At 43.2% G+C, this 144,179-nt stretch overlaps 1 protein-coding gene and 1 long non-coding RNA gene across 3 annotated transcripts; one reads left to right on the forward strand and one right to left on the reverse strand.

Moving 5' to 3' along the window:
- The first annotated feature begins 18,642 nt into the window (after positions 1-18,642).
- Positions 18,643-74,659, forward strand: HUNK (hormonally up-regulated Neu-associated kinase). Of its 2 annotated transcripts, none has more exons than XM_084538872.1 (10): positions 18,643-19,100; positions 38,160-38,452; positions 46,130-46,185; positions 51,840-51,975; positions 53,793-53,920; positions 59,678-59,813; positions 64,321-64,489; positions 65,407-65,490; positions 70,323-70,503; positions 72,877-74,659. In XM_084538872.1, the coding sequence occupies exons 1-10, from the start codon at positions 18,813-18,815 to the stop codon at positions 73,521-73,523; spliced, it is 2,118 nt and encodes a 705-aa protein (XP_084394998.1). In that variant the 5' UTR covers positions 18,643-18,812; the 3' UTR covers positions 73,524-74,659. The 2 variants fall into 2 exon arrangements, with proteins under 2 accessions (XP_084394998.1, XP_084394997.1); XM_084538871.1 differs by having other exon boundaries at positions 18,757-19,100; positions 70,440-70,503.
- A 15,223-nt stretch (positions 74,660-89,882) lies between these two features.
- LOC311446106 lies at positions 89,883-95,407 on the reverse strand. Its single transcript, XR_014698756.1, has 2 exons — positions 95,351-95,407; positions 89,883-91,436 (listed from the first exon to the last, which is right to left on the reverse strand). It is a non-coding gene; the product is annotated as an uncharacterized lncRNA (long non-coding RNA).
- Between the last annotated feature and the right edge of the window lie 48,772 nt (positions 95,408-144,179).

Below are 144,179 nucleotides of genomic sequence, written 5' to 3' on the forward strand. Positions count from 1 at the left end.
CTGATCTTCCTTTTTTTTTTTTTTTTTTTTTTTTTTTTTACTGTTTGTAAACTCGAGCATTACTGACAGGCAGACTGTAGTGGAACTGGGCTTGAGGGCCTTTGGGGGAACTTCATAGTACAGACAGCATTTTACCTGCCTGCTCAGTGGGGTAAATCTGTGTGCATAAGCTTTGGATGGAGCTAGTTTTCAAGAAAGAAGTGTTTCTGCAGACAGCCCTGTAGTGTAGACAGCTGGATCTATAATGATTGCACTTAAGATAGTCTAGCTATGGGACTTTCTCTTGTATTCTTAATGAAGACCAAGGTTTGAGCCTGGTGAAAATACTTCTTTCTGGTCAGTGCTTACTTTTGTACTATTTATGGAACTGGTTTGGAACAGTGGGAATTCAGTAATTTTGTCTCTTGTTTATGCTCTGCCATAATTTTACTACTGTGGGCTTTAGTATAAAAATAATTAATAGTTGTTTTCTAAGTGTTGATGAGACGACATCTAAAAGTGCTGTTGATGGATATCTAACTGCTGAGGGTGTGGCTTGTCTGTATCTGATGCTTAGTGTAACCATTTATTTTAATATTTTGCAGATAAGAAGAAACCTCTGCCTTTAACAACATACCTTTGATAACTATGTGGAAATGGGACAGCCCATTAATCCCCCACCTCCAGGGAATCTTGAATCTTACCCCGGTATTTACAGAGATTCCAAGCCATACACCAAGGTAGTAATAAGGAGCACATTTGGCAAGATCTCTGTGCAGCTCCTGGTTAGGTAAATAGAGGTTTTGCACATGAAAGCCTGTGGGATAGAACATTAACCTGATAGAAGACAAACTGCCATTTGCATTTTCTGTGGAATCTAGACTTCTCTCGCTTTTGCCAGTAGACATATGAGAACAGACTTCCCACTCGCTCCTCCATAGCTCTCTCACCCACCTCTGATCTGATGTGCAGGCTGGCAAGATTATGGGACTAGACATGGCTTTGTTGTAGGTGCAAGACTAAAAATCAGAGTGTGTCATAAACTTCTTCCTTCTGTGGTCATCGTCGTATTTCTGTTCTTGCTGTCCATGAGAGACACAGAGACTGGAGAGAGCTAATAACCATTAAACAAAAATTAATTCTCTTGGAAAATGCAGCGTTTAGCTATGGTTTAAGACATGATGTGAACGCATGGAATTTAAGATATATGGCAAGCAAACATACAGGAATATGTGGTGATTATTTAACGGTTTGGTACAATGTAGGGTTTATAAGAACAAATTTTTGTAACAAACGTGTTCACGTTGTCACATTAAGTTATTCAGTGTTTTCAAAAACTTGTACAATAAAATTTGACTTCAGAAGGTTTCTTCTTCCCCGTTCCTGTAATAAGTGAGCTGAGAAGCAACAAAAAACTCTTCCTGTCTATCTGGATAGGAATTATGTTTCTCGTTTTGTGTGTTTGCTTGTTTATTTAGGAGAAGAAAAATCACATTACACAGCTAATAGGCGCAGAAAATGCTGCCTTTGTGAAATCAACTTTCAGCTTGCTGTGAGGAAAATCTAGGAGTATATGCTGCTCTAGCCCTGATGCATATGTAGCAAAAACACTTTTACATAGGATCAAACCTTGATGTCCTTATTTAAGTTCTGTACTTCTTTGTTACTTCATTGAGATGGATCTTCCACAGGTTTCAGTGTGACTTTATACGATTCGGTGATATGTTATTGTGGGACTCAGTTCCTTTACTCTTTGTATAACCTCCTACTGGCATCTGTGGATCGGAAGTGTTGGAGGCTTTGTCCCTCATGATTATGATAAAATCCATTATACTTACTTCAGGTCTCAAAAGTGTGTGTGCCAAACATCCTACACAGAAACAGTAATAAACTGCACCCTTTGTTGCTTCTTGACTTCTTTTTTTCCCTCTCCATATTGTCTAGGGGAAACGTGGTGGTGGATTTTACACTGATTTTTGTGCGTAGTGTTTTATTCTGTTGAACCTGTGTTAAAGTATCTTATTTTATATCCTCTATATCAGGCATCCAAAAAATCACATCCAGTCCTCCTTTTTTCTTGTTATGCAGAGGGAGACTTAAAAATCACCAAGAACAACAGATTTTTTAAAAATTATTTGCTTTCTAGGTTTTTGTTTGTTTGTTTGGGGGGTGGGGGAGGGTTTCTTTGTTATATACTGTTGATAAAATTTGGTTTTATTTATTTAGCCAAAGCCCAAGATCATCATGTAGTTGCTACTTCAGGAGATGGGATTTTAAGGCAGACAAGTGTCTAGCAGTAAGTCTGTTTACTATGGGAATGTAATCATGAAGTAGATAAGAAGTTACATTCAATTTTATCACTTCTAAACAGATTGTACAATATACTAGTAAGCACTTCTTATCTGATTAGACTTGAGAGGGGAGAAAAAATCCTATGCGAGTGACAATGACTCTTGGCTAAGTTTCTAAAATGTGGCATTAAGTAGTCCTCTCCATATAAATGGGAGATGCATGGATACATTGCTGAGATGTGCTTGATTCAAATGCCTGCTTCCAGTAGGGTTTGGTGTTGTTGCTGTAGTACAACAACACAGTGCTGTCAGGTTCTCTGAAATTCCACTAATGTGCCCTAAATGAGATGTGAACACTTTTCCTTGATGCTTCTGAGAAATACCAGTGACACATTCCTTTTTTGTTACATCGAGCATTTCAGGCTTCAGCAGGTTGATCTTGGGAACATGCAGTAAGAAGGACTTTCTGGGCCACTGGGGCAGCTGCATCCAGCTGAGGCAAGTAACATTTGATTAAGATCTTTGTAAAAGCAAAGCTTTGCATTTATCCTTCCCCGCCCTGCGAGTATTGGAAGGATGTGACAGCTCTGACCTTTGGGAAGAACTTCTAGATGGAATTTCTTCACAATAAATTCACAAGAATTTCTTCACAATAAATCTATGTGCACTTATTCTTTCTCCACTACTAACTGTAGGATAATTAAAATATCCTAAATAAAAAACAATTACAATATAATAGTTAATAAAATAAAATAAAATAAAATAATTAATTAAAAATTAATAACTAAAATAATTAAAAAATAAAATCAACAATTAAAATAATAATTATTATTTTTTCCCCTCACAGGCTTTATTCCAAGTTGTCGTTACAATAAATAAATAATTTTTAAAAAAGAAAATTAAACCTATTTTTAACCTTTTTTACACTTCTCTTGCATTCCCTGCTGCGGCCAGAAGATGGTATTTGTATACCACGAAGAAGGGGTGAGGGAGTCCAATACAAATTTCACTTAAAATTTTGTTTCGTACACTTCGCATTAATCTTTATATATATATATATAGTTACAGATTTTGATATTTCATCTGTGTGGCCTTATGTCTGACCTTGTATATGAGTTGCTGTTGATATTTATCCAAGTATAAATGTTTGCGTGCAGACCTGAATGAAGGATCAGGGCCTAAAGGGTACGTCTGTGTGTGTGGTCACAACTCTGTTTACTACCTGCATGGTGAACATGTTGACAAGTATTGTTGCTCACTCTTTTCAGTACATATTTTAGGGAAATGATAACTCCCAGGATAAAAGAGCTCTTTGATCTCACAGCGCATGAGGAGCACAGATTCAAGAACAAAGTCCAGGAACTTGTTACTCCACATGGAAACTTCTTATTTCTTTATTCAGTAATAAGGATCTGATTTGCCCCTGAATTAGGAAAGTGATCATCAAACAAAAATTTTGCTTTTTTTGTTGTTGTTGTTTAAAGAGAGTTTAAAAGTCCAAAAACAGTTTCTATCATTTTCATCTCTTCTAGCTGAGTTTTTGTGCAGCATGTTAAGACCTGGTGTAAAGACTGATTTTCCCCTGGAAAACTTTATCACTTTTTGTATTTATACTTGCTCATCCGCCCCAAATTAAGGCATTTGTATCATTAGTGGAGACTGAGTTGCCCTGTTTTCTAGTATAACTGATTTCTCACACCTGTTTGTAATGAGCCATTCCGATATGAACCAGTTTATGCCGGTGTAACTTCATCAAACATCAGGGGTATTACTCTAAACTAGACTGGTTAAAACAATGCAGCTCTTCTATGTAGCCAAGTTTGAAGGGTTAGAGCGCTGAATTTGCACATAGGAGAAGGACCAGAGCAGGGGGAAGATATAAAGTGACTATAACCTATCTAGGCAGCTTCCCAAGGCTGACAGAGTATTTTTGTGAGGATCATGGGCCCCATCTAAATCAGCACAGAAGTCAGAGTGGTTTGTCTGGCCTGCTCTGCTTGGTGTGGTGGACTCCCTGGACTGGTGCCTATGGCAGTCTCACAGGGTAGTGATACGGGGAGGCTGGGTCACAGCTCTTTGAATGAACCTTTTATCAGTGTCTGCCAGGGGCTCATTGATGTTTTTAATTCACACCAATAGCCATACTTACTGACTCTTCAAGACCTTCTGTCCATTTCACCTGCCATTACCCACAGCCTTCTTCCCCCCACCATTTTTTTTTCTGATTTATTTTTAGAATTTAATTCCAGACACTTTGCTTTGTTCTGTGTAAAAGTAGTAAGTGTTTTAATGGAGAGTGCCAACTTGTCTACAAGCTTCCCCATGCATCCAGGCTAGGTCAGAAAAATAATGGTGAACAACTTGAAAACATTTAGTGTATGTTTTCATCAAGTGTTTCTCGGTAGGAAATTCATAATATGTTTAGCTATATTTTACATGTATACTGCACCATGGCCACTAACAGCCAGTTTATTCCCATTGTTATATGCAAAAGATAATTGCAGAAGATGGTTTATCCCCTGGCACTGATGGTAGTTTTGCGATTCAAGACCAGATTAAACAGTGCGGAACCCCAGCATGAGCTTCGAAGAGCCACATCCAAGCACTAAGCACATGAGACATTGGAAAGGGTCCTGGGCCTGAGGAAGTATGAAGACTGCAATCAACAGACTGGAAAGCAGTTGGAAAATGTCTGCTGTCGACTGTATGCCAATGTCAAATATTTGACCACTGGCAGGAGATGAAAGATCATGAGCTGAGCAAAGGAGGAAGGGCTGTGAGAAGCACTGTGGGTGGGCTGGCTTGCTGATGGTCCCAAGCAGGGTCTTAGCTGGAATGAGGCACAATTGTTATCCAGACTGCATACTTTCATTTATTTTTTTGTGCAAACCAGGTCTCAGTACTTTGACTGGATGTGTGTAGGTGCTTGGTAGTGAGTTGTAAGCCTTCTTTTGCTGTTTTGCTCTTTCAGGTCAAAGGTTCAAGCAGTACTTGGTAGTGTGAACGTACCTGTTACTAAATGCATGTGCTATACATTGCCTTCTGTAGCCATGAACTGTTCAGCTCAACTGTTACTTCATTTGCAAAACTTCTTTTTTTTTTTTTTTTTAAATACAAATACAGTCATTTCAAATATACAAAATTATCAAAATGGACCTTGCCAAAATAAATATTACTCTGCATGTATGACTCTTCCCCTACTTAAAAAGAGAACCTAAGTTATACGATGTGGTTTGTCTTGCTACTTTGAAAAAATCAAGTCCTACAAAGAAATGGCTGACGTAGCAGTCTGCATTGTATGTAACGGAGATGTGGAGGTAGGTACTGTGGCAGTCCTGGCATCTTTTTGTAGCCTTGCTACAGCGTCCTTGTGCTACGGCTCAGCCCCTTGGCCCTGGCACCCTTCTGTAAGATGTACTTGATGGTTCCTCTTGGGTGAATTCACTACTCACTTGGACAGTCTCAGAGGGGTTGGCATTTATGAAGAGATGTAAAGGTCTATATGTGTTCCACTGCAAAACAAGAAAATAGGAAACTTAAGTACATACCGGTGTGTGTTTGACTCTCCTTAATATGTTAGGAGACGTATTTACATTTCAGTGGGTAGGGTCTGAAAACAGCTGCTGAACCCATTAACTGAAATTAAGTCTATCAAAATAACAATCCACTGGTGAGGTGATTTTTTCAGCTAATTGCATAGCCTCCCACAAAACATATGTAGGCTGTTTTAACTTAAACACACAAATCCCATTGTAAGCGTGTGAAGTTATCATACAGGGTGCTAATCAGTTGGGTCTGCAGATGGGCAGCCCTTTATTTTTCTGCAGAAAAGCTGTAGACTGTCAGCATAACTTCCTGACAGCGTGCCCTATAGCACAGCTAGTGTTCTGCCACCATGGCTGGGATGGAAACAGCTGATGTACTTTGCTGAGACAACCAGAAGGTTCTAGTTAGAGAGGTATTTGGTTGGTTGCTGAAGCTTCTAAATTGGTTCAAGAGTACTCTTGAAATCCTTCTGTGAACATAAAGTAAACTTTGGTTACTTTGTGGGGATACTATAAGTAGCCATCCCAGGCCTGAGTGGTGGCATAGTAAGTTTTCAGGCAGTATATCCTTCAGCTGCACTTGTTATTTACAGAGATGGTGAATTCTGCCTTTGAACACAGTCTCAAAGCTCTCTTTAAAAAGCAGCAAATCCAAAAGTGTTTCCTCAAGCTACAAAAGTATTTAGAAAACTGCAAAAGTCCACAGGAACCAGATGGCCGTGAGACGCAGTGTTTCTTGTGGGAGGCAAGCCAGACATCTGGGAGAAGGACCCTTGTCAGATATCCCAGTGCCACCCACCTGGGTAGGTTCAAATACTTTTGAAGGTAGGATTTTGTCCTCCAAGCCATTCAGACTCTTCTGAGAAAGACCTACCAATATGTGAGTAGCATCCCAACACCATCAGGTAGGTCCTGATGAGAAGTGGTGTCTGCTAGCTGCTGACTAGTGTGGGCCCTAGATAGTCTAGTGGTATTCCTGAGTGGCTGAGGTGTACAGAACTGGCCTGGTTTATTCAATAATTATGGTCTGGGAAGCAAAGATTAAATAGCTGATTTCTTCTTCCTTGAGCCATCCAGTCTCTCCTGCAGTTTCTGTCTGTAGGGACACGCGTCTACCATGCAAGAGCGAGGCTGACTGTAAAGCAGAGAAGCAGGCCCCTCTCAGCTTTAATGCAGTTAGCACAGGTAGCAAGAGCAAAGAAGGCAAGACTCCAGAGTTACCTGTGGAAAACTGCTGGGGGGTCAACATTTTTGAGCCCCAAGCCTTCCTGCATCTCAGGGAAATTAAGTTGTTAGGGTTTTTCAGAATTTTTGTTTTGAATTTCCTGTTAAAAAGAGCAGTATTACTAAATTTTGTCTTGTTACTCTGTGGACTCATTATATATTTGCAATATTTTGCCTTGTGAGAGCTTGCTGGAACTCCATAGTCTGGCAATACTTTGGTTTCTCTCCTCTGCTGTTGCTAGGCGATGAAACACTAATAGCAATTTGCATGACCCTTTCTTTGGATGATATTAACACACAGAAATTAATGCCACCCAAAGCTGGTGATGTGACCATCAACAAACAGCCTCCTCCTCCTTGCCTAGGTCTTGCCTCTGATACTGATTGAAATGAGTTATGGTGTGTAATTTGGTAGGGAGTATGTAAAAGTTGAGTACTGACACAAACAGGACACACTGGCTGCCCTGCAGGCCCGCTGCATGCCCTTCCTGACATTGCCGCAGGCCTTCAAAGCATTTAGCCTGTATGTTCGAGCAACCTCTGGCTTGTAACTCTTTTATTTTCAGGTGGCCACACCTGACATCCTTGTACTTATAGATGTGTCCTTTGTGCTCTATAGTGCAACTAAGGAGTTTCTATAAGGAGATTCGTAGTACGTTATCTGAAGTGAGTTATTTACTCAAGATCACTGCAGTACTTTCTGTTGACATACCATGTAAGTGGGTGTATAAATAGAAGTATAATATGTAGTTATTATACATATTTTATACTAAAGTTAAACCAGAATAAATTGATAACTTCTGTCTTTTAATTTTAGTATACTTGCAAAAACTCTCCTGATAACTTAATTGTAACCACACTGCCTTCATATATGTGATCCTTGTCCTGCATCCGTGTATCATGCGTGCATCATTTTCCTAATGATTATATGGCTGGGGCTTTTTGTGTAGTGAGACATGTACATTGCAAACATTTTCTGATATATTAGTTACTTTATTCTGTTTTCCTGTGATTAATCTTTATCTACAAATATGAGGTATGTTGTAAAAATATAACTTTGTAGTGGATTCCAGGAAAAATATCTTGCCACGAGCTTACAGATCTGGAAACGTTAATGTTGAATACATGTGGTTCTAAATAAGATTTTTATTTAGATATTTTGCTTGAATGTAGTGACTGAAGCATACTTCAGAAGTAATTATTTCTGACATTTGGAAAGATTCTTAAAACCATTCTGTATTTTTGCTATTAACGCTGTTTGGAAACCAACCAACTGGAAATGAGATACATTTTGCATGTATGGTGAAGATGCGCGTGTTAAGCTTTGAATGAGCATGACATTTGCTAGCATTTTATTTAGAATACCAAGAATCTGAAGCTCATGTCATTATGCTTTTTGTACGCATTTTTGTTTATTTTGAGTATTTTTTTATGAAATCAGGCTTTGCTCTAGTCAGAGGATGACTTGTTTATATCCCTCCTTATTGCTTAACTGGTTGGCTATTGAGAGCCCAAACCTTTAACTCCCTCAAGTACTCATCCTTATATATATGTATAAACATATATATATATATTATCCTACTCTATCAGTAGGGTAGCTTCTAGAAATAAACTTTTGTAACAATGGACTCATTTTGAATATCATGCTTTTAATATATTTGTGCGCGTCTTTGATCCACATAAAACTGCTTACTCTGTTTCAAGATGAAGACCTATTTCTTTTCAGCTGTCTTACTTTTTATCCTATATTGCTGTGTTTTAGCAGTCAGGCTCTCCACATAAGGAGCATGTATCTTATATCATAACTGTAAGTGATTCAGAATTCTGCAGTGCACTTAATAACTAGGTATTTCATTGTAATCCTCTTGGTACATAATCTTCACTGTCTGTCAGTTGATTGGGTTTTCATGCTCACTTGACTGTCTGGCCCAGTAAAACTGTTTCTATGAGGGGCTTGCAGGATTATTGCCATTAGAAACAAGCTTACAGCACCCTGGGTGCTCAACACTCAGTTTTCCTGCTCCATCTCAGGTCTTTATAGGGGCTAGAAGGCAACTCAAGGTTTCCTGGTCCTGCAATTGAACATTTCTGCAAAATCAAGCTTGTTACTGATGGTTCTTACGACAGCAGTAATTTTAAGCTGTGATACTCTTGGTTCTGAAGAGTTGGGGGTTTTGCACAATATAATGCGGGTATGGATCGAAAAAATAGGATGTGCTTTATATTATACGTAGCCATATGTAGTTGTCTGTAAATTATTTATCCCGTTGCTGTGCATGCAGCTAACACTTTGCCATGCCCGGATGGTTTGAAACCACTGCGTCTAAGGATATGTGGGATTTCAATTCCATGACCGAGAGGGGGAGCAGATGTTCCAGCTGATTTGTCAGGCTCCCTGTAATGCTGTAAAATGCACGTGAGGGAAAGAAGAGGGGCATAAGGTCTTCAAAGGTTAGAGCTTTTTTTTTTTTTTTTTTTTTTTTTTTTTTTTTTTTTTTTTTTTTTTTTTCCATAAATGAAACGTATATCCCTGATTAAAAGAAAGATGAAACAAATGAGCCATTATCAATTTTCTAAACTTGTGTGCCAAATTCCATGCATGCTCAGGAGCTCAGCACCGTTGCAATATAGAAACCAAGAATTTCTGGCTTTTGACTGTGTACCTAATCAGTAGGTATATAAATATGCCACTGGATTCTTCGCATAAACACAGATTTATCCATTTTGTCCTTTCCATGTCTTACAGCTGTTTCTCATCTTCATTGTAAATCTGCTTCTCTCTCCCCTTGAATTTCATACTGACAATCTTGTGACTAGATCTTCAATCATTTTCCATGATAAGTGAAGCTGGGTTTGTCAGGAGATAAAATATTTTATTAGGTGAATGCATATAGCTGGAAGAAACTCCAGGCAAGCTAGTGAAAGCTTGATCAAACTGTATCAGTGGATTGAATGAAAGATAACGTCTCTGCCTATAAATAGTGCTTTGCTTCACCTTTTCACTGTCAGTCTTGCAGCAACATAACTTCTAATTCCAATGGCAAATCTTCACCCTGCTTCTTCCCAGAGAATCTTGTTCATTACAAAAGAATAATTCCAAATTGTGGTTCGTAACGCCGCATGGGCTACTGTGATGCTCTAGCCCTCCTTCCTGTTTGACACACAGCATCAGGCTTCTTCCTGCTTGAAATATAAAGTCTTTAGAAAGAAAGAAAAAAAAAAAAAGGCATCTGATTTTGATTTAAAAAAATTCCAAAGAAGGAGAATTTGCCATAGCACCTCACGGGGTTGCTGTGATGGTTAATTACCCTTACTGTTAAAAATGTGTGTCTTGTTGTATAGCTTGAATTTGTCTAGATTCAGCTCTTAACCGCTGGATCTCATTATAGCTTTGTCTGTGAGTGTGCACTCATACTTCTGAGCAATAGAGACTACAAACAGTCGTCATCTCCCTCTGCTAGGCTAGAAGGACTGAGTTCTTCCACTGTGAAGTGTATTATTTAGGTCTTTAATCATTCTCATGGTTCTTTTCAGAATTTTCTTCGGTCTGCCCACTTCTTGAGTTGTGGAGAACAGAACCAGATGTGGTTTTCCAGATGGGGTTACATGAGTGCAGGATATTCTGATAATTTAACATTTTTTCTTTCCTCCTCCTTCTTTTTCCTTTGTGTATGCAGTTATGGGCCACACTTTAAATAGACTAAGATGATATTTTTGATAAGCAGAAATACCCACCTAGGGCCTGAGTCACCTTCTCTCTGTTGGTCATTCAAGTTAAGAGCAAACAGGGAGTGGCAGGGTCTGAATGATACCAAAGCCAAAGCTTTCATGTGCAATTCCTCTTCCGTGCCAAATGTTTCATGATACATAGTGTTCCTCAGCCAGGTGGATAACTGAGTGCTGATTCAAGAGAGAAAGTGTTTGCTATAGAAACAGGTGCAGAAATGAATAATCTACTGTGTTTTGTAATAGTCAACCTGATATCCTGGCATATTCAAACACATCTTTGAGTGGTGCTGCAATCACGCAAATGCATGAACCCATAGCTTTTTTTTTTTTTTTTCTTAATATCTCTAGAAAGTCTACCTGTAAAAATGTAAGGACTTTATTTGCTTCCAGTTTTCCGTTGAATAACTTGCAAGGACATGCTCACTGAAAGTTCTCTACAGAAAAAGGAAAAAAAAAAAAAAAAGTGAGTAACTCTTTTTATAGACAAAATGGATTTGATCATCCCACACATATTTAGGACCTAATTTGTAAAACTTCCTGATAAGGACTAGTATGATTTTGTTAAGCAGGAGTGTTCATATGAATATGGACTACCCGTGTAAACAAACAGTTGAAGGAGCACATATGTTCAGGGCTAGACTAAATGTCCTACACAGCCCTAACCTAAAGAGCCAGAAACCAAGAAGGGAGAATGTAAAGAGCTAGCACTTACTTGCAGGACAGTTTCGTGACTTTTGGAAGCCTGAGTAATGGTTTTTAGATGCACAGCTTAGTGCAGGCAAGCTGGCCGAGGAGGTGAGCTGGCAGTGCTGGGAGGCTGCTTTGAGCCTGTAGATTCAGGATCTTCATGCAGAAACAATGCAGTAGGTTGTTGCTAGCACTTCTGGACTGAAAGTCATGTAAGGGAGAAGCAATAAGCTGAAAATAAATGGAGCAAGCATCCCTTTTGAGTGTGCAGAGGGCACAGTGGAGATTCATCTGTGGGCTGAAATGTGAGTGGGATGCAAGCGAGCCTTGGAAGGAGGGCTTTGTACAAAGTCCCCAGACTTTGCTAAGGAAGAGCAAAAGAACCAGGCTAACAAAGAATAGGTATGTAGTGCAGGAAAACTTTGGATCATTTAGAAAAAAAGTTGCACTAGAATATCATGCATGAACTACGTTATCAAGAGCAGCGTTCCGCGTTAAATACTGTCTGCATGCTCTGTTTGTTTCCAATCTTTGCTTCCTGCACCGATCCTGGGGCTGTGGATTTGCAGCGACCCTTTTGGACCAGTGAAGCTGTGTGGTTGGGACTGGGGCTGCCCGAGGAATTTCCTCCTCTCCTCTTCCGAGCGCTATCTTGACAGCTGAGAGCAGCCAGAGCACTCTCGCCGGCACACCCTGAATCTGCACATCTGGAGAGTGTAAGCTCTGCTTTCCTTGTGAAACATGCTCAGCTCAGGAATTTACTTCTCCCAGCGGCCTAGCAGAGCCAAAGTCCGCTGACTTTCAGGGCACGATGTAAGGCCCATCTGTTTGCTCAGATCTGTGCCGGAGGGTCTGGCAGCGAGGCTTATGGTTAACGTGTCCCGTGGGAGTCTGTGCAAGAAGAACAGTGGCCAGCGCGCTACGTGTCTGTTTTTTAAACAATCTGCATGCGTGCAGACTATCTGAAAGTTAACAACTGCAGGGAAATTAAACAAAATAATTTAACCTTATGGGCATTTTACAGTAAATAGATTCACTGAAAGGACCCCCTTTTGATGCCTGTGCCGCTAGGGTTCTTTACACCTGACCAAGAGCGTGATCTCTCCTTGGCTCTTCTGCCTCGGTCCTGCAAAGAAATCACATCACAGACACTTCTGTAACAACAGACTGGCACACATTATATGCTCAGGATTAAACCAACACTGAATCATCGAACAGAAGAAGCTTGTGTGACACAAAGCCCTTATTAAAACTTAAAGAATTTCAAGGTAACAAAGAAAGAAATGTATTTCTTCTCCTTTTTTTGAGTTCACTCTGGTTGGTCCTTCTTTTAAGCACGCAAAGTAAAGTACTGCAAGCCTGGCATCCAGCTGGGTTACCCGTTGACTGAAATACCTATGAACTAAATGGAGGGTGGTAAACAGGTACTGATTAATTCCTTCAGGCTTTTGTCATAGATATAAAACCAGGGGGGAATCAGAAGGTGTCAAAACATGTTAGAAAGTACCCTAGGCCACAGGTACCATAGTTCCAACCTAAAAGCTCTTGTAGAGCCCCTGATGCTCTATAACTATGTTTCTACTCAAAATCAGATGTGCTCCTCCAAGTTCACCTCCATTCACCTGTGCTCAGTTTGGCCTTTTTCTTCCTGTGCAGCATCGGCATCGTCAGGTCCATCCTTATGCTGTTTCTTCTTCCACTGTTTGTCCTCTACACCTGCTGCAGCCTTTCACTGCTGGCAAAACTCTAAAGCAAGGACCAAAAGCCAGGTCTTCTCCTTCTTTCCTGCATGAGCTGTCCTACCAAAACATGAATCTTATAAATAAACTAATTTTGCGAATTAAAGATAAATACATAGATTATTATGCTAATTGGGAATTGTTAGAAATTTCAGGTTCCAAGTCCCATTTAGGTAAAATCACTCAAACAGGATTCACAATTTAAGTTTTTTTTTTTTTCTTTTTTTTTTCTTTTTTTTCTTTATTAGTTACTAAGCTAATATCACTTTGGAAATGTTTCAGGACTGTGCCAGGTCTTGAAGGTATGTCAAAGTATTCACCTTTTTAAAAAAAATGCACACTTCATATCTGGAATTCCCAGCTTTGAATTTTTGGTGTGGTTTCAAATTAGGAAAGTGGCGTACAGAGCAACATGACTGCAGCTAGTTAACCATGACATGCAGGTGAGGTTTGCAGTAATCATGAAGGAAGTCTATCTGTATATAATGGAAGGCACTTGGAAAATTAGTATTTTCAGTTTCAGTGCACCAAGATGAATTTTCATAGCTGAATACAAGACAGCATTCATGTCAAGGTTTTTAATCTGATTAAATATGTAAGGCTTCCCAAATTCTAATTAACACCAACTATACCCACAAGATTTGTGTTTATATCAGTTTTATGATGGGATTTGCATGACCAGCAGTTAGAACGGTGACTGGATAAACTTTGTTTTTCCGTGACTCACTGTGCCATCAGGGAGGTACGTCACTCCTTCTGTATGTCAGAGATGAACTCTCGCGTAGTTCATGAGCTGTATAACTAGTAGATCCTGAACCTATAGGAACCTACATCTATTAGGAACTGAGGAAGCTGGGCCACAGCTGAGAAGTGCAGAGTTGCTCTGCATGAAATCCCGGCTTTAACACTGTGCTCTGTACCTCCCTTAAAAGAAGGAGCACAGCAAAGCTGCCCCCTGCACACACCTGGCTCCATATAGGTATAGGCAGCTTGTTGCCCCTGTCTGTGGAGAAATAGGAGGCAAAGCCTGTGGCAGGGGTAAGGGAGGACAAGCAGAGGCAGACACCAGTTGGACCTGAGCACCTCGGATCCTGTCCCTGAGCCCTCCCATAGCCCATATGTACAGAGTACATATCCCTAATAGTTTTGTGATAGCGTAACGTGTACTTTCACCACTGTAAAACTGTGCTTTCCAACAATGCATTCAGTCATACAAAATTCTTTCAGGCTTAAACAAAACATGGAAATCTTAGTTCAGAAGTGAGTCACTGGTTTGTTCACATTTTAGCACTGATGTAAACAAGGTGCTTGGAACTTGTCTTGCAAGAAAGCATTTAAATAGCTGACTTGCTTCAACCCCCAAATCAGCGATTACTGTAGGTGCGAGCACACAGCAGCCACGGGCTGATGGTGCTCAGCCTGCAGCAACAATGGGAAAATCGCCAGTCCTAAATCATGCTCTGCAGTACTGGCACATTTTCTGATTTATTGCCAAGGAAAAGGAGAAGAAGGAGATGCAACCTCATGGCTTGAGGGCATCTTAATTCTGAATTTCCTTCATGGTAGGTTACTTACTTCAATGCTGTCTAGCATCGCATTTACCGTTTATAGGATCATTTGGACTAGCGTCAGTCCCTACTCAAATCTAAAGCTTCATTTCAACTACAAGCTCATTTAAATTTATTTGAGAGCACATTAACAGTGCACCAACATGACACCGGGGATTGACCTGGCAGTCCATTGTGGGGGCTTTGACTGCATTTGTAATACCTTGCACCTTTTTCTGCAAGCCCTCCTCGTCTTCGAGGCCACTGCATGGCAAGACCCTTAAGCTGAATTTGGCCATACTTACTTTTAAATTTCGCATACGTGTGATGGTCTAGGTTGTGGTATTGACAGTCCAGATTTGAGTTACATATTTATTCCCTACCGTTATTGAAAAAATTACCACAGAGAACTTCAGGAAAAATGCAGTATGAAAAGATACACTAATTCCAGAGATTTACAAAAGTCTGATTTCCTTGTCTTTTACATGTCTTCCATCACTGATATCCAAAGGCTTTTTCAAATATAAGGATTTCCAATAGGCATAATTAAGCAATGCTCTTGTGTTCCCTCACATGTAAATGGAGCTTAAATTTGAGGTGCTAAATTTTGACACTGTGCACTGCAAGACGGGTTTCACAGCAATTTAAGTTCAAAAATGGAACTTCTTAATTAGTGGAATATGGAAAAGAATAACAACATCAACACAGCTACCCCCTGCTGCTTACTTTGATATTAAATTCAATTTCTTTCATGATACCTCCCAGTCATCACACACTCTTGACTCTTATATCAGCTGCACAGAGCTACATTAAAGAAGCTGCAGGGCAGAGAGCAAGCTGAAGATTTCAGTGGGAGCACAGGGAAAGCTAGATCAGAGCTCAGAGAGACAGCAGCAGATAAACCCATTGCCAACACGTTTGTGTAAAAGTCAGCAAATAGTTTCAACGCTTACTGACTCAAGCACTTTTGCACCTATATTCGTCCCAAATATTTTTGAGGACAAACGTTGTTCAATATTTCTCAAACACAAGCTTTAAGCTTACGAAAGCTTAACTGTGAAAGTCCCCTTCCTGCTGCTGCTGCAAGGTGAAGTAATCTTTCTCTACGATTACAAGACCCCAAGGATTTAGGTATATGACTGTGAACATCAGCCAGACGGTATCTGCAGCATTCACCCATAGGAAGAGAAGTCATGATGTTATTAGTCGATCCTGGCCATCACTGCTGTGCTGGAAGAGCCGTGTCCTTCACTTCTGTCCGCACTGCCACGTGCAGGGGGACGGGCACCCTGGCTGTATCGGGTGCATCATCTGCTGCTGCAGACTTTTACTGTGCCAGTAAACGTAGAAGGTCCTCGGTGGCCTGTGCTGTTGAAAAGAGACGCAGTTTCTTCCTTCCTTTGCTCAAGGACCTCAGACCACTCCAGAAAGCAATTAATATGGATCGCACGCGCAGGTGAGGCGTAAGGAGAATTCAAGCATCCTCAGCGATGGTCCCGTGCTCCTGCAAGGAGCGTTTGGCAAGCTGCCACTGGCAGCTGCACCAGAGGAGGCACCAGCAAGGTGAGACGAGCCTTTCTGCTGATGGGCTCTCAGGGTCACAAGCATTTCCTTCGTTCTGCTGCTGGACGAGCTCTTTACAGCTTTGTCCCCAGCTGCATCCTCCCCCAGCATGGCAGCAGAGCCTGGGAACTCAGCCATGGAGCTTGACCCCACGAAGGACACAGCCCTTGGCACCTGGGATGGTGCAGAGGGGCCTCAGCCTTCCTCGGGGCTGCAAAACTCCCCGTCTGCCCACCGACAATGCACTTCACTACAGTATTTTAGAATGGTGCAGACGGCCAAGGACAATACTGTCAGGGTAACTCTGAACTTCTTTGCTTTCACAGATTTAAATCAAGCTTTAAATTATTTTTAGTAGCTTGTTATTACAGCTTTTGCAACCTGAAGACAGACTACTGCCTTTAATTCATTAGTAATTTCAACAGTTAATCAGAAAATGTCATTACCTAGGAGGACTGCGGCTCAAAATAAAGCACACTGGAGTTAAATTTAAATTAAAGCATGGACAGAAATGAATGCAGCCTTTGATCCCCCTTCCATCCAGACTGCACCCTGATGGGCACAGCTGGACAGGATAGAAATCGTGAGAAGGGAGCAGTCTCGCCTGTTTAAAAGGGCACTGTCAACTCATTACATCCTCAAGTTGAGCAAATTAAAAAAAAATAAAAATTCACTGGGTTCTTTTGGAGCTCCACTAATGTTTTCTGTAATGGCCACTTCTTGCCTGTTTAATTTTTAAAGGAGGCTGATTTTTAGGTGTTTGACTGAAAATAACATAGCCTACTGTTAACATCTGTTTAACCTTCACGGTGGCCCCAGACCACCTTTCTGTTAGCTGAGTGGTAGCTGTGAGCCGAAACAAGGGCACACACCTCTGCCTGCCTGTCTGTCTGTCTTTCAGCATACAGCTTCGTGCAAGCTCTGGGACCACTCAGCGGGTGCCTGAGCCCCACGGTGTCAGGGTGAACTTTGTCCTGGGTGGCACCAGCAGGGATGCAGGCGATGCCCTGGGTCACACGGTGTCCCTAACCTGGGAGGACACAGTGGCAGTGCTGTGCCCCCATTCCATGCATACTGAGGATGGTATGCATGGAAGGATTTTTCCCCTTCCATTCTTCAGTACAACTTTCCCCCCCATAAATCCATGTTGTTAAAAAGCTCACACACACCACAGCAACCTGTGGAAGGCTGGGGTCACCTTCCCTTCGAACAGCGGGGCGCCCTGGGCACCTCCCCACTTCCAGCTTTGATTCAGGCAGCCTCAACAAAGCTATTTCCTGGACTGCTCACAATTGGCGGGAGACAGATTTACCAGCCCTGGCTCATTTGGCGGGGTTGGGACAGGCTGATAATGGCGCGAAATTCAGCCAAGGGTAAAACTAGAGACGTTGTGGCATCCGAGGGGACCCCAGCTGCTGGGAGCATCGCGCTGGCACAGCAGCCTGCAGCCCATAAGTGGATCTATGGTGCACGTAGCCACAGGGAATCAGTTTTGGAAGCTTTGGTAGAAGTTTTAGGGAGTGAAAGTGGGGTAGGGGAAGGTAGCCAGCTGAGCTCCAGAAGGGTTTAGAGTGAGTCTGCCTCCCTGGTTCTCTTTCCCTACACTTTTCCTTGCCTGAAGGCAGCCCTGGCCGTGCTTTTGTCCTGAATACTTCGAAGCCTGGACTTACACAGGAGGCTCCCAGTTGTCATTCGCTACAGTCAGGAGGGTAAAATGATGATGTTTCTCAGCTCTGGCTTAAATTAGGAAGTTTTACCAGCGTAGCCTTGTCAACGAAAGCTGCTGTGAGAGGAGCACACGGCTAATCAACACCTGTGCCAGCCGAAATCCTATTAGCGCTGCGGTTGGGCTCCTCGGGAGGCAGGGAGCAGAGGGCTTCGGCTCAAGCAGCGTTCAGCGTGCAGCGGAGGCGGCACGGAGTAAAACCGCTTTGACACTTTTTAACGAGTGAAAGAAGCCTAAAAAAAATAAAAATTAAAATTAAAAAAAAGAGGTGGCACGGGAGAGCAAGCCCCCTAGCGGGAAAGCAGCCCTGCGAGCCGCCAGCGGGGTTTTCGCCGTGGCCAGGTACAGCAGCATCCTCACGGGGGGTGCTGCGGGCAGGGCGCCCCGCTTGCCCTCCGACAGCCCGCTGCAGGCAGCTCCAAGTCTTTGGGGTGTGAGGGTGGAGGCTGAGAGAAGGCAGGAGGGTGGGAGGGGAGCAGGCGGGGTGGCAGAGGAAGGGGGGACCCCATCCGGCTGGGGGCAGGCGGGCAGCGAGCCCCCAGCCCCCGGGGCAGGGCTGCGGGGCCGTGCAAGCGGGATGAAATTAGCGCCAGTCCGAAGCGGCGGCAGCAGCAGGAGGAGGAAGAGAAAGAGGAGGAGGAGGAGGAGGAGGAGGCGGAGGCAGAGGGAGGCGCCGTCCCCAGGCAGAGGGGCGGCAGCAAGGGGCCCCCCCCTCGCCCCGCTCCTCCCCTCGGCGCCCTCCGCCGAGCAACTTTGCTGCCGGGCGGCTGCACGGCCGGGGGATGCCGGCGGCGGCGGGGGACGGGCTGCTGGGCGATGTGGCTGGCGGTGGCGGTGGTGGCGGTGGCGGTGGCGGTGGCGGTGGTGGCGGCGGTGGCAGCGCCGTGCCGGGTCCGGTGGCGGCGGAGGGCAGGCTGCTGGCCGCCTGGCTCAGCGCCGCGCCGCCCCGCGAGCGGCTCCGCGACTTCCAGCACACCAAGCGCGTCGGAGGCTACCTGATCGGCAGGAAGCTGGGCGAGGGCTCCTTCGCCAAGGTCCGAGAGGGGCTGCATGTGCTCACCGGAGAGAAGGTAGCCGGCCGGCCGGCCGGGGAGGGCTGGGCACGGCGGGGAGCGGCGCGGGGAGGGCGGCGGGGCGCTCTGCTGCCCCCCGGGGATGCTCCGCTGAAGGCGCACCGACCCTTTCCCCCCCTCCGGGTTTGCTCGCTTTGAGTGCCGGCAGGGTAAAACCTTCCCCTCCTTTTTCTTTTTCCTCCCCCTCCTCGGGTATTAGTAAGAAAAGTCCGCCGAGGGGCTCTGCTCCTCGTCTCTTCTCCCCAGCCCCTTAGTGGAGCCTCCTGCCCATCGATCAGGATGTGTCACCACGCGATAGAGAGCAGCGGGTGCTTTAGTTTGGTCCACCCAGCTCGGGACCCACAGAGGAGTTATCCTGCTCCCGTTAGAGCTGCCCTGTCGGATCAGACCAGATAACAAAGCTCTACCTAACGCAGGACACCTTACTGCTACTGCAAGCTCCCTGCACTGCCAGGACCAAGCACCTCCGGCAGTTCCCTCCAGCACCCTAAATAAGCTGTCGGTACAGCTGCGTCTTCGTAGTATGCGTTCCTGCACTCCTGGCTCTTTTTTCTTTCCCCTTCCAGTAAGTTTCTTGTGGAATGAAATTTCGAGTTAGGGCTCTGAATTTCATCGGGACAAAAAATGGTAATGTTAGTGATTATTATCATCTAGGAACGCGAGAGGAAAATAATTTTGTGCTCTTCTGTTACCAAGCGTGTGCTTCTCCTTGGTAACAGATACATCCAATGATCCTCTCGTTGATAAAAGGCACATGCACACACACGTCCTTCCCACCTCCACTTTTTTGGATTGCTACATTTATCTCAGTCTGTTAAGAGGAAAAAATAAAAAGGCCCACCACACGCCCCTCTGTCTCAGCTCCCAGGCCCGCTGCCTTCCTTTTTTTTTTCCCCCCAGTGTCTTGAATAACACATGCTATGACAAAGTGCTGAGCAGAAACTCTAGGAGGATCTCCCTTCCTTCCTGCTGAGCCCCTGTGTCCTTATTCGTGGCCGGGTGCGATGATCTCTGAGCTCTGCCTGACCCGATCTTGTGCCGCGGGGTCAAAGGAGGCGCTCGCTGTCGGCTTCAGCGGGTAAAAGGTCGGTCGCATAGCTCCAAATTCACACATTCAGGGTCCGTCCGCCCAGACAACGCAGCTCTTTAATTTCAGGTATTTATGGATGAGCGATTTGAGTTAACGGATGGGAGATAAGGGCAGCTAATGACTTCCTTCAGGTGAGGCCCTATCTCAGCGAGGTGCCTCCCTCTCACCGGAGGGGGGAATGCTTTCCGTCCCACGCGTGACCCCACATGAGTATCTCACAGAATGGTAGGGGTCGGAAGGGGCCTCAAGAGATCATTGGGTCCGGTATCTCTCCCGGCAGAGAGAGCTGATGGACACTCAGCTCTTCTGGGCATGTTCCTCCACCACACTTTTGCGTGGCCTTCAGCCAAAAGAGGCTGAAACGTGCCCAAACTGGATCTGCCTCGCAGCTGCCGGCAGCTCTGCCTACACGGAGCCCACCACAGGCGACAGAGCTCTGGCTGTAACATGAGGAAGAGAAGAAAAACATCTGCTTACCCGGGCTCCTTTCTTTGGGAGTGCATTTGAGAGGAGGCTGGGGCTGGCAAGCAAGCGTGTGCATTGAACGGGGAGGGAAAGCATGAGGCAGTGGGAGAGCTGGGACCAGCAGTACCGGCTCGTGGAAGGAGGTCCTGTGGGAAGAGGCCACCAGAGGCCGAGCACAGCCCTCCTCCGGGGTGGAAACCAGAGTCAGGATGGCATTATCAGGTCTGCCTGAGAGCGCATGACTATGTGACAGTTGCCCCTTGACACCTCTCCATACCCACCTCCCTCCCCCAGCTCGGGACATCCTCTCAGAGCAAGGCTGGGGGAGAACATCGCCCTGTTATGGCCTGTCCCCCAGTCAGTGGGGTGAGCCAGAAACTGTCCTCCAGTCCGTTCACTTGCAGAGGAAAAGTTAATCTGCAGGAGGGAGTAGGCAGTGCGCCTGCAAGTGGAGTTCAGCAAAGTGAGCCGTGGAAACAAAGCCTTCTCCTGCGGACAGCCCGCTGGATCGTCCCAGTCGCTGCATTTTTCTAGGCTGATGTTTTATGAGTCTATTATTCCAGGATTAGTGCCTGCATGTATTTTCAGAGGAAAAAAAAATAATAATTGACATTTGATTTTTGTTTTGTAAAGCAAAGGCGCTGTCTGAATTTCAATAAAATTGCTCTAATAGTGTGAAGTAGGGGTCTCACTGCTAATGCCTGGTAGCTGGTTTGGCACAGGCCAAGCTGCTACAGTCACCAGATTATCTGACTTCAGCCAGGGGTGCCCAACCAGGTTTTGATTTGCAGCAGACTTTAGCAACTCTGGAGGAGTTAATGCGCATTATTGTTTCAGAAAACTGTGTATTTAGAAATGAAATCTGTGGATTAATGAGTCCCCAGCTAGGCTCGGATCCATTGCACTGACACAATGCATTGTACAGAATCAAGGCAATGCGGAGTGAATGCCAAAAATCTGCCATTACCTCACCCTGAAATTGCTAGGAGCTAAAGAGGTCTTCAAGAGAGTCTGAGATGGTGCATGCTGTGGGCCAAACGCTAGTTGCTTTACCAGCTGCTCCAAGGGCAGCTGGCTGGATTATGCATTTGGAGTACAGTGTGCGGGGCTGCAACCAGCAGCTCTTCCGAGCGCCTGAGCACGGGAGGGTGAGCTAAGGTGAGATCTTAAACCTTAGCTGTGAGTGTCTGCAGCGCTGGGCTTTAAATCCAATCTGCTGCAGTGCTTCTTGTGGTTTATGTTACCATAATGTCAGGCATGTTATTATTTTCTGGGCTTGAAAAATGTTTGGTAATGCCTGATGCAATTAAGTGTATTTTAGCTGAGCACAGGAGAATGCTGAACAGATTATTCTTTCCGTTGCTTTTGAACAAAAATATCACAGCCTATAATCTAAGATTTTGGAGTAAAAGGCTGATTTGTCAGATCAGCTCAGGCAGTCTTTATTGCCAGTCCTAAGGAAGCGTAGTTTCTCTATGAAGAGCAAGCCAATTTAGATTTAAATTGTGGCTATGAAACCCCACTGAGCTAGCTGTATTGTTATTCAGCTAACTTTTGCAGCCTGTGCACAAGATACTCCCGGATTGTTTCAAGCTTGAGGCTCGGCGTGGTCTATCTCTGGGCAGCAGAAAGCGGGCAATATTGCAAAATGATATCTTTGTGTAGTTTCAGACAGCTGAAATTGGGTTCCTGTCAGTGCAGGGGGGTAATATGCTCTACTGGTAGACCGGATGGATTGTGTCATCCTCTGTGGACCCCGATGAAATGTCTCAATAACTCCATACAGCATCACAGGATGGCAGTATGTTGAGGGGAGAGAACGGCGTGAGCATGAGTCTTTATAAACAAACTTGACCTGAGATTGCTTTTGTCTACTTTTAGGTACAACCTTTAGCTCGACAGAAAAAAAAGACATTGAAGCAAATTGAATCATTTGACTTCTCATCCACCAAAAAACATGTTTATCAGTTTCTTTAGCGCTATTGTTAAGCTCAAAAAGGAGACATTTTTAGTTACAGTGAATCGAGTGGTTTTCAGTAACAATGCTACTTAGTGGGAAGTGGCTGCTAAAAATACAGTTTACCAGCTTCTATGAAGGCAAAGCAATTAATATCGAAAGTGGCCTTTTCACAAAAGGGTTTGCTTTCAGAATGCGTTTCTGTGTTAAAAAAAAATAATAATAAAATAAAACACTGCATTTGAGATTTCTGGAAGTGCCGGGGTGGCTGCGTGGGCTGTTGCGCCCCAGGGAAGGAACAGGGGAGGTGTTCTCAAAGGGCACCTGGGCAGCAGTCCTGCAGGCTCTGTCCCCTGCTGGTGGCACGTTGCTCTGCCTGCATTTTCCAGAATTACACGCTGGCACAGTGGGTGCATTTCTGCTAGGACATCACAGTTTGTCGTCACCTTCTGAAGCAGATCAATGGGTGCAAGAGCTGGGGGGATCTGCATGGCTCTCCACCTCTGCGGTGGGTGCTGAACCATAGGGCTCAAGCTGCCTGCAGGGAGGCAAAATGGGATGCAGAGGTGTTACAGAATCACAGAATCACAGAATTTCTAGGTTGGAAGAGACCTCAAGATCATCAAGTCCAACCTCTGACCTAACACTGCTGCTGCCCTACACCAGCCGAGGCTGTTGGCTCCTAAAATCCTTGCTGTGGTGGGGAAGGCTGTCAGACAATCTGTACCCTAGTCTCAACATCCCGTTTCTAATCCCTTGCTGGCATCAAGGACATTTGTTGAGTTGCTCATGGGATCGCTACCAGGAGCAAAGGCTGGAGTGATGCGTTTTGCATAATTCCTGTCTTCCAGCAGTGTCCCCTAGGAAACTCACCAACCCTTCAGGATAATATAGCCAGATGGACACAGAGAAACATGGACAGAAGTAATGCCAGCACACATCAGTAGATGTTACAACGCCATACACATTTTATGCTTTGCATTTTATGCAAAGTTAACACATGCTATGGAGTTAAATTTGCCTTGAGTAAATTCACTCTTTTCCTCTTATGTTCTGCCATGGACTTGAGGGGATTGGGGCTTGACTTGGTGGCCAAAAGCCTTTGGGTGCATCAGCAGGTGAGATTTTGCCTTGTTCCTGCCCTTGATAACTGTGCCAGCCCTGCAACATTGCTGCTCTTCCTTTGGGAAACCAAAACCTGATGGGGACTTCACATGAAGGACTTCTGCATCAGGATTTGCCGTCGTCAGCCGTGCCTGTATTGCAAGATCCAGGGCTGCCCAAGTAGTAATGCTGGCTTGGGAACAGAGAAATGTGGCTTATACTCACATGTAGTCAGTTCTAGGATCATAACTTTTTAAGTTTGGGGGGCTGTGTGTGTATGGGGGTCACTTCCAAGCCATTTTACCAAGCAAGTGGGCCAGAAAGTTACTTTACTGCAAACAAAAGTTGAGTTTCTAATGTGACCATCGGTCTTTCAGTCCAACCCTTTGTTTTTACTCCCAAATACTGTCAGGCTGCAGATTGTCCTTCCTCCAGTGATACTTGTATATCAGTTTCCTCAATGTGTTTGTGCTCTCACTGCAAGTATTTAATTAATAGTTCTCTTCTTAGCTCTTCCTCTACATATTTTAACATTTTATCTATACCCCCCAAAAAAAAGCTTGCTTAAGAAAGTACTTACCATAAATTTGCATGGTGGCTTTCTCCTGTGATTTTTATTAACAGCTGCCAACTGTTACACCTGGATGATGTGTTATGATGCCGCTCTTAATTATATGCACCGAGGAAGTGAAATGAGGGTGTTTCTGCAGCCTTAATTTTGACATTTCTTTGCTTCTAAGTGTTTGCTTTCACAGCTTTGACACAATTCTTTTCACAGAGGTTTGTGTACGTGCACGCAAATGCATAATTTGTATTGAAGCCACTAAACACATGCTTTTATTAACATGCAATACTTCAGAGAAGGATTTCAAGGGTGCTGTCATGGCTGCAGTGACATGAGTAAGGACTTGGCTGGAAGCAGGACCAGACAACTGGATGCTTTGTCAGCACAAAGTTCTCCAAAGCGTGTTCATTTAAGAATCTGAGCACGGGGCAGAATAAACACCAGACTGCTGATGTGTGCTCACCTGCTCAGTCTCTTGTATGAGCACCTGCTAACAGTTGGTTCATCAGGAGGATAACCAGTTGCAACAGGCACTTGTTATAAAGCCACACTCTTGACTCTAACCCTTTTCTGTGTTGCATGCTTGGAGTAAGCAAGAATAGGCCTGAATAGGCAAGAGCGCCTGTTCATTATTGCAGTCTGCTGCTTCCAGGAAGCTTGTTTTAATATTTATCAGCTGTAGCTTGCAACTTGTTCTGCAATGAGCTGAATTGATGCACATGTGGCAGTTGCTTATCCTCTTGAGATAATCTGCTTTCAAGTTTACATTCAGCAGTTTTAAGGACGTCACTAACAGTGCATGTCAGCAATGTGCTGCTTTTCATACAGACCGTTATAATTTTAGTGGCATAGGCAGGATTGAGGGAAGCTGAGTGTTGAGGCTGAATTGATACCAGGTGTAGTTCTTCTGTGGCACTCACATCTGGATCCCTGTATTTGTTCTCCCAAGTTTTGTGTTTTTAACATATTTAATGATGTGTAAAGCTGCGAGCCTGTTTTTGTAGGCATGCCTTACCTACAAGAGTGTTAGTAATTAAAACACGTCTAGCTTTCCACCTCTTGCAGTTTGCTGTATCCCTTTTTACACTAATGAGCTGGGGAATGCTACCATAGCTTCATGCTTTTCAGTGGACATAACACATTAGGCATCTTCGCCCCTCTGCCCTTGTGAGTTATTTGTTAGCGTGCACTCGGGAAAGTGGATGCTATTAATGAGCAGCACTTACCCTTCGCAAGGAAACAATCTCACAAGTAAAGCAGTCATGAGGTGACGGGATGGCCCTGCTGGTGACTGAATTGCAATAATAGCCTAAAAGCCAAGCTGTTGTGTCGTATAAATAGCAATAGACAAATAGACTGAAAGTTTGCGTGCATATTATGCTAGTCTTTGAGATCTTAGAGAGGGATCTAAAACCATCCACAACCAGTGGTTATGTAGATATTGGCCAGAAGAAGAGTTACGTGGGTTGCTGTGTTGGTGTTGACCTGGCAGTATGGGGTGCAGCTGGACCAGGATAGATGCAGGCTATCCCGAGTACCTTCTGCCTGCAGTGTGGTCTCACTTTGCACTACTTCTCTTCCAGATTGGCTTAACTACTATTTTCAGCTAAGCTGAGGAGCAACAACCTCAAACCTCTTCATTCTGTGTCTCTGTAAAACCTTTTCTGCTCTACTTTCCTGATGTGCTTGCTGTCTGTTGGCCAATCTCCTCGAGGGCATGAACTTAGCTGTGCCAGTGTTTTCAGTGGGCTGATGGAGCTGGCGCTGATGAAGAGAGACAGGGAGTTTTTTTCTGGTAAGTTTTACTGCAGAAGGAGAGAAGCTGCAACCACTGGCATGACCCCGTGGCCCATGCTAGGACAGAGGTGCCCGTTTCTAAGCTGTTGAGGTGAAGCATTGCCAAAATTGTGTTTGGTGTCAGTGCTTGTAGGGAACAGAGTCAAACCTCCTCCTCCCGAAGGGAAAGACCACTTCAGGAAAGAGTGGTTGAGCATTTAAAGTGGTCCCCAAGAGAGATCACCTAGAAAAACTGGTGTTGCCTCAACCAAAGCTTTCTTTTATGAGCATGCTCTGCTGCAGTATTGCGCTGCTGAGCTGCAAGTCTGGCACTTCCAACGTGGGTCCCAGTCGAGCTCTTCTCATTCCTGGTGCGAGATCAGGTGCCACCAGGAAAATCATCGCAACAAAGAGAACTAAAAAAAGATAAGTTACATATAATGAAGTTCCTTTGCTTTCTGCCTGTTGTGGAAGATTGTCATGGAAACATTTTCTTTTCTTTTTTTTTTTTTTTCAAAGAATAAATTTATTTTCTGTGATTAATGTCCACAGAACTAAGGGAGAGAACATATATATATATAAACTTTATTGGCAACACCCTTAGATTGGCTCCCAATGACTGTAAATATTTTATCTCCTGTATTTTAAATTACTAAACTGGGCCTTGAAAGCAGTGTTTTTTGTTGATGTAACAAACGTCCTTTTTTCTTTTTTCTTTTTTTTTCCCTTTTTTTTTTTTTAATCATAAAGCTGCATTGGTGTTAAGGCACTTTAAATTAGGGACACTTGGTCTTCTGTAAGTCCAGTTATGGATGTGATCACTAAAATGTGAAGCAGGGACTGCTTAATATGAAACATGCCACAGGTCCGTGATCATGCAAGGGGCAAGCGGCATTAGCCGCAAGGTTTCTCCTGTGAGGAGTGGTGCTGGAGGAATGTTACTCGGTATCACTTCTCCGTTTTTGTTTCCCCACAAGTAACCCGAGATCCTCATCCATCTTGCTGTGACAGAAGACGTTTTCAGCGTTAAAAACGCGAGTTTTAGTTTATCAGAAGCAGCTGGATAGGATATGGTTCATTTGTGACCAAGGCATGGAGCATGCCTTGCTGTGCTCCAGCGCTCTCTGCTTCCTGTTGTCCTAGCAGCTTACTGGGGGCTGTGTCTGGGTGAAGAGGACCTCTGGTTTCCCAGAAGTTATCACACAGCTTCCTTCGTGCTTGTTGTGAGTAGCCATCATCTTTTTTTTCCATGTAAAATAAGGGCCTTGCTCCTCTTAGCCAGCTTTCCCTCAGCTGCAGTGGCTGCACATCAGGCCCCCATGTGCTCATGTAACAGGACCTGAAAAACATCTTTCCCTCTAGCTGTTAATACCTTGAGCTCAAAAGAGATCTCGAATTGAGTGATGGATGGTCTTTTAGCATGTCAAAGAGCCATTTTCTGCAAAATAGCTAATATTTGGAAAGTGATACCAGGCAAATATTTTTACTTTTCAATGGCTGGGCAAATCCAGCCATTTCAGGCATTCAGACACATACTTTCTTCTTGCAGCACATGGCCCAGGCCTGAAGGCTGGTTTTGACAAGCTCATAAGGATTTCTTAGGGAACCTTGGTATCACATCCTCATTTATCTCCACCTCCAGCTTTCTGCCGCCACCACGTCCATCGGTCTCTGCATAATCTCTCTTGACTTGTGTAGATATCACTAGAGGCCAGCAAGGTAAAACGTGCTCCTGTCCCTCGGGGGACACTGTTATTGCTACCCCATTAATTAGCTGACCAAGAGAGCAGTGAAAGGTCACTGGAATTGGTTTCTTTCTGCCAAAGGCCAGGCAGATCCCACCCATGACCCACTCAGGACAAGTCGTGTGTCCTGCCTGTAGATGTGCCAGTGCTGTAGCAGCACAGGCTCTTGAAAGTCCTGCATCGTACACATTCTGCTGGTTTGGACATAGAGCACCAAGGAAAAGCATAATTTGTAGGGATTTCCATACAGAACACATGGGAAAGGGCAGAATTGCTGCAGCCCCTTACCTCAAAACCATCTCCTGGCAGTCACTGAAGGTCTGGCCGTGTCAGGTGGCAGAGATGCTCGCAGATAAGGGTACTTCATTCAGTTTGAAAATGGAGTGAAGCAGAAGATGAGGGGGAAGAAGGTAGTTAGCTTTACGGAAACAGCTGAGCAGAAGTATGTCCAGCAAAGGATAACTGTAGTTACCCATGAAGGATGGCTTGATGTTACCTGTAAATATGGCATGAAGTAAAAAAGCATGTTGAAGAGAAATATGGCTGGGCATGGCTCTCCTCCAGTGAAGCTGAGCTGCTCTGTGGAAATAGACCGTGTCGAACAAGGCATTAGTTGTGTGTTAGATCAGCAGTTACCTCTGTTTCCTTCCTGACTGACTGAAGGAAGAGGAAGCATTGCAGAGATACGGGGAATGCTGTACCATGTAAAAGGGCATGAAGGTAGATCATGAGGAAGCTCTGACCAGTCTGTGCTCACAGCCTTGCAATATTGACTGTTTTAAAGCCTTCATACAGTCTGCCCTTGCACATAGCGTGGTAGGAGCAGCCCTATAGTATGTCCTTACAAACACCAGTCCCTTGATACATCAGGACTCTGGCTCCTCATGGAAACACTAATTCGACTGTGCTGATGCAATAGGCAGCAGCAGCAGCGTGGGCGAGTAGGGCTGTCTGCAGAAGCATCAATATTTGCCTGAGTCCTTGTGACACTTTGTGTCTTCTGTGCCACAGAGCTCAGGAAAGGATGTCGGATGGAGCTTTCAACATTTGCATCCCTTGATGTGACTGCTAATTGCTCCCAGACTGCCTTGCCTAGCTCAACTCCAGTCTTCCTGTGCTGTGCCTTGCCCCTGTCTCAGCTGGGACCAGAGATGCTTCTCACCTGTACAATTATTAAAACTCAAAGGGATCACGGTGGTCATCCGGCCTGACCTCCTGTGTAAGACAAGAGCTGGTATTCTCTTTGGGCGTATCTGTAGCAATGTTTTGTTGAGCTATTGCACACTCTGGGGGTGGGGGGATTCAAAATCTACTTTCATCTCTGTAAGATAAGATGTTCCTATCACTGCTTCACTGCACCTGAATAACATGGATCGTGCTTACAGCCTGAGTTTGCCCAATGTTACCTTTTGGGCAGTTAATTTTGTTTTATTAAAGAGCTGTCTGTTATCAGCAGCCCTTTCCTCCTGCAGGTACTTGCAGAAAATCATCATCACTGCTTAGTTTTCTCTTAATTAAAATTTTTGAGCTTCAGTCTGATACTGTGACAAACAGTTCTTGGACCTCAGACTGTTCCTGAAGCTCTTTTCAGAACTCTCTGCAAACTTTTAACATCATTCTTGAAGTGCTTGTGCCAGAACTAGATCTAGTAATCTAATAATAGTGCCCAGTGCCATGTACAGGTGTAATTAATACCTTTTCTTACCTTAACAAATACATCCTGCTTATGCTTTTAAGGATTACATTTAAGTTAGCTGTGACATCAAGAGGGTTCATTTGCTTATCTGAATCCTTATGCACATTGCTGGATACTGTTGTCTTTGCACTGTAGGTAATGGTAAGATTTTTTTCTTATCTCCCAGTGATTTGATTCTTTCCATTCAAGCTACCTTCAATCTGAAGTATACGAATGAGCATACTCTGAGCTACTTTCCTGTTTATAAAAGTTTATTCCCCTTTAGGGGCTGATTTAAAGTTTTCCTGGCTGTCTAGTCTGCCAACAGAGAGAGTGGTCCCCTGCGAACTAAGACATTTATCCTGTACTTATCTCTACAGCAGCTGTTTTTATCTCTTGCTAAACCCCAAACTCTTGGCTTACACTGTCATGGACTCTGAAGAGAAGACAATATTTTAACAAAAGTGACTCCTCCCTATGTTTTTTAATTGTTGATTTTACTAATTCCAGAGCAAATACAAATGAAACAGAATATATAATTCAGCTGTCCTGCAAAGAGCAAACACAAAAGTTATCAAAGGCTGAACATCACCACTCAACTGTGAAGCAGAGAGACGATACTGCTTGTTTAACATGAAATCTCAATGCATCTCTAATTGTATTGCTGAGAAGCCTTTTCAGTGCATATACATGCACATGCATGCACATTTAACTCAGTCTCTGATCCTCCTATTCTATTCATAGCAAGCACACAAGGCAAGTATAAAAGGTATCAGATGGCCATGGTTGAATGGTTGTTCTTTTCTGTCCTTGATAAATAGAACAGATGTCATTCTTGTGGAAAAGTCTGCCTTCACGCGTTGCTGTAGGTTTGGATGATTGCTTACTTCCTTGACGTGAATGGCTAGGCTGTAAAGAGAATGGTTAACAAGCATTTATCTTCTTGTAATACTTTTAGAAATGCTCTGCAGTCTGCTTTGAGAGCAGTTCTTGAAAGGTGAATAGGATGCTGGCATTTGTTAAGGAACTGGGCAGCCAAGCAGGATAGCTGAGGGGAGTTCCTCCAGAAGTGCCACCCTGGCACCTCTGAATTGGCTGCTACAGACTGCTGGGTAATTCGGTGAATGTCCAGCATCAGGCCATGGAGAAAGTTAAGTTTGTGTTTATGTAATGGTGCATGGACTCAGCCACGTCTGACAGTTGAGCAGAAAAGCTCTGACTTCTCCCTGTCCTGAGCAGAGTATGCGTGGTCCTTTCTGCAGGTGTACAGCTTATTGATTGCTGGTATGCATTTACTTGGATGATCCTTTTCTTTAATGCTTTGTTTCTTGAGATGTTGGTACTTATGATCTATGAAAATATTCCCCTGATGTACTATAAAATTTACCAAGCTTTAACAGCTAAAGCAAAGAATAAACACTGTCTAGTGAAAGAAGTTAGCATTTTCTAATCCTTGGATTCAGTTATGAAAAGCAACTTATTATATGCCTGGTTGGTTGCCCAACCTGAGATACCCTGAAAGGGATTGCTCTCAAGAATACGCTGAGAACTGTGCAGGCTTCAAAGTTAGGTCTGTTTAGTATGCCCTGAATTGGCCCCCAAAAATCGCCATCCAGCTTTGAAAACTAAGCTCAGAGTTTTGTAGTGAGAGCAGTGGTGATTACAAAGCAAGCTACGAGTGATGCCAGACACCTGTCACCAAAAGGAAGGAAAAAAAGAAAATGAATTCACTGCAAGAGTTGTCTTGGTCACCTCAAAAAAACAGCTGGAGATCGACTTGCACTAACTATGGCTATATGAAATACCTACATGGCCTGGCTCTTTGTCTCATTCTCCTCTAAGCATAAATCAGGATATAAAGGTTTGGTTTATTGTGGAGGCTCAGTCTTTCCCACTGACCGTCCTGGCTGCACCCGGTAACCTGCAGCTCTGAGTTCCATGTGAATGGTCAGGGTGCACTGGGACAGTGCTGAGAACTGGCTCGGCTGCCTGGCTTGGCATCACCTCCAGCAGGGCTGCCACCAGCAGTTCCTGGAAAAAAAAAAAAGAAAAAGGAGGGATGTGGAGATGGGGAGGGGAGGAGGTGTCCCTCCAGTAGTCTATAGCTGAAGTTTCTCCTCTTGTGTTGTGTTGGTCTCCTGGCCAAATCCCACAGTGCCTGCTGGATTCTTATTCAAACCAGCTTCCTCTCAGTTCAGCTGGAGCTCCTTTTGGCAGAGATCTGCAGGAACTGGCTTCCTCTTATTAAAAGTTAGGAGCGAATTTGCAGAAGGAAACTATTCAAGTGGCTGGATAAGTGGGAAAACTCTTAAAGAGTCCTCTAAATGTCATACCCTGATTTTGCAAGGTCACGTGCAGTCTTCTGTTCTCTATAAAGTTAAGCATGTTATAACATTTTTTGCTAGACCGGGGCTATTGCTATGAAACTGTTCTTCCAGTTGTTACCGCAAGCGTCTGACATGAGTATTGTTTAAGACCTCTTGACTTCAACTTAGCAAACAGGCCATTGAGAAAACCCATTTTCTGGCAAAGAGGAAGGCTTGCTTCCATTGAGATTCATCCGCCTGCCAAGAGACAGCCTGCGTAAAGGCATCCAATCTGGCGAGCAAGAAACCTGAGGCGAAATTGGGACCTGGGTTCCCTGGGTGCTAACATACAGTGTGACTGAAGTCACTGGTAGTCATATGCTTGCTAACTTAGTTTCATTCGGGCGGAATGATGGTGTGTCGTAACTGGATGAAGCCCGAGATTCACCAGGGAAAAGCTAGGTAGAGAGAGGTTTTTGTTGCAAAATCATAGCCTGAATAAAACTCTTTGCAGCTTTGGAGACAAACAAAACCCAGTAACTTAAAACACATGCACACAAACACCACCCACAAAACAAACAAACAAACAAACAAGCAAACAAACAAAACCACTATTACACTGCCATCAATTTTGCATATATTTGAAAATCAACTCCATAGCAGGCTTGGCTTGCCACCCCCTCCAATGTTCTTTTGTTTTGTGTGTTTGTTCAACTTCATTGTGGTATCCAACATTTGGTTTCCCATCAGCAGGACACTGCAGGAATACCTATCAAAAGTATTACTCTTTGACCCATGGTTTCTCTGAATGTCACTGTTGGAGTTACATGCCCCAGAAGGGGCAGGGAAAAGATGACCGTGGGTTATTGCTCTCTACAACTACCTGAAAGGAAGCTGTGGGGAGCTGGGTGTCAGCCTCTCCTCACAGGTAACTAGTGATAGGACTAGAGAGAATGGCCTCAAGTTTTGCCAGGGGAGGTTCAGGTTGGAAATGAGGCGACATTGCTTCTCAGAAAGAGCAGTCAGGCATTGGGACAGGTTGCCCAGGGAGGTGGTGGCGTCACCATCCCTGGGGGTGTTCAAGGAAAAGTTGGACGTGGTGCTTAGGGACATGGGTTAGTGAGTGACATTGAGGGTAGAAGGACGATTGGACCAGATGATCCTGGAGGTCTTTTCCATCCTTAATGATTCTGTGATTCTGTGGTTCTTCTGCCCACCAAGCACTGGGAGGTTCCTCCTTCCTAGCACAACATCCCCATCCTCAGTTTTGTGGGCCTGGCGTGCTGTCAGGGCACAGATCTGGGGAGGTGGGACTGCACAGTGTGTCTCTCACAAAGACATACAGGCTGCCCCTGGGCTTCCCTTGGGAGATGGCAGTGTGAGCCCAGCAGAAACCCTTTGTGCGCTGCGTGCTGGGTCAGCCAGAGACAGCATGTGTTAGAAGAAAGGCAGAGATAGCTTCGTCAGCAGGATACTGGGTATGGGTAGCCTTTTGTGGGGTGGTCTGCTGAGGTCTGTCTGTGGTCAGGTCTGAAGGCAGAGGGGTCTGTCTGTTGGGCAAGTCATTCCTTCCATAATAAAGTTTTTCCCCGCCTTGCATTTGAGGAGCAGAAGGGAAGAATGGAATAGGCAAGGAGGAACAAAGGCATTAGTTGTCCTCACTTGGGATCATGGGGAAACTCCGAACACTTCCCCTGAGCCGCCTTCCATGTTTTGTTGCAATTTTATGTGTGAAGGTATGGTTGTTTATAAAGAGCATGCAAAATGTGCTTTCTCTGGATGCTGAAGCCCTTGCTCCCAGCTTTCTCCAGGCAACATCTGATCCTTTAAACTGTCTCTTCTTGCTTTTTCTCAGGGCCTTGCTGTGACTGTTTTTGTGCTGTCTGGTGCCAGCCAGCTCCACCCCCTGCCTCTCTCTTGCAGCTTCAGAAACCCTCCTGAAGCACTAAGTGGCAAAAATCCTCCTCCCACGCGTGTCAAACATGTGCCTTTATTTGGGTGATGGCACGTGCCTGTATTTGCCGATGTTGGTTTAGCCGCTGGCTTCTGCAAGCAATGCAACTGTCTCCTACAACTATCTTTGGAGAATAGTGGTGTTTACACTTCCCCCTCACCTCCGTTCCAGTACATTTTAGCCCAGCCTGAACTATTTTAGTGCAACGATCGAGAGAAGCAGCAATTGCTCATATGATGTGTCACACCATAAACTTCAGGAAAGTAATTAATTCCAACAGTAATTCTAGGACTCTGGAACCAAAAATACGGCCTATTACTCATCTTCGTATCTCATAACACAGAATAACCTAAACCATTTATTTATTTACACAGCAAAGATTTAGCCAAAAGCAACGTGTTGAATGTCAAGAGCCACTGTTGATACATATTCAGAGTAATTACTTGCTTTATCATTTATTTTTATTTCTATGCCAATATTGGCTGGCAATTCAAGTCAGGAGATAAGCGTGATGCAAAGAACCCCCACGTGAAACTTGGGAGAGCAAAACAGAATAATTGTCTTATCTTGAGTAGGTTATGAAAGCTTGAATGTGTTTGCTTTGTGGTTAGCTAGCATCTAGGGTATTTTCTATACTGAATGCTTTTTCCTTCTGCATGGATGAAATTTTCAGGTGTGTGTGTGCATATGCACCATACATGAGTCTGTGCATATTAAATGTGTCAGGGCACATTCCGTCTCCACTTACCTCAGTGTAACTCTGGATGAACTCAAAATCAAGGATATTGAGCTAAGTCAATCCTGGAGTTACTGAGCGCACATTTTGATCCATGGATTTCCTCTGTATGCTTAAGAATGAATTGTAAATTGGAGAAAAATCCAAGAAATTCAAACAGGCAAAACCAAAAACTAAAACAAAAAACCTACAGCAAAACAAAACAACAACACCAAACCAAAACAAACCATCGGAGCTCTGCCTGACAGTGCTGACTCCCTATCATGGGGTGCATTTCATTTATGAAAGAAAAAGGATCCTACGAGAAAACAAAAGCAAGAAGAGCAGTGCAAGGGAAAGGGCAGTGACTAGAAGAGCAAAAGAATAAATGAAAGGAGTTGTAACGAAGATGAGCTGGGATGAAGAGAGATGGAGAGGCACAACAGCTAGAAGCAGTTATGAACATCTGTTTGACAGTCAATAGGATGCTTATGTGTTGGGTCAACTGTGTATTTTTTTCTTTAGACATATGGAGATTTCTTTAAAGCTTTTGAATTATCCCTGAGATGGAGAGAGAAAATCTATGGAGAGAGAATAAATATTTCATCCATCTGAAATATTTCTGTAGTACCATGTGCTGCAGCATGGAACTGGGAGTGGAGGCAAGGTCCTGCTTGCACTGTCCCAGGAGCAAGCAAGGTGTCACAGAACCTTGTGTCCTCTCTGATATGGGAAATGCAAGCTTTCAGTACTCTTAATTGGTGTTTTACTCTTCTCTTTCCCCTGTGCAAAGCTGTTGCTGAAACAAAACTGTTATTGCCTCCTTTGTCAGCTGGCTGTTAGCTGTGCTGATGGACTTCTTGGACCCAATGCAAGGGATATTGAAGGTATGGAAAAGGCAGCTCAGACTCAAGGTGGGGTCTGAAGGCAGCTCTGTTGGGATAGATAGCGTGCCTGACCAAGCATCTGTCAAAATCAAAGAGAAAATTTGTCCTTAAGACATAGATGACTAATTCTTTGTGATGGTGAAAAAGTTTGCAAGTAGTCACATAGTTGGCTCTGTCTCCTGGGTTCAGGTGTTTGCCCTTGTTCCCCACAGCCATGCTCAGCCCGTGTAGGAGATATGCATGGGTTTAGTAACGTGCTTTTTTTAGTCAATGAGTTCAGGATGACTTCCTGATATGGACAAGAGGTTACTGCTCCATTTTGTTAATAACCCATGTTGTGTATCCTGCAGCTGCAGAAAACAGCAGCATTTTCATGTGCATTGTTCTCAACTTTTGCAGAGGTTGTGTTGTGCTGCCAGCAAACAAACTGGTATATCATGTTTCTTTTACCCACGAATTTGTTTGTCCTCACCAGAATAGCTTTTGTGGTTTGCTGTCCAAATAATCCATGCAAGCCTCTGTGTTCTTGGTCTTATTTCATTAGATTGAAGAACATGCTAATTTAAGACTGTTTCCTTGGTGAATCACCTGAGGCTTTCAAAAATGGTTAAGTAAAGCTCTGATTTGCCTGTTGTCTTATCTTAAAACAGAATGATCTTTCTTTAATGTGACTAGTCAGGAATGTAGCTTCCAGGCATTTATGGCTCTGATGCTGCTCCACATTTCACCCAGGCAGCTGTCACGCATGTGGTGGTTAGCCTTGCCTTCTTATCAAGGGTATTTCATTAGAATCATCTTTTAACAGCAGAAATATATCCAGCCAATAACGTATGCCATGATGCTGACTTCTGTTTGTTAAGACAAACTATTAAGCCCAGACTCCTGTAGTTTTATTCTCCAATTTATCTGCTCATAAAAACTTGACTTTGACTCAAGGAGTTTGTGTTAAACAGTCTGGGCGTATTTTTATTTATTTATTTATTTATTTATTTAATGCTTCTATTTTCTGAAGAAAAACCAAATTGCTTACTAATTCAAACTTTCTATTTCTTGTAGAAAAAAGGCTAGGCTAGCCAAACTGGGAGCTGTCACATGACTGATGTGACACTTTCTCATGCAGGGAGGGGGCCAGGCATTTTGTGAACAACTTTGTCTCCCTGATGCCCAAGACCAGCAGCCTATAATGCCGTGGATTTTAACCATGTAGTTGGCTGTAGCTGGAAGCAAGTGTGTTGTGAGTAGCTTGTCAGCCATGAGGAGGGATGCTGTACAAGATGGAGATGGATGGAAGCCTGTTTGGCTTGAGCTACTCTCTGGATGTTGAGAATGAGCAATCCAGTCAGTAAAACTCCAAGATTTTCCCCATGTTTGTTATTTCTTCTCATCGTAGGAGTAAATTAATGCAGGAGGTCCTCCAAGGCCAAATCAAGGCATGCAGCAAAGATGCAAGTGTAGCATCTTTGTGCCCCCATCAGGGAGGGCAGAGGGATTGTGGCATTTTTTCTGCCTTCTCTTGGACCCATACCTGTGCAAAAAAGAACCTTTCCAACCAGTTTCATGTAAAATTCAGCATCACACAGGAATACCAAGCACTGTATTCCCCTTCCCTCATCCCGACAAACAACTGTCACTTGGGTAATGATCAGTGAGCTGCTGGGGCTGGTGCATGCGTTAAAGGACTTCCTTTGTTGCAGAGCTCTGAGGAAATGAGGGGCAGGGGAGGAGGATCCAGTGCCTTTTGTTGCTCTGCTGGCATATGCTGTTAAATCATTGTCTGGCGCAGATGACCTGGAAGTCTGCAGCACACACTCTAAATAAGAAATCTCAATAAATAAGTATCTACAAATTTGAGGCAGATAAAGGCAGATACTAATTAATTGCAATTATTTATTGCCTGCATTAAAACAGTAACAGGAATCAGATTCTTTAAGCATAGAAAAGAGTGATATCCTCACTGGTCCTGTCCTTTTGTTCTCATGTAGTGTCTGCACCAGCAGTAGGAATGAAAGCACTTCAACAGGGGCTAGACTGTGTCATAGGCTGTGGTGCAGAGTCTCTTTGTTTTTATTACATACTTTCATGATGGGCTTCAGTTGACTTGGACAGCTCTGAGTGGTATGCAATTTAGTACCCACATTTAAAAAAAAAAAGTTTTGCCTTCTTGCATTTTGCAGAGTTGTTCAGTTCTAGAAGTAACAAGGGGACTGTCTTTCATGTATGTTTTAAAAGAGAAAAAGAAATGTGCCAAGAGAGTGGTACCAAAACAACTGTGTTTTATGTTTGTTTGTTTTGTTTTGTTTTGTTTTGTTTTTGTTTTTGTTTTTTATTTTTTTCTTTTCAGTAATGTAAAACTAACAGTTGGCTATAGTTTCAGGAACTTGTAATGGAAGCAGATCATCTGAAGTCGTATGTCCTAAGCCAGAAAAAGCCAAAAATGACAGTTAACAACTTGTAAATACCAGCTTGGAGACTTTTTGAGATGGTAGATGAAATTATATGTCCAGCATTAAATATGCTCAGTATTTGGGAGTGGTTAATGAGAACATTGTCTTCCCTTTGTTACCTATTTCCTTGCAATAACTTTTATCTGTCATCGCACAAGGGAGTAATTGTTAGTGGAGGCTGGGGTTGCAAAATCAGCTGTTTCTCTGACCTGGGCAGCTGTGCCTGAAACATTGGTGTATGAACTGAAACAGTTGGGAATTACAGCCATTTATTTATTTATTTATTATTTTTGAGGTTGTTTGTGCAGGTTTAAAGCAATAAATCATCAGTGTGTGACTGCTAATAACTCCCCTCTCCTCTGTTTTTCACTAGGTGGCAGTGAAAGTAATTGACAAGAAAAGAGCCAAAAAGGACACTTATGTCACTAAGAATCTGCGACGGGAAGGGCAGATCCAGCAGATGATCCGCCACCCAAATATAGCCCAGCTGTTGGATATACTGGAAACTGAGAACAGCTACTATCTTGTCATGGAGCTGTGCCCTGGTGGCAACCTGATGCACAAGATCTATGAGAAAAAAAGACTTGAAGAGCATGAAGCACGCAAATACATCAGGCAGCTTATTCTGGCAGTAGAACATCTTCATCGGGCAGGAGTAGTCCACAGGTAATCTTTAAAACCCTCTCTGGAACAAATTTACCTCAGAGCCTCAAAGTGGCGTCTATGCATGTATTTATATAGCAAGGTGACTTCCTTTTGAAAATCTATTACAGCCAGCTTTTTGGCTAATCTTTAAGATATTGTTTAGTTGTTCATATTTTAGACAGTATCTCTAGAAAGAACTTACCTAACTGTTTAACTTCAGAAAAAGTGCACAGTAGCTGCACCAACTGCATGTCCTTAAACATAGGCCTGTACTACATCAACATAGGTCTGTACTACACTAGTACTATTTTGCTTCTTTGAAGCTCAGTACCAACATTAACTACTGTATGGTTTCACTGTGTCTTTGAGGAGGTCATGTCTGCTGTTTCGCTGGTGGAAATACAGCAGTACAGGTAGATGAACTGGTTTGCCCAAAGTCTGTCAAGGATGAAGCCTAAATGGGTTCACAGAAGTCCCTTGCTTGTTCTTCTCTGCTCTTTCCACTAATTGTATTGCCCCAATGGGACCTCGCAAGATCGGAGAAAGGGAAGTACAATCCAGAGTATGCAGCTGTTCGCTTCATCTTGCAGTGTCTTCTCAGGAGAAATCCAGAGCTGCTGCAATGCTGTGTGATGTGTTTCTTTCTTTAGGACCTTGTTTTAATCAGTGCATAAGCAGGATGTTTACCTGGGCTCAAGGGGAAACAGGACAAGTTAATCAAATAGAGGTCTGCTGAGGGTTTCGGAATAAGGAATAGCCTTACTGTACCTCTGCCTGAAGCCCATGAGCAGCACCTGGCAGAGGCTGGGAGTGCACAGGTGGAGATACCACACATGATTGCCTGCCCCTATTTCCTTCTCCACTTATGTGCTCTTGGCTGCTATGGAGACAGGAGGATGGTGGGCTGATGTACCTTTGGTCTGACCCAGTATGTCTCTTATTCTGTTCCTAGGTGTATTTATAGGATGTTGTCTAAGAAGGAGACTACACTTTCTAAATTTGGGATGACGGGAGTCAAGTCTGAACTCCCACAGATTTGCCACGTGGCGCTGAGCACGTCATGTAGGCCCCATCCTCTCGGTAGCAGGAGCGAGGCACCTGCATAATTCTGCAGATCTGGGACTCGATACCACCAGGCTACGCTGCTAGGCCCAGCTCCACACACCCAGAAAGCTGCTTTTTTTGGTCTCAAGGTCTCTCTGCTTGTTCCCTGCAGTCCTTTAGGGGTAGGTGCTACGTGCACCTATAACCTCGGGTGCACTGAGGTCTTATCTCAAGCTAAGCTTCTGGTACCACTGCACCATAAATATTTGAGCAGCAGCCAGGTCTTGTCTGCAGGTTCTCTATCAGCAGCTGAACTGCTGATCTCTTTAAATTATTAACCCTACAGTTTGGGGCATGGAAAAGGAAGAAGTCTATTTATTGCTTTAAAGGATCAGTTCATATCCTGTATGTAGGGAGATGAGGTGTGGGGAAAGAAAAAGGTCAAAGTTTCTGAGAAGGGCAGAGAAAAACCTGTCAGGAACAGATGAGGATGTTGAGTTTCTAGCAGCAGCACTGAGTTCAGCAGCAGAAGTACCTCTCACAGGGAAATCTGCCCGTTGCTTAGTGTCATGGTATCCAATGTGCTTATGGTGGGCTGGCGGGACTGACTGATTCACTTGCTGGTCAGTGGATCCAAACTATCATTATACATCTGGATAACTAGCAGGTCCAATTCTAGTTATACTGATAAAATATTTTCTCTGGCTTAACTGTTAGCATCTTGACTTACTATATTAACAAGGTATGTAGAACAGCACAGAGACACAAGAAAAACATGGGCAGCCCAATCCAAATTTCTTCTCCCGTCCCTCTGTGTGCAATAGAGGGACAAGGACTAGTAGTTACCGCAGGAGTTGTCCTTCAGCTTCTTGGGCTTTTGACCGTGGCAGCTATAAAAACAGACTGCTTAACTGAAGAGGGGAAAAAATAGTGCAGAAGTCTGATTCATGCTCACCCTGGATGAAATGACAGTGTTCTGTTGTTGTTATTGTTGTTATTTTTAAAACAGGTAAAAATAACAGAGCTTTCATTGAGGTGGTGATCTGTGGGTGTTCACATTCGCTGTGTGTGAAACAAAACACGGCATTGTAGGCCAGGAAGCGGTCTGCTGTTTGCCTCTCTCAAAATGTTTTCATCATTCACCCTGAATCAGGCAGAGCATTGAAAAGTATTCACTGAACCTTTGATTACAAAAGTCACCGGCATTTTTGTCCTCATTATTCAGGGAATAATCTAGATGACTTGCCCTCTTCTATAATTCAGGATGGAAAAAAAGCCAGAAAGAAGTTGCATTAAATTTGGTTACATTATTTGATGAACATTACTCAGCTGGCTTCATGATTTACAATCAAGACTTGGCATGGCAGAAAAGCACTCTGACAAGAGAAGGGACCCAGAACTCAAAAGAAAAGCCTCTTTTAGGAAGCAGTGTGACATGCAAGCAGTCTAAAGTTTTTTGAGAAACCTCACTTTAATTAGAGAGATTAAAAAATTATTTGAGTTTGACCATATTTTGAATTATAAATATTTCTTCTATGATATATAAAAGCTGCAAGCACCCCAGTGTAGGAACAGCATCTCTGATGAGGAGTGTCCAGGTTTCAGTGGCCACTTTCTGGAGAAAGAAATGCAGCTATTCTAAATATAATTCCGTGTAATCACTTGTGTTTCATTGCTTTTATCAGAAGAGCTGGTTGGTTGCTAAAAATACACTTGCAACAAGCTCGACTGTGAATCAGGTAGGAATATTTATCTTTCCCTCTGACAGAAGAAAACAAACCCAAATGGCAGTATCTGGTGAAGCTTTCTCTTTTCAGAGGGTGTTTACACAGGCCTTCATGCTGTCAAAAGGCAGGATGAACAATAAGCCCCTTGGGAGCATAAGGACAACAGAGAAAACGAAGTGAAAGCCTTGGTGCTTGCAACTGCATCCCACAGGAAATTCTCAACAACCCTTTTAAAGTAATTTTAACAAAATTCAATCCCATTCAGTGCAATTACTGTCAGGATGTCAAAAAAAAGAATTTAATAATGTATTGGTAGCAAAGGTAGCTTTCTGTGTTCCCCCTTTTTCAGTCTTCGTGGCAGTATATTCATACCTTCCACTGCCATTTTGTAATTAAAAGCAGATCAGGAGTTTGAGAGACATAAGAAAATACTTGAGGTTTTGAGTGGAGTTTGTATATTTTTCCATAATACCCTTCTGCTCTTTCCCTAGCACACCAAGAAGTGTAAGGTGGTATGATGATGCAGTTGCTTAGGGTGCTACGGGAGTCCTTCTTTGATACCCACTAATTTGACGTGTGCTGGCTTTAGTAACTTCCATCCCATTAATTTTAAGTGCCAGTAATCTGGCTGCTGATGCAGTATTTATGACAGATCCTGCACTACAGAACAAACTCTCTTTTTGAAGTGTAAAGCTGGTTTGTCTTTCTATTTTATGTCAGATTTCAAAATTACCTTTAGGCATTGTCTCTTGGACTGCTCTGCTGTAAACAAACTAGACATTGTTTTAGTAAAGACAATGGAACAAATTCCACTTTTACAGAGTCAACCACATTGAATTCAGTGACTTTGTGGCTGATAGAAGAATCAGGCTCAGTAAGCAACACTTTGATAACAAAGCAGTGCCTTTGAAATGTGTGTTAACACGATGATGAACCCAAAACTCTGCACCCTTCCCAGCTCTTTCATGGGGCTACAAAGTGAGTTTGTGGGTTGGTAGTTGAGATGTGATTTTTGGTGGCACAAGCCTAAGGTAGTGTGCTAAGTGAAGCAGGTTTGTGTTGCTCTGTGGAATCACTGGCTTGAGTAGGGGTTTCCAAAGTGGTCTATGAATCTCTAAGCAAAGCCAGGGAAAAATCAGCTCCATCAACAGAAGAACAAACTCCAAACCTAAACAAGCCATCCTATGAATCACGTCCCACTCTGAACTGAAGGTCTCCAGCAACTGCATGTCTTTTCCCCACCTCAGTTCCACATACTGTGGTACGTGTACAGCTGCATGGCCCTCAGTCACAAAGCAGCTGTGTCCTGTTGAAAAGTGCAAGCCATTTTCAGAATTACAGGAACCTCTGAGTCTGCAGGGACCTGCATATATGCCTAATGTTTAATTGCTCCGTGTCTTCCCAGTGTCTTCCAAGAAAGACTTCAAGCATTATGTGTGTCATAGCAAGTAACCCGCATTCTGCCTTGCAGTATACTACCATTAAAAAGCGTGCAAAAAGAAATCTCACCAGAATACGTATGGTGGGATGTTTGCTTTTGTTTGTTTGTCAACCTTTTTATAATGTTGTGCATGAAATTCATTGTTCCCTAACTTTTCAATGTAATGGTGCTATTTTTTTTTCCATTGCAAGGAATTAATGTAAGCATTCAAACAAAGTAGCAACCGAGATAAGCCTGTCTGTAAATAATGATAATCATAATATAGTAATAATAATTAAAACCAAACAAAAACACTTATGTTGGAACCAGATTGAACTGACATAATAAAACATTTAGGAACTTGAGGGAAATCAGTGCTGTCTCTACAAGATGATCCTAAGAGAGACATAAAACCAGATTGTACAATCACGCTTTTTGTCAAAAAGAAATAGCGGGTGATTTGGTGTATTGTTAAAATCACTTAAAGTATTCACAGAATAAGCCCTCCGACCAGCAGGCTGTGTTTGCACTCCTGCTGCCCTGGCCATGGGTGCCAGGTTCCTGCCATACATCGGTACCAGTCATCTATGAGCACTGCTGGTGGCCATCCCAGTGGGATCAGGCTGCGGGGTGGTGCTGCCCTGCACTTTCTGGATAGTCCATGTCTGTGTAGCAGTGGTTCTCCAGCTATGGTCTAATCTGGCTTTTCTTGGTCTGGTTTTGTACAGCTTTGTGTTTCTTAGACAGGTTCACATGGAATCTTTTCGTTAGGTTGTACCAAAGAGTGAAAATCTGTTGTCCTAGTTCCCAGCGACACACCAAAAAAAGGGCTTTCATGTTGACGTGGACTGACAAAAATGTGGTACATATGAACTATTAGATCAGCTACTGCTTACTGGCAAGTCTGCTGAGAATAGACGTATGGGTGAATGGCTTTAATTAACCAGGTCTGATTGTACTCTATACTGAAGCTATATTTATTTTTTTTTCCTCTGATAGCTTTAAGATTCCCTGTAATATTTATCCTTAGTTTTATTTTTTAACCATGAATCCTTTTAAATATGTTGTGTTTATTTTTAGCTCTTCTGTCACTCATTTGTTATTCTAATTGCTTGCATGTCTTTTTGCCTCAACTTACAGCTTTCATCTTTCTATATTCTTTCCTCTAGTTTTAAAAGTTTACCTCTTTTCAGCTAATGTTTAATGTACTTGGAACTTCCAAATTGCCTTGCTTCTTGCTTTGAGAGTTTGTACTGAGTGTTTCAGTGTACGACTTGAAGTCCCACTTGGTTCTGTTGGTTTTTCAAGTCTTTTTTTCTTTTCCATACTGTTTTTTTGGCACTCTCTCTTGTTAAATACCTGGCCCCGATATCTTTCTAGAGGCTAATCACCCTGTCTGTGGAAAAATCTCCATCTGCAAGCAATAAAGGCGTGACACGTGAAGAAATAAGCCCTTTTTTGGCAGTGGGGGGAAGTGGAAGTGGGTTGATCTGGATCCATCTGGCAAGGCACGTCACTCTTGTACCAAGCAATTTCTCAGCCGTGGTGGTTACCATACGGCAGAAGCTCCCTTTGGAGGAGGCAGAGAGGTGGGTTTGTAGCGCGTTGCAATGCATGGAGTTTCCTGCAAAGAGAGGAATGCCACCAAATAGCAGAGATTTGCAAAATACTCTTCTTCAATAGATTTATGTATCATTTCCCCTCTTTCTTTTCATGCATGAAGCAAGGAAAATCTGCAAGAAATGCTAGCTAGGGTATGGAAACATCTGTTCAATAGGGAGATGGTCATTGTGATTGTACGGGTGAAGTGAGTGTCATCCTACATGCAAATATTCTTTTTTCTTAGAGTTATTTGAAAGATAGCATGGACATAAAATGAGGGGAGAGGGACATTTCAAAAAAAAAAAAAAAGGCTTGGAGTTGGTCACAGTTATTTTTATTTCCCAGATCCTTTCTTGTGAAAGTGCTTTGTTTGGTTTGGTTGGTTTACTTGTCTTATTTTATTAAGCGTATATCTTCATCTGCAATAGAGGCATTCTTCATTACTCCCTCTTCCTTACAAAGGCAAAATAACATGGATGTCACTGACTTCCCATAATTATAGCTGATGGCTTTATTATCCATTTTTTTTCCGAAGTGTACTGAGAGAAACACCACTGGCAGTCTGAGCTATTGATATCCTGGCATGCTAATAGAAATATTTTATGTCTGGACTGTGGAAAAAATTATTGTAAGAAAGACACAGGCAATTCCTAGAAGTCGTGTGGAAGTTGTGTAGCAACCTAAATGATTTTTCATATTATACTTAATGCTTATACTGTACTTGAACCATTTATTTATTTATTTATTCATTCACTGTTTTAGGGAAAATAATCTTTGATATTTTGCTTATGTAGAACATGGTTTAGAAATGCACAACCACATTCGTAAATGATGAAAGAACACATGTAATGTGAATGGAGTGCTCACAAATACATGTCAGCAGACTGGTTGGCAGTAGCAGATAGCTGTTTTCATTTTATCTTCTCTCCCCCCAAACTGGTCTGGGCCCTAGTCTGTGAAGTGGTTCTGGGGAGGTCAAGCAGAATAGAACGGTGGAGAAAGCACTGAAGTGGCACTCAGAAAACTTGTGTGAGGACTTCTCTCAGCTTTCTTACTAACATACTGGATGGCATTAGGCAAACCATTTCAATCCCTCAGCCTCAATTTTCAACTCTAGCACGTGAGAATCTTAGAATCATGGAATAGTTTGGTTTGGAAGGGGCCATCTAGTTCATTTAGATCATCCAGTTCCAACCCCCTGCCATGGGCAGGGACACCTCCCACCAGACCAGGTTGCCCAAAGACTCATCCAGCCTGGCCTTGAACACCTCCAGAGATGGGGCATCCACAGCTTCTCTGGGCAACCTGTTCCTGTACCTCAACACCCTCACTGTGAAAAATTTCTTCCTTGTATTATATTTCAGCCTTATACTAGCATTCTAGTGTTGACCACCTTTGTAAAGTGTTTGGATGTCTCATCCCCATGGGGAGACTGATTGTGGTCCCCAGAACTGTAGACAATATCAGAGAAGAGACATTTGGCTCCTCAAATCTCTGCAGTTTATTCTCCAGCTACATCCAATGAAGAGACTTTGGTTATGAAGAGTAACGAGAAAATGACCTCCAATTCAGAAACATATTTGAAATGTTTCCCATGTACAAGGTTTCTGCAGGCTTATAAGTACACAAGAAATTCAAAGAATCTGATTAATTACAGGATTTACTGACAAATGTTTGTAAATTCTTTCTGTGCATGAAGAGTTGGTGCGAACCTGTATGTGAAAGTACTGGTAATTACGGAGAGGAGACAGTGCATGGGGCTTTCTGCTTTGAATGTGGAACTGTGTGCGCTGCTTTCATAATACCCGTTATTATATATATGAATTTTGTAAATGAACTGATGAGAGTGATGGGAAGTTGCTTCATTATTTCAGAGGCTCACTCAAAATATTTTGTTTCTTTCAGAGACTTGAAGATAGAAAATCTGTTGCTAGATGAAGACAACAATATCAAGCTTATTGGTATGAAACTAGTTCGGCAATTCCAGTAATTAAAATTGGTGGTTTTATAAAGAGAATTTTAAGACTTCATAATCCTCCATGTGACAACTGCTAATGTTGCTGCAAAGAGGAGCTGGGAGAGTATAGATAGCAATCAAGCTGTTCCTGACAGCATCTTGTGAAAAAATGTTCCAAATAATTCAGCTTTAACTGGGTATGGGTATAATCCTTCATTTTCTAACAAGCGGCTTTCCTATTTAAATCAGGTACTTTGTAAAGAATTAGAGAACCGACACCGCAGAAGTAACTTATTTTATTATCTTTATAATTTTGCATTTCCTGAGTTGGATTCTGCCCCCATATGCATATGCTTCCGCTGAAGTCGGTGGGAGTTGCAAGCATTTTTAGCATCTAGCAAAATTTGGTCCTTTATTTATATTTGTTAAGTTTGCTTCCAGAACCCAATAAGAAATTGTTTTAGAGGGCTGTTAAAAAATATAAAAAAGATCAACAATAGAGACTTGATTGTGTTCAGGTGTCAGTTGTGTGCAGTACTCAATTCATTCAAGTTATGCAGATGTTTTAGATTAATCATCTGTGGGTATAGTCTCTCACTGCCATTGTGTAACTGCCATTAACATTAATGTGTGCACTGAAAAGAAAATATGCCCTTCACTAAAAAAATAAAAAAAAAATAAAAAAAATATTTATTTCTATGCCTACACTTTTGCCAAAGCAGTGTCTGTGGCTGCAGACAAATTAAACACTTGACTGACTTTCTTTGAAAAGTTTTATCACCTGAAAAGTGATGAAAAACACTTAGCATTCAGATCAAATGGACAGTCTTTGTAATGTATAAAGCACATACATCTTGAAACAAGCAAGAAGAGCATGGTTAATGAAATTTGAAATACTCAAAAATTACTCAGGGAATTTGGTCTCTAGAAGAACTACCATGACTTCTAGTCATTACTCTGTAGTGAATCAAATGTCTCTGGGAAAATAAAAGCAAAAGAGAATGCTGCATTACCTCAGTTATGGGTCAGAGGATACTGATATGTTACCATGAATCATTCATCAGTAATGATGGATACCACCCATTATCTTGATTTAGCAGATAAGTGAGACCAGATGGTTTGCAACAGTGCTATATGAACATCTGATAGATTTAAAGAATTTCTATAGCTTTCCTGTTATTGGGTGTTTGATTACACAACAGTATGTGAACTTGACATCCAAAACCAGATCTAATCAGATGATGTGTGTACAATTAAAACTTACATGCCAAAAAATAACTTCAGAGCTGTTCCTGCAGTTTTGTTTGCTTCAGTTGCATAGAAAGGTCTCCTCACAGTGGGTGGTGTGGGACGTATAGAGAAAGAGACAGATCTTCCGTAGCCTAGCTAGCTGAGATAAATTGTCCTCAGGTCTGCAGCCTGATGTTTTGAACAAGGCAGATTGTACACAGTATGTATCTTAAAACAAAGCAATTAAATTGCACCGTCCAAATGGGTATGTTATAAAAAAATAAAGGTTGCTTTATTAGTAATAATTTCACTGTAAGTAAAAACAGTTTTAAAGTCATAGTCTGCTCAAACACTTGTGTTTTATCAACAGTCAGCTTAAGTCAATTGTTTCATCTCCTCCCATTCCCAAAGGAAAACCTCTGATCTAATTTTCCAGAGAAGCCACTATTTTATTAAACAACCCCAAACAGTTAGGATTTGTTTTCCCATGTTTCACACAAGCTGGCTGTCCCGTGTCCTGCTTCTGCACAACTCATGCAATGGAAATATTCCAGCACATGTCTGTGCCTGGTGTAATAGACCTGATAATTTACTCCTGTTCCTCCTCCATGCCTGTTCCCTCACTCATCTTGTTCCACATTCAGTAAAATATTTTATGTAGTCTATCTTTCTAGAAATGTGATGAATCAATTGTGTTGTCATGTAGTGCTGCCCAGGAAGGTTCTTCACTAGAGAAGAGTATGTTTAGAGGAATTATGTGCTGCTTGTCATGCTTTCAAGAAGAGACTTTGAGCTACAAAACCAGATGACATTAACTGCTTTGCAGTAGCAGCTTAGTCTCCAGGCTTTGTGAAGCAGCAAACACTCTAGTATCTACTGAAAATGTTGCTCTTGTAATAGCTGTGTAATATAAAAAATAGGGAAAAAAAAAAAAAAAGAAAAAAAAACACACGAAGGAAACAGAAGAGATGAATGAAAGATGAAAAATGTAGCATAAAGTGACACTGACAGTCCCTGCTTGCTCATGCATTTCAGTGAGAGACAAATCCCTTGAATCCCTTTCTTCACACAGCTGCTAAGTGACACCTTGCTTTTTGTTATTCTTTTTAGCTATGTGATAAGATGGTTTGGAATATGTGCTTAGATAGTATTATTAGAAAAATTCCATTTGCTGTGTTAAGTGGACTTGCTGCTAGCTGCTTGGTAAGTCTCAAATCAAGGAACATCAGGATCAGCAATGCTGGAAGTAATTCACTTCCCTTTATCTACAAGCCCATGGTGGTAGGTGTCTGATTAAGGTGCCATAAAAGGCCACTCACAGACCATGCAAAGTCCTTGGCACTCTGCTCAAGGATCTACAGCACCAAAAGGACCCTGCCCATAAGTAGCTCTACTGAGGTCTGTGAAGCTCTGCTGCCGCAGACAAAGGTCAACCTTGTCCATGATCTCTCACTTTATTCTAAGGCTTGTGCTGTTAAATGCCTTTTTCCATAATCCAACTGTCACAGCTTCAGAGATAGCCATGTATCCATAGCTTAATGTTGATTTCCTGGAGGCGTTGAAAAGTAGTAGTGCAATGCGATACTTCGATAGTATGAAGAGTGGGGGTGGTGGAGCTCCCATGTCATAATATTTACTCTGGAAAACCAAGTGTGGCCTTTGATCTGAATTCTGTAATTAGCTAGGCTTATTGAAAAAAGCCCAAGAAAGAGACAGGAATGGCAGTAAAATTATCAATGCTGGTGGTAATACCATTCTTACCAAGATAAAAACGCATCCTTACTACAAATGACCCTGCGATCACGATGTGCTGCCACAGTATTCATAACAATATTTCCATTTCTTTTGCAATAAAATCCCCGTCCCCAGTATGCAGGCATTTGCAGGCATTTTTAATTTCAACAGGAAAAAGAAAAGAAAAGAAAAGAAAAGAAAAGAAAAGAAAAGAAAAGAAAAGAAAAGAAAAGAAAAGAAAAGAAAAGAAAAGAAAAGAAAAGAAAAGAAAAGAAAAGAAAAGAAAAGAAAAGAAAAGAAAAAGAAAAAGAAAAGTATACCAGCCTGGTTGTAATGAATGAGCTGAGAAAAAGTCAATAAGATGTTTATAGTTTAAGTAAATAAGATAGCGAAAACTTTCACTAGAGGATACCTCCGTTGATAATGATAAACAGATGCTGGTTTATACCGGGTCAGAATATAGCCATTATTTATTTTGAGTGTGAAGCATTATGTTACAGTCAAGTAATTTTGAGGTGGTATGTCACAGTAGGGTAAAGACCATGAGTAATACCCTGCAGAGGTATTATTTCTAGTTTTAAACAGTATTTTACAGCTGACATAACCCATCTCAGGCCATAGATAATAAATAAATTAATTAAGTAAATGGATCCTCAGAAGTATTTGTGTAAGCCCCAGGGATAATACATATCTAGCAGAGATGATTAAGCAGTGTCCAGAGACAATTGTTTTCCATCAGAGGCAAGGAAATTGCCTTGATCCTCCCTACAGTTTTTACAGTGCTCTCCAACAAACCCCTCTGAGCCTCTTTGGCTGTTTAAATGTGGTGGTGCTGGGCTTGCCTCCCTCACAGAGAGCCAGCCAGGCAAGCAGCAAGCACTCTGCAGTCATTTGGACACTCCAACCCACATAGTCATTTTTGTACTTTTTTTTTTTGGTAAACATTATTCATTTTTAGCCCAGTTTCATAAGGGAACAGGGCTTATGTGAACACCCCAGCAGGGCGCTTTTAATATCTTGAGGGACTCTTGTCTAATTTTAGCCACATTTGGCATAGGGTGAATCCTAAAGGACAGGCTGACAGGTTGTTACTTCAAGTCTCATGCAAATATGTAGGCAGATAAAGGAGAGAGACTCTAACCAGTGACTGTGGAGGGTGGCATGGACTCAGCAGTAGCCTGTTATATTTGGCCTCCAAGATGTAATGCTTTTAGCCCAGCTGGGCAGGTGGGTTGCACACACAGAAGGCTGTTTTATGAGACACGTGGATAAAAAAGACATGAGTCTCTAGGAACAGGATTCAGTGGTCTGTTTCTCCGGACTGCATTGTTTATGTATAAGACACTTTTCATTTTAAACACACCTACATTTGGGGAATTTTTAAGAAGAGAGGATGAATGAAAAAGGAGGCAAACAGATGTCAGTGTTCTTAATACCAGTATTTCTGTTGAAGCTGTCATCAATGGGAGGCTATTAATAAACGTGAACCTCTTTTATTGTGACCTCTGTAGATCCTCTGCTCCTGGATATGATGCCCTGCTACAAAGGCAGACTTCCCAGCCTGTCAGCTTTGCCTGCATCCTCCTCTTCCTTGCCAGTTTGCCTCACTTCTTCCCCTCTATCATGTCAAGTTGCTGCCTTCTCTCAAGACCCTCTGCAACCTCTCCTCACCTTCCCTTGTCATCTCTGAGGCTGTAGTTTTGCTCTCTACCAAGCCAAGTGTGGGCTACCACTAGACAGGGCTTGCACACCCCTGCCTGCACATTGCCCCCAGCCTCTTCTGCTGCTGGTGTGACTGAGCGGCAAGCCCGTTCCACAGCTGCTCTCTGCAAATTTCTTTCCTTGCTGAGTGGTTTAATTTTTAAGATCCTTTCTTAAACACAGCTCACCCTGCAGCCATACCAGTGCTGGAGCAGACGAAAGAGGTTGGGAGAGCTCCCTTCTTGGCGCCAGCCTGGGCTTGGGTTGGCTGAGAGCACTTGTGAAACTGCAGCCTCCTCTGGTGCGGAGACACTGCGTCTTGTTCCTGATCAGTTCATGATGCCAGCCTTTGCCAGTCCCTTGCTATTACTGCCAGCAGAGAACATCAGATACACCCAGGGGCCAGAAATACAATAATTCAAGACAGAAGAGGGGGAGGGAGAGCCAAATCAACACATTCCCCTTCTTGCTCCAAGATCTCCCTTGTGTTGCTTCAGAGCTGAAACGCCGACTCTGCAACCCCATGTGTTTGTGAATCACCACACTAGTCCCAAGAAAGCAACCTCCCTGCCGTAAATCTGATGGCTCCTTTAACAGATTTAAAGGAAAAAAAATGAAGAAGCAATGCTTGGCCTCTTAGTACCAGTACAGAACCCATGACAATCCGAGGCTGCTTTCTGCCCCATGCCCATCATGCGGTGAGGGCATGAGACAAACTCAGCTCCAGTTGCTGCCATCCAGCTCCCAGTGAAACATAATTGCTTTGTCTGTGAAACTGATGATCATGTATGTTCTAAGATGATTTTTATTGCTTGTTGAAATCTCTTTTTATTAGCACAAATTGTAAAAATTTTTCATGTGAATGATTTTTTCTTAGACAGTTCGTTGCTTAGCTTTTGAAAAAAAAAAAAAAAAGTGCTTTTTTTCCTTGCTGTTTTAGCGCTTTTTTCTGTATCTATCTCTTTCATAACTCTGTCTCTATGCTTTTCACAGACTTTGGACTGAGCAACTGTGCAGGAATCTTGGGTTATTCTGATCCATTCAGCACCCAGTGTGGGAGCCCAGCATATGCAGCCCCTGAACTTCTGGCAAGGAAAAAATACGGGCCCAAAATAGACGTTTGGTCCATGTGAGTTACTTCTCTAGCTTATAATTGTTGTTACTTGTCATCATTACCCATTACTCAAATGAGAAATAAGCATAAAATCTGTTTTAATTAACATGACTCTGTGAACTAAATTGCACTGATATTTTGATTTGAAATAGAGCTGTATGTAGATTGGTAGAACACATAGCATGGCAAGGTTGCAGTAAAGTACAGCTTCATCACTGACTTTGAGGCACAGTAGAAAACATGGCTCTGGCACAAGAGGACCAACACTGTGTTTTGTTTTCCCCAAAGGAACTTCAAACTTTCACATGGTCTCCATGCATTATCCACAGTCACATCTAGCAGGAAATGTGAAATCTAGTCAGGTCATCCCTTTGAAAGCATAGTAGTTAAAACAAAGACATGGCCAGAAATTTTGTGAGCCTGAGAACCTAGTAACATTCAGGCAAAAGAAGAGGCAAAAATCACCTGTGCCAGAGATGGAGAAAGCTATAAACGTGTTCTGGAGGCAATGAATTTATCTGCAGTACTTTTTTAGACTGTGTAACTCCCACTACCCTACTGTTGGCCATGGCCATGGTGTCAGTTATTGTCTCTCCCAGAGAGGAATTAGGTAAGATTAGCTGAGTTTTAGCTTTTGTATTAGGATCTGAATATTTTCCCTCACCAGTGAAATGGGGATAGTAAAACACAAATCAATTTAAATGAAGTAATAGATTGTAGTGGTTCCCTAGTTCAAGTATTTGGAATACTCTGAAAACATAAAGTGCTGTATAAGTGCTACTACTGCTAAGAAAGGTTGGCCATAGTTTACATATGAGACTAGGACCTGGGTCAACTTCATCTCTCAGACTGATCTGGTCAGCACCCTGTGACACCATAATACTCTTGATCTGCAGTCTGTGCTCCAGGAGACCTGCACCTCACCCATCACATGGCTACTTCACTTCTCACTCCAGCAGTGGGCCATCCCTCCACATCAAGGGGGAGATTATCAGCCCTGAGGAATGCAGGCACTCTTACTGGGACTGGAATGCAGACAAACAGAACACAGTCATTCCTGTAAACCATTTAAACTTCTCCAGTAATAATATCCTGCTTTTTTTTTTTTTTTATTTAAGAAAGAAAAATACAGTTAACCCTACCCTTCCTTGTAGCTGAACAAATGCTTGCTGTGATCATGGTTCGTAATAGCACAATGGTTTAGATTCTTTCTGTTCACATACGTTTATTCAGTAGACTGAGGAAACAAATTCCCAAAAGGAAGGAATTCCACTCACTTGAATTTAAAGTCCTTTTGTGGGAGAGAAGAACAAGAGTACCCAACCCACTTTTCATCACTGACTCTGTTGGGTAAAAATAAGCAATAAGTTTTCTGCTATGAAAAATTTAATTGTTCACACCTGATCTTTGTGCTGCACCAGAGGCCAGTGGAAGCCTTTTGGTATCAAGCCAGGACTTGCGATGTACCCATGGACATGGGCAGTCACACCACACCCAGGGCAGCAGCAGTATAAGGCTCCTGAAAGCACTTTAAGTATTTATGCAGCCTGAGGAGAGACATAATTGTGGACTGGCATTTAGCTGAGAACTTGCCTAACAGCTGGACTCGGTTCTGTGACTCCCAGCTTATGTCTTACACATTGTGCGACCCTCCATGAGCAAATCTCTGTAAACTCATGCCCAAATCATTGTGTGCAACAGAAGGAGAACATTTTCCATCCTGTTTAGTAGTTGTTAGGCATTTAAAACAAAGTACAGTCACTAAAACCTCAAACTAAGTTTTTCCTTGTTCCTGATCATTTTGGTTTCTTTTATTGTATGTTTTCTTTTAGTGGGGTAAACATGTATGCGATGTTGACTGGAACATTACCTTTTACTGTGGAGCCATTCAGCTTGAGAGCTTTATACCAGAAAATGGTGGACAAAGAAATGAACCCTTTTCCCACCCAGCTCTCTACAGGTAATCAAAGGAATATGCTTGGACCTATTCAGATCCAGTTGGTTGGAACCATTGCATTGAATTCTTGATTGTGAGTCATGCTACCAGCATGGCACACTAATCGTGAAAAATGTTCTTTTTCATTTTGTTCTCCAAAAGATCTGCAGGTGTTGGTGTAGTATAACTCCTTTTGTTTTGACTTTTGTATGTAAGCTGGAGAAGTGCCAAGTTGTACTGAATATGAGAGGAACAAATCTGTGAAAATCTGTGAAATTGCTTTCAGAAAATAGCTGGTCAGTTTTGCGTGGTCGGATGATTTTAGTGTAGGGTATGGATGCATGAACTCATTATTTTGGAATAACACGTTCCTGGGCATTATCATGATTAAGGTTGAGCGATAAGCTACCTTGAATGACCTCACATTCATTACGGAATAATGACATGCACTCAGAAAGTTATTTTGGGACAGTAGCCTGTGATAACCTTCGTGTGTTCAGAAAATGCAAAATTGTCATTGCATTAATATTAGAAATATTAATTCCTTCTTCAAAGCCATGTCACTAGGCAACAGAATCATGTTTCAGCTTATAGCAAGACTGTGTCAGCATTTGGAACAAACTATGTTTTGTACTTAGGTTTTATTTTTGTATGCTAAATTTGATGCTCATGGAGAGCTTCTGTTCTTATCTGCAGACAGTTTGCAAGGGACATTCAATAGGTTTAAAATACCGCAAATATGAAAAATTTGAAAGATCATACACTTTCACTTAGATCGCTAATAATGGCAAACGATTGCCATGGGGTATAAGAAAAAAAACTTTGAAAGTTGTGTTGCAAGACGAATTCTCCAAGGACAGATTTCCCGGCAAGTAGAAGAAGTAGATAGTTAAGGATTTTCTCACATGGTTTATCTGTGAAGCAAGTGGTGTATGTTGTTTCTCATTTGCTCAGCATCTGTATTAAGTACATATTTTCTGCCAGCAGCTAATGTTGCTGCCATGTTGTAAAGTGGTAGGTTTACAAGTGAGCTGGGATGCTTCAAGTCTTGCCATGTATTTGATGCAGTTAGAGTATTTGGTATTTCCATTCTGAGGACTCCCCTGTAGGATTCAGTTGCACAAAATTGCTATTTTAATGTTCTAGCACATGTTCTAAAGCCCCACTGAGTAAATTAAAAGACGGATTATACTGTATAAAGCAGATGACTGCTTCATATTGTATTGATCTGGAAGCCAAATCCTACATCAATTGCAGTTACTCTTGGATTCAGGGACTTGGATATAGTAGTAAAGATTTCCCAAGTTTGCCAAATATTTTACCAAATGGACCTCCCACAGTGAGACTTTTACCAAAAACTATCTGTTGTATAATGACTATACAGTCGCTTTGATCCAATGTACTGTTTCCCCAATCATTTTATTTCAACCACAGTCATTTTTTACGTGGGAGTTTTCACTGACTTTACGGGGACAACTCCTGTGTTAAAGTCTGAATCACCCTTGAAAGGCCTGTGGAAGACCAGACTTTGTGTAGCAAAAAAGATAACATTATTTTTGACAGGCTTCATTTTACTGTTTCAGTCATCCTACAGTTTTATCATGGAGATCAAATTTTCTAACCGTCATGTCTTTGTAGAATTTGTGGCTCACTAACAATATGGTCTCCTGTGAAAACAATATTTTGTTTATCCTGTGAGAACAACAGCAGCTTGAGCTTTCAGAGATGATGGAAAATTAATGGGATAGATTTAAACATGTTAACCTTTACTCACTGTGAAAAAGTCATGCATCGGTTCTTGGTTTAAGTCAACAGGCTTGCACATTCACCAACATGGCAAGCTGTGATTTAAGATGACATTTGTTCTTGACACACCTAGGCTTTGGGTCAGTAGGTAGAAAATCTTCTCCTCTGCCCTGAAAATTGTTTCATTAGTTAACTCCTTAGGTATACGGATCTTTTTCTTAAATCAGGTTTTCTTTTTCTGTTAATTCACAGAGATCGCAGAAGAGATTTTTTGCAGTAGTCTGTTTTGCTTGTTCATTATGTTCTCTTTCAACATTTAATTTCACAGCTACTGAATGCAGGGTTTGTTGTAAAAATAGCTATTCTTATCACTAAACAAGAGTATATTTTATTTGTATTAGTTACAGTTTTGTGTGACCATGGACACCCAAAGCAACTGTGTAGCAACAGGGAAAATTTGGGGTTAGTATTTGATTTTCCCACTTAGGAAACTGTTTTTCATTAAGCTGCATAAACAACACAGCTATCTGATTATTGATTTTACGTGAGCTGAGTTCAGTTGTTAAGGAAGTTGGTCTTCACCTTGCGCACATTATTTTTTTTCTCAATGTACTGCTTCTGTGTGTTTATGGTCTTCCTTTTAGAACAGAGAAGTGCTGTGGAGATTAGAAGAGTCTCTCTAAAAAAAGGGGTTTTTTTAGATCCTCAGCTCCTTTACTTGATAAGTTTTCTGCATGGTTGATGTCTTTTTTTTGTTACAGAAACCCATGTCTTTCATAGCTGAGAGTCTAAAAGGTAGCATCAACTGATGTTACTTTCTCGTGATTCCCTTTTTAAAGCCTATCAGACACTAACTACTGCACATGTTGCCACGTATTCCATGCTTTTGGAGCAGAAATGAAGTGTCACTTTTTACGAGCATTCAGAAGTCTATCATTTAAACTCCAGGAATATGTGGATCATCTGATGACTTATATTTCCTCTGTGAAGTACAGATTAATTGCAAACCATTGATCAAGTCAGTCCTGGGAAGTTACTGCACCTCAGCTAGATGTTACCACTGTCAGGAGTAAAGAGGCAGTGTTGTCAAGCTGAGGTCTGTGTAAATTCTTAAGAACAGCAAGCAATCATCTGCCCACATCTGTAGTTCTGAGCTTACTTATGGCTTTGTGAAGTGAAATGACCTTATTTCATTCTCTCTGGCCAGTTTTGTAAGCAGCACCTGTATACCTATTTTAACCAGGGCCCACTCAAAGCATGGCATTCTCTAAACAAGACACTAAGCTGGTTTTGTTCATGTCAAAGCAAATGAAAGTAGCAGAGGTCTCGTAGTTCATACCTGAAGCACTCTGTGTTTCTGTTCATTACTGAACTCAATACGCTAAAGGAAGTTTAAAGGGAGAGTTGTTTTTCTCATGGTCCTGGTCTGTCATTTGTCAAAAGAGCAAACTTTGCCCCAAAGTTACACCATGGAAACAAAATTCCATCAAGTGCAGGTCACTGGCTAATCAGATTAGTGCTGTCCTCAAGTTCGTTGTAAATGAGGCCCTTACATTCCCTCACATAATGAAGCATTGGAGGGATAATTCACAGTGTCCTTTGTTCATGAAGCTACTTGGTTCAGCATGAAAAGCGGCTTCAGATGCAGTGGGTCCAAAAATCGATTCATTATCTTCGTGTTTGTTTCCTGGGGGATTAATTTAGCTGTCCTACAGCTGCATGGCTAACTGAAAAAGACCCAGTCTTCCTCACACCATCTAACAGCTCAGGTGAGCAAAGGTGCTGTTAAAAATCTCTACTGCATCTCCTGGGACCGGTTGGTGAGGGAATCTCCCTGGAAGGCTCCCCTCTCTGGAATCAGTTTCTCCTGCTCTGAATCTGCTGCACTTTGTAATGCTTCACAAACCTCATTTACTTTGTCTTTTGACAAGGGGGGAAAAAAATCAAGGTTTTTAAGGAGCCGTTGGCTGATTTGGGGGCTGAGGGCGTTGGCAGTCGGTTTGGGGAGGGATTGCTTTGCACTGAGAAGCATGCTCTGAGCCCATGGGATGCATGCGGCTCCTAACGGGGCAGTACTGGGAAGAGAGGAACTCAAATGGCAGAACAATGGGGCGATTGTTTCCCATAACAAGGGTCTGCGCCCAAGATGTGTTGACGTGCGGGCTTTCAGGGTACACAGGGAGCAGTCCTAACATCGGCTTCCAGGAGATTTATGAACTTGGATGTAGTTTCTTCCTGCTGTTTCCACAATATTGCTGTCATAGGAAAATAACAAAAATGTTGGGAAAGATTTAAAGTGAAGTACCTCACATAAATCAGCTATTTGTGAAGACAGAGCTTAGAAAAAAAAATAAGCTCATGCCTAGCTGAACTGGTAAATACATAATCATAACTCTCTCTCTTCCAAATATAAACTTCTTAACACTAGGCCTGCACTGAAACAGATATCCTCTAAGGGCCTTCCCTGGCTGATGTTTGATGGTTGCAGGATGGTGAACACAGAGGTTACCCAAGCTGCTAGGAGTCAACACCTATCACATCTAACCTTGATTTATTTGATGAGAAACCTTCCCTTCCTCTCCTGCTGCTCTGCTCTGGCACATCAGCCCATCCACCCTGTCCCTTGCTGTGGGTGGGCTTGGAGACCTGAGAATGCTTGGGTAGACAACCAGGCAAACATGAAGAAGTCTCACAGAAAAGAATTTTATTCTTAAAAGGCAGCGGTGCTGTGTCTGTGCAGAGGATCTGTCCGTGAGAGGAGCAGTGCATTTCATATACCTAATCAGCAAGGCAGTTCTGGCAAAACTTTTACATAACACAAGACTCTATTTAATCTAAAACACCGCTGTTAAATCCAAAGACTTGAAGTAGGGTTAAATTTTTCAGTCCTCAGAAACTCTACCAAGCCTCAGGCAAAGCATAGCAGTGGTCCTGTGCTGCTACTGCCCAATGTCTCCATACAAGGTCTCTCCAAGGTCTGGAAATAGATAAGACGCTCAGGAGAGTCTGGGAGGGAAGCTGCAGCTCTACTGCAGAATGAGGTGGAAAAAAGCCTATAAGATGCCATCCATATGAGTTGGAGAAAACTGCTGGAAGCCATCACTTGTGTCCTTTGTTTGCCATTGACTTTGTTCAGGGTGCACTCAGCATCTCCACTGGACTGTTTCATTCTGGTTTTGGTTTTCCCAGAATTAGGTTTCTTTGTCTTTTGTTTAGAGAATGATAGAGGACATAGCTAACTCTTTAATGTTTTGTAGCTAATAAACTAAATCTAATCTTGATAATTTAAGGAGTAAAGACCAGGAATATTTAACATAGAGCTTATTTTCAGCTCAGATATTCACTTCTTGTGAGTCTTTTAGCAAATCTCTTGATTTCATTGTTCGTAACCATATAAGAAGCACGTTATTTACAAATATTGGAAAATTACTTTTGAGGCTTGTCGTAAGAAAATCCCAAGGTGTCATGGAATGTCATTGAAAGTTGAAGCTATGGTATTTGAAAACAGAATAAAGTCCATTAATTTTACTGTACTCTTAATTTTGCTAAAATCTCCTGCACCTGACTGTAGTTTAGATGGAAATTGTAAGAGGATTTCTCCCCATGTCAACGGGGGCAGAAAACCCAATTCTCCATGTCTTCCCTCCCAGCTCTTCATCCCTTCCCTCCCCTCCACTCACTCCCAGTCACTCTCTTTCTACTCTAAACAGAGTATGAGTGATTTCCCTCTAATCTCACTCCAGTCTCCTGTCCTCAGACAAAAATTTTGACTAGCATACTCAGAAACTTCAAACAAGCTCTGAAACAAAAAGTTCTTTTTCTCCTCTCCTTTATGACTCTATAAATCTCCGTTTATTTTAGTTACTAATCTCTTATCAGGCTTTCCTTTTTCTCAAGGACATTTGAGCATACTAGAAGGAAAAAGTTGATTTTTAGTATATTCTGGGGTCAGGCTACACAGCATAACATCTCAACTACCGTGTTAAGTCATAAAGCATATGACATAGCTCTTGTTTTTTCTTGATTTCTTCACAGCGGCTGTAAACTTTCTACGATCTCTGCTAGAGCCAGATCCTGCAAAGAGACCAAACATACAGCAGGCACTTGCAAATCGGTGGCTTAATGAGAATTACCCCGGGAGAGCACCACCTAATGTAACATATCCAAACAGGTACTGTGTGAAAGAGCAGAAAAAAACAGCCAGTGTGTACTGATGTTAAAATGTGAACAGTTTCATTTGTGTGACAGTGTCCCACTGCATTTTCTGGGATTGCTTTTCTGACTCAATCCTTAAAGGTTTTTTTTGGATTGTCCATTGAATATGTGTTTCCTGAAATGACCAAAAACAAACCTTAAATCAGAAGCTGGCATATGATGCATTTGGGGGGTGGTCCAGGGTACAGATCAGGTGATTAATTGGCTGCAGGCCTTAGAATAGATGTTTGTGAAGATAGTTTATCAGTTCTGATCTTCTCCTTGTTTGTCAGTAGACCCATACTACTTTTCCAGTAGAGGCTATACCTATTTGTGATACATATGGCAGGTTCCGTGGATTAGGTAAATATGCAAACAGTAGTGAGAATGGTCAGAGTTAAATGACCTTCATTTGTTGGTTGTTGATCTTGAATACCTGTGCAATGCTAAATGCATGACTACATGCAAACAGGTAGCAAATCTCATGGTTAGTCAGATATCAGTCTAAAGAAAAAAAGAAAAAAGAAAAAAAAAAAAGGAAAAAAGAAGAAACAAAGAAAGAAAAATACTTCTGGTCCACTTTGGTTAGAAATAATCTTGCTTGACTTTCAACACCTCTCAGTATAGAGTCTTCACATGAGCAAGTCAACGTGGGCTCTCCTTACAGTCAATGGAGAGAAATAAGGGCACAGTTTACAGAATGATTCATCTGACTTCTTTTTGATTCTGTAGTAGGATGACATTGTGCCCAGGAGATCTGAGTTTCTCTCCCATGAATGTAAATAGAGCCTCAGGCAACTCACTTAGAAATGTATGTCTTTATTTGATCAGACAAAACTACCTTCCTGCATCAAAGCCCTTCAGCACACACAATCTATTATCTGTGGAGGATTCCTTGTGGTAGTTACTAGCTCTCAGACAAAGATCCAAAGTAGTGCTGAGGCAAAGACAGCAACTTAAAGCTTGATTTTGGTGCTTAAAATTTGATAGTGCCCCCAAATTTAATTCTTAACTCACTAAGAGACAAGTTCCTAAGAGAAGAGCCTAATTTCTACTCTAAAGTTTGTTCAAGTGCCAGGTACCTGATGTAGCATACACCTAGGGGCGTGACAACCTCTCTTTGTCTGAATGCCTGAACCATTGTCCTCTACCCAATATGATTTCATGTTCATCAACTAGGCCACCTCTTTGTGTTAGTGCCTTGACAGTCTCAGTGCCTAGGCAAGCTCAGACCATGCAAACAGAGCATTCACTTGAGCATTCACTTGAGGCCACAAAACTGCCTCCCCACCTGCCCTCCCCTCTGGTCACCTTCTAGTCAGGTGAATAGCTGTAGGTCCAAACCTTGTGGGGTTGACAGGCACCTACAGTGCCAGTCTCTTACTGCTGAAGCGCTTGATACTGCTCACAACTGAGCTCAGGAGATCAAATTGGGTCCCAAAACTCACGACAGCCTTCATGAAATTTTGGAGACTTTTCCTTTCATTGTTGCTGTCAGCTGGCTTACAGGTCACAGTCCTGTCTGCTACCCATGTCCCCTCTATATGTATAGGCAGCTGAGGTGCCCTCATTTAGCAGCAGGCATTTCCCTTCCTGAGTTAGCGTTTTAAGTATTGCTTTGTGGAGAATTGCTTCAACTATGCATTTCTTTGGCCTGAGGACAATAATGTCTCTCACTCTCAAAATATGGCTGGATAGTTGTTGAGCAGCTTGGATGCTTGTTCTCCAACGGGTGCCATCACTAGAGCCATCCACTGAAGCAATTGTGAGGCTGGCTGCATGCGATCCTCAGATGTACGTGGACAGAGTATAAAAATGGCCCATAAGAATGATTGTTTTGCAGGGAATAAGATAGAGAACAGACAGACTCATTATCTCAACATTACTGCCTGAAATTTAAGGGCAATTGAGTTAATCTGAGTAGTATGCTGTGCAACAAAAGGAAATCTGAGTTTCCATGGTGCTTTGGACTGTACCGAAGTGCACTGTACATATGAACATTGTATGGTAAAGAAAGGGAAAACAAGTGTAAACTGAATGAGTTGTTAAGCTAATGAAATCACTGTCATAATGAGCCTAATCAATCTGCTAAACGTGGCATCTGGTAAGTGAATGTAAGTGTAACTGAGAGCTGTATGGGTGATTTAATTCTCTTGCTGCGTGTGTCTTATCTGCAGAAGAGGAAAAAAAGAAATATGGCTTAAATGTGATTTCAGAAATCTTTTGAGTTTGTAGGTACATTTTCATGCCTTGGTTTCATGACTTGGTTAGCTTGAAATTATCAGCCCTTAGACAGACAGGCTGTGGTGGAGGTGTCACTTTAGAGCTTACTCTCTAGTCCAATTAGGTCGGAGATTTAGGAGAGTGGCCAACCTCTATTAGGTAGAAAAGCTGTGCAGTGCTGTTTATGGAGTGCCCATTAATCATCCCCTCCTAACAGCAGGCAAATGAAATGTAAGAATGGAAGAAAATGCAATACTGAACTATAGAGAGAGCATGTTTGCTCATGAATATATGTGGATACAGTGATGATCATAATCCTTACTTATTGTAAGCACTTTTAAAGGGAGTATCAATGTGAAGAGGTACCCTTTGCTATTAAATAAATCAGCTACATTTTTTTTCTCTCGTTGCATATTTTTTCTTATTTTTTCTATTTGAAAATAAGAGAAAAATAACTACTTCTTTCAGAACACAGGTTTTATGATGAAGTCAGTGAACCTGTAAAGGATAAAAGCTATCATGATTCTGTCTTTCCTTTCCTTTTTTTTTTTTTTTTGATATTATTTCTTTATTTTTAAATTGATACAAAATAATTAGCTTAATTAGTTTCTGCCCAAAGCTTGACCTACCTAGAATTTGTAGAGCTTTACTAAAGCGTTATTGGGAAAATGCTGTAAAGTTTGAAATATTTAAAAGACATAATTTGCCTCCTTTTGATTGCCTCCAAAAGGACCTCTAGAGTCAGCTTCAATAGGGTTTCTTCAAGTTTCTGTTAGTGTGCAAATGTGGGTAAGATATTATCTGTTCTGAAAAATCAACTACCAAATATGCTAGGAATCACTTTCTTTCTTAATCATGCTTTTTATAGCACAAGCAAGAAACTGTTCTGTTCTTGCAGTTCTCTTCTACCATTTTAAGGTAACCACCATTGTTTCCAAGGCAGCAACACTGTAGGAAAGGGGAGAACATGAAGATAAGGTAGAAGAACAGCAGAAAATGCATTTTCAGGCAAATAATTTCTCAGGCTTTTTATGAGCTTGTTTTTGTTAAATAGGCAAGCAAATATTTCCCATTTTGCTGTGCATTTCGAGTAGAAACTGCTTGAATTCTTTTTGCCATCCAAATGCCTTAATGTGCAATGGCCAAGATAAGTTTTGCTTATGAACTTAAAAAAAAAACACTCAAGCTTTTTTTTTTTTTTTTTTTTTTTTTTTTTTTTTTTTAACTGCACAATGAATCTTCATTAGCATGCTGAATAAAGGAAAACGGTTAGTTGAGATTTTCCAGAGTCTGTTTTTCATCTTGTCTAAGTCCTTATGTCAGACCCAGACTGCTCTCTGGGCATTCCTCACATCACAGGTGTACAGGACAGTGGTATAGGAGAGCAGGGGTGAGAAAGGTAGAGAATTATCCTTTTGAGGGGGGAAAGTAGGTTGTAAAAAACTCATAACCTAAGCTTCCATTAGTTGCCTTAGCCAAATATTAGGTTTGATATTGGGAGCAAAGAATATCCTTTAGAAAGCAGACAAAATCCAGCATTTCTTTGGAGGTGGATGGGAGTTGACAGGTACATCTGGGAATCTGGCCAGCATATTTAGGTGTCTAAACAGGAGCAGAGTTCTTTGGAAAAATTGTTTTTAACTTACACTGTGAAAGTGCTTTGCTATTTCCACAGCCTCCTGTACTGCACTTCTCGCCTTGGCTAAGTCTATTATGGACTTTACAGAAAAGTACATCCATAAACTCATGTTGTATTTCTGCTTCTAACCAATATGAGTATAGCAGCAGTTTTACCATTTTGGGAGCTGCTGTAATAACCCTCCCTGTGTGTCACCTTTCTCTGGGGTGAAATGCTCTAGCTACCTAGTGCATAAATATTGTGCAAAAGGTGAGGGTTGAAGCTGAACACTGTGGTGTCTTTTAAAGAGTAATTTCAGAAAGGAAAATGTAGCCACCTAAGTTGGATTTTACATCTTTTCCTTCAAAACCGGGTGGATGATCTTGACAGTCTTCACTGGCCAGATCTAGGGTGACAAGCTGAGACATCCTGGGCATCGCAGTGCTATTTCATGTCATGGTAGGATGTGATAGGTTGGCTTGGTTTGTTCAGCTACCACAGTGTGCACATGGTTCCCAAGTAGTCTGCCTTTCTCATCACAGCCATGTTACTGAGCCTTTCAGGTTTCTTCTCTGCCATTGCTAGCAAGGCTCTGTCACTGGGAGGACAGTGCAAGCAATGTGCTTCACCTCTCTTTCTGCAGAATCCACCTGGAGGACCTCAGTCAAAGTGTGCTGCTCCATATGACTGAGAAGCTCGGCTACAAGAACAGCGATGTCATCAACACTGTGCTCTCAAACAGGGCAAGTCACACGCTTGCCATCTACTTTCTGCTTAATAAGAAGCTGGAGCGTTATTTGGCAAGCCTCAGGGTAAGTTCTGCTTGGTGTTGATTCTTTGGACAAGCAGGTGAGAGGGTAAAAAAGTGCTTAAAGATTCCCTGCTCTCAAGGTATTGCCTGGATTTTTATTCCTTCATACTAAAAGCATAATTTCCAATGATAATTCCCCAAGCTGCTGAGGTAATTGCTTATAGGCTTGATGTCTCACGATTCCATGTTTTTGAAGATCTTTCCATAGAAAACTAATGGTACAGTTGCCACCCCAAGGTAGGCTGTTGTGCAGGCTGTGCCTAGTGTGGTATGCAGTTTGGCCTGCTTGACTTTGCAAACATTCTCCCAGGTCATTTTTTCTCTTCTTTAGTGCTGCTCTCCTTAAAATCCAGTGACAGTGCTAGTGCTGCACAACTGTCCAGCTCATGTAGCTGGGAGCCCATTTGTTAGGATGGGCAAAGAGCACCAAGGCAAGCTGCAGTCTCTCTTCCCATGGCTATCTCTCCACACAGCTATCTGTGGTCTGGCGAGGAGTCTTAAAAAGTTAAGAGTCTGTAGGCTCCTGAATGAGTTGCGTAGTCAGTAGGGTGGGCTGTATTTTGTTTGAGCAACCTGGTCTATTAGAAGGGGTTGGAATTAGATGATCTTTAAGGTCCCTTCCAACTCAACCCATTCTATAATTCTGTGTATGGAGTTTTATTTTTAACGTTTGTTTCTTTGAGAAATTATCCCCAACAGCACCTTAGTTTTTCTCTTCTCAGTTCTTTTAGCAAGCGTGTTTTAACGATGATGCCATCAATGATATTTAAAATGTAATGGACCAAATTCACCACATCCGTAAGCTGATGAGACTCTGCTGAACGCCAAGAGTGGATATGGTCCATTAAGCAGTAGCTAAACATTAGCTTTCTCTAATTATCTTATATACTTTGATTTTCTGTGCTTCTCTCTCCACAGAAGTCTGAAGGCCAGGACAACATTTGCCACAAGAACCAGCTATACCAGATAGAAAAGTACAAGGCAAATAAAGACTCCTATGAGGTAAAGCTCATTAAAGCTTCTTAAGGTACTTTGAAAGCAGGCTGAATTTGAGGATCCCCAGCTGTTGGGATAAGACAATGAATTTCTGGAGCTGTGAAGAAAAAAAGATCAGCGGTCTTGGCTGCACAGGGCAATTCTCTCAATTTCTTTTTGAAGGAACAAATAGCAGCCCCTTAGGGCGAAGTTTAAAGACAACTTTCAGCTTTCATGAGGAAACTAAATGCTCTATTTAGCAAAATAACACAAACTTCTTCAGGGGGAACCTTAGTTTCATTATGATGTGCAAGTTGCTGAAGAAGACTAACTGCATTGCCTCGAGTCTAAAGACCTTGGTGGTGCAGGGCAGAGAGCTGTGTGACTGCCAGGGTTCCCTCTCCCCGGTGACTTGCCATAAATCTGCACAGCAGAGTGCAATGTCCTGACTTGACTACTAGAAAATGTAATACTGTATTAGTACAAAACTCTATCTGGGTGAAAAGCTTTTCAGCAGAACTGATGCAGAACTAGCTCACTGTGTTGTGACACACTTCCCTTGGCCAGAGAAAAGATTTAACCAAATCACCTTTCACTCTGTTTGTCTCCAGTCTTTTTTCCTGCAATAGAGGAAGTAATTTATTAGAGGAATCCATAATAGATAATAGGAAGCTTCTTCTGTATGGATTTCTCTTCTTTGTCTGTTTCTTTGCCAAGCACTAAAATTACAAGGGTTGCATGAACTGTGCAAGTCCTATCTAACAACATAAATAGCAGTATTCCTGAAGAGTTTACCTGTTTCAAAAGCTACTCTCCAGTGTTGGATTGATGATCTAATTGCAGGGACAGATTTGTATTATGGCTGAGTTTGTTTATTTTAGAGACTGCTTGCAAATTTCATAGAAAAGCTGAATTGCAAGCCAGATGGAAATATCAGGGCAAAGTACTTCTCATTCTTTCCTTACATAAATCAGAACCACCTCACTTAACGTGTGTCAGCAGTGGGTAGGCTCGATGAATACTGTATTTCAAAACACTCTGTGGCAGTTAACTTGCATGGCTGGCTCACTGTGTCTGCATCCACGCCACATACAGGCAATTCTGCAGCAAGGCTTGCCTGGGCACCTGCACATAGCCAGGAGAGAAATGCATGCTCTGTTTTTGTGCTCTTCCTGTATTCCCCGCACCCCTGGAAGGGAGCTGATATTTGACTTCTGTAAGGATCACTGAAAACTAATGATGGTGTCACTGTATGACCCCAGTTTTGTTTGTATGCACAGTTAGGGATAAAGGCTCCCTCCAAAACCTCTCCTGCGTTCAGTTAGTCCCAGTGTAGCTATTTAGGGGATGAGGGGGTGTCCTTTCTTTCCTGAAATAGTTATCTTGAAGCAATTGCAGCGCAGACACTGTGGTAATAATACAGTATAATATGTTTCTTCATGGGCATAGCTGGGTATAAAACATGTTTATATCACTTTAGCTGTGTTTACATGGGGGGATTGTACCAGGACATTTAAAACAGCACGCTTGGGTGAACACAGACCCTGAGATGCTCCTGCCACTTGTAATTGTGGGAGACGTTTCTTCAAAAATGCCTTCAGGGGGTGGGAACCCAGCCATGGAAGTGTCTGAATTGTGCTGCTGGGATCAGTGGTTGCCTTTGGGACCCAGAGATGCAGAATTTATAAGCTCGGACAAATTTGTGGGCTGTAGGTAGGGTCCCCTTACCCATCCCCTGTTTCCAGACTGGGACTGGGAGGTATTGGTCCCTGGGCAGATAATGCAAAGGAAGCATCGCTGTGTGTTGCCATGGAAATGCCATGGAGAGAGGTGGTCGGGTTCAGCAGAAGCAGCTGACTGAATTTCTCCCATCTCACTCCCGCCATGTGAAATGAGGACTTTCCTGGGGGTCAGGGGCTGCTTGCCAGCAGCACTGTCTGTGGCTGGGGCAGGCAGCACAGCATGCATGCAGCAGACATACCCAGACCCTCTTTTCCCAAATTGGCATGGTAGCAGTGGTGTGCTGGGGCTGAGAGTGCAGATACGTGCTGTCAGGGCTAAGCAGATGGGTGTTTTTGCAGGCTGGCTTCACTTGAGCACTCAGGGCACTGGGGCAGTGTAGGAGTATGGAGAGAGACAGCCGTCTGTCTGCCTCTTTTTGGTTGCAGACAGCTCAGGTGATGAGCAGTCATCCCTGCAGCAAAGCCAGGGGACCGGTACTGGCGGTTTCTGCTGCCCTCCGAGTAGCTGGTGGGCTTAGGCTGGAGGAATTTGTAATTATAAGAACTCGTGTCGTTGTCCTATCACAATATTAGGCAAAGCCAAGGCAAATACTCATTATCTTCCTTCCAAGTTCGTTGCCGGGACTAGGATAGATTTTAGGGTCGAGGTCAGGACAGGAAATAGCAGAGGCTGATGTAATGCCGAACCTATTCAAGTATAACATACCGGCACAACTCTTTCATTGTGCAACAGCAGGCCATTGCACGACTGCGTACAGCACGGTGAGGAGTGAACTTTTATAATTCCCCTGAAGGAACACTTCCTTTCCTTTTTAAAATATAATAGCACACGGCACCTTGGGAGTTTAGGATTTTGGCCGTTTCCCCTCCCACCACTATCATCAAAGAGAAGCAGTCTTGGTAAATTTTAAAAATAAGGCTATTTACAACATTCATCCAGGGTAAAGTAATTCATTGCTAATGCCGGATGCGTGGATTTGCCTTTTCATCGGCGCTTTAATTGTACGGTACAACTGTGTTACTGCTGCTTATAAAACATTACAGCAGTGTGAAAGCAAAGCCAGGGGCACGTGGCATGTGTTTGAGAGGAGAGCGGTGAGGAGTTCTGGCTTGGCTCTCGTACCATTAGCCTAAAATGATCGCAGCGCTGCAACGTCCTGCATTCTGACAGATGCTGCAGCAGCCAAAATGCAAATTCTTTCCTCACCTATCCAAAATAGCAAAAAGCCCTTAAACAATTGTGATTGGCTCCTGTAGGCTTTATATACTCACCACTTGGTCTCATCTTCACAAGTACCTTTAAAAACAAGGATAGTTGGTAGAACCCAGTCTCTGCTGAACTTGGCAGCAGAGTTTTACATCCTTGAAAGAAAAAAATAGTTTGGTGGGCTCGGAATTAAATGCACAGCTCCCACTGACTTTATTGTTATAGTCTGTTATTCACACAGCATTATTGTTATTACTGCTATTGTTGTTATTACTGTTGTTATTATTTCATTGTCATCAATAGTGACTGTGCTCGCCAAGATAGCGTCTGGGACAGATCAGACGTTGCATTGTTCCAGGCATAGCACAGGCAGGGAAGTATAAATGCTCCGTGCCTGACGTGGCTACAGCCTCTAAAGGCAAGGGGGAAGACATCAGGTGAACAAGGAGATATAACGCAAGGAAAGCGATGACAGCTCCAAAAAGTGTTGGTTTGTTTCTGTGGAAGAGTTAGCCAGCTTTAGATGGCTAAAGGAAAACAAACCAGAGTGAATAAGGGATATATGGAGAGAAGGCTGGGGAAAAAATGGGTGTGTGGCAGTACACGGAGAGGAGGAAGACAGGAAGGAGTTCCCAGAGGATCCCTGGTTCTCTCTCTCTCCCCAGTCACTTCACAGCTTCTGTAATAAGACTAAAGTCTTAGTTTGTGATTTCCTGAAGCTCTTCCTTCTGACTCCACAGCTTCCAAAAAGTCAAAGATCAATGAGCCCAGCAGTGCCCAGACACCATCTACGCAGTGCCCAGTTCTGTCTGATGTGGCAGCGATCAAAATGGGTGCAGCCTAGTGATTTTCCTCTTATGTGTCTTAACATGTTTCCAGGGGTGTTTAATGGAAGAAACAGACAAACAAAATGTATTGTACATCCTTATTTCCCTCTCTTGCATTTATGCACATTCCTTTGCATCACACAGATGCCCCTCTAAAGAAACAACCTCAAAGCAACCAAAACAAAAGCCCCACTTCTTTGAGATTCACATTTAAAACCAAAAAGCACACGAGTTTGTTCAAGAAAAGTGGGAATTTCTTGAAGTCTTTGAGTGACAGCAAAATGCAAGCCATAAATTTGATGCCTGAGTTTTAGAAGTAAAATAATACCTTTGGCTGCCTCTGAAATCAGTGGCCAATGAGGAGTATTACGCAGCTTACAGAACCTAGTGATTCCTGTTGAAAAGAAACAGTGAATTTTTACTGTAAAACAACTCTTCAAAAGCTGGAGCATGGGTACAGTTTTCCCTCTGTCATCACTGGACATCAAAATTATGTTTTCAAATCTCCATGTTTGCAATCCCAACTTCGTTGCTGCCTTACAGCATAACACACACGTAGAATCAGAGCCTGTGGATGCACAGCAAAGGCCACGTTCCTCAAGGTCTTGCCCAGAGAGGAGATGAGTGACTCAGAAAGTTTGAACTTCTTTAAAGCTGTGCAGCTCATCTTTTGAAATATCAGAGGAAGTGCAATAAACAGGAATCAAAGACCTTTTTCTGTGTTTAAATGGGCAGGCAAATTTCAGATCTGAAAGGACACAAATCCTCATGTACTTGGTTGAATGAGGTCTCCTAGGACAAATGACCTCCGAACAGAAAGCTGTCCTTTTTCTTTAATTTTCTGAAAGCATCTTTTCCTCTGTGTGTCAGTGCAGATGGGAACCCTGACACCATGTCAAATGGGTCAGAGGAAAATGTGATGTGGAAGCTGCAGTTATTTTGAGTAACCTGTACAAGTTCCTTGTAAAGATATTGTTTTCGATATGACTTCAGTGAGTGGTGTGCTTATAACTCGGGGGGGTGAAGGACATTGAAACTTCCTGAAGTAAACCAAATTGTTCTTGTTTGTTTTACAACCTAAAGGACAAAAAACTCAAAGAGCAAGAAAAGAAAGGGGAGATTCTTCACCGTCAGCTCCCAAAGAAAGCTGAGAAAAGTCCAGTTTCATATAGACAGCCTTCTTCCTGTCTTATCTCACAGATACAGAACACCAAGGCTCTGCTGAGGGACCGAAAAGCTACCAAGGCTGGAGGTGCAGAGAAAGGTCAGTGAGAGAAATACCAGCGTGGCTCTGTGCGCATGTGCCTTCCCGTGAATGTGCTTGCATGGGTCTGCCTGTACCAATACGAGTGTCTTACGTGGCATATGGTTGTTAGTAAATAGTCGTGTGCTTGCGTTTGCTGCCTGCTCTGGAGGTGGTGATGTGAACGGGGATGGAATAATGTAGTCAAACTTTAAACAAAACATCCTGAGGAAACCATGACAATGTTCAGCAGTCATGAATCCTCACTTTTACTTCTTTTTTTTATGTGACAGAATTTCCACTGCATTTAAAAAAAAAACTAAATCTTTTCCTATTTTTATGTGCTTGTACAAAATCATCTGTACTTCACATTGGCACTTTGAAAGCATCAACACCCACCCCAGATCAGTGCTGGGCTGCTCACTGACAAACCAAAGCTGATAGGGAAGCTTCTTTCTGCCAACAAATGCATTTTGCTCAGAGAGGAATAAGGGGCAGCACAGAATGAAATTGCTGACCCTGAGGAGAGTGCTGGTACCTGTGGCCACCTTTGAGAAGTAGTGGCAGCAGCTGATGGTGGAGGAAGGGGAGATGGGCAGCCAAGAGGAAAAGTGGCAGGCACTGCCTACCATTGTGTATTTCAAGCAGTGAAAGGAGGAAGAAAAACATTAACAGGAAAAGATGAGACAGATGTAGAAGAGAAAACATAAATAATGTAGGGAAGGAGGCAGCCTGGGGAGTGCTGGGTGGGACCTGCTCTGAGGATGGCAGGACAAAGGAGGAGGGGAAAAGAACAGTCAGCAGGGAAAATGGGGCTGCAGGAGTGCATATGTGGGCAGGACGTAGAGGGGAGCAGGAAGGTGACGTAGTTGGCTGTTGAACAAGGGAGGGTAACTAAAGACCAGCATGGAGAAATACAGTAACTTAAAATGTTAATTGTGGTGTCAGGCGGTTATTTAGAGCCTTGGATTTGGGTGATTTCATTGCCTTTCTCATACCTTCATAACTTACCATTTGATGCTTTCAACGTGAAGTGTCAAAATGGTGTTCATCGGGCAGCACGGGCACCTCTGCTGTAAGGCAGCAGCAATCTGTAGAGATGGTCACAAATAGGACATACTTTTTGTGAAAAATTAAAAAAAAAAAAAAAGTAAAAGAAAAAGAATCTGTTTTTCAGAATTTGCCACTACTTTTGGGAGTGTGGCACAGCTGGCAATAAGCAGTTGATATTCTTTTCCTCTCCAGGCTTCTCCTTGCTTTTTTGAACTAATGTAAAACCTGAAAATCACCCAGATCTCAACTAGAGCATTTCTGTGCTTATGGAAACTGTGTTTTGATGCTTGTCAAATAATTTTGACCAGTTTTGGAAAGAGACTAGTCAGATTAAACCCGGTCTGCCTTTCCCAAGCTATTCTCAACGCATGTGATTTCATCCCATACACCCATTATTGACATCTCAACCTCTGCCAAGACCATCCCTTTCAAAAGATATACACGTGAGATTTGTGGCTATGACCCGAGGGCTGCAGACCTCAGAAACTTTCTATCCCCTGTTCTCTCAGAGTGAGGATGGGAGAAGTCATGGACAGTGATGAACTGCCAGTCTGCTATTCTTTCCATCAGGGGGAATCTAGCAAAGCAGACTCCTTGGCTAGCTTTTCCTAAACGCAGCAAAATGTGGTGTGTTTTTTTTTTCTTCTTGCAACTATCTTGGCGTGAGTGCCAACATTCTGTAGAAACTGAGTAGATCTTCTCCATGGGCTGTTTTGTATTACTGGGCCAAATCCTGAAAAGATTGTTCCATTTATTTTCGGTCCTTGCTTGGGGAAGATTCTCGCTGAAGTCAGTGCAGCAAATCTGTTCCAACTGTAACAGCCTGAGTCTGGCCAATGCAGTTACTCCGTATTTACATGTGGGAAACCAAGAACAGATTTTGTTCCAAAATGCAAGTAGAGGCATTAGGAATTAACTCACTGTTGTTCCCTATGTCTGTAGGTATGTGAGTGAATACAGTACGCAGACCTAGCTAAAAACATGCAAGGGAGAAATGTGAGATTTCTCAGACATTGCCTTAGAGGATATAATTATTACAAACAGCTGACGACATCAGTGGTTTTCTTTTTCATGTCCTTGTCTTACTCACTTTAAGTGCCCTTCCTGCATTTGAGGAAAGTGGCAGATAAATTACCCATGAAACAACAGCGTGAGTATCAAACAAGGATCAGGTTCCTCAGTGCTGCATTGAGTGTATCCCTCAGACCATTTGTTTTAGCTGGTGCATTCGTCATGCAGATTTGTTAGAGGTGATGTCTGATGCTGTCTGCCACAAGGCAGAGAAGGTAGCGCCATTGATTGCCATTTGCTCTTCTGGTTCCTTTTCTGGTTGCTTTGTAGACTCCACCGGCGGGTTAAGCCCTTTCCACGAGCCCGTGGCGACCAAGACAGGCTGCGTCACGTCCAGCTCCCTGGAGTACCTGGAGGTCCAGCCGCCACTGCCCAGGACCCCACGGCTCCTGAAGAGGCAGGATTCCCCACAGCAGGAGCCAGCCCGGGCCGGGGGCCGGGCCAAGGACTCTCCTCTCATCCTGAATATCGTGCACTCCTTCGAGTCTGTCGACAGAGAGGACCAAACAGACCAGGTTTCCCCCTCCCACCAGTACAAGGTTTTAGGCTCGCCCATGAATTTCCCTTACAAAAGCTCAAGTGAAAGGACACTCTCCCCGCTTTTTCAGCCAGGAAGTACGTCCCCCGTCCACCCCACCCAAGTCTCTTTCACGTACGAGGAAAAAGCATATCCCACAAAGGAAGAAGCTGTGTCCCCTACTCAGCTCTTTTCCAACAACCCCCTGGGCAGCCCTAACTGTGTTAAAAGCAGGGGCAGGTTCCCCATGATGGGGATTGGACAGATGCTGCGGAAGAGGAACCAGACGATGCAGTCGGCGAGCGACAAGCCGCTGGAAGCACGGATGCCTCAGCTGCAGCAGATGAGCCCCACGCAGATCACCTTCAATGCTGCAGACGCCGTCAGCGGCCAGTGTTAATCTGGCAGGCCAGGATTTGTACTGCTGTTGTCTGGGACCTAGCCTTTTTAATTGTTAAAAAGAGGGGAAAGCCACAGGCATGTTACCGTTGCTACGTAATACACTACAGTTGTCCAGCGTAGAAAGTCAGAGATCTGCTTGTAAGGAAGGGGTTGTCCTACATAATAAAGCTGAAAGAAGAGGGCTTTGCTTGGGCTGTTAAGAAATATTAGCATTTCACATCTGACTGTACAGTAAAACATGTCTTGAAAGAGCCATGTCAGTCTGTGTTTTCACTGCTGTGATCTAGTATTGCAGTAAGTAGGTTGGAAGAACGCCGAGCATTAATGATTTGATTCATCAAGGTAATTGGTGTGGTGCCATGAGCGCTGGTCCCATCAGGACTAGTGGTAAAACTGTCTGTGCTCCACCTGCCTGTGCCACACTGTATGTTGTGCTCTTACAGGTATTGCTCACGTGGCTCGACAAGTGGAAAAACTCGAGATGCTGTTTCCAAAATCAACTTGCTAAAAAGCACTGCCAAGAAGATAAAGTTGGTAGAAGCTTGAATAAAGACATGGGTGATCTAAACATTTAGAAAAAGCGGGAATGTTGAAAGTCAAAGCAGCTCTTAGTTAATAATAAAGTAGCTAATAATGGAATCATTTTTTTCTAAGGAAAATGATTTAATGATGTTATTCAGAAGAAACACAATTATTTTAAAACAAGGTACATCCCATGGCGATTCAATTTACCATACTGAAGGCCCGTTCCTTTCATGTAATGGGTTTGCAAGTGGATGCTTTAGGCAGCAATCCCAATTGCAACATGCTGTGTTTAAACAACCCAGTCACCTCCAATTTTTGTAGCTGTACTAGCTCCACTCCTGTGTGCAGGATTGCAGTAGCCCCTGTTACAGCAACACAGCACTGGACATACCTGAAGGCTTTTCTGAGAGACTGCAGTGAATTAAAGAGACTAATAAAGGACATGTGAACCTGTACCAATGCCATTTTATACTGCAAGATTGGTAATGCAGTGGTTACCAAAAATTTGGTATTGTTATGAGCTGTGAAGATTAAGTTTCTTAAAAGGCAACTTGTTCTGCATACTGGTCTTGTTTTTCTAAGTAAATGATACATTTGAGAGGTTGGCAACATTTTTTGGTTCTGTTTTTGTGTTCTCACCATTTCCTATAAACTAGAAGGTTTAGCCAAAGACTATGCTTTTATTTCGTCTGTACTGCGCTTGCATATGTGTTTGTGTATACGGGACATCTCAGCAAAGCTTGTACTAATCCAGTCCCCCCCCGGGTACCCCACTGCTGCCCACCCACCTCTCGCCATTCCACAAATGGGGCAGCAGAATCATTGCCCTCTTATTGGGGTCTTTACTGGAATATAGGGATTTTGCATCAGTAGGAACCCACGTCCTATTTTTATCAGTGTTATTGCAAATGATTTTGGAGCCCCACTGCTTTGGTTTCTGTATGAATATGGAGAGTTTCCCTTGTCTGAAAAGCTTTCCTTCCAGTTTCATGAGGTGCAGAAGGACTGGGGGAGCGGGGCCACCAGAGGCGGTGAAAGGGTCCCCAGCAGAGCCCATAGCTGAGTGCATATTCCTCATTTTCCACAAAAAAAAAAAAAAAAAGGTCATCATTCCAAATACTAACAGCATGGATAATTGGACTGTTCAGTGTTTTGAGTGCTTGCTGGAAAAACCAGCAGAGCATGAATGCTCATCCCTGCAGATGGGACCTTCACCTCGGCTTCAAAGCAGCCTGTCAGGTTGTACGGGGGAGTCTGCGTGCTTCCTACTGTACTCTTCAGGGTAGTGAGGACGCACGCCTCTGTGGTACTTAGTGCAGCTCTAAAATTATATACATAGAAATCCTCACTTATTAAGAAAGCCCTGAAATACTTTTGCTTGTCTTGAGATTGAAAGTTGCTATCTTCTATTTGTATGAAACAGCCAAGTATCCCAGGGGTCCATTTTATCTCTTCCTTTTGTTTAAAAACATCAAACCATTTTCTTTTCTTTCACACTAAGAACATGTTTGCGCTGCAAAGCTAGTGAGCAGGGACAACTGAAACACCGTCGTGTGTGTGCATCAGGCTCGTGTACCTGATGGCAGATACTGACTTGAATTACAAACTCAGGTTTATTTGGAACCCAATAAAAGGTTGGGGGAGGCAGGAAAGAGACATGTATTTTTTGTGAAAACCCAGTAAATATATGTAAGAATCAGAATGAAAACAGAAATGTTAAATCTTTTATTATATTTATAGAGAATATATGAGTACTACACTGCTAAAACATAAACATGTATCCAGCTTAGACAGTAGCTATGTACAGTCAAACCGCAGTGACCATGTAAGGGACTAATTGAAATACAGTAGTGGAAATTCCAGGGGAAAAAATGTATTTGTTATCATTATTAAATATATGTACTTTTTGAACAAGATTGCCATGGAGTGCTGACTTTGTTTGCGAGGTCACTACATAGCAAGGAACGTGTAAGTACAAAGCAACCAGTGAAACACCAAGGTGACAGGAGGATTACCAGTGACTTTACATTCTCCCATCAAAGGCTGTTCCTTTGCAAGGGCTGCTGATTTGCCTCTAAACTCTGAGTGAGCTAAAAGGTGGATGATTAGTAGAGGGTGGGATTTCCCTTGCCCCCTTCAGGTTGCGCGTCTCATCTGTGTTCATTATCCAAGCTGTTCGTCACCAGTGCAGGCTGATAGGGAACTCCAGTTCTCCTTACCTTAAAATAGAGGCTTGAAATAGGGGAATGAATTGCTCCCCAACAGTGCCCAGCTGTTCGAGTTACAAGAACGGGAATAGTCGATGAATTCAGATGGGAACTGAGCTCTTGGGCATCCAGGTGAGTCCCACAGATAAGAATTCACACTGATACAAACAAAAGTATTTGCTGATCAGCTTTCTGTGCCTCTAGATTATATTGTTTCAAGTTGTAGGGACCTTTGCTAAGTTCAACACAGCCGTGCAAACAGACTGTCAAGCTTGCAGCTTCAGCTTGAGCATTTCTGTTGTTGATCTCACTGTTTTTGTAAGGACTGTTTCTTCCTCCTCCTACCTTTTTGATTTTATTTTTTTCACACAGCAGCTATTCTGAAGACCTCCAAAATCAGCAGAGGTCTCTTTCAGATGTCTGCAGCAGGCTTGGCACCAAGCCCAAGATGAACCCGTTTGATAGATCTGAAAACACACCTTACACTTCATGTCATGCCCTGGGGGAAAGAGGGCACTTCTGAGCTTTAAGTGCAAGGGGAAAGCACTGTGGTTAATGGGGCCTTTTTGAGGTGCTATTTATGTCCACAACCCAATGGAGTCAGTGGACCGGTGGTGAAGCACCTGAAGGGCTTTGCAGACTATCTGATCACTGGACAGCAGCTCAGGATCTGTAGTATTAAAGTAATTTTTAGACTTTACTGCCTAGAGAAACTGGTGTCAAATTTATTCAGCAAGACAAAGAACACAGCATCTGTTGCTAAAGGTGTTGTTCTTTGTCATTGCCTTGTAGGTAGGCTGATAAATATTAAAACTGCAGAATAATGAGGTTTACAAATCCTTAAAGTAACTAACAGTTCTTTTCATGCTTTTGCACTTTACCTCATTTGATCTTCACAACAAAATCCCTCTGCATAACTGCAAGATGATGGGGTCATGTTTTCAGGTGACTCCTAAATCCTCAGAGCATCAGTAAAATGTTTTGTCAGTGCCACCCCAGAGACAGCCAGGCACAAATCTGGTTAATGTGATTCTGGACCTTGTTTATCAAGAAGAAAGCAGAAATTTCAGGGAAGCTATTTCTGTGTGCAGTAGATTTGCAAAAAAGCTTCTTCCCTGCTTTTTCAAATACTCGGTGAACTTTCCCCACATACCTTCTTGAGCATAACAAAACCACTGGGTATAGCAGCAATACCCGTTTTTCCTATTAAAAAGCTATCATAGCTCTGTGGAACGAGAACTATAGATCACAAATACATCTGTGTGGCAAATTCATTCATGGATGTGACTCTTACAGTCCTTAAGCAAGCTCCCTACCTCCTGGTTGCATGGCTTGTTCACATCTCAGGTGGCCTCCAGTAGGAACAGTGTGGGGGGACACCAGGAGATGGTACAGCTTAGTGTCCTCACTGTTCATCAAGAAAAGCGTGCTCCCTCAGAAGGGAGGGAGCATATTATTTGCAGCAGGTTTTCTGTCAAGAAAGCTTCTTGAGTATTCATTCCTAAAACACTCTCAAACACTGGCATTGGCATGTGTTTCCTAGGACGTGTGCATTACATATACCTGTCTTTCACAAAGATGGCTTGCAGATCTATGTAGAGGGAAAACAGGTTACATCATTCTGAGTCTTTTAAATATGTAGAATCAAATGAAGCTTGTAATATGATGCTTTCTATTATTTAGGTACAGGCAATTAGCTGCTGTTAGCAACAAAGGGTGTCAGGACAGAGCCTGAAATAGGATCTGGAGTTCATATGAGCTACCCTGTGGTGTGGCTGCTGATGCTGGGGCAGTGAAATACCCAAGAGAGAAGAAGTAAGAAAAGGCTTATTAATTAAAAGTGAGGTGCTAAACTTGTTTCGAAATTTTGGTTAATATTCTAAAAACAGGACTAATGCATTTTTGAGATGCTAAAGAAATATGTTTATTAATGTTGTATGAATAGCACTCCTACTTATAAATGTAAAAATACTGCAATTTATTGTATTTCCTGCAACCAGTAAAGATAATACACCATCTAAAACAAAGACAAGAAAATAAAAGCCACCAGAGGCTTTATTTCAAAATAGTTTCAATCTTTCACAGAAGGAAACAGAGAAGGAACTATTGTCTAGTGCTCATAGCACAGGGCTGACTGTTAGACAAAAAGGTTTTTCTCTTCCATCTCTACCTGCCCCAAAACAATTTGTTCCCTGCTTACCTGTCCATGAACTTGAACCCATATTTTCTGTGTGTCTTCCTGAGCTAATTTGGGTCTTCTTCTGTAGCTGGTCAGTGAGCCACATGAGATCCATGGGAACTTTGGAGACCTCTTTTGGCTGAAGGCAGCTAGGAGTGTTCAGACCTCATTTGGGAGAGACTGATGGATGGATGGGCAGACTGATCTGTGATATACTTGTGAAATACCTTTTCCACCCCATGTGGACCTGAGTGTTATTTTGGGAAGGTATCTGACACATACTGATCTCCAACAAGGGAAGCAGCTATTGCTTGGGATCTGGTGCAGCAAACCTCCTTTGCATGGGCTGTGCCACAGGGTTCCTGTGACACCACAGGCAGGGCCGTGAGCACTGCCAACATTTTAGCCAGTTGAAATCACTTTTTTTTTTTTTTTTTTTTGACTGCTACAGTCTTTGTTTTTAAAACACTGTTTTAATTCAGCTATAACATTTCTGCCACTCCCGAGGACTGTGTGTGTGTGTAGTGGGGGACTACATATTTACAGTCACCAGGCTCACGAGCTCTTGCAGCTTCTTTCTTTGACTACAAAGGAGCTGTGGGTGGCCTTTGTGCTGGGAAGCCGTCTGTCTGTCCCCCTGAGAGCCACCCACATCCCCCAGTGATGGCCAAGTAGAAGCTGGGGGGCGGACAGAGAGCTACCGAAGCCTTTGAAGAAAGGATCAGAGAGTTTCTGCAGTGATGCTGTGTGCGAAGGATGCTCAGTGCCACTAGGGCCACCAAGCAGTGCCCATGGGTCCTGGAGCTCATCTTGTGAGAGGCCACCTCTGCAGTTTGGGAGTCCTGGCCAGAGATGCACCCATGAGCCTATCCTTCAAAAACTCCTGCACAGAGAAATGGGAAGTCACCCTTGAAGACAGTGCGGGCTAGAAGTTCTCTGGGTACCATCTCTGCAGCACTAGGAACATCTTCCAGACTAATGCTTTCATCGGGGCATTTGCCGTCATTTCCCCAACAACAGCTCCTCTCTTTTATTGATCATTGCTTTCCAAGGAGCAATCAGGTGAAACATTGGTGCAGAGCAGTTTCAAAGGAGGGAAGAAGTCCATTTTCACAGTATGTCTTCCGAGTAGAGGAGTTAGCTATCCCAACAGAAAATGTCTGAAATATGTGCTTAACTCTTCAGTCCCTGTAGAGGCCAGCAATTTGCTATGGTTTATGGATTAATTAGATTTTACTTCGAACCCCAGGGCTATTGGTAAAAACTTCAGGCTTTTTACTGAGGGGTTTAAAGCTTACCTTCTTAATAACCACACACAATGCAAAACTCCTTATTCAGTTCCTTAAGCATGCAGCAAAATTGCAAGTTACAAAACCAGCTTTTATTTATGAAAACAGCAGTGTAGTGGGTGTTGTGGCCAACATTTTAACGTACACAGCTGTTTTCTCATGTTCTTTTGAAGAGGATAGAAGGGAAGAAGAAGCAGCCTCTTTTCCCTCACGTGGCAGGCAGCATCTCCAGAAGGCTGAGCAGCACCTCCAGCACTGTGTGCTGGGGGCAGCTCTCCCATGGGACTTTCCTGGTCTTTGCCACTCCTCAAACAGGCCTTAGAACAAGTGTGTTGGTGAAGGGTCTAGAGGGCAAGACGTATGAGGAGCAGCTGAGGTCCCTTGGCTTGTTCAGCCCCGAGCAGAGCAGGCTGAGGGGAGGCCTCATGGTGGCCTGCAGCTCCCTCACAAGGGGAGCGGAGGGGCAGGCGCTGAGCTCTGCTCTCTGGGGACAGCGACAGGACCCGAGGGAACGGCATGGAGCTGGGATGGGAGGGTCAGGCTGGGGGTTAGGGAAAGGGTCTGCAACCAGAGGGTGGTCGGCACTGGGACAGGCTCCCCAGGGCAGTGGTCACAGCACCGAGTCTACAGAGTACAAGAAGCATTTGGGCAATGCTGGTTGTGGACACGTGGACTGATTTTTGGGTGGTCCTCTGTGGAGCCAGGAGTTGGACTTGATGATCCTTGTGGGTCTTTCCAACTCAGGATATTCTGTGATCCTATGATCCTATGTTTCTGCATGTTTTTTGGCAACTTCTGTGCTAGCTCAGGGCAGTATTTATCATTCCTCCCCCAGCATCGAATATGCAGCTTATCCTCAGGAGAAAGCACAAAATCAAATTGTTCCTGTGTGAAAATTAACAAGGGCTCCATGGGGCTCCCTCCCTGCAGCTCATGCCTTGACCTAGATATGTGCTATATGCACATGGGAAGAAAGCACAGTGGCAACTGGCACCACTGAAGCCCACAGACCAGACTGGTGAGTGCCTGATGGTGGGCATCTCCTAGGCAAGAGGTGCAGCTTCCAGCAGTGGATGTCTAGGCCGATGGGTATTGCTTGGCAGGTGACATGGGATGTCCTCATTGCAAACCACTCACCCACGCCTACCCGTCAAATTGAGCCTGTCTGTGGTGCCTCAGGAGCCGCTGGAGGCAAATGGAGCCTGGGAAATGACAAAGGAGAAGTTAATAAGTGACACTTCCCTCAGAGATGGAGTGTCCTGAAGAGAGAGGTTGTGTTTGCACAAACGACCTCAGGGTATAATCTGTGTCTCTGAAAGAACTGCTGAATGCCAGCTTTTTTGCACAGAGCAGGTAGAGATGTCCTTCATATGTGCTTATTTTGTGCGTTAGGTGGGAAAATGTAACTTTAGCCTTCAGCCAGCTCCATACTAGTGTTCATGGATAAGCCCCATGTCGGTGCATGTGGTTACATGCAGCAAAGGCTTATTAGAAGCCATCTCAACAGAGACAGCCATGTTTTGCTCTCTCCTAGAGTCACTGCACTAATTATTAACTAAGAAAAACAAACCCAGAGTGGCAGGCAGAGGGAAGACAACAAGTAGATAAGAAGCAATTCTCCCATAGCTTGAACCTCGCAAAAGCAGGGCTGCAGCTGGATCACCCAACTCTTTCTTCTCCAGCCCATCACCCCCCTCCAGCTCTGCTGACTTGTTTTCTGCCCTCTCCCACCCTGGGGCTGTTTTTTTGGCACTTCACAAGGAATGACTTCAGGAGCTGACCCAGCTGAAAAATAATTAACTTATTTGCCAGGCTGGTTTTCAGCTAGAGCAGCTCCCTTAGCCCAGACACTTTCTCATTTAAGAGAGGGGACAGGAGGGCAGAGGTGGAGTGCAGGGTCCCTGTCCCCTCCCAGCTCCCACAGCCAAAGCCAGGTCCTGCAGAACTGTACCCCCAGATGCTCTTCCTGAAAGGTGGGACCTTTCAGGACAGCTCAGAAACAGAAATCAAAGGCTTTGTACTTTGTCTCAATGTGAAAACAGGTTTCAGATGCGAAAGAGCACAAATCTCTGCACATGCTTGCTTCAGTAAGGGGTCTGCCTCAGCCCTTGTAGCAGACCTTGCTCAACACTTCATGTGCATGTCCCCAGAGGCAGCAAAATTTCTGTTTCCTGTGTGTGGGAGAACAAGGACACAGCGAGCCTGTGCTAAGGTGTAATCACAGTTGGCAGGAATGGAGCTGAGCTTTGTCAGTGCGTGGTGGTAGCTGTGACAGGTTACCAGTGCTTCTCTCCCAAATCTCTGAAAGGTATCACTGCTATTAACATTTCTGCAGTCTTGGGGCTCTGGCAACTGCACTAGGTAGCTGGGTGCAAAACCCCACATGAAAAAACATTGATGCCTGGGCAGTGAGAGTGTTTGAGAATATAAAGCTACCAAAACAATGTGTCCTGGGTGATGCTGTGTAGCCAAGAGAATTTCATGTGCAGAAACATGTCTGAATAATTACTATTTAGTCATTATTTCCTATAACAGAGTGATAAAATTCAGAGACAGAAAAACAAACAAACAAACAAACAAAAAAAAAAACAGCAAAAACTGCCCAGAACTAGGAGGAAAACACTTGTTTTGTGTGTGTAAGTGTATCACAGCACATAAAAGAAAGACAGCTCTTTGCCTCACCAGTGGTTTTTGTTTTCCCAGGCTTCTGTTAGGCCAGTTCTGATGCCAGCACGACCTCTTCGTTTTGAAGGAACATGTAGCAGGGAAAAGCCCCAAGGACATCTGGGGCTACTGCAACCTCAGTGACCCATGGCCCACATCTGAGGGCATGGTTTAGATAAAATGAGAATGCCTCTGGTCCTTTTCCCAAAACTGAAACCAGTTGCCCTTCATGAGCTTGGAAAATAGTTGGAACTGCTGGTTTTAAAGCCATGCCTTATCCATTCCAGCAGCTGTGTTATGGGTTTCTCTTCTGACATGCATGTCCCCGTGGGCTCAGGTGCCTCTGGGCAGAAGCAGGAGGAGGTGGGCTCTGCAGCCTCCCCTTGGGGAGGGACTCGGTATGCCTCACAGCCAAAACTGCACTGTGGCAATCTCGGCAGATATTTCAGAGTGTCTGTCCTATCAAGAAACCACCAGGAAAGGGAAGTGGGAGGATTATTTGGGGTCTACATCTGCTGTCTTTACTGTACATCCATGGAGATGGAACTGGGGCAAAGCAGAGCTCCAGAGCAGGACTGGTTGTCTTGTGCATGATATATTACCATGCCCCAGGGGCCCCTTTCACAGCTTTTCATTTAAATATTTATCCATGGATGTATCTGGATGTGACCCCCCGTCCTTTTGTGGTGGCTGGGTGAGGAAGAGAGCCTTTGGGAGCACCGGGAGTTTCACTTGGAGCTGTGCTGATGGCTTCGCATCAGCAGCACCTGGTTAAAAAATACTTGCCTTGCTATCCTGGGATCCCTCTGGACACAGTTATTCATCACTGGTGCTTCACAGAGCGCCTGTCAGGTTGTAGATTCAGCTCCTTAAGGCTGCTGAAATGAGGCATAAATCCGTGCAGTTGTTATCCACGGCTGTCGCTCCGCTTCTCCGCCGGCTCCGATGTCACGCTGACTTGCGGAGGGGGCAGGGACGGGGCAGGGCTGTCTGTGCGAATTCAGCAAGGAGCTGACAGTGCTGTGGTACGGTTTCTCTCTAATCTGGCAAATCCCATGGATGCTCAGGGTTTTCTTTTTGTCAGAGCTGTGCCCTCTTTTCCAAGTGGAAAAGATGACATATTTAGGTCTGCTCTCCAGAAGGGCACTTTAAACTACCTACAGCTGACTGCAGTCCCCGAGTTTTCACGTGCGGAGCCACCAGCAAAAGAGTCACAGGTCTAAGGTATGTGCTGGCCTCAGCTCCAAGACATGTCTGAACAGAACTGCGGCCTGACCCCTGCAATGCTCATGCCTGGAGCAATAGGTAGAGTGATGAGAGATGCTTGTGCTCCAGACTCTCCATTTGAGGAGGGAGGCTGGCAGATGGCCTGAGGCTGTGATTAGAGCATGTAGCACACTCACTGTGCCTGCGAGTGACAGCAAAATGCTCCCTTCCCCCTCAGCCCAGGTTTTTCCTGGGTTTGTTCTTGCATTTCAGATTCTTCACTTTGGACCGGAGAGGATGCGCTTCTCCCCAGGGGCTACACATCCAGGCATGCCTCAGTTGCTGAAAGGCACAGCGTCTCACTCAGCAGATCCTGTGTGACGGTGCTGATGCTGCTACCTGGCCTCAGGTCCAGATGCAGCTGGGAGCCCTGGGATGGGAACGTGAGGTCTGTCTGCACCCAACCCTGCAGACATACCCGGGGACCCCGCGTACCCACAGTTCCCACTGCCTTCTCTGCTTGTGGAGATGAGTCCCTGAATGAGCCATCACAAGGCTTTAAATATAGCAGTTTCCTGTGGGGATGAAACCCTCTATAGCACAAAGAATTGGAGACCTTTCATGTGAATCTGAATCCAGACATTCCTCTGATGAACAAGCCCAGACTCCCACCAGTGACAGGGGCCTGATCCATGTTGTGAGGGTTTTCCCACTGCAGGAAATCCCACCTGGCCTGTGCACTTATTTTTAGTTGTGAGGGAAAACCTCTCTTTGCCTTCAGACAATGCACATCAGCGTGAATAAAAAGCTTTCCAGAAAGCCACCCAGCACCTGTTGCTTAGTGCTCAGCTGAAACACTAATCCCAAATTGGTGACTTTGCAACAGTCTCCATAGTGATTAATTGTAATTTGCAGACAGGGCACGGTGACTTGACAAGGGAAATTGGATGCAGAAGCAGGAAGACTTCTTGCTTATAAAAACTGGGGAGAGACACAATTGATTCAGTGCATCTGTTCTGTGTTATTTATTGCTGCTGCACCTCAGCCTTTCCTGCTCTGTGGAAGGGGTTTGGGCAGCACCACAGGGCTGATGCAGAGATGGAGAATTCCCTCTGTAACCCAAATGGATGAGTTCATGCAAGACAACACTTGCCTACCTGCTGCATCTGATTCAAACGTGTGAGTGGGGCAAAGACACAGGCTGACAGCACCAGAGGATGAAAATCCTTGTGGTGCTGGCAGCAGCATGTGCTGAATGTTCATCCCAGGAGATGGGGATATGACATCCCCCTAATGCCACTCACTGCCTGTAGTGTGGGACAGCTGGGCAAGGTTCTTATGAGAATGATTCAAGGATGGCCAGCTGTTATGGGGAAGAAAATTTATCATAAGACAAGTTTCCTCCACTTATTTTGTCTTTGCAAACATCTTCTGGGAGACTCCAGCATCTATCTGCACATACAGACAACTCTTCTTTCTAGCTCATCCTTTTCTCTGGGTATTTTCCGCTTCCCAGATCATGGTTGCCAGGAGAGCAGCTTGCATGGATCGTGTCATCTTCAGGGAGTCCTGTCTCATCATTATTCAGTTACCTGCAATCCTCTGATTGAAGGTGCTAAATCCCTAGCTCACAGCCAGATTAGAAAAGTGATTAGTTACCTGTGCATCCCACGTTAGAAGTATAGGATTATATGGCAATTATAAGGGATCAGACTCAGCCTATTTAAAAGGATGCTGACATCTTAGAAATATTTTTTACAAGCATTTTACACTGAGCCTCCTTACCTCAAATCTTTTCAGGCACGTTAAGTGAAATTTTGAAGTTGGTTTCTTAAAACCATTATGTTTTGTATTTCGTGCTCAAGTGATTAGGGACAAGGACGGCAAACTGCTGGCAATTACCTCAATGGCAATTGTCATTGAGGTCTCAAGTCCCAGGCAGTACCCTGGTGATGACACTGCTTAGGCCCAGGTACTGACCAGGAAACACGATAGGGCTACATGTTTCTTCCCCCATAAAAGACAAATTAACTGATGTGTTGGAGCTGCTTCAGAGTTTTAAAGATCTACTGACTATAGAATATTTTTTAACAGCTACTGATGTATCTTGAGGGTTACAGTCATGTATTCATGCGTTCTTACTATATGTAAATGTTATTGTATGTGAATATATAACCCACAGGTAAGGGTGTGTTACCTGATTCACCCAGGCTTGCACCATAATTAGCTTTTTTCTGTCCCTCAGTGTGTCTGTCTGTCTTCTCCAGTCATTTCTGCACTGCTGGCCAAGCTGAGCTGCAGCATAGAGGGATGCAAGCAGTCACAGAAATCATATGGTTCCTTGAAGTTTCATGAAAATACACAGGGAGGTAGAGGAGGGAGCCTCTGCTTGTCCCCAGAGAAGGGCTGCAGATTGCATTCAGCTTGTAACACAAGTTGGATGCCCACCATGAGCACCACAGCCATGGGCAAGCTTCAGTCAAAGCCCACGTCCCATTAGGCTCCACAGACCCCGGCCATGGGACTGGTCTGTGGGAGGCCTGGCTTGGTTACTCCCACTGCTCATGCAACTACTCTACCACTCTTTTACTTTTTCATGTAGTGATCTCCATCTCCACACCTCTAAAATGCAACCAGCTACTTCCAGCTGGCAATTACAGTTGCCATCTTGATCCTTTTCAAATCCTACAAAAAAAAAGGGGGGGGCTTTTCTTTGCTTTCTCCTTTTTTACCTATTATCTTTTTTTTAATCTTTTTTTTTTTTTTTTCTTTCTGTAATTCAGATTCTAAAAATCCTTGTGCATAACTTCTCAGTATTTCTCCCTAATCTATATTTATTGTATAAGCTACTCCCTGGGGAGCAAGTAGCTGTGAGGCTGTAAGATGCCTCCTAGGGAGGCGGGCTTTTCCTGGTGATGGGGAGCCGTGATTCTAACAGTCACGAAAAGGGAGATAAGATCAAAATTGACTAATGCCTTCTCTGTTGCTCATCAGGCCTCTAACTCAGATGCATATGCTGATGCTGACCAGCACAGGCTACAGGAAATGTTCCTAACTGGCACCGAGGCACTTCATTTAGCCCATGAAATTCGTGAGTGAAGCTTCTCTCCCAGTCAATGGGGAGAGGCAGGCTCCTGCTCTGAGTCAGCCGATGGAGGAACATGACTGAAGTGATCTGAATTGCCCTCGGCAGGAGCCGACCTGTCTCTGCTGACTGAGGGAGGCAGCTGAGTGCCTCAGTAAACGTCTTCAGAGAAGTTGCAGCTTCTATTAAAAACTGCTTCTTTAGCAACGTTGAGTCAAGTGCACTCAGCCTCCTCTACAGCAGGCCTGTTCTCCTGCAACTTTACTCCTCACATCAAGCATAGCTGTATAAACAATGCAAAAATAGCCCGTCTTGTAGCAAAAAGGCCTTCCAAAGGTGCAGTGCTTGAAGACAGGACAACGGGAAGGGGCAGAAGGAACAAGCTTTGTTTATTCTTCTTTACCTGTTTTCCAGTACTTTTCCTTCTCACTTGTTTGGGAGGGGAGAAAGGGGAGAAGGTAGGCAGGCCCTGAAAGGGCTGCTGTGAGCAGTGAGTTGCAGGGGCTGCAGGAAGCTGAGGAAGGAGAAACAGATCCCGATGGAGGAGGTCTAGTAAGGCTGAATGAGGAGGAGAGTCCCCAGGTGGTTGGTTTTGTGGCAGAGCTGGAAGGGTAAGGCTGGGACTAGAGTTAACAGCAAGACAAAGGCTGCATGAGGCCTTGAGATGAGACTGGGGTCAGTGAGGTTGCTGCAGCAGGAGTGGAAAGGGGAGTTATGGCAGCAGGGGGTGGGACTGGTGGGGCAAGAGGGCGAATATGGACCAAGGATGACCTCTAAGAGGAGAGAGGGGATTGTGTTTCTCAAGATAAGGATGTAGCAGAACCTGGAGGGAAAACTGAGAAACCAAAAACATGATTTCTTTTCACACATGAAACCAGAGTACCTTTAAGAAAGAAACACACGTACACCAACCAACCAACCAACACGCTCAAAAGCACAAATGCTATGGAAAATTCGATAGTCCTGGCAGAGTTTTCTCTAAAAAGACACGTAATGATGATAGACATGTTAGCACCATGAACAAACATCTGTCTTCTTCCTGATAGGCATCTTTTGAGATAGAAAGGGTGTGCTTCTCCCACAGCACTGGCACCCAGAAACATCTGAAACCCACACCCTTGTCTGGCCATTCCTTCCTGTAGGAAGGAGCTGCATATGCATTGAATGCCAGCAATCACTCTTGCATTACTGCAGCAACTGAAGAGAACAGCATGGGGTTTACTGGGCAATAAATGTCCAGCTGGCACATTATCTTGCTGTGAAGTGTCAGACCGATGACCCAGGGACACCGCTGTTTTACAGCAGTCATTCCCGGGGAGAGAAGCCAAATCAGCCAGGAGATCTCTCACACCCAAAGCGCAGTGGGATACCAGTCCCTGACATATCTTGCGGTACAAGTAGAACTGGTGTATTGCCATGCTTTAGGCTACAGGATCATCCTCCCTCAAATAGAGAGAAAATAGCAAAATAAATAGAAGTGTTTTCACTCAAATACCAGCTGGAAGAAATCAGTGCTGCTTCACTGAACTCAGTGGACTTAAAGTAACCCACAGCTCGCCACAGTCATGAGCCAACAGATCTGATCTTGGACTCAGGCTCTGACCCAGACTCAAACATTGGAGATTTGTTTTTATTGTTGTTTGTTTTAACTGCTTCCTTTAAGAAATGTTATAAAAACTTTCTGGAGAAAAAAGAAAAAAAAAAGGATTAGGGATGGCTCTTCTTGGATGAAGAAGGCTAATGTTTTTTTCTATTTTCGTCTTTCCCTTTGTTCTCTAATCTCTTGCTGATGCTAATGGTTCTAGTGGTATAGGTTGCTCTGTGTGCCACTTGAGGATAGAAGGACTGCTCTTATCACATGTCTAAGGTGTCACAAGGCTTGGCAGAAATCCTGATCTTCAAGGGTTGGTGTTATTTACATACATACGTCTTTATCTGTCCTTAAACTGATGGCTGAAGTATCTGTGAAAATGGTTGTTTCTGCAAGAATTTAGGAAGTTTCATGATTGACAGTTTTTAATTCATTCCTCCTCCCCTCTCCCCCCATAATTAGCGCAAATCAGGTATATAACTATATTTTACATAAAATTAATATTTACATTTTTAAAATCACGACTTCTTAGACCCTAGCTAAGAGAAGCAAATATTGTGCCAGCTAGTGGAGATACTCTCACCACTTACATGTACGTCAGGATCTGGGGGAAGGAATGAAAGGGGGTGAAACAGGGGGGTAGCTCGGGACATTGCAGCTGTGCCTGTCTGTAGCATGCAATGCTAAGGGAAAAAGAACAGTCACGGGCTGTAAACTTGCTCCAAATGAAAAGCAGACAGCTAGAGAGGCAAAATTCAAGAAAAATACATGGACAACCAGAGCAGGGCAAGATACTGCTCTGTTGCTAGGTGATAGATCTGTTATCATGCTAATGACAATAAAAGATGATACTGGTACCAATAAAGCATCTTTCATCTGAGAATTACCAAGGGTTCTCCAGACAGCAAGGCTGTATTATTCCCATTTTCCAGAGGCACAGACGGAGATGAATTGATTTGCCAAAGGTCACCTAAAGCATCGCCGATGGATTTCAGAATACAAAATTGTCCTATTTTAGTTCTGTTAGGCCAATGACTGTCATAAAACCTTTCTTTGCAAGCAGTCCCTCCCCCCTCACCTCATCAATCACCCCCATGTCCCGCTCTCCTGGGGGGACATCCTCCCCTGTCTTGTTTGTGTTTCTGGTCTTGTTTAGATTACAAGATCTTCTGGCCCAGGAGTGTGGTTTAAAAGGGACTGAAGGGCAGAGCAAATGCATGGGCCAAACTGTGCTGTTCTACATACATACCTGGCACTTCTCTGTCCTCTGGCACTGGGAAGTAAATACGCTGTGATAGGCCTGAAAGTTTCTTGTCAGATACTAGCTAGTTTGCCCCAGGCTTCTGACTTATAACAACAAATGGTGTTAAGCACCCATTTCTCCTGGATATTCTGACCAGCTGTGACTTCTGTGTGAAGGACTTCTAGGTTGCCCCCCATGACTTTGTGTTAGACAGTTATCTGCATGGAAGGCCATGAAATGCCAAGGGGCTGTATTCAGAGAAATGCAAATGCTCCTGAACCCACTGAAAAACAACTTTCTCTATCTGCACGTCTCTTCCCAATACTGGGGCTCCTTAGGCATGAATCAGTGAAGACATGAGTCAGGCGTGATTTTGTCTGTCATTGTTTCCCGTTAGAGATCGTGAGGAGCACACAAGTGAATCTAAATTCTAGCACTTGTAGGAAAACAGCATTTCTGATTTACATCTGAAGAACAGAATTTCCGTGATGACGAGGAGTAGTCTCCAATTTGCTGATGAGCTGATACAGTCTAGCAAGGACAGCGGGGCTAGAAACACAGAGGGGATGCCTACATGAGTGATTTTACTCTGAGTCATTGTTCCCTCAGGGGTCTGGGCTGTACATATATTCCACCAGGCGTTTCCTATGGTGCTTCCAAAGGTACATCCCCAGCAGTTCCCACTATATCTAAAACCCAAGCTTTTAAAACCTGTATTTCCCTTTCCTCATGTGTAAAATAGGGATGCATCTCTTTTGTCCCTGACTGTCACTGTGAAAATTTAGCTAATCTTTCTACAATTCAACAGAGATGCAAATTGCAAACGCAGTGGGTGCTAAGCATTTTAATGACTCCTCTCTCCTATTTTTCCTACTTCTCAAGTCTTGGCAATTTTTCTCAGTCTCAAGTGTTTCAGCACAGGAGGACGCAGCCCCAAAGCAACTGAAGCACAGGAGCCACACAACAGCTTTGTGGGCTTTGTTCAAATTATGTAAAAGACTAAGACAATTTAAAACCTCAGGGCATGTCTGTAAAATAGATCCTACTGGAGTGCTAAATCCTCCAAACTGATGTAAGGCTGCCACTAACTAGCTAAGAAAAAGTCCCAGCCCAGTAAAACATTCATGTGCTTTACTGGATTGGGCCTTTTTCCCCTTTCCATGGGAAAAACATTAAAAAAAATATTAAAAAAAAAAAAAGTGAAATGGCACTTTTTAAGTAAATGCACACTCTGGCCAAGTAGAGATATTAGCATCAGTGGAGCATGGAAAGACCAGCTAAGGAAAACCCTTCTGGCAGCCTCATGGCATTTGCAGTGTAAATACTGCTCATAGATTTCATGTTATGCTTGAACCTGGTTTGCAGGGGAGCCTGAAAGCCCTGAACAGGATTAACTCCTTCTAAAAGGTGGAGATGTCGGATGGATGGGTAAAGGCTGCTCTGCTTGAAGCACTCCAAAATGTTGCCTGGATGTTGCCTATCACCTTTGCAGGTGTTAGCTCAGTTCTGCAGATAACAGCTGCAAACAGATGTGGTGTCTTTGGTGAGCTGCGTCCTTTCCATTTCTCCAAAGATTGAGTGACTTATCCCCATGGAAAGACTGCTGGCAGCAAGGCTTAAGTAGGTAGCATTTTAGTCATTGAATCTGGTGAGGGAATCAGGCAATCACTTCTTCCAGCAGCTTTCCTGACTCTGGAGTTTCCAGCTTCATTGAATGCCAGTGTACACCACTCCGTGGCCCAGGGAGTGTGAAGGGGCCCGTCCCAGCTAAAGACCCTTGAGAGAGACACTTGTTGCTTTAATGTATTCCGTGAGTAGATGACATGCCTGGAAGACTCAGTCAAGGACCAGTGCAGAATTTAGGCAAAGTCCTGCGCAAATATGTGCTAGGAAGATGGCTCTTCTCTGAAGGATACTGCAGCCTGCAGCAAAAAAAAAAAAATAAAAAATAAAAAATAAAAAATAAAAAAAAAAAAATAAAAAAAATAAAAAAAATAAAAAATAAAATGGAGAGGGAAAAAGTAACAAGGAGTTAATTTTGGTTAGCGCAAAAAAAAAACATCATCTCAGCATCCAGTGGCCAGAAGTCATGCCTAGTTTCTGCAGGCCCCGCAAAAGGAAGGGTTTATGTGGGGGCTAGGAGGAAAAGGCTAAATTAGTTTTACAGAGAACTTCCCCTCAAGTACCACGGGGAAATCAGGCAGGGCCTGCTTGCTAATGCAGCACATGTAGCTCTCCTGGCAGCCTCCTCAGAGGTGGGAGACGGCCCACCAGCACCGAAGGGAGGCAGAAGGCTCGGGCAGGGCCGCCAGGCCTCGCGTGTGTGGCGTCGAGGAAGGGAGGCAGGGCCGGAGGGTGGGCTGGCTCCTATGTTCATCTCCCTCCGCTCCCCATGGGGACCGCGTAATATATCAGTCTGCTTTGCATCAAACAGCTGTCTGACAACAGCCTTCCTGAAAGCGAAAAGGAGAAAAAAAAAAAAAAAAAAAAAAAAAAAAAAAAAAAAAAAAAAAAAGCAAGAGTCCTTAAAATTCAGGCTCTGGCTCTTGCTTTTGTCAATTGTCCTTGTCAAAGCCCATTTGTCAGAGGCTGTGCTCTGCAGGCTGTCACGTCACACAGCTCAGCACCCATGGCTCCTCCGCTGTCCCACAATAACCTTCACAGCAGATGAAAGACTGAGCCTTTCTTCCTCCCCATCTCCTTGTTTTTTTTTTTTTCTTTTTTTTTTCTTTATAAAGCAACACTAATTTATTAAACCGGAATTTATACAGAAAAAGTCCTACAGTCACATGAATGTACTGGCTTCATACATGGTGATGCAGTAGGTCTAGATCTGCACTAGCGTTTTAAGAGTCCACAGCAATAACACAGAAACAAAGGATACACCAGAAAGATAATCCCGGGGATGGCATGGATTATAAAATGCTGCCACTTGTTTCATTAACTTGTGTCAGCCTCGCATGGCCACACACATGCCAGCCTGCACTGAAAGACAACTTAAGGGCATTATGGTCTCAGCGTCCCCAGCAAACGATGGCCCCTGGCAAACGTTTCTGAATCCAAATGTCTTCTGTCACCAAAGACTGAAAAATCCCTCCATGGTACATCATGCCTCTATCTGCCTCTGGCTAATTTCTGCTATCTGTTTATTATTTTTGTTTCAGATCCTCGTGTTTTTCTGAGCATGATAGGTACAACACAGGCGTAATGACATTTTCCGTGAATTCTGCATTTAACAGAAGAATGCAACATTGCTCTGGGTAGTTTGTTTGTTTGTTTGTATGTTATGATGGCGATTTGTTCCCTTGGAGGAGGAAGGATGCAAATTCCAATGGCTCACATAATTCACTGTTGTCTTTTTATTTTTTAAGTCACAAATTAAAGTGGGAGGTTCTGATACTACACACTCTTACTTTGGGTCGAGTTCCTACTAATTTATAGTTTTGTCTGTGGAGTAGCCCAGTGCAAATGGGATGTCTAACCTGGGTGGAGCCTTTCCAATTTGGCATCAGTGGATTGTGTGAAATCTCAGTGGAGAAACCTGCAGCACCATCAAGCCACGTTCCTGTTAAAATCACAGAAAGGCTTACATAAAAACTGAGGACTTGACCCAAGATGTATATAAATCACCTCATCAGAGCCAGCATTGTTGGCACTGAGTAGGAACGTGGCCTGAGCACCAGGTGGCCACAGGATGACCCTACACATGTAGGGTCTTCCCCTTTGGCTGACAAGACCAGGTATTCCTGTACTAGCACAAGGAATTAATTGCTGTGAGGGCATCTAGTCACAGAGATGTGTCTGGCCAAGCTCCTGTGAGCCAGGCTGAGTTAATTTCCTCACAGCCCTGTTTGCCTGCCAGACCCCTCAGAGCAGTGGTGGTGGGCTGGGTGGCATGCCACTCCTCAGCCACCAGTCCTCTCCTGGGGGCTGATGCAAATTGCATCAGACCAAGCGGCACAACACCTCCCCTTCTATCCCTGCAACAGGGATGACAATTTCCAGACCAGGAGCAATAAACTTTTAGATCACCCCACCACAAATGACCAGGGGCTGGCTGGAGGCAGCCTTGTTTATCAGCAATTATTTCTGGTGTAGGTTTCTTTCCCAAAGCCTCCATGTGGAAGGCTTTTGTCTTGTGCAAGGTGTCACTTCCACAACCAGGAGGTGACAAGCCCAGCATCCTCCCTGCTGTGTCTCTGCACCAGGCTCCTTCACATCCCCAGTGACTCCCAGGTTAAACTGCTGCATGCTGAGCTTTTGACAGCACTATATGGCATCAAAAGCCACAGAGGCATCTTTACCATACCAGTTTATGGTGTTCCTCCTCTAAACATCACATGTGGAAAAGCTGTTTGCTTTCTGCTCAGCAGAGGGGTTTTTAAATAAAATGGACTCTCCATCTTAAATACATCATGATGTTTGTAGGACATGTTGGTATTACAAATCCCACTTGACATGAGTCATTTCAGGTTGTAGTTAAATAAGAGTGGCTATATCTTTCCTGCAAGCATAAGTCAGTTAAATATACCCTGTGGTTACTGCTTTGAAAATGCCTTAAAATCAACTTAATCTGATCACAGTCGTGACAGTCACATCAGAACATCCAGCTGCAGAGCACGCCTGCATGGAGGTCAGTCCCTGCACATCACTGGCAGCAGGACTTGCCATAAAGAGAGGTGGGCTGCCTTTCTGAAGCCACTGCAGCAGCCCCCCTAGCCCTTGAGCTGCTCTCACTACTTCTCAGGCTGCTGGCACAGAAGCAGATGCTGATGCCTTCACAGAGACATGTCCAACACCACCGGTGTCCAAACACAGGACAGAACATCTCTGCCTTGGACTCACACCACATGTTTGAGCTATAAGATGTGCTGTTTCCAGCCATGGATCCAGTCCCGGTGCCTCAGCCTCCCCAGCATGCAAACTACACCCTAGCCCCAACTATGAACCTTTTCCTTTACAGTTTACTTCTTCCAGAGCTCTGCAAAGACAGCTCAAGACACAGAGAGGCTTTGTGAGAGTTTCAGAGCAAACTGCTGTTTTTCCATAAAGAGAAAGAACTCAGGTCATAGATCTTTGCAGAAAGAGCAAGTTCCCCCAGTGCTGGGCTTCTCGGTTTCCCTCCGACCTCCCTCCGGAGGCTCGGGTTGCACGCTGGAGCCTGAGCACCAGGTTCATGACCTGTCTTCTCAGGTCCTGTACATTTGTCTCTCCTTGCTACAAAAGCCAGCTCAGCCATAATGGGGTCCCTTTAGGTCCCCCTGGGGGCCCTTGCATGCCCAAACGTCCCTGAGTGACCTCATTTTGGACCCCCATGCATACCCTCCCCATGGGTCTGGGAGCCCCATTTCAGCTCCATGCTGCCTCCCAGGCCCTGCCCCAGCCAGTCCTAGCTCACTCACTGGGCTTCATGGGTGGGCCAAATGGGAATTATTTTACCTGTTGGCAGGGCTAGTTTGATCTTGGAAAACACATTGGGAGAGCTGGCTTTCAGATTTGTCATTTTTCCTTCCACACTGTTCACTCGCTTGCAAACAAGCTCCTACTTTTCCTTCCCTTTCAAAACTTAGTTACTAAAAAGGGGAGAAAAGTTGCTCATAGGATAGGGTATCTAATGCAGAGAATGAGCAAAGCCATTTGTTATCATCTCACCAACACTGTGTCACAGGCTGGGTAATACAGAGGATGCTAAAACCCATTCAGCTCTGATGAAGTGTATAACAACTTCCAGAATCACCACTGATCATCTTTCTATTATCTGACCCCCTTCTGGCAGGTTTAGAAAACATCACAAGCACTACAACTATGAGCATAGCCCCACAAAGTATTTTGTTACCTTCCCTTGGAGCCCTGTTCCCCAACAAACACTGCAGAACCAAGAGACAAACACATGCTGATGATGTTTATAAGCACAGCAAAATCTCCTTCCTCATTAAACAGCTGAAGCAGCGTCCCAGTTTCCTTCCAGCTGCTGCAATCCCCTGTCACTAAAGGCTACCAAATCACACGAGTCTTTCTAGAAATCGTCAGGTGGGATTAATCCCAGCCCCTCTAACCACTGCCCTGGCTGGGGGCTGAGCTTCCTCCAGCCAGGGTCACCTCAACATTGCCCCTGGTTCTGATCAGCTCCAGGGCTTGAGGCCAGAGTATTTATACTCTTGCTGTGGGGGATTCCTCCTGCCAAATGTTTCACACACCAGCATGGTTTGTGCACTGCAGAGCAAGCTGGAAGCCAGTCAAGTCCTCTGTTCATCTTCCTGGAGCAAGAAGCAGCACACTGTCCACCTGGCTCTGTCATAGTTCATGCTACTGTGGCTCACAGGGAGGAGAGCCTGTGGGATGGCTGGACCCTTTCCAGTGCCTTTTGGTGACACAAGGTACAGCCACAGCTTTCCCTCCCCTCTCTGCTCCCACTGTTCTCCTGCAGCAGGCTGGTAGCTCAGGCTGGCACGTGGCTATTGCATGGCTTCAAAGGGATTGTGCCAGCATTGTCCTCTGAGAGCCCCACAGGCACCTACAGCAAACCTGATGAATTTGCAACATCTTTATGCTCCTGCTGCCTCCAGCAGCAGGCTCGCTGCCCTACAATTGCTCTGTGTCTACCACAGGGGAGAATATCAAACAGTCCTGGTGGGAAGCCACCAAGAGCAGTAGGAAGACGAGCACAGTCCTAGCATCATTTTCCTTGTTATGCTCATAGCCAGCCTCTTTCATTCACCAGCTAATTTTTAATGGCTGACATTAGGGTCATCTATAAAACTGGGCACTGAGCAGACTTTCTGCACATTCATGACTCTCTCTGAGGGTCTTCTTTGTCCAATGAGTAAAGTCTATTGTTCAGAGAGTGTTTACTGAAGAAGTAGCTGGTCACTCTAGAAAAGAAAATTCATTATTCCATTCATTTAAATTATTAAAATTATTTATGAAGCCTTAGGCTCGTAAATGACAAACATACAGCCAAAAAATTGTGTTTTCTCTCATGCAACTCTCATCTTGTATGACACACAGATCCATGAACATTACTTCTTGGGAAAAGTGGAGTGTGTTTCTACTATCATCATGATCATCTAAGTCACAGAATGGCATTTGGTTGCTCCTAAGTGTGTTATAAATATAGCCACCTGCAAGGTCCCAGAGCTGATCTGTGGATTTTCCTTCGGCTCACAGTAGGAAAGAGGGGCCAGCAGAAACTCTGAACCCTGAATTCCCCTGGAGTCTGGATGCATTTATGACCACTGATGCAATTGCACTCTCTCTTTCACTGTACATACAGAAAGAGCTAGACGTAGACTCCAACCCCAAGCTCTTCTCAGACCCTCTCCTATTGAGGCTAAGGGTGTAAATCCACTCCTAAAAATAAATAAATAAATAAATTTGATTAATTAATCAATTAATTTAAAAATACTAAAAAAATAAGCTTCAAACTCCAAAAGTCAAATGTAAGCGTTCTTCTGGCATGGAGTCCCTGGATGAAGTGCTAAGGTAGAAGAGCAAGATATGATGCAGTACCAAGTGATTGCTGGCATTTGGCTGCATTGTTGAGTGAGTTTCACATAAGTCTATTTAAACCAATTCCATTGGGAAACAAAGATCATTAATTTGTCCTTCTGTACCTGAGGGGAAGAACTGATGGAGCCGCTCTGAATCACAGCTCAGTGGATCTCCTGTCATTGCCGTGCTGAAGAGTGGATTAAGACCCTACCAGTCTCTGAAGCCTAGTCAAGACACACTTACAAGATGGCATCTTACAGTGAAATTCATTTTGACATATATATATTTATTTATACAACTATATATACATATACATATATGCATACGTATATATACACAGACATATTAAGGGGAAATGAAAATACTCCATGTCAGCTTCTTACAAAAGGACGCGTTAATTCACATATGAAAATCTCCTGGCTGTTCAAGTGAAGCCAGGATGCTGACTTAAAAACCCACCCCAAACAAAGAAACTCTAGCAGCTCTTGAAAAGTCACAGACGCGGTCAAAGGCCCTCATGTCTTATTATTTCCACACACACGTTCGTAATTTCACTGGGCCAATTGCTTTTGATTGATTTCACTTCTCTGAGACACCACACATCTGGAATTATTCAGGACGTTACTGTATATAATGTTATGCTAGAATAATTGTTCCATTTAGCTTTATCCCCTCTGCTTACAAAATCTTAGAGGAACTTAAAATGCTCTTAACATTTGTGTGTGCACATTGGTCTGTTTGGTTTATGAGTCTGAATGACAGCATGAAAATGACACGCGTGTAATACTTAACCAAAGGCTGACTCTGTACACACAATTCAGGAGAATTCAGATTTAATACTCTTACAGCATTGTTAATGTTCTTTAGGTATATGTCTTCTTATGATCCGTGCTTTGATATCCTCATTTGCACAGCCCAAGATCTGGTGCCAGGATTCAGCTCTCTGAGCTCTGCAAGCCTTTGCTTGCTGCGTTAGGGACTTACTGTAAGTAACAGCATTGCAGATCCACCCCGGGATTGCACGCTGTGTCCTGTCCAGCTTGCCTGTCAAGGAGGTTAAGGAAAAAATGTGCTGTTTTAATAGACAATGATGCATAACTCAGCTTATTTATAGAAGAACAGGAAAAGGAAGATACAAAATACACAGAACAAATCTCCTATGGTGACGTAGGGTTAACTTCTGCATAGTTAGAGCTGAACTGGCCGGAAGGAAAAGGGTGTTTGCACTTGCTATAGATTGTGTGTGGTGAATGAGGGTGATGTCAGGGTACTTGTTTGGTATGTGTATTAAGGGAAAAGAGATTGCTCACGCCTTGCTATGGGAAATGTTTGGATTCCCTAGTCTGTTTTTCTGAGTGTGTCTTTGGAGGACAGGAAAACCTGCCTGAGCTCCAGCTTTCATCATGGAGAGAGGTGACCAGATAGTTTAAAAAGAGTCCTGAATTTGTCAGAAAAGCTGGCAAAAAAGATGAGAGAAAAGTCTGTCAATGGAATATCCACTGTTTTTTTCACCATGGCATGGTCACTATTGCTTTTGATTTCTAAGGGACTACCAACTATCCCACCTCTAAAAGCAGTGTGAGTAAAAACTTTGTGTTATTTATAATAGTTTGGTGAAGAAAGAATGTCTATGAAGTCTCTTAGGAGATATAAATTGTTACAATTCTGTCAGTGTGGAAGAGGAGCCATGCCAAGTGAGGACATGCCAAAATGTTAAAGATTTCACTAACCATTGCCAGTTGCATTCTGGATTTTTTCTTCTTCCAAATTTAACCCAGTCACGTTGAAAATTAACACATATTTATAGTGGAAAGGATTTCCTAAAAGGCCAAGGTGATAGCTCTAGCATACTTCTGACAGGCATATTTTTGCTAACAATGTTTTGTACAACCATGTAACACAGAAATTGTTCCTACTGTACCCTTAAGAACTTATGCAAAGTTGAGGCTGGTTTAAGATGCACTGCTCGTGCCATGTTTTCACAATGCAATCTGTGCTGCTTTTTGTAAGGTGAGTTTGTTTGCAAAGCCCTGCCCGTTTAGCTGAGACCTGGGCTGGCTGGAGACTGGATTTGTGTGACAGGGACTCCTTCGTACAGCTGAAGTTACATTAGTGAAAATGTATTTTATGGCTTCTAAATAATCATTAGGGATGCACTGGTGGTTATGGGCACCTTTATGCCAGTACAGCTACATCTGTGTTAAGGACTGTAGAAATGCCACTATTTTGGCAGAAAGTGCACTGCTCATCAAAACTGTATTACCAGAACAGAAGGCAAGCATCCAGCAGCCATCAGGCTCTTTGCAGCTGATGGGCTCTCCCAGAGCAAATTGATGAAGCACAGGAAGAGGAATTATCCCTTTTTTTTTCTTGCCTCTATTTTGAAAGGATTTGATTAACATTTAAATAAAAAGTTAAGCAGTTGCCCTGTGTTGTATATCATGCACATTTGCAACCACCTCCTGTTTAAGTTAGTTGACTGTTCAACCTTTTGCCTTTCTTTTTTATAGTTCTCTTGGTAGCTTCCTTACCTCATTAGGCTTTTGAATTCTGAAATAAAAACTCAATGCTTGACTTCTCTGTCCCGGGTCTGTTTTTAAAGCCCCTTTTGAGGACATTAAATCAAGATCAGAGCCAATAACGTTCTGCTTTAGGAGCACAGAGTGACTATTTAAGGTGTTTGGGACCTCCATATGATCATTTATCATAACATTATTCCAGTTCAAATGCTTAATTATAGAATATTTTCAAATCCCTTTCCAGAAGCTCTATAAATACCTCAGCAACATCTAAAGACCAGTTTGTCTGCCAATAACTAAAACTGTCTTTTCATACAAACTAGCCTTTTCTTTCTCCTCTGCTAACACGTCTGTGTTTTGCAAGTAGGAGCCCATAAATGTTGTGTCCTTTCTTCGGTCAGCCTTTGCTGGGTGCCACTAGGGGCTGAGCATCATGCTTTGCAGACTTTGCTCTGTTTCTCTCTCACTCCTCCAAGGTGGAAGGCAAAGGACCTTCAAGGCAGGGAAAGGTGGAGATTGAAGTTTCTCCCTGTCCTCCTCCATTTGTGCTTGTCTCTGCTGTCCTCACCACTTCCTCATCACTTAGTTCCTCATCGCTTCCATCCAATGGGTGCTGCCATATGTGAAACGAGGGCACAGCACACTGGAGGAAGACGCACCTACCTGATGGTGTTGCTCTCAGTCACAAGAAGAACAAGACAGTGTTGGACAAGGACCCCACAGATGTAAAGCTAGGAAAGGGAAATACTTCCCCATTAACACACATTCTGCCAGAAGAACACAATGCCATAAGTATGACTGGGGCAGAATTTTTGCTATGAGTCTAAACCATGAGTCAGACATGGAAAATAGCCATCGGTATCCCAGAAAAGATTCTGGAAAACATTGTAAAACATTTAGGATTCACCACCTTGGTAAACTGCCCACCCTCAGCCATGTCAGCAGGGATTTCAAGACGCTTTTACTTGAAAACCAGTGCCAGGGGGAGGCATTTTGGGTTTATATGCAGGGTGACTTTTTCCTTTCTCTTTCCTTCCTATGCAAGCATAATGGAAATCTCACACAAAGTATGAAAACAAGATTTTTTCTTCCCTTTCCCAGAGCACTGCAGTGAGGGAACCTGTATGCTTTGTGGCCTCAGGGCATTTGGTCCCCCTTTGGCCCCTTTCTGAGGTGGCTGAGACCCCACATGCACCTGGCTGCTCAAGCCCCACTGAAGATGTTCAGTGGTCAAAGCAAGTTGTCTTAAACCCAGCTTCATGGACACTAGCTCTGCTGGACTTACTTGTTTTCACTGTCTAGAGCACTGGAAAGCAACTTAAAAGCAGACATTTAACACATGGATGAGTGATATTTATAAGACTCTGTGTGAGACTGGGGCAGAGCCATGTATATATATTGGCAAATAGTAAATTCATTGAAAAATGTGGCCTCAGTGTTTCTGGAACCATCAGTGGCTTTAGAACTGTTTGGGCTGGAAGTACATTTATTTTGGGAAAAGATTCATAAAACTGCCTGCAGGCTGGGAGATGGGATTCAACTCTCCTCAAACAGAGGAAGGAAAAGAACTAAATTTACCCGCAGCCCAGTGAGTCCTTTCAGCTCTGGGATGGTGAGAAAAGGGGGATGTTTCTTCTTACAGTTGTTAATACCCTAGCTTTTCATTTTGTTTGCTTTTCTTCCACAAGCCCAGAAATCAGCATTTTGCTGAGGTTAAATGGGTTATTTTGTGCAGAAAAGAATGTTTTCTTCTTTTTGTTCTTTTTTTTTTTTTTTTCCCCAGAAAGAAGGGAATTTGAAAATCTTTCATAACTTAGTTCAATCCAGAGGGATTTTCAGTTGATTTGCTTTGTTTGGCTGATGTACTGAAAAAAATCACTTTTATTTTCTTAGCCCTAAGCAGCGTTCAGTGAGCTCTTTGGCAATGCTCTGTATCTAGTCTCATCATTTAATAGTGAATCTGAAGAATTAAAAAGATAAAGGAGCACTTTTCTCTTTCAATTATATTTACAGTTTAATTGCCAATCCTCTGCCTTTGACAGCTTTGCATACCTTTAGCTGGTACAGTTGTGGCTGCACCCCTCCAAAAAACACACAGATAACATTTAACATACTATGCAATGTTTTCCTGCTCAGGATAATACAGACTCCAGATCAGACCTAAAATTAATATAGGTGTCTACTCTGAAATCCTTATCACATGACAGTAGTAAAGTAACAAGAAACTGGAGTGGCACCAATTATGAAACCAAATCAAAATTTCTATCATGCTCGAACACCAACAAAACACTGAGATTTTCAAGGTGATGTAGGGTAAGTTGAAACCATTTGTAGAAAAAGCGTGAGGTTAGAGTCAAGTATTCACACCTTCAGTTGGTGAATCATAGCCCTGGCTCTGGGAAACTCTGACTTCCAAGTGAAGTCAAGCAAGTCATAGCAAGTGACCATACTTACAGGGATGGCTGCATCGCCTACCTTGGCAACATAGTCTAAAATCTTTAAAATGTGATTGTAACCCAGGGCAAAACTGAGCAGTGGGAGGTGCACCTGGATCTCCATGGCCTGGGAAGGGTCCTGCAGTGCCCTGCAGGGTACATCTCACCTCAGCTGGAATCAGATTTTGGCAACAGTGCAAAAGCGCTACAAACCTATACACACTTACCCAACTAATACTGAAAACAAGAAGAATAAATAAAAACTAAAAAAAAAATAATCTAATAATCCTTCCTACTGCTCAGAAGATGTCAAGCTGCTCTGCTTAAAACCTTGGTGGCAGCTAAGGGAATGATACTGAAACCTCACACCCACCGCACTCCAACCCCACAAGCATTTTAAGATGGGGTTAAAAGTTCAGTGTGTGAGCAGGTCCTACTGATGCTGAGCTCCTTTATTTTGTAATTCTCGAGATGCTTTTACTCACCTTTCTGAGAGTCTAATGCCAAAATTTCTCCTAGTGGCATGACTTAGCAGGTGTGACTCTCTCCTGGGCTTATTTGTGGTCTTTTTAGTAATTTGCTGTGATTTTTCTGGTCAACTGTGTTGCACCTGGCGGGTGGAATACATCATCCCACAGACTGTAGAAAATGAGAGAGATGTTTGTGCTGAGCTGCAGAATAAAGAGAAGAAATAACCCTTGCTAGAAAGCCAAAATATGAGTGTGCTTGAGTCAAGGATGACACCATCTCCTGGCCCTATTTCGACTGGCTCTTTTCCAAGACCACCCACTTTCAATCCTTGGTCTACATAATTGGCCAGCACCCAGCAGACTTGCTTTAAATCTTTGCCCCTTTTGGTTCCCCAAACCTCTGCCTGACAAACAGCTTTAAAATTCCCATCAATAACTCTGCACTTAACCATAACAGTGCATGCAGGTTCCCTTTCTCACATGCGCTAGAGGACCTGGAAAGAGCACAGGTAATAATTCAAGCACCATCCATTTTGGTGGTCCCCTCACACCTCCAAAAGAGGCCCCCCGGGTTGTGCTGGGGTCCAGAAATACCACCCGATAAGCAGCGACTTTCTGAAAGGCTCCAACTCTGCATGCTCACTGCAAAACCTTTCTGTGTGGTGAATAAACTCCTAGAAAAGATGGCAAAGCATGCAATAGAAGATGCGGGGTGTCCTCTATTGCTGTATCATTGTTTTTGCATGGCTGGGAGCCACCCTTGCACACCATGGGGAGGCAGGAGGCAGCTCCCGGGGCCTGGCTGCTGCATGGCAGCACAGGGTGAGGCTGGGCATGAGGCTGGGTTTCAAACTTCTACCACATTCAGTTAAGTTCAGGATTTCATCTTTTGGGTTTTCTGCCCAGAAAATATGTCTCTGTCTTTCTCTCCATCTCAGTATCACTGCACTAACATATGCTGGGAGACACGAGTGTACTGCTCAGCATACTGTGGTGACTTCGGGGATGTCTAGTCACCTAATTGCAATTAAACAGTAATTTCCATTTCTGCTTAAGCACATTCAGTGTATAACTACATACCTACAGTCAAGATTCCAAGTCCTATGGTGACTTTTAGATAACTTTAGTTTATTCCCACGTGTAAGAGTTCCAGGACTGAGACCTGTATAGACACAGAAACACTGAAAATGCAAGCACAGACTTAAAATACTGTCTGGAAGTTTTACTGCTGTTTTTGTATTAGCTTAACGTAACTCTGTATTCAGAACACATATGAGTTTGTGGGATGTAAATCTCTTAAAGTTGCTGACTGAAGAAGGGATCCCTCATACTCATCCTGTTGGCTATTTACTGGAGGCTTTAAATTGTAGGCAGAAGAGATTTGGACCAAAGTTATTTAAAGTTTCACTGGAAAAAAAAGTTTTTTCTGTTGAATATTCACTTAATGAAATAAGCATATACAGTTTCAGGCTATTGTTACTGCAGAAAACTTTCCTTGACAGCCCAAACTCTCCTTCTCCAACCTCCTTTCCTTTCAGTACTGGCAGAGACTAGAAGAATTTGGTACAGCCTCATATCTTTATCCAGCTGTGAGTTTGTCTGAAGGACAGCACGTCATCACTTTAAATCAGGTATGCATAATTCCTACCTATGAGCTGTGAATTTATTTTTTGTCCAGCCATGATAGCAATTAATAGCATACTGCTAAGGAAGTCTTTCTGGTTAGTAGCATGAGGAAACTGTAAAGACGCAGCTGGGATCCCGGTAACAGCTTTTATTGGGTAGGTATATAAACAAACACAGCTTAGCTCCATCTGCAGCTCTGAGCTGTGGTGCCTTCCATGGTACAACACTGGGAAATGCAGCAGGAGGTCCAAAGACGCCATGAACCCCACTCTGCAGTGCAGGACTGTGCCCAGGAGCTGCTGGGATCAGGTCCCTGTAGCTCAGTGCTCATCCGGGCTGGCTGTACCAGGTCCTGAAGTCTCTCAAGGCTTCAGGGTGCATGGAGACAGATTTCCAATGTTGTAGGGTTCAAGTTCAAGCAAAGCAATGCCTAAGCCCCTTGCAGTCCTAAATTAAAATAGGGTTAATGTTGAAGGAGCAAGAACATTTTACATACATATTCAAGCACAATAATATGTCCAAATTTGGCCTGAAGAAGGAGAGAATAGCTGCCTCCGCAGGGCTTTCCCATGTGGGCTTTGCTGGGTAGTGAGGTGACTTCAACACAAAGGCAGGGGATGAGGTTTTTACCCCACTAACACCATCCTGCCTGGAGGAAAGTAGTGGCCTTGTGCAGCCACTTTCTGCTGCCACTGTCCCTAATGGATGTTTAGGCAGCATTTTTACTGAAACAGACACTTTCTTATGGCATTCCTTGCAGGCGGACACAACCAGACATGAAAAGGGGCTTTTGAGGAAGAAAGAGTGAACTTATGTCAATATGAACTTTGGAGTTATTTTTGACATATTTTTTTTAATTAGAATAAAATGGGTTATGAGTTGCCTTTTGGAAATGCGCTATCTTTCTACATACTCGCCTAGAATTTGAGTGGAAAAAGAAAAAAAAGAAAAAAAAAAAAAAAAAAGAAAGAAAAAAAAAATCATGATGCTTGTATTTTACCGAGGTCAAGTTTCTACATAAAGGAGAACAGTGTGAATGATATATATGTAAACAGACGGCATTCCCTATGTATGGACCTTCAAGTCCGGGAAATTAATGACAACTCAGAACCCCATTCCTCTCCAATTTCCTCCGCTAATGCACACGAACCAGTTGGAGCGCACAATTAGGAGAAGGCTGCCTGTTTCCAATTAGGTCAGAAGAGAGGACCTGCCTCTTTCCTAAATGAATTGCAGATAAAGCTTGCCAGGAGTGGGCCTCCTTCTGTCCATGCTGGCATAAATCAGGGACAGCAGCAGCAGCCTGCACCATCACATCGGGGCAAAGCGGGGTCCAGCCTGCCCCACGTGTGCTGCCTGCCTGCCCCAAGGGTCCCATCCTGCTCTGGAAGGGTGGCCACGGTTTGGTCTGACTGGCTTTGTCCTCTTTTTTTTTTTTTTCTTTTTTTTTTTTTCCTACCATTTTCCACCATTCCTGGGTTTATAATGCTTAACACATCTGTATTTCATTCCCTGCCTTCAGTCTGGAGGGTCGGTGTGGGGGGAAGGTGGTCTCGCTTTCAAAATCCTTGTCAAGAAAATGAAGGCGCTGGAGCAATTTGAAGGAGAATGGCAAGTTATTTTTGTTGACGGGATTTCAACAAGTAACAGTTCTGGCTAATTACACTGTAATTGAATTGGCATGTTAGTACGGACTTCGAGGGACTCTCTTTAGTTTTTTATCCATTACAAAGGGATTTTGAAATATGGGCTGTTTTGCTTTAAAAAGAGAAACAAAGGAAATAAAATTGAGCAATTGAATTAATTTGCTCAACTCCCTCAGGCCCAGGCAACAACAGTTACCACTGGAAAACCAGATACTCCCATATGAGGAGCACTCAGAGAAGCTGTAGGAAAGCAGACCAGGGTAACTGGGCGCTGACTGCTCAGCATTAGCTGCAGCCTGGTTTCCCCTACCAGTCATGACAGAGGTTTTTTCTGTCCTTTTGATGACCTAAAACCCTTGTTTCACAGTAATTTCTTCATTATTATTTTGAAAAGGAGAGAAAATATCTGTGTATTCATATGGGAAAGAAAAATCTCAGTTTCAGATCCAGATTAAGGAGAATTTATAAAAGTTCAGCCTTTCTTCCTCTTCCCCCTTATATTTCAGAAGTGAGGCCAACTGGTGCTTCAACCTAATACTGGGAGAAACATTTCCTCTTGTCCAGGATGTTCTAAAATTGTCCAATCCTCCTTCTGCAGCATCTGGTATGGGTCACTTCTGGCAGTCAGGCTATAAAAGATGATTCTGAACCTAAAGAAATGATAGAAAAGCTCTGTTTGTATGACAATGTATCAACATTGTTTCTATAAAGTGCATGCTCTACAGTACAGTAAAGTTTAATTTGACTGCCTGTAGGTGTTCAGCTTAAACCTCATGCACAAGAACAACATGTCTGTACTTTGGTTAGTACATGTCCACACAGTATAGGAGACCTGCGTTATACTTTCCTTTAATAATAAATACATTCAGTGAGGCTTAAAAATACGACGTCAAAATCTGCACAGACTTCCAGCTTCCCTTACAAGGTACTGTGGTTTTAATGTGACAACCTTGTAGATACAACACAGTATGCTGATTTAGCCTTTTCCTTAATTGCCTCCAATGACATGGTCTCCCAGAGGCTCTTTTACACAGTAGGTGCTTCACTTTCCGAGTTAAATGCCACCCAACATAATCTCAGAGGAAACAGTGCATTTATATTGAAACAATCCCAGGTGAAAGCATGGCATTTCTTTCGTCGTGACATACAGTAAAATGCTATATTTGCAGAAGAGAAACTGCAAAAGCTGTGGCATGGTTGCACTTAGGGTTTGGACATGCTGGGGACCTGTCCCTGTCCTTACCCAAAGTGCAGTAGTGCCTGCAGTCCCGAGCTCTTGAGCCCACAGCCTGGCTTCACCCTGCTGCAGTAGGGCCGTGATTCAGTGGGGCCGACCTGACTGATCACTGAGGTACCAGGGTGTATCACACACAGCTCACACACTGCTCTGTCCAGCTCCCCCTCACAGTACTCAATGTTGGCATTAAATCTGACGTGAACTCCTCTGCAAATGATGGATGGAAGGGAAAGAAAGGGAGCTGGGGCCTTTTGTGTGAGTTCATGTTCAATGACTTAACATGGCTCCTACGCTGAGTGCCAGTGCAAAGAGTCTCTGAAAACACATTCAAAACACATTTTAAGGGCCTCAGAGGTGCACAGGCCTTTTGTGGATCCTCTGCATGGGGTGAGCTTCATGATCTCTGAGTTATCCCTAGAAAAACAGCGACTAGACATAGCCCTCAAAACACTGCGGCGTTGTTATTACAGCGGGATGTATGGTGCAGTTTGATGTATGCATCCACTGATAGCAGTGGAAAAACTTCCATTCAATGGAGTGGGCTCGAAGCCAGGCCCACAGTGAAGCCTTGTCTGTAGCTGTTACTGTGATGGTGGATTCTATAACAACTGTATCATAAAACACTTTACAAAAGAGTCATGAACCCTGGGAAAGAGTAGGGCTTACAGAGTCTATTTAAACAGAGGAAGTTGCTCAGTGACTTGGCAGCAAAGCATGACCCCCAGTTATGGGTAACTGAAGCCAGCATCAGAGAAACTACATAAGCAGATAGTTAATATCAAGGCTCACATCTTTCCAGTCTGTTACTGATTCTGAGCTGGGCAGAGAGACGGATAAGAGGAAAATAAAAGTGATGTGTGATGAGGGTGACAGCCCTCTGCATGCAGAGAGCCCAGGCATAGCTTTTTGCAGTCTGTCAGGTCACCACTTGAAATTGCAATTTTGGTGAAATTAATAGCTAAATTCCTCTTCACTTCAGTGGGGCCTGAGTTTCCCATTTTGGACCAATAAAACGTCAAAAGGTGAAGTAAAGTAGCAATCGCAGAAAGAAAGAATGCAAACATAAATAGAACGGGGATGAATTAAGAGCTAACAAATATTCTCTCCCAGTCATGTGGAAGATCTGGAAGAAAAACACAGTGTAAGGAATAAGTTAATCCCCAGGTTTCTGGTTTTGGATGATAAATAAATGTCTGAATAAAAGGAGAAAGAGGAAATGAGAGGCAGAAGCACATAACTTTTCACTCAGAAGGGTCTGAATCTTGGCTAGGAGAGGGATATAGCGTAAAATCATTTTCTTTTATTCTCAGGCCAAGGTTTGATGGAATGGAGGCTTTAGTGACAATATTGCCTTAAATAGGTTCCTTTCCTGGCCTCATATTTCCACTCCTGAGCAGCAGCACACTGTTCCCGTATTTCATTGTTACAACTGTTTGTGGAACCATGCTGTAAACACACTCAAATAACTGATGGGTTAAAAAGGAAAAGCTCTAGGAGAATTTGTTGGCAAGATGGTGACGCTGTCAGCCCCGGAATGGGCGTGGGCTTGGTGGCACCAAGATCACAGAATCACAGAATCACAGAATCACAGAATTTCTAGGTTGGAAGAGACCTCAAGGTCATCGAGTCCAACCTCTGACCTAACGCTAACAGTCCCCACTAAACCATTTCCCTAAGCTCTTGATCCATGTTTAGATGTTCTCTGATTAGCTGGGAAAAGCAATCTTCCTTCTACCCATTCTCCTTACTGCAGAGGAAGGTTTCATTTGCATGGTGTGGTTAGGGCAATGGGTTTGGTACATTGCCTTGCACAAGCTGTAAACTTGATTCATGTATCTTATTTTCCCTTCTCATGCACCAACCCTCCTTTTTGCTGTGGTTTGTTCCTCACTTTCTCCACTCCAGGCTTCTTCCAAATCCATCACTAAATACTTTTTCTTCATTTGGCCCAGTTTTGCTTCATCTGTACCAATTTTAATATTTCTGATATTAGTATCTGGGTGATATGTTGTTCTTGGCCTTGCAAGGTCCTATTCCCCAACGACTCCCCGGTGCATCCCTCTGGTTATCTGTGATTGTGGGCCATCACTAATTAACACCTCCTTAAATAACCTGAGAAATCCAGACACCACTTATGGACAGTATCTGCAACTTTTGCCAGCTTATCATATTTTACCTCTCAGGTCCAGCAATTTTTCGTGTCCTCACCAGTAATTTTTCATGTCCTGTTCTGTTAATTTAACTAGGCCATGGCTATGGCCTTGACATCTGCCTACAGCCCTAAAAATAAAGAAAGAAAGAAAGAAAGAAAGAAAGAAAAAGAAAGAAATGAGGAAGGAAAGTGAAGACAATGAGATAACAGATCTCAGTCACTCACTATCAACCTCGGAGACTGTGCTCAGCTGGGTTCTCCAGGGACCTCTCTTGGAGCCCATGCTACTCAATATTTTCTGTAATGGTTGATGAGATTGATAGGACACTTACAAATCAGCAGATACTGCAAAGTTGTGCAAGACTGTAAGCCAACTCAAGGACTGGCACGGAATATAGATTAATCTTGTCCAGCTGGAGAACCAATCTGGAGAAATGTTAGTTGCAATCCAGCATGGAGAAGCACACTACTCTATGTGATGGTAGGGGCCATCCACACAATTACATGAGGAAACAACCAGTTTTGCAGAAAAAAAGGTTGGATGGTTTAGTGATTACAGGATGATCTTGGATCTCTAATGACAAACTGCTGAGAAGAAAGCACCCAGTGGTGAGAGATGTGGACAGGAATGCTGTGCATAATACAAGCAAAAATAATCCCTTTACCCTGTTGGGTCTGGTTGTGAAGATTTTGGTTGGATTGCCCTGTCTAGTTTTTAGGGACAGTTGTCTAAGAAAGGTGTGAGCTGGATAATGTTTCAGAGGAGAGCAACAAGAACCAGGTCTAAAAAAACAAGGCTTGTGAGGAAGTCTTGGAGGAAATGAAAATATTTAGGCTAAAGAAAAGAAAATGAAGGGAAAGATGCCAGCAGTCTTCAAATGCATGGAAGGTAGCTGCACAGAGGAAAACATAAACTGTTCTTCATGTGCTCAGAGCGCAGAGGAAGAATTAATGGCCTCATGGGAAGATTTAGGTTAGTTGTGAGGAAAGCTTTCTAATGAGCTTTGGACAAGGCTCTGTACCAGCTTGCCTGAGAAAAACAGGGAAGCTCCAGCAGGGAAAGTTTTTGAGAACAAGCTGAAGTAACATCTGCCAGGAGGGGTTAAGTACAACTGATCCTGCACATAAGCTGTGAGACTGACCTTGAGGAGTCCCTTCCAGCCCTCTCCTCTGTCAGCCCATCAATGGTCCCACAGTGAAATGAGAATTTGCTCAGTATATCATTAGCCTGTCTGATCAGAGCCATCCACTGCAGTCAAGGCTCCTTTGGCTGTTCCTGCCAGGAGAAGAAACTGATGGTGGAACTGGGGACCTGTGACAAAAATCTGTTTGTTTACAAAAGGTGGACAAAACCCTCTTGCACTGAATCCAGCAGAAATCCTACAGCAGAAGCCAACTTCTTTGCTTACAGTTTTCAGACTCTTTTCAGCCAACTTGCAGATCAAAAACATTCCCAGAGGAGTTTCAAGCTAGTGTATCCCCAGTGCTGAGTCAAGTTGCATCTGGTGTTTTTTTACTGCCTTCTCTTTGACTTCTTTCCATCTTTCTGCTATTCCCCTTTTAAAAACACCCAAGTCTTCACCCTCCTTTCTTCCTCCCTGCATCACATTATCCCTTTGTAAATGTGTTTCTATTTTGTGAAGGATACCTGATTATGTAGAGGCATTTCACTTCTTTCAATCTGTTCTTTCAATCAGAAGTGAAGGGGGTTACTTAAACATCCACATTCAAAAAGATTTAATTCAAATCAAGCCAATATTATGAATGACTAAAAACTCCCCGCAAACTGTAAAATGGCAACATTTGCAGGCGACAAAAATGACTTAGTGTTAGTCATGATTGTGAATGATGATTTGGGTGAGGAGATTGTGAAGAGAAACCTAACAGAGCTAGGTGAATGAGAAAAGAGATATTCAGTTTAATGCTGGAGCATGCATGGAGTCTTGAAATTATGCAGGTGAACTCTGCTGAGGCTGGAAAAGAAACAGAGAGTCAGCTGCAAAACAGTTCATACCAGTGACAGATGTGCTATTCCTGTTTAACAAGTACTTTTGGACTCTTTTGCCTGGAAAGTAGTCTCCTCACTCACGTTAATCGTGATGATTCTTTTAAAAACACTAAGTTAAGCAGCAAAGAATAAAATATATTTATTCTAAATGGAGAGGCAATTACCTCACCAATGTTCCCCCGTGCATAAAAATCTACACGCGCTGCTCAGTGGAGCTACAGTAACCTGCTCTTGCAAGTCGTTTAGCACGTGGGATTGAGTTGTTTTTAATTGCTTGTTGAATTACCTGGGTTTCAGCTCTCAGCCAGTTCCAGATGTAACTTAGTTACGAGCTAAAGCAGAGGAGGCAGAAAAGTTGTGGGTTTCAAAGGAAGCCGGAAGAGTGCTTTCCATTTCTGATAACGTATTTCTGATCTGGAATGGAATTGTTCTCCAACTGGGAAAAAGAAGTCACTCACTGGGGATGCACCATTTGGACTTCTGAACAGCTTTCTTGTTCAGGTTCTCCCAGATGGAGGTAGACCTGCTGGTTTTGGCTTAGTTTCTACCTATCAAAGGCAATAATAGATTGTATCAACATTGTCTCCAGCTAATACAAGGGGACAGGTTCACACTCATAATAACTTTTTTTTTTTTTTTTTTTTTTTTTTTTTAAGCCTTTTGGTATGCAAAAAGGTGAGATTAAGTGAAAATTTTGAAGGATGGCTTGTCCTGAGTTAACTGATGATCGTGGTTTGGATTTGGAGAAAGCCGTTCTGACCCCTGCTGTTAGTTTTGGGGAAAATAACGTTTTCAGCAGCCAACAGCAATGCAATCCTGGAAGCTGACCTGGAGAAGAACTGGTATCGCCACGAAACGTCAGTGAGTGGAAAGCCAAGTAGTTGAGGCTGAACCTGCCTTTACTGGTTGCTGCAATACAGCAGCTGAAGCTCCCACCAAAGCCCGGGGCAATGAGCATTAGCTACAGCAGGCGCTGGGCAGAGCCCTGCAAGACAAATCTCCTTTGATGCACCTCCCACGTTCTCTCTCATCTGGGGGCCTCATAGTCCCTTCCTCTGCTCTGGATCTGAGCATGCTACTGCAGAAGCAGGGCAGAGCAGCTCCTCTTGTTCTTCTGTGACCAGAAATAACAGCAGCTGGAGTTTTCTTCCTCAGTCTCTTGCTTTTCCCATGCTCCCTTATTTTTGTGACAGCGCCTGAATCTCTGAGAACTCAAACATACTGACCTGCTACACCCCTGAAAATAGTTACCTGTGTCCTATAAGCAGTTCCCCTGTCCACAGCGCTGTACCTGTGCATTCGCACTGACTCTGAATTGTGATAGCAACGAGGCACTTGTGTCACCTCCACAGGCAAGTAATGGCAGGCTTTTGGGTAGTCTTCATGTCAAAACTGACCCTTTTCTCAGCCAGATGTACAGCTACACAGCAAGGAAGAGGAAGAGGATTGCTGCTGGCAGACTAGAAGACTTTTAGCATCTCTATCACCAGGAAAGCTGGACCCTCAAAAGCAACCCACACCCATGCTTCAGAGTCCTATAAAATAAAGCTGCGATGGCAATTAAAAGCAAAGTCAAGCCCAGCACTGAAGATACCACTTAATGCTTTGTAAATGTGCATGTTTTGTTCTGTCATATTTGTTTGACAAATTCCGGCCTGATGCAATTTGAAGCAGCTGGGACATTTAAGCCCTGTGGTGACTCTGGCCTTCGGAAATCAGAGCTTTTGGCACCGTGCTGTTCCTGGTCACCACAGGACTCTGTATCCTTTCCTTCTGGCAACAAGGGCTGTGTAGCTGCCACCAGAGCCTTTAACACCTCCAGGTGTCCCTGGTGTCACTCTCCGGTACATTGGAAAGAAGCTGGCAGCTATATGCTGCTTCGTGGTGCTTCATCCCAAAGCTGCTAGGATTCTGCCACCTAGCAGGACATCACCCCTTTGAGCTGGCCAGGAAATATGGGATTCCACTTCATTTGCTGCTCACAAGCAATGAAGCTTGAGAAGTGAGTCAGAGGAGAACACACACGTGCTCTCTGCTGGAGGAGCACAGATGCTACAGGAAGAGCCCACACATCCAGGTCCAAGATAGGCTGTGACAGGGAGCATCATGAACCAACAACACACTAAAGGTAGAGCAAATGCAGTCAAGTGCTGGGCTGAATACACTGAAGAGGCAGCCCAGGAAATCATTGTCTCCGTGACAAAGAACCGAAAAGCTAGTTCCTATATTACATGCAGCAGGCTGGTTCTCCAGGCAGTAGTAGGCTGTGTGTTGTACTGAACTGCTGACTCCTGTGATGAAAACTCAATGGGAAATAAGTCCAGTCAGCACATACATTACATTACACTTTTATTTATTTTTTTATTTTTTATTTTTTTTCCCATTGTGATTCAAATACCAGTCTGAGGAGGTCATTCAGAGAACGGATTTGTTCTTTGCCTATCTGGCTGGAAATCAGTGTTAAGCTTCAGACATGGCTGTGCTCTAAGACCCATCCAAGGCAGAAAACACAGTGTTTAGATGTCCTTTATGAAGATTTGACCTCTTCTTTCACTGTTCTGCAGAGAGTTACGCACTGGACTCTGGCAGCGAGGTATGTTTTCCTGTGCTGATGGAGCCATCGCAGGCAGAGACAATGGCACTCCAGCACATTCAGGTCATGAGTTCTGCTTTTCACCCTGTGATGGATTAAAAGCTCACAGACATTGCTGGAAAGACTCCCAGTGTCTCTGACAGTCTCCAGAGCAAACCTGCACACAGCGTTAATACCTCACGGTAGGTTGCAGCTGCACATCAGGCAATGTTCGGAGCAAGGATGAAATCCAGCCTCGTGTCCTCGGTTCAGCATATCACTGCTGCATGTAGTCACAGGGGAGAAAGAGCACATACAAAGTCAAGTAGGGGTAAATTTACTGACTAGGAGGGTTTGACTGTCTCATCCCATTAGCCATGTCTGCTGCTGCACGTCTGCTCTCAGCTGTGTGGTGTGGCCACGTAACTCCTGATCGGCCTTTGCTCTCCAGCCATACAGCAGCTGCATCCAGCCCTACATGCACACAGAAATCCCCCTGTGGAAGTTGTTTCAAACCCATTACAGCTGTGACCTTGTAGAGCCCAGCTCAGCAAGCTGGCAGAGCCAGTGGCACCATGAAGCTGCTTTTAATGCAGAAGGGGCCATTGCGAAATTCCTTTCTCCTTTCTAGTTATGTCTTTCCTAGAGGAAGTTTTTTGACATGGCTTTAGTCCAGCTGGCTCTCTGAGGAAAGACTTTCCACAAATCTGTTGAACACATAAACCTGCTCTGAACTTCATGATATTTTTTTTTAATTGACAAAGTTAAACATGTCAATTTTCTGTTGGTACAATGAAAGTAAGGAGAGGAAAGAAGTAGTTTTATACACGTGAGACCTCTTGTTCTTAAAAACAAAATGGAAACTCAAAACCGATCAGTGCTGCATATGGGCCCAAATGATCTCTGCAGGCAATGGGAATGCAAATAAAGAGGGTTATTTTAAGAACTCAATAAGTAATCAAGTTCCCATTTAGGTTTGGCTGATCATAAGCAAGTGAATAGTTCCTTCAAAAAAAAATAAAATAAAATAAATGCTATTTCAGAGCATGTAGCCTTGGAAAGTCATCGCAGTGGTTAGCCTTTTAAGTAGTTTGCTGCCTCTCTATAGGACTTAATTGAGGGACAAACGGAATAAAATAGGAAGCACATCACTTTGCTGATGTGTGACTTGTGCCTTATCTGTTACAGAAACCATTCTACAGAAGGAAAAGGGGAGTGATCTTCATGGCACAGTGAGGCCTTTCCACTGACACTCTTACAAAGGGTCTGAAGCAGATAAAAACCTTCTCCAAAATATATCCAGATCATCCTTGCCCTTCTTGAGGAATGAGAGGAATGAGAACTATTGAGATCTCTTTGAAAGGAGCCGATCATGCCACTGTCTCAAAGCAAAGTGACTCCTGAGGCCCCTTAAGGTGATAAGGAAATACCCCTTTTGGCCTAGCACAATAGTGGACTAGCAATAGAGAATATGACTGTGACTGCAGCACACATACCTGGACTGGCAGCAAGGGATTTTTGGTGACAGAACAAGGGATTTAGAACATGGATGTGTGAAACAGTAGAGGCCAAATTCAGCCCCAGTATAATCAACCCAAATCTTAGCCATATGAGACTCCATTTGTTTTAAGCATTCCCCAAATTGAAGTCATGCCTTCCTCTGGTGCATGGCTACATATCTTCAAGGCAATAGGTGCACGAGTCTCTTCTGGGTCTTACCAGACCCTGGGAGCACAACCACAAGGTCCCTCCTTGAGCTGGGTGGCTCTACAGCAGCTCTCTGGTGGATGTGGAAGGAGTTGTGTGTCCCTCAGAGCCATCAGGGCAACTAGGCCCATAAAAGGGATCTGGAGACCAAACAGCACTTTGTGAGGTTCCCTCTCCCACCCTGGCAAAGTGAGCAGGTTCCTGAGTTTGACAGAAGCTAGACCTGACTTTCAGCCTCTCACTCGAGACCAGCCAGCTAATTCAATCTGCAAGTCTGCCTAACTTGAGTCAGAGACTTTTGTACCCAGACAGGGTAATTGCTTAATAATCCAATCGAATTTCTGTTGAAGATGTATTCCTAGAGTAAATACAATTATTTAGACACGCAACAGGAATTCAGGATGAGCGTAACATAGAAATTAGTTACGCTGAGCGATTGTCCAGTAGGGCACACTGGATGTTTTATAGCTGTACACTGATGGCAAAGATGTCTCATCTTGCAACTGAGGATTCGTCCCAGCATCTTCTCAAGGTGAGGACTGACATAAAGAATTTTCCAGTCTGGTCATCTGCATGGAAAATGGGGACAAATGAACAAATACATACAATGAGCAGAATGAAAGAAACTGTACCTTTTAATTTAGTTTTGTTCTGCTCCTCTAAAAGTCAGATGAATAAGTTGTTAGGTTCTGGAAAGCCATTTTTTGGTGTGTGTGTCTGTGTGTACATACAGATATCTGTCTACATGTACCATTGTACAAAATATGCCAAGAACCTGCATATTCTCAGAATCAGTAGCCCTTTAGGCTGAGGTCTAAGTGCTATTTCTTTTGAATAAAAGGCAAATTATTTCTCATTAGTAGACTAGGTGCTCTGTTCTCTTTCACTTTAGAGTATTACAGAATCACAGAATCATAGAATTTTCTAGGTTGGAAGAGACCTCAAGATCATCGAGTCCAACCTCTGACCTAACGCTAACAGTCCCCACTAAACCATTTCCCTAAGCTCTACATCTAAACGTCTTTTGAAGACTTCCAGGGATGGTGACTCCACCACTTCCCTGGGCAGCCTGTTCCAGTGCCTCACAACCCTTTCAGTGAAGAAGTTCTTCCTAACATCTAACCTAAAACTCCCCTGGCTCAACTTAAGCCCATTCCCCCTCGTCCTGTCACCAGGCACGTGGGAGAACAGGCCAACCCCCACCTCGCTACAGCCTCCCTTGAGGTATCTGTAAAGAGCAATAAGGTCACCCCTGAGCCTCCTTTTCTCCAGGCTGAACAAGCCCAGCTCCCTCTGCCGCTCCTCGTAGGACTTGTTCTCCAGGCCCCTCACCAGCTTCGTCGCCCTTCTCTGAACCCGCTCAAGCACCTCCATGTCCTTCTTGTAGCGAGGGGCCCAAAACTGAACAGAGTACTCGAGGTGCGGCCTCACCAGAGCTGAGTACAGGGGGACGATCACCTCCCTAGCCCTGCTGGTCACACTGTTCCTGATACAAGCCAAGATGCCGTTGGCCTTCTTGGCCACCTGAGCACACTGCTGGCTCATATTCAGCTGACTATCCACCATCACTCCCAGGTCCTTCTCTGCCTGGCAGCTCTCCAACCATTCCTCTCCCAGTCTGTAGCTCTGCTTGGGGTTATTGCGCCCCAAACATTTTCTTTCTATTGAAAGAATGCCATATCACATGGAAATAAGTGCTGAAAAGTGCAGTATAACTCTAAATACCAGTAAGGAGAAGAAAAATGCTTTTAAGCCTAGAGAAATCCTCTTACTCCTTAAACTTTGTGGGTAAAATCTTGGACATACAGAAGCCAAAGGCGAGACTCTCACTCATTTTACTGAGGCCAAGATTTCAATATGCTTTGTGTATTCTCAGTGTGTATAACTTGATCCCTTCTAAAGAGATTTATAGCAGACAAAAGAAACTACAATGCTATAAAATGTTGGTGTGTACATACAAAGTGAATTAATAGACACAAAAGATTTTGGCACTTGAAGCTGGGTTTGAAAACATAGCCCTTTATCAGCTCGAGCAAATGCATGTAGTAAATCCTGGTAATTCTTGTGGAACTGCTTGCACATTTTTGAGCCTGTGGTTTCTGGGTATTACATGCTTTGCTTGCCGAGCACCAGAGCCTGCAATCAGTGGCAGCTCCATCTGAGTCAGGACTAACAAGCGAGCCCCAGTAATGCGTTGCAGAATATTCTGCTCCCTGTGTGTTATCTCTGCAGACATTAAGTATAGATGTTAAATCTGGAAACTTTCTGTGGAGAATTCAATCCATTCCCCATAAACAAAAATACTGCCTATACGCTGAAGCAGGCAATCTCTTGTTTGCAGAAAATTCATACACCTGGATACAATGCAGAGTTTTAAACTATCACACCATGAATTTTGTATGAAGAGGAAATACAACTGAAGGGCTCTAAAAGAGCTGTGACATTTTAAACAAATAGCCCACCATTAAACACATACATCTGAGATTCCTACTGGTAATAAGAGGGAGAAATCATATCTTTGTGTTATATGCTCCAAATTAATCTTGAAAAAGACCTTTAAGCAACCCAATATCCCTGTCAGTTATGAAGCTGCAAGTTGACTATTGATCTGTAATGAAAACAGATTTTAACCTCAGGACCTCCTATGAAGAAGAAAGGCTGGCTGATGGGCAGGTTAGGGTACAGCTGGCTTTCAGGTACTTTCACCCACAAGTCCAGCACCTGGGAAGCAGCCATGGTGTCACTGGAAGCATTTCCAGGTATCGTCATCTCCTACCCAGCCATCTCCTACCACATGGAGAGGCTGGGTGGGTGGAAGGGGATCCTGCCAGAGCCTCCTGGAGAAGGCCCAGAGCCCCAGCAGGGCATGCAGAAATGCTTCATCAAACAAACAAACAAATAGTTTAAGGATCCAGATAGCTTTTCACAGGAGCTACATGATTGTCCGTTGCTGCAGTTAGGTTTGTTGGGGACACAACGTGGCATGTGATGGTGCCACCAGCTCAGTGGGGACATGCCTTTGAAGCGATTGTGTGAGCTGTGTGCTCTGCCAGGGTGGAAATGAGCCTGTAATTACTATGTGGGGACAGGCCAGGGGCATGGTGGAGCTACCTGCCTGTTGGCATCAAGCTGAGCACCACCAACCAGCCCAGCAATGCTCCGTCACCTCCTGATGGCCTTGTCACTGCTCAGGCCATGCCAGCCTCCACAGGAGGAGGGCTCTCCCATGACACTAATGGCATGCCAGTGGGGAAAGCACTGGCTACAGATGAGGTTTGATCTCACACCAAACAGCGAGCACCCCGAGGCTTATTCCTGCTCCAACTTTCACTAAAACTGGGTTTTACAAGTTGCTGTGTCGCGGCACTTTGCAAAGTGTAAATTGGAAGTGCACAGAGCAGCGCCTTTGTAGGCAAACAGGGCGGCCATTATGTGCTTGGCAGCACACAGGGGCCTGAACACTGGGGGCTGTTTTATTGAGGGAATAAATGCAGGTCAGAGGGGTGAGGTTGCCCTCTCCTCGCTGAAAAAGACTCTGGCCAGTGACGAGGGAGAGCTCACCAAAAGAGACTCTTCCATCTCTTTCAGGCGGGTTACTTTTCAGAGGTAAAATATTCAGGCTGGTAATAAAGACATTAATCTGAAGCACCGCCTATGCATTTATCTAAATGCCCATAAACTGTCGGGCTGTAAAAGCAAAATGTTTTATTTAATTCCAAAATAGACTTGCATAACCTTAACTCTCAAGCTTGGTGAAAGGAAAACCTGTGTATAAAATGTGCTATCCGGCATCTAAAGGCAGTACAGTTTCAGCCTCAGGCTTTTCCACAACTGTTGTGCTTGGGGCTACAATTAAACTTTTCAACTTTGAAGAGAAATATTTTTAAAATGAGAATAATCCTCCAAATTATTCTGACACAAGTTGGAATGTTTACTTTTCATAAATCAATAAGGAACATTTCCACACCCGGTGATGAACTTTAAACAGGATTCAAGGTGCTGCAAGAAATTTACCACCTCCAATACTCAGGTTAAGGCAGCATGGGGAGCATTTCAGTGACAGGCAGCGGTACATGATGGAGTTAGTCAGGGGAAAGATTTATTTACTTCTCTTTGTAGGAAATGGATTTCCTAAGATCTTAAAGCCATTGAAACACAGTTCCTAACACTTTAACAATCTAGGGCATGCATTATATACATGATACTCCCTTGCATATTTTGCAAAGGATTAAAATGATTAGTAGATATTGTAAGAAGTCGCTGACATGAGCAGTATGTGCTACAGATGGTTATAAATACGTCAGTAGAAGTTTGCTTCAAAAGATTTCATTGACGAATGGTGTCTTTCTTTCTTTCTATTTTTTTTTTTTTTTTTTTTCTAACCACAGTGCAGTATTTTCAGGACATCCATTGCATGGCCATTCAGCGTAATGGTGGCATTGAATAATCAGTCATTAGGTGAACAACTAGAGAAAAGCTATCAGGACAAAATTATATACTTTTAATGTATGAAAGTAGCATGATCAGAAGAATTGTCCATACGCTCATGTTTCTGGGAAGGAAATAGCATCCACTGTTAAGTTAGCCATGCTTTTGAGCATGGGCAATAGGAAGTGTTCCCACACCCTTGCTCTGCCTTTCACACACCTGAGCTACCTACAAGCTGTCAGTAGGGAGGGCAGACAATTATCTCAGAAGCTACTTTGACCTTGGCTGTCCCCACTGAGGGAGATCTGAGCCAGTTGGCTGGTCACTCATGTCAGCCAACCCACCCCAGCCCATGCCCCAAGGAGCCAGCTATCCACCTTGTGCTGTAACCAGGAGAGTCCATGCCTGAATGGCCAGGCCAGAGCTGCCTGCAAATACCACTTTGAAGCCCTGGAGAGAGAAACAGAGCAGCAGGGCAGCCACACACACATGTATATGGGCTCTCTGCTATCTGGCATTTTAAGGGGGTGGCTGTTCACAGGTGTTATGGGGAGGTATACACCAAACTGGATGGGTAAAACCTTCTCCTTCCCAGCAAGCCATCTCTGCTTCTGGGGATCAGAGGGCTAGAAATAATAAGAGGCACTTTAAATCACAAATTTAAAGAAGTCAAAGGTCCTTCTTTAAAGTTAGCTCTAACCACTTTCTCCCCAGATAAATTCCTTCATACTTTAATTCCCAGGATATATTACTAATTTTCATTTGTTGAACTATTTCAGTTCAATCTGAGTTCAGAGCAACAATTTCTCTCTCACACTCAACTCCCCACTTCTTGCCCTGCCCAATAATCTGAAGCACACTGTGATATTAAGTGATATATAAGTGATATTAAGGATGCATTTTGGACAGCTTTTGTTTCTTGTTCATACAAAAAGGAATGACAAACCTGCGCTCAACCATGACTGTCTGCATGACCAGGACATTTGCCACCATGTGATTGATTAACTTATATACAAAGAAAGGTGAATTGCGAAAAAAAATGTTAAACCATTTTTCCTTTCCAAAATAGTACTTATGCTCTTGCCAGGCAAGGGAATAACTGTCTTCCTCTTTATATCAAAATTTTAAAAGAGGTTGGTTCAAAGCAAACAGTAAAATGAGCTTAGAGGATTCCTAACTTGATCACAGAATGATGTATGCAGTCTTCTGAAATATCTGCAATTTTTTAGAATCAACAAATTGCCTAAAGATTCAAAACACCCAACAGGCAAATCATTTCTGGTTGACATGTTATTACGGTTTCCTTGGGCTCCATCTGCCCTTCACCCAGCTTGTAAATTCTCTGGATCGCGGAACGTCTTCTTTGCCCGTTTGCAGAGTCTCCAGCACCAATGGTTCCCAGGCTGATGGGTATTGTTTTCACTGTAATAATTGCAAATATCTGATTTACCATGGAGCCTCTGTAGCCCTTCTGAGGTTATGCAGCTCTGCTTCCCTTAACTTTGCAGCCCAGTTTGCAAACTGTACTTATTCTGGGGAGTTTCTGACAGAAACTTGGCTTTTAACAAGGACTTAAATTATGAACAGTTGCTATTAGACTGTACCGAAATGCCTTCTTGAACAAGGGTAGACTGAAATCCACACATACGTGCTTTGCTGTAGGTGGCTTTCAAAGCCCACTTCCCTGGAAAGACGTGTTGCCTTACTCCTCTCCAGGTGTTAATTTCAAGCACTCATGAGCCAGAGAGTTCCTCTGAGGTGACAGAGGTCCTGTTCCAGAGTCTGCAGTGGCTTCCCAGCCACGTCATTAGTGCCTTTGGGGAGGAAGCATGGCCCCATGCTGAAGGAACCAGGCTTCCTACCTGGATGTTGAATTACTGGAACTGCAAATACTGTGCTTTGCATTAGTCATGAAGAAAAGGCCTCAAAATCCCCTCTGCCAGCATCCATGGCCAATATGAAGCATCAACGGCACATGCTGCTATTTTTGCTGGGATTATTACTAATATGCATTATAATAAGAAAGCTGCTCCCTACTCCTAATGAGCAGAGAGGATTTAAACATCTCCCTTGAAGAGAAAACAGGTGATTCATCTCTCTTACTGGGAGGAAAGACTGACATATGCTGAGCATATTGTACCCTCTCTTGTGAAGCGATAAAGCTTCCTCTGTAGGCAAGGAACACTAAGAAGAAAATGCCTTCCTTTTCTCTCCCTTCCCCCCAAAATGGAAACCATTTGATCCTTCCCTACGCTATAAACAAAGCTGCCTGTGTGCAATTGAGAAGAGCTGTTCAAAGATGTGAGATGTACAACTGAAGTCAACCACAGAAAGAATGGCTGAGGCTTGGCTACAGCTAATTAAAGTCATTCCTTTACTTATGCTGGAAACCCAGACGATCTAAAAATACCTTGGTTCTTTTTTCTGCCTCTGATTTTAGGCATGTGCTTTCTGTTTATTTCTTTTTGGTGGCAGAAAAATGTTACCTAAGAAGTTGCCCCTCTCTTTCTTTATTTTTTTTTCTTTACTTTTTTTTTTTTTTTTTTTTTCACATGGGCTTTTCATAAATCCTTTCCTGGACATAGGAATACATAGCCAGGACACAGATTTTACAACAGCTGGAGAATAGCACACATCTCATACATCGGTAAGGTATATTATAAAGTATAACCATTTCTCTGTTGAAAAAATGCAGGTGCCTCATTTGTGGTGGGATTTTTTTTTTAGACTGCAGACCAGCTAAATAGCTGAAGCAAGATTCTTACCCTTATTTTTTCCAGCTTGTCACACAGTTCTAATACCATCAGCTTGACTTCTGTGAAATGGTCCTGAAATTGCTCACACCCAAATTTTTTCTTTGAGCAGAAGGACTGGATTAACAAAAGGAATGTTGCTTTACACCATACTGACGTCTGTGTATGTGCAATATTGGCATCTCAGAGAAAGGGTCTGATCTGATCTGTCTGGCTAATTTTGAAATAAGTCAAGAGAAGTTCCCCAGCTTACTCTTACTGGCTTTTGTTTGAGGCCTGGATCATAAAAACATATTGAAGATCATGGGATCTGGAGGATGAATTTTGAAAAGTTTTCAATAAAATGGGTGTTTCATCATTGTTAGGAACACAGAAGCAGAAAACAACTATTTATAACAGCTTTTAGGTTGTTGATTGCTCTTTTCATTTTTATTAACTACTAAGAAAAAAATAAATAAATGACCTGCCAGTCACACTGGCATACAAAATACAAAAAGAAGCTGATGATTGAAAAATGTATTTTTTCCCAAACATGGTCATGAAAATGCTATCTTTAACCAAAACTTCAAATGTCAAACTAAATGATGTGTCAGTTTCATTTTTTTATAAGCTTCATAGCTGATTGGAAACAAGATTATATTTTCAACCTTTTCAGCTGAAAATGTTGATTGAAATTAAATATCTACTCCAAAATAGCAAATTTTGCATATTACATGAGCAACAGCTCATTCTTGTGCATATAAAAGTAAGCATTTCATGGTATGGCTGTAATACTTACACTACAATCCAAGATGGTATGAAAGAAGAAAGCAACAAGAATAAAACCAGCTTGTAAAAGGACCGTGGTATGACAAGAACAGCAGAAAGCACACGACCCATTCTTGCCTGTTATAGTTTTTAAGTTGCAGCTCTTATTCTCGCTTTTGCAAAATCAGTCAGAAACTTTAGTCTATGCAGGATTCTCACAGGACATTTAACATACTGTCATTTTATTTTATTTTGTGGGTGCTCTGTCCTTGCCTTTGGGGAGCAAGCTCCCTGTGAAGATCTAGCAAAGCGGCTTTCTCACTCTGGCATCCTGGGGCTGCTGCAGTCACTCTGGACACCCAACACTCCCCTCTCCCGACCATTTGTGTCTGTTTCCCAAGCCCAGACACTGCTGCATCAATAAAGGAGCTGCTCCAAAGTAGTTCCCCCCAAGTTAGCTCTGCAGTCCTGGCATTTGCCTCCTGCTTCCCTTCTCCCTCCTTCCCCTCTCTGTTTGCTCAGCCTCTTCCAGGCCCACCAGCAGATGGGGAAGACAGTGCTGCTCTGACAAATGTGTTCATCTTCATTTGGATAGTCCGCAAAGCTACACGTGTGTGGGAGACCCTACTGAATATACACACCCAGGCACTGACGGGACTCCTGCACAGAGCACTGAAGTGTGCTTTGAAGCTTGGAAAAGATAAAAACTACCTGCAAAGCAGCACCAGGTCCTTCCCCTGCAGCTAAGCTTCTCTAGGTACAAAAGAAGCCCACCTGTGGGCTACCGAAGAGCTATTAAGAGATATATCACCGGAGCCAAGCCGCACATCTAGGGGTGTGCAGAAGGAGGGATGTACTAAGGGGAGGTCTTTATAATACCAGCTCTACTCCATTTGGCCCCAACAGACTGTCCCATCCACAGTCCATCCACCCATCATGGCATGCAGTGTCCTTCCAATATCCAGGGGTCCCTGTGTCCCTGCAGCGTACAGGGGCTTGGAGTAGGGGGGCAGAGTAGATCCCTTGCCCCAGCGCCATTGCTGCCCCCAAGCATGGTGCTTGGAAAGCTCCTTCTCACATGCTCAGCTCACAAACCTCCCTCTCCACTCCTTCAGCCGCTGTGTTCACATGCTCTGGGAAGGTATGCCAGCTTTCCTGGGTGATGCAAGGGATGGTGAAATAAATGCAGTAAAAACCTCATTAAAAAGAGCTACCTCCTGTCAAAGCAAGCCCTGAGCTCTGAATGGAGACCAGAGCTGAGTGGGGTTTAATGGAGAACAGAAAAACCCTAGACTTTACACTTTCTGCTACAAAATTATATGAATAACCACACTTACACAGAGCATATAAGCACACGTGTGGAAAGACTTGCAGTAAAGTATGATTAAGACCCTCAGAATTGCCAAAGCTGAGCAATGGCAAGCAGATGTTTCACAGGGACGTTTGGTACGGCAGCATCATGGCAGGAGGGAGTTGTGCCTCTCAGAGACTCTCAAAAGCCCCTTCTTGACTCAGTCCCAGATCTCTGGGAGTTTTTTCTCATTCACCATACCCTTCAATTTAAAGGAGATCATGAAATGTAGAGAGATGATGTGATGTGCCCAATCCTGCAGGTTAGGTCAATAGTACGGTCCAGAAACAGCCATGGACATCGCTTCATGGAAGGCTGAAAGCTGCACAGCTTCCAGGACTGGCAGCCTGTGCATAAACTGAAATAAATAGCCTGAAGTGGCAGCTTGACAAAAGGTCAGGGAAAATGTATTAAATTAGTCTCCAGAGTAGTGTCTGCCCAAGTACTGAAAGCTGAGTTATCTGAACCAAATACACAGAAACAAGCAAATATATGTGTATATATGTATATAAATATGAAAGGAGTGCAGATAAGAGAAATAGGTGTGTTGCTCTGAGTTTATTTTCTTGGCATTGGAGCTGAATTTTGAGTGGCTGCATGCCAGACAAGGCACGAATTTACCCCAGTCTGTCAAGTCACACCATTTTGCTGCCAGCCCTCTGCCCAGTGCAATTGGAGGGCTTCACCTTCCAGACCGTGTGGGCTGCCCCTGTCAAGGAGCCATGGTTCAGCTCTACATGGACATGACCCAACACGAGGCTGTGCTGGGGGTCCTGTGGCCATCGGGATCACAGCACCAAGCTGTGCCCCTGCCAGCTTGCAGCTCAGGACCTCGCCTGCAATGCAGCTGCTGCAGCCCTGCAGGGCTGCAGAGACCCCTCTGATACCTTGGAGGCAGAGTGCCCAGGTGTGAAGACCCCATATCTTTCTTCCCCATCTATTTTTTAATTTTTTAAACTTACATTACTAAAACAATAAGATTTTGCTCCTCTAGGGGCAGAGAGCGTCTTTTCTGCAGACATGCAATCTCTTCCCAGACAGATGTTAGGAGGTGAAAATATTTTTCTTTTGGGTGTTCTTTTTTACTCCCTCTCTGTGGCACAGTGAAAAAAAAAAATTAAAAAAAAAAATAAAAATTACTGCAATAACTTTCTGCCAGTGCTTTCCCTGGGTCCTGGCAAAGGGTGTGCAGCTGGCTGAGATTCTGACTAGTTAATCACAGCAAGTCAGGCTTTAACCTTTAAATATCTGAGAAGGGGCCACCCGTAACAGATATAAGGCTTGAATTTATGGTCAGGTTCCAATGGAGAATTTATGGTACTTTTCCCCAACATTTTTGTGTTCGACTGCCATACTGAGATCATGCTACATAAAAACTGTCAAAAGACTTGCAGAAGATGGACAGAAAAAGGAAAAGCAATTGAATCACTAAGTATAAATAATTTTAAAAACAAGTCAGAAGATTCCTATTATAGCTGATACCCTGGGTGAAAGAAACTTCAAAACATCAAGATAAATGTCAAACACTCACCCCTGGAAGTTAGATTGCTTAGAGCAGGTGGATATTTTTTTTCCCAAGCAATAAAATCACAGAAAAATCTCATTCTGGGTTAACCAAAGCTAATCACAACTCCAGGTCAAAGCATCATACATTGATTCAGTATGATAGGAAAAAAAATAGCATTCAGAAAATTTCGAATGTTTCAGCTCTGTTTTCATAATGACATTTTCAGCTTCTCATTTCACAATAACATTTTCATTTCAAATTGACCTGAAAAAAGGTTTTCAAAAAAGGAATGAAGCACTCTGATCATCCTGAGGCAATTCCCTCCTTTATCCTTCCTTTCTTCACTGCTAATGAACCAAATCAAAACCCCAAACCATTACCACTTTAGCTGCGTTGCTTAAAAGGAGAAAGAATTCTTCCAAGAAATTGAAACCTTTTGTATACCAGCCACCTAATATTTTTTCATGGGTTACAGACCAATATAGTACAAGTTCTCTTTGGATTGTGGACAAATCTAGTAAGTGCTGAATTCGTTTACTCCAGAGCACTTTCAGCAAATACCAAGGATGCCCTCGTTAATATTCCACAAAGGTTTCAGGATCAACAGTAGCATGCATAATAGTATTTAATAACAGCCGGGCTTATTATCAGAACAATTTGGCCTCATCTGGCCTCTTTTGGCAAAATAACATGCATAATAAGGTATGTTAATATTAGGCTCTTTGGCAGGTCTTAGAAGATGAGACGGTACAGCTGGCAGGATGAAATGGAAGCAGCTGGAAGAGGAAGACTTGGTTTCTACATATTAAAACATTTGACATTTGGTATCTGAAGGGAACACTGTTTGTTTAGAGCTAATAAATAACTCGCCAACAATGACAACTTGTAATGACAGCTTTTATTATGGTCTGGTTAATCCTCAAATTCAGCTTTGTCCTTTTAGACCATCTGCCGTCAATTTTTTGCTGTTGTTAAGTGTCGCGCACTTGAAAAGTTGTAGCCGTGCAAATACAGAGCGCGTGTCCTGGAGTCGCTGCGTGGTAGGGGGCAGAGCTAGAAGATAAGCAAAAGTGAGTGCACAGATATCCAAATGGGCAAGCAGAGATGTTACCATAGATCATACGGTATACCCTCCAAGGCAGCAGTCAGCGGATGCTGGTTTGCGTGGAGGTCTGTTTGAATGCACTTTTCTTCAAGCATTCACTTTTCTAGGCATGGGAAAATGCCACTTTTCTTCCCACTGGATGAATGTGGCCTCTTTCTGCCAGAGAAATCATAAGCCTCTCTCTCTACAAACATCAAACACATGCCAGCACCCATGATGCCTTCAAAGCCTGCAGTGATAACTAGGCAAGGCCATACATATTCCTTGCAGACACATCTGGTCAGTGTGGATGTGATGTTGCTGTTTCTGTCATGGTCCTCATGATGTCTGATGTCACTCATTTTTGGTACATCATTGGAGCTAAACATAGTTCACAGAAAAGAGTGCTTTGCACAGAACTATGCAGAAAATGACCTCTGCTTTCAAAATCCTGGCTCCAGTGTAGTGACAGGATTGTCCTGTCTCCTTTATTCCTATACCTAAAATACCTGAAAAAGAGGTATTTTTTCACCTTACTGAAAAGAGCCACACCATAGAGGCTCGTCAGATATCAGAGGTACTTCAGATATCTCAGTAGATCCATCAAGGTTTTCCTGGCTCACACTTTGGAACTGAGATACCTAGTTGGTTCACTGAGCTTTCACATACTCTGCTGGATCTCCAGCACTCTGCTCCTGCCTGCAATAAGGTTTCCAGCATGACCTTGAGTGAAGTCTTCAACTTCTTTGTCCCACAGGATTCCTACCTGTAAATGGGAATAACATCCTCTGTCCCAGACAAGAACTATGAGGTTAACTTCCCTTTCATTGCTACAAAATGCCTATCTGGAGAGCATTTACCATACAGGCCATACTAAAGAAACAACTGTTTTAGGCCAAAGAAAAGTCATTTGTAACACTGTAGGTAGCATATACATAAAAATATTCTTCAGTTTCCCTTAGGGAAGAAATGAAAAACTTCCAAATGAAAAGTTCAGCCTTCATCTGTGTGGGATTTCTTTTGTTGTTTAATGAGTAAGATCCCAAGGAAGAACTGACTGCCCTTTTCAGACACTTTTTTCATGTAGCAGAGTGTTTTTTCACCTGTTAATTGATTTCCATCACATTACTCACGTTATGAAGTACGCATCACAGCAGCCTTTCCTGAATATTAAGTGCAATATATAAAAACAGGTCTGTCTACTGATCATGCATTTAATCATATCTAATAATGCTTAAATATAACCACAGAGAGTAATTAGAATCAAGAGTGCACATCTTACTACTGATTTCACAGCACTTTTTTTCTGTGAATTTGCCTTTGAGATCCTGAATGAAATGAATCAAGCAGAATATTTTAACACACTGCTGCTTTATGAGCAGCCTAGGATGACCAGTAACTCTCAGCATATTTAGAAACAGGCTCTAATTAGGCCACTTACATTAGTCAGTCAAAATCGATGTTTACATAAAAAGCCTTCAAGTGAACGCAGCAGAGTGAAAAATATTATCTTTTTTTCCACCTGGGCAGATTAGATGGGGGTGTCTGCCAGGCTATCTGCTATGTGTATTTTCATCAGTGCTGAGGAGCTGCAGACTCAGCCCAGCCTAGTGGCCTTAGCACTGCTCAGCCCAAGGCGATTCAGGCTGCGAAGAAACAGGTCCTGCCCAGTGAGGCACTTTCACCACCTACAGCATGGTTTCCTGATAGCACCCAGTGGTCATCACGCTAGGAGAACAGCAAATGACTTATTTGGGAAGGTTTGATCTCTGGAAAACACCGTGAACTCAGCCCCTTGCGAGCAGCTTGGTAATTCCTTTAAACTCATGAAAATTTCCCCTTGGGGGTGTAAGAAAAGCCCACTGTGTCCTACCTCTGCTCTGACGTGGCAAGCTCGTGGTGGCAAGAGGCCTTTGCTGTGGTGAAGGCATCGGCCTGTGTCCAGCTCTCTTGGGGTCATCCTCTGTGATGCTGGGCAGCTACCTGGATCTTTTCCTTTGGTTACCCCTCTGTAAACGGGGTATGGGACTTTCTTTTGTGCAGAGATGGTTTGAATTTAATAAAGCTCATGACATCCTCAGCCAGCAGAGTTATAATAGCTGAGAGACACGCTTACAAATATGTCAACCCAGAGGTCAAACATATTTCTGCAGTTATGTCCATGTTTTCTACTACTGCTTTAAACCAGCATTGTCCACAAAGCATAGAAACAGCATCCCAAGGGGGCTGGAAGTCCTCGCCATGGCACTGGTGCCTTCAGCACCTCACAGCTTATTGGTGCTACCTGAGGTAGCTTTCTCTGTCTCTAAAATAACTCTTTATAAAGCACTTACAAATTTAGTGACAAAGGCTAACAGGACACTGAGGAAATTCAGAAATTCAGGACACTAAACATTCTTTTCTCACTACTCTGGACATGATCATTAGAGAAATATACATCAGGAAAGCCTCATAACCAGACAGTCTTGGATTTTTTTCCACTAACTGAGCCACAGATGTCCTTTACAGATAGAGCTATAAAATACATGTAAATGTTTGTTGCTGTGTGTTTCTTTTTTAAATCTGTCTCACTCCCATCTTTCATTGGGACTTTGATTTGACTTCTTAGAAAAAGCAATGAAAAACCTTAATTAAAATTTTGCTGCTCCCTGGACATCTGTTCCTGACTGTTATATAAAATATTACACATCGTTATAAATATACATTCAAATTTTATTTTAAACACATTAGTAATTGGGATTTTATAGGGCCATAGTGATTTAAGCATAGGATTGCAGCAATAGAGGCATATGTGCACACACATGGCCACAAACCTGTATAGATGTCAATATATGTATAGGATGTATATGTATTCATATGTGCATGTATAGAATTTTGTGATGTCAAAAAAAAAAAAAAAAGGAAAGCTTTTTGTCAAATAAGCAGTCAACTTTTGTGTTTACAGTGTGTGCTTTGCTTCTAATATTGGTCTTGCAACTGCAAAAAAAAATGACTCAAACTTCCTGTAAGTGAGGGTATTCAGGGACAGCAATAACCTGCAGCATTTTTCATCCTTTTTGGTGCTTTATAAATGGATATCTGCTACAAGGCATGCATACTAAAGCGCCTCTTAAGGATGCATTTGTAAGCACTAGTCCATTCATGCTGCATCCAATGCATCCATCCGTTACTGTCAATGCTGCAAAACTTAAAATGTTGCAAAGAAAGCTGTCAGGGCTCATCATTCATTTATTCACTTGCTCTGAATGATCCAATAGATGTGATTTTTTTTCCCCAGACACTTTTGAAAGAACTTGCAATGGGTTTAAAAATAAAAGCCTCCTTGCAGTTATGAACCTAGTTACCATCAGAGACCTGATCCATCTCCAGGGTGAATCTAAGTAGTCTCAGACTTTCTGAAACTTTCCTGTGATCACTTCATGTCACATAAAAATGCACAGCTAATTAATAACAAGTCTTTATTGGAAACTGCTCCAAGTATGAATCACTCCCACTTAATGTTCAGCTAGAAAGTCTAGGAGCAAGAGCCCTTGAGCATGCTGCCTCAGAACTGCTACTGCATTTCCAAGGAGTCCTGCTTTCAGAACCAAGGAGACAACATGTGGCAGTTCCTCTCTAAACACTCCAGCCCAAAGCTGAAGGTGAGGAATTGGCCAGAGCAGTGCGAACAGAAGAAAAATCTCGGTATTTCTTCTCATGTCATGTCAGACAACATGGGACAACGAGTGCAGCAAATCAACTGCTCCACAGATTCTCTCAGATAGGTCACTTGTTCACCTTTGGACTTTCCCTGAACTCCTGTCCCTCTCTGTTTTCATTCTTTTTTCCTTCCACATAGTCTCTGGAGTTACTGCATTGGCCTCTCCCAACACATGCAGATGCACAGAGCATCTCATCTCAACAGCACAAACTCAAAATGAAAACAGTCTGATGTCTCAAGTAGAAGTTTGACAAGGATGCGTGAAAGTCCATGAGACTTGTCATACAGTCTGTGAGACACACTGGCCTATTGTATGTGGATGTGTCTAATGCTGGATTTATCTAAGCAGGACGAGGCTTCACAAAATGTTTGCTCTTACCCCTTGGTGGTCAACAGGAGGAAATCTCATGTCTGTGTTGAGTTACTGCCTTTAGCTCGCACGTGCCTCTGCATTGGCTGTATCAGTAGAGGCCCGTAATTTAGTGCTATATGCTGTATTATTTCACAACTTCATATGAAATTTTTCCTGTACTCATTCTTCAAACACTCCTGTAAGTCAGAGGCAAGAAAAGAGTCCGATGAGGAAGGATCCCCCCTACAAAAGTACCGTAAGGAATTTCAGGGTGGTTTGTAAAGATCCCCAGCCATATGAGAGATATGTCCGATGATTCCTTATAGATAAATGTCTCAGCTGGGTTTTGCATCTCTTCAGCATTATATCTGATATATATGCTTGATGGATTTTCAAAGCCTCCAATTTACTGGGGTAGCTATCAGGAAGACATGGAGGTCTGAGGCCTCAAAGCAGGCATCAGTTTCGAGTATTGACATGTATCATGACACTCTGGTTTAATTAGTATTACAGAACAGGTGAAGAAAATCTGTCTTAATAGCACCCTATCTCGGGAAACAGGTGTCTCTGGGAATGATGTAATACACACAGGAATTAACAGAGTTTGCATCAGATACAGGAGATGTCTTGCTCCATGAAAAGGGATTAAAACACAGATAAGCCTCCCTTTTTGCAAGCCTGGGAAACAATTACTGGAGCCAGCGAAACAGCCTGAGCTGGTTTGCTGTGCACAGCTCAGCAATCTGAAGAGCACTTTATCCAAGCAGTGTGTGGTCACTCTTTATGGGGCAACAGAAACCTCAGACCAGGTGTTGGTCCTGGAAAATTAATAAGGGATCTCGTAACCACCTGACATAACCATGGATTTCCGTGTCTTTCTCTAAAGCTTAACAGAAGCCCAAGCTTCCTGTCGTGGTGACTGAAAGAGACTCTCACACTCCGTACGTGACCTGGTGCAACCAAAACCCAGCTGTGTCACCAGTGCCCCACGGGGAGGTAACTTCCTCCTCACTTCTTCACCTGAGGCATGAAGCTGGTGCCCAGCATTGCAGGCCCTTATACAGCAAACCATGCTGAGCTGCAAATGGGTGACAGGGAGCTGTCCCTGGCCCTAAAACCAGCCAGCATGAAGAGCTGCAGGATGCAAGCTGTATCCTGGCAGTGGAAGAGGTGGCGAGGATGTGCTTATCTACCCTCTAGGGAAGAAAACAGCTCGTTTCATGCAGGAGTGGATGTGGCAAGTCTGACCTAAATCTGTGACGGCTCTAGTGCAGCAGACTGGAAACTCAGTGGCAGCTCCAGATAAATTAAAAATGGGGCAGGCTTTTGTTGGATTGTGGAAATGATTAGCGTGAAACATGATTGTGTCGTACTTAATTGCATTAATTGAATGTTCCCACATCACGTTTCATATTCAGAGCGCTGCTGAATATTGTATGGAAAATAGACACACAGAGGCTTAGCCTAGCAGAGAAAGAAAGACATAGATTTTCTGATTGTGAAAGCATAAGGATATACCTGGAATGATTCTGCATGTTGGGTGTTTCCTCTAAAATGAGCAACAGGTGAATAGTCAGGTGCTGGTTTTCATTCTTAGATTCTGGCATTAACTCCCACATGCACTTTTCAGCAAGGGCAGGAGTCAGACTCATAAAGAGGCTGCTTGCAGGTTCAATCAAGCCTCACTGACAGATGGTACAGTGGGTTTCTCTGAGCCACGTCTCAGGATTTTCTTCTTAGTTAACTGTATTAGCTAAAAATCAGAGCTGGCTAAAACCTGCTAGTTTGCATATTCAGACAAATGCTCTAAATCTTCTTACACCCCTTCAGTTCTGTCAGCCTTTGAGGGTAATTTTGCTGAGAAAGATGTTTGTGATTGTAAAGTTGCCATAGGCATTTTAACTGGAACAGCCAGTATCTGTTTGGAGCTAGTTTGGGCATTTTATGGGAACCAATGTTCTTATGAATATGCTTATCAAGCTCTCAAGTAGGTAATTGTTTACATCTTTCATCAAGCTCTACACAGATAAATATGTATTCACTTTGAAGGGAGAAATCATTTTTTCTGACGAGCACAATGACTGGCTACTTCAACACAAGTTCTTTGTTGTCTGACTGAAAGATCAAGTTAACAAGTTCAAGCCAGTACGACTGCTCCGGTCAATCCACTGTGCTCCACTGTATGATTTCCTAAAGGAGCCTATAATTATTTTAAATTGACGGATCTGAAAGGCACTTCCATTCCAATATCTTTTTAACTTTAGAAATTGCCAGGCTGATACTCAGATATCAATTTTCAGGCGGCTACCGCAGGAAAGTGCTGAGCAATGGTCATCACACTCTGTTTTGACGATCTAATGAAGGTTCCTGAGCACACAGAAAATTCGCCTGCAGTACAAGGGTCAGTAGGCAGGCATCTGAAGTTGCAGGGACAGAAAAGCTGAAACAGAGTTTCTGGAGCGGACATGGAGGCATGAGCTTTGGCTGTGGCTAAGTGTCACAAGTTGGCTGCTCCTCATTTTTTGGCCCATCTTCTGGCTCAAGAGCTACAGTTCTCATCACACAACATAAGGAGCTAGTTCCAACATTACAAGATAGTTTAAGAGTCAATACTGTGCAACCAGGGTCAAAATCCAAATGTGGTGTAGCAATGGGGCGACACAGCTACAGAGTGTTTGCTGTTGTGTCAGGATACCACCCCCAAAACCAGGTGCATTGGTCCTACAGGAGGTGTTAGGAAAGATCTCAGCACTTCTGTATCTGAAAACAGAAATATTATTTCAACTATTGGCACTGTCTACATGTACATGGGAGAACCCTGTTACGTTTTTCTGCTGGAATTGTTTGAATTGACATGTTCTTACTTTTAGAGACATTTCCAAGATGATGATGTTTTGTAATAGTTCATCATCTTGAAAATTACAATCCATTTCCACTTCTTTCATGAGGAAGGCAGTAGGTTGTCTGCAAAAATCCTGTGTCCTTGATTTATGTGTTTAAACTCCTGTATCGTTTGCTCGTTTTCTTCAAAAAGAGCAAAACACTGTCATGCCCTGCTCTTATCATCTGCCAGATGCCGCTGAGCACTCCTTGTTCTGCTGGCTCATCTTCCTCAGACATTGTGTTTGGTCATAAAGCGGTCTCCCCCAGCAGCTGTATTGCCAATGAAAATCCTTCATAGGTCATGTATTAGAAGTTGGCATGTTGTACATGTGAAGGAGCCAAAGTTAGGAAACCTAGGTGTACAGCATGAGCTTTATAACTCAGTGTCCATGCCTCTAAATAGTGACTGTGTGTGTGGGTTTTTTTTTTTTCAAGGAGTCATCCTTATCAGTTTTCATTGCCCTTCTGTCATTGCTGATCCTGTTTTCAATGCCTTGGGCTTTAGATAAAGGGGAAAGGATGGACACAAATCACAGGGACATCTTAGAAGCCAAATAGCAAAAGAGCTTCAAATGTTATGTAGCCTGATATCTGTCATCTCAGGAGTCCCACCCATTCTCAGGGGATGTTGCCTCTCTTTGAAATCAGCGACATTTTCTGCTCCTTCCTTCCCTCAGATCTTCGCAGAGGAAAGCCCCCCAAGCAGTGCTGAGGGGAGGTGGAGACCCGCCATTTCATCACAAAGATTTCAAAAGAATGGGACTCCGACAGCCTGAAAGGAGAAACAAAAGCCAAGGGATATTTCCTCTTTGCCCTGTTAAAAGGTGAAAAGGGACTCGCAGGGTCTCTTTTCTCTTCTTTTTGTTTGCAGCTGAAGAGGTGCTGGGGCTCAGCTGGGGGAGTTCCTCTGCTGGAGGAGGCTGCTGTAATTGCTTTTCCAGCTGGACTGCTCCAAGGCAGCCTCTCCTGCACCCTGTGAACGAGGACCCTTTATTTACATGCCCCGGGCACAGAGACACCTAGGGAAAGGCCAGGGCATAGACACTGTCCTGCTAGGTTTCTAACAGATACAAGGCTCTCGAGCACGTGAGAAATTTTGGGTGCCCTTGCAAAGCCAGAACCATTCCCATTTAGAAACCAGTGTGTGGTCAAGCAAGATCATAGCTTGAATTAATGGACAGAGCTCACACAGCATTGCAGTCAGTTCGTGGACTTAGGGAGAAAGTAGAGGTTTCCCCCAGAAAACCATAAATGAAGTACTGCTGCTGTGGGGTCTGCTGAGGATTGTCTCCAAAGAGAAGTGGAATATTTTCCTTATGGTGAACCACAAGAGAATGTTACTACATCCTGCTCTTTGCATGGCATATAAATAGAACAAGGAAAGGAATGACTAGTTAACTGTTTGACCTCAGTTCAGAAAAAAAAAAAAAATGCTCCCAAGAAACCTCAGGAACTCACCCCATTAAGCATACAGGAAAATGTCACAGATCTGGCACCTTAATTATATGCTAATAGCATCCTACTAGGAAGAAAAGCTTCAGATGTCTGAAGGAAAAATATTTGACTGAAAGGGGTTGTGTATGCTCACATAGCATTTCCCAACAACTATCACTTCTTTCTTTTTCATCTTTTTTTTAGCATTCGAAAAACAAAGAAAAAAAAAAAAAAAGCAGACTAAAGAACTAGGTGAACCTTTGACATTTGTGCTTGATTTTCAGCCCCTAGGCATGAATCAAAACCAAAACAAATCCCGCTGCAGATTTGTTCATCAACTGTGCAGACTTTCAATGACCCTTCTGTTTATAATACTTTTCTGATATAATTCTTGCTAATATTGCAAAGGGCCTTTGCCCAACGCTTCCTGGTGAACTTGTCTGCAAAACAGTTAGCATTTTTCTATAGACTTATTTGCTCCACATGGAAAGAAAAAAAAAAAAAAAAAAAAAAAAAGGCTCAGCTGGTATAAATATGTAGCAAGGTTAACAAAGGTATGCCCAGATATTCAATGCAAGAGCCTGGTATGACTTTGATTGACTGGCTGATTTGTTCAAATCATTACTTCACAAGGACTTTTGCATTACACCTGAATGCTCATTGAGTCCTCTACTAATACCAGAAGCTAATGATTACATTTAATTGGGCAGTTCTTCTGACTAATATTTACATCCATTTGCATGCGGTGCACTTATTAACATTGGAATTGTGCTGTATTTGATTGCTAAATATTCTTTTGCAAAGCTTTTAGCTGAGGACCTTAGTTTTTTCATTGCTTCAAGCCTCAGTTTGATTGGTACTTCAAACCAGGCCTGAACCTGCAGGCAAGGAAACCACAAATTGTCTGCTGGATCCCAAAGAGGTAGGAGGCAGCCTGGCATGCCCCAAGTCTTTCCTTCAAGGTTTTACAAGTGGGAGGTGTTTCACGGGGCTCCAGCTGGGGAGCTAGGATTCCTCGTCTGGTGGAGCTCACGGTGGGAGCAGAGGAGCTTCAGCTCTTGTTACAAGGCCTGCAAAACAGCACATCAGATGTGAGCAGAGTCAAAGTTGCTTGCATGTTTAAGAATGACAGTGATGAAAGAAAAAGAGATTACAATGTCTGGAAATAATTAGGAAAAAAAAAAAAGTTCCGGAAGGACTACTGAATATTCATAGACAAATAAAAAAAAAAAAAAAAAAAAAAAAAAAAAAAAAAAAAGAGAGAGAGCCTCCATCATGATGAAAGCAATCCCTAAAATAATGGTAGAGAACTTGTCTTTGTCTCCACTGAGTTGAAAAAATATTTGAGCCCAGAATGCCAGCTCCAACCCCAACTAGCAAGGGACTCGTGTGGCAAAGGCTGCATGGAGAAACTAGCAAAACTGGTGATGGCAGAACAGATACTATTGTAAAAGAATTAGTGCGTTTCCAGGGAGAAGTCATTATTCCAGAATAAAATTGTTTATATTCTTTTATTTAAGAATAACACAAAGAGGTTATTCCAGGATAGCTATGTGAAAGCCTAATGTGACAGTAGCTCTTCCAGTTATTTTATCCAAATGGGCAAGTCTTTACTTACAAGGACAATCCTGCTGACTTCCCAAGAGTGTCTCATATATGGAAATGCTGCAGACTTGAGATCTCTACCTTGCTTGTTACAAAAACGTTACCAAAAAATGTCTTTTGCTCCCATTTTCTTCCTCTTTTCTCCTTCAGGATAGCTATTTTTTTCTTTTGTTATTTTTGGGGTCTATAATTCTCAGCAAAGTCTATGTGATAATCCCTTCAGGCTTTATTTAACATTCAGGAAGTAGCACTGCTACTCGGGCAATAAAAGGGGTTTTGTTTTCTACCAGAGGGCATAAATCGGGTTTATTAGATTTAATTTATTGGATGAAAAACTGTTTTATTTAAATTATGCTAAAAATATTAGCCTTGTGTGTGTCACAAGGATTAGCAGTCATGGGACACAACAACATGGTTTTAAGAGACGTAGAATAGAGACAGATGAAGCTAACTTGAGGCTTTCTTCTTGCTAGAAGATGTGCTGTTTACTCCAATATAAACAGGCTATATGGGCTAGCCAAAAGCAAAACCCCATTCAAAGCTATTTGGGATGAGTTAGCTTTACTCTGAGATAGTCTTGTTTGTGTCCTACTTAAGTGACTCGCTCATCTGCTGGATTGGGTAGAAAGGAGAGGAAGGATTTCATGGTGGGGAGCAGGCTGAGCAGAAAGCCAGGAAGTAGAGAGGAAACTTTTCATCTAGCTGAGCTTGGCTGATCCTACAGCCTCTTGATCCCATAGCCTCTTGTACCTGCAGTTCCCACGGTGGCAGGTCCCAGCACAGCCTGCTCTTGGCGGTGCCATCCTCCTCTCTGAGGCACTTCTCACTGTTCCTCCTCCACCTCTGGTCCTTGTGTTGGGAATGGGATGCAAATGTCTTTTGCAGCGCTACCTAGAGCTAGGCACTTTTTGTATCTAAAGGTGCGTTTTCCTTCTAATTTATAGCTAAATAGCTCAAGTACAGTAAATATTTTTGTGGGGAAGACACATGGTGCTAGAGGCCCCATTGGACTGACCAAGTGTACCAAAGGTCAAACTGTCACAGACATTTTCTCCATGAAATTCACGATCACTAATATATAAGCAGCCTTTTTAAGAGAAAATTTGCCTTATGTCATTAATGCCTGACAGGCCTCATAGCAAGTTGCTCTGCCTGTACAAGTTCGTTCCTTTCCACCACCTCCATTCCAGATGAGGGGATGTAGCCATCACTCCTTATTAGCATTAAATGATGCTCTCTCTGCCAATTAATAGCAAAGAAGCTGTACATATGTCCATAGGATCTGCATTGAGATCTAATAGAGGAAAAGTGTCTGCATGTACTCATGAGTGCATGAGGAAATGGGCGTATGTCTGCGGGCATGTTCGTCTGTGTGTGCAAGTGTGTCTGCACACAAGTGTTCACAGGCTTGTACGTGCAAAATGGAGACAAACAGGCTGTATGCTTGAAGCAGCTGGAGTCCATGTGAACAAAAGCAAACAACAGGAGCCTCTATTCGATCCGAATGGACAAATGGGGTCAGGGAAGTTCTCCCAAACTCTCTGCCGAGCACTTCAGCTCACACAGCAGCACTGAACGCGCTGCTCTTTCCTCGTCTACTTGACGGGGCTTCTAACTCCTTCCAGATGAATGTTGTTTATTTAGCTTATTGATTAAACCAGCTGCTGCAGCTAACAGGAACTTCACATTATACAGAAAGACAGATAGGAAACTTTACAAACTTTAAAACTGGCGACCCTTTCCCCTGCCCCGCTTTCAAGTGGATATAGCTGGTTCTTGTGAAGAGAGGCAGCTTGTGCCACACAAGGCTGAGCAGCCACAGGACCAGGAGTCCTGGTGAGGAAATGAAAGGAAGTTCTGCTTGAAGGAAACTTCTAGAGTTCGGGTGTCCGTTTCACTTTTTAAAAAGAAAATAGCTAATTTCCTTCAGCATGAAAACAAAGGTGACATCAGGAAATACAGTCACTAAAACATCTTGATTTACAAAAATGTTTTGACTGCCTTGCCACACAGATGAGTGACCTGGTGCACTAGACAAAATGCTTTGAACTTGAATGGAGGTAACATGGCTCTCAGTGACCATCTGAGGTTACCTGCAGACTGACTTTCCTGGGGATTCGTCACTGGAGCACCTTGTGAGCATGCAAGAGCTAAGACCCTATTCCCTCAAGGTGTAAAGCTCTCATGGAAAGCAGGGAACAAGGAGTTATTTGGACAAGCCAGCAGAGCAGCCTGGTGATACACCTGGAAACAGGCCTCTCAGCTCACCTCCCCGCTTGGTATTTTAGGCACAGAGCCAGCTTTCCCCAGTTAGCCATGCCTGTGACCTTCATTTTTTCAGTGGGAGGTGACATGGTTTCTTTCTTTCAGGAAGTTGTTGACCCATCTGTGCACCTGGATCAGTCATGAGCAGTGCAAAGCTGCATTGGTCCAGTTTTTACTGAAATCAGAGGAAACTCACTCCCTAGCTGGCACGCTGGGGCAGATGAGGAGGCAGCAAGCATTACACAGCTTTCTCCTGGCTTGGTCTGCCTCACAGCTACACACATGCAAACCACAATCTCACTGTCTGATCACCCACTGATCAAGGACTGTGTAGGGGCTCCACCAAAGTAAACTGCAAAGTTTTCCTTGATTTTAACAGGAGAAATTGGAGACTCCATCTCACTCGGTCTGCCTTTCCCCTCTGTTTAGGACTTGCTGGTCTTACAGCATCTCACTGTCATGTACGAGCAAGGTCTTTGTTTGCCAACCTTCAAATACATTCACCAGCCTTTTCAAGACAGCTGAAAATCCCTGGAGGATAAAGGGGCAAAAGGGTAAGTCTTAATATCAGGCTGCTGAACCTGCATAACTGCTCTGCAGCCAGAGCAGCCTAAGTACTTCATGCCCTAAGAAAAGAGAAGTTGGGCCAAGTTTAAACCAAACTGCCAAAGAGCATAATTTCTTACTATGTCCCATCCCCAAGACCATGAGGAGCCCAACCAGTTGAGATAATCAGTTAGATATTAGGACACGCATCACAAAACCAAGCTTACAGTCTTAAACCGCAGGATTTCCTATGGAGTGATGACTGATCTCCACTCCCTTCGCCAGCACTGCAGTAACTCTAGCTGCTCCATGTCCTCTGTCACACATGTACCAGATGAGCACTGTCATGTGCTGCAGTTCTTCTGAGGCTATGTTATTCCCAAGCATATAATGATTTAATTCTGCCCACCTTTCCCTCAGTAGTACATTCTATACTGCCTTCCCACCACACTGCTGTATTTAACAAAGTCTATAGCCCTCAGTTACCTTGGATACTCTTACTGCTTTGTCAATCTTGACTGAAATGTCCACCAAAAAAAGTTATTACAGAGAGAGACAACAGGCAGTCAGGCAAGCCCACCTCCATAAGACAGAAATCCCAGACATGTACTGGCACAGCGTATATGAAACACATTCAAATACCAGCTTGTAGGAGACTCAAAGCTGTGTGATGAGGCACTGCCACCAGCCTTCCTGTGCACTGCTCCTATGCCTGGTGTTTCTCCCCATGAAACAACCACCCCTTGCTGGTTTCACTTCAGAGAGAGGCACTGGGACTTGTGCAGACAAACACAGAGCAGCCTGGAAGGAAATTGCCTTCTTGTTCCTTCCTGATAGGGAGCAATCCCAGGGAGTATCTGACTGAAAGCTATACATCTTGAATGTGCTCCCTTCTGCTAAGAAAACATCCAAGGGAGGACATCTTTCCTACAGCTTGGAGAAATTCCAGCAGCTTGACAAAACATCACCACTGTGATACACAAAAAATCCCAGAGGAAAAGATAACTCAGAGTGATCTCCCTGCTGGTTGACACGTTGAATGTTTCCTTGGGATCCTATGCTTCATGGAACCCTAGAAGCCTAGATTCTTCTAGGTTGGAAAAGACCTTCAGGATCATCAAGAGATGTCTTACCACACCAAGTGGAGAGATAGCAAACAACTATTTTGCTGTGAGATGCCAATTTATCTGTAATACATCCAATTGAAACTGTGATTTTCCTCAAATCCTTCTTTTCCTCCAGGAAGTAAGGGAATTACAGCTGTGCTGGAAACCAATGTGGATAAAATGACTGAATTTGTGAACATTTTGAAAGGTCACTTTAGCAAATGAGTTTAGCAAATGAGTTTCCTCCTTTAGTACCCCCATTCACTGCAACTTTTTCAAGTCCCATCCTAAGCACAACAGCCTGAAAGGTACAGAACTGTTTAAAAGCAATCCTCTTGGCCATGCCACCCAGTGGTACTTCTACATCATCATTTCCTGTCAGTTCCCTCTGTGTCCTTTCCACCCACCCAAAAGACTTCTCAAGAGAAAGCAGAGGGCAGACAGATACTACTCCCATCTTGTGCTGTGTGACTGAAGTATGACTTGCAAATTGTTCATTTAGAAATAGGAGATGGGTGAAGAAGTGAAGGAACAAATTACAAGCTCTTCTCTGCCCCAAACAGGAGAATGCCCTCATCAGTGTCTGAAAATCATTTTTCCAGTATAGCATCCTGAGACTCTAAACACAACAGGTTTTGCTGATGATATTCAATCCTTTTCTTGTTAAAATAAAGGGTAAAGATCCTCACTGGCTTTAATGGAGCTAGGCTCTTGGCTGGCTGGTGTGAGCCAGCACAGTACCTGTATGGGCAGACTGATTCCCCTAAAGCTGTGACTACCAAGGATGGGGGTGCACTACAGGGACAGCAGGTGAGAAGCACATTTATTAACAGCCATATTGTTAATGCAAATAAAGGCAGATGGCATCCCCACTTGAGTGAACGCAAACCCCTAAGAGCTTCTGAACATCCTGAGAGTTTTAATGACCTGTTCAGTTCTTAGTGATTTTGCCCTTCAGTCAAAATTCAATACCTTTAACCCTACAATAAGGCTGCTATCTAGAAGGGACAGTATTTCTCAGGTTTTCACTAAATAATGATTTTAACTGGCTTTCTTTTTTGTTGTTAGTGAGTATGATTTTTGCAAGACAAAAATCCCAGAGGAAAATATGGTCTTCACCAGAATTCATATAGGGTTTGAAGAGACTCCAGTGTGAAAGTACTTTTCTTGCAAGCAGTAACTCTACCCATATGTGTATTCTGGTCAGTATCAATGTGATCATCTGTGGTAAGGTAGTCTCAAGGTGCCCCAGCCAGGCTCAGGGGTTCATTCTCCTGAGCTTTGGTGACAGCTGAAGAACTGTAGCAAATAAAAGGGAGAGGAAGGATGGAAAGAAGAATGTGTGAATGCATAGGAAAGTGTAGGCATGAATTTGTGAAAATACTCTCTAAACTATATAGTGTTTTTAAACCAACACGCAAACACAGTAGTCACCAGCATCTTCCAGTGGCTTCTTGTTATTTCTACAAAATCCCTTGAGGAATCCCCATGAGAAGAAACACACACGAAGCTGTGGTATAATTCCTGAAACTATACAGGGCACTGTGGTAGCAGACTCTGTTATTGGTCTCCAGAGATCAGATGCTTTCCAGAAAATTACACCACCTCCAATTCTACTCCCTCCAGATATGACAGCTGTGGTGTCCAGGCTCCCAAACTATGTGAAGCCACTTACTGACAGGGTTACCATTGTATTGTTTCTGTTTTCAGAGATAACATTCACTCTTCCCAAGCAGAGCAGAAAAAAAAAAAAAAAAAGTAATAATAAATAAATAAATAAACACAAGAGCACGCAATCTCCAAGGAGAAGAATGTGATCAACCCCAAAAATTCTGTCATGTGCCACCAGGGCAGACAGATGTCCTCTTAGGGGTAAAACAGGCAGCAAAACAAGAGTTCCCAGGGCTCATACTGCAAGTATTCTGAAATATATTTGAGAAACAGAGGAAATAGAAACTAAAATATATCTTTTGGATTAGCAGTAAATAAAAACTTGTGAGCAGGGAAAACATTGCAAACAACCAAGACAGTGTTAGAAACATGCCAGTTCACGGTGAGATATTGAAGCTGAAGTGCTGGTCCCATGGGAATCAGACAGTGCTGGGTAGCTTACTGATTCCAGCAGATGCAGAATTTCCTTCCCTGTGTAGTGGCAGCTATTCGCTTAGCTGCAAGATCAAGAGACAAAAATAAATCAATCAATAAATAAATAACAAAAATGAAAATAAAAAATAAAATAAAAAATGAAAATAAAAAATAAAAATAAAAATATAAATAAAAATATAAATATAAATATAAATATAAATATAAATATAAGGGGGAAGTTTTTCTGGCATTTAAGATAGGTTTTTGTTTTGTTTTGTCTTGTTTTGTTTTGTTTTGTTTTGTTTTTCTGAGCTATCTAGCTTAGATAACAATTCTGTCTTAGTCTTATTAATGCTGCTCTCTGCCCTGTTGGAAGACTGCTCTGTGTCCTGTCAGTGCTATCTTTCAGTTTTTCCTGGTCAAATTTACAAACACAATGTTGTTTAATAAACTTTTAAAATGGTATTTCCTCCTCTCAGTGTGGAATTGGATCTTCCTCATCTGACTGACAGACCATGTAGCCTTGAATTATTTGGGGTCCTTTGGCCATGTTGCTTATTGATTCACAGGATTTTCCCTGCAGCCCGATGCAACCTTCTGTTCAAAGTTGTCTTTTGCCCCTGTATGTGCCAGATTTGACAACAGCCAGCATCAGGCACATGGATTTCTTTAGCTTAGGCCAGTAACTCTCGACCCTTGGTGAGAACAGAATAATCTGAAGGACATTGCTGTTGGGTGTTGAACAACTTGCAGCCATTCTACAACTGAGCCAGACATAGTTGTGTGTCCTTGCTCACCATCACTGAGGGCCCACAAAACATGTGGACAACAGAGGGGAGGCCTGGAGCATCCTTAACACCCCAGCTGTGGAAAGAGGGAGACACGATAGGAGATAAGCTCCATAATAGCTCCCTGCATTTACCCTGAGACATCAAGATTTTTAACATCTGGTCAAG

The sequence above is a fragment of the Aythya ferina genome (assembly GCF_964211825.1).
Source record: "Aythya ferina genome assembly, chromosome: 1".
Taxonomy (NCBI): domain Eukaryota; kingdom Metazoa; phylum Chordata; class Aves; order Anseriformes; family Anatidae; genus Aythya; species Aythya ferina.

Coding starts and splice junctions, on each gene's coding strand:
- HUNK (XM_084538872.1), top strand. CDS start 18,813: ATGCCGGCGGCGGCGGGGGACGGGCTGCTGGGCGATGTGGCTGGCGGT. Junction 19,101..38,159: donor ATGTGCTCACCGGAGAGAAG/GTAGCCGGCCGG, acceptor GTTTTTCACTAG/GTGGCAGTGAAAGTAATTGA. Junction 65,491..70,322: donor CAAATAAAGACTCCTATGAG/GTAAAGCTCATT, acceptor TACAACCTAAAG/GACAAAAAACTCAAAGAGCA.